General features: G+C 38.4%; 3 protein-coding genes and 3 pseudogenes across 11 annotated transcripts; 3 read left to right on the forward strand and 3 right to left on the reverse strand.

Moving 5' to 3' along the window:
- Nucleotides 1–24,295: 24,295 nt before the first annotated feature.
- On the forward strand, nucleotides 24,296–41,269 carry Dennd2d (DENN domain containing 2D). 2 transcript variants are annotated; one of them, XM_076863056.1, is made up of 12 exons: nucleotides 24,296–24,528; nucleotides 28,786–28,961; nucleotides 29,747–29,859; nucleotides 30,708–30,777; nucleotides 31,518–31,595; nucleotides 32,640–32,780; nucleotides 33,925–34,073; nucleotides 36,473–36,650; nucleotides 39,369–39,410; nucleotides 39,807–39,888; nucleotides 40,211–40,450; nucleotides 40,748–41,269. In XM_076863056.1, exons 1-12 carry the CDS (start codon nucleotides 24,471–24,473, stop codon nucleotides 40,822–40,824), a joined length of 1,404 nt encoding a protein of 467 aa, XP_076719171.1. In that variant the 5' UTR covers nucleotides 24,296–24,470; the 3' UTR covers nucleotides 40,825–41,269. The 2 variants fall into 2 exon arrangements, with proteins under 2 accessions (XP_076719171.1, XP_076719170.1); XM_076863055.1 differs by lacking the exon at nucleotides 24,296–24,528 and adding an exon at nucleotides 27,894–28,207.
- A 2,309-nt stretch (nucleotides 41,270–43,578) lies between these two features.
- Nucleotides 43,579–80,347, reverse strand: Cept1 (choline/ethanolamine phosphotransferase 1). Of its 3 annotated transcripts, none has more exons than XM_076863060.1 (9): nucleotides 80,247–80,347; nucleotides 73,115–73,525; nucleotides 67,208–67,355; nucleotides 65,205–65,346; nucleotides 52,186–52,270; nucleotides 46,136–46,267; nucleotides 45,554–45,712; nucleotides 44,936–45,061; nucleotides 43,579–44,354 (listed from the first exon to the last, which is right to left on the reverse strand). In XM_076863060.1, the coding sequence occupies exons 2-9, from the start codon at nucleotides 73,451–73,453 to the stop codon at nucleotides 44,235–44,237; spliced, it is 1,251 nt and encodes a 416-aa protein (XP_076719175.1). In that variant the 5' UTR covers nucleotides 73,454–73,525; nucleotides 80,247–80,347; the 3' UTR covers nucleotides 43,579–44,234. The 3 variants fall into 3 exon arrangements, with proteins under 3 accessions (XP_076719175.1, XP_076719176.1, XP_076719177.1); XM_076863061.1 differs by lacking the exon at nucleotides 52,186–52,270 and adding an exon at nucleotides 59,027–59,111; XM_076863062.1 differs by lacking the exon at nucleotides 45,554–45,712.
- Nucleotides 80,348–80,350: 3 nt separating this feature from the next.
- Nucleotides 80,351–103,195, forward strand: Dram2 (DNA damage regulated autophagy modulator 2). Of its 6 annotated transcripts, XM_076863064.2 has the most exons (10): nucleotides 80,351–80,488; nucleotides 80,853–80,962; nucleotides 82,504–82,574; nucleotides 87,745–87,889; nucleotides 92,555–92,622; nucleotides 93,485–93,624; nucleotides 100,251–100,412; nucleotides 100,898–101,020; nucleotides 102,255–102,347; nucleotides 102,836–103,195. In XM_076863064.2, exons 4-10 carry the CDS (start codon nucleotides 87,759–87,761, stop codon nucleotides 102,941–102,943), a joined length of 825 nt encoding a protein of 274 aa, XP_076719179.1. In that variant the 5' UTR covers nucleotides 80,351–80,488; nucleotides 80,853–80,962; nucleotides 82,504–82,574; nucleotides 87,745–87,758; the 3' UTR covers nucleotides 102,944–103,195. The 6 variants fall into 6 exon arrangements, with proteins under 6 accessions (XP_076719179.1, XP_076719178.1, XP_076719180.1 ...); XM_076863063.2 differs by lacking the exon at nucleotides 80,853–80,962; XM_076863065.2 differs by lacking the exon at nucleotides 80,853–80,962 and having other exon boundaries at nucleotides 87,748–87,889.
- Nucleotides 103,196–117,098: 13,903 nt separating this feature from the next.
- On the forward strand, nucleotides 117,099–117,367 carry LOC143404921 (barrier-to-autointegration factor pseudogene; annotated as a pseudogene).
- A 13,349-nt stretch (nucleotides 117,368–130,716) lies between these two features.
- LOC143403144 (small ribosomal subunit protein eS6 pseudogene) lies at nucleotides 130,717–131,460 on the reverse strand (annotated as a pseudogene).
- A 3,163-nt stretch (nucleotides 131,461–134,623) lies between these two features.
- LOC143404135 (lanosterol 14-alpha demethylase-like) lies at nucleotides 134,624–136,339 on the reverse strand (annotated as a pseudogene).
- Nucleotides 136,340–144,179: the final 7,840 nt, after the last annotated feature.

Here is a 144,179-nt window from a genome sequence, read left to right on the forward strand (position 1 = left end):
GTCTTAGGGAACTTCCAGATATTGAAGTCCAGACTTGAACAATGCCAGTATTCAAAACCTGCCAGAAAAGAGCTACTGTGAACGCAGACACTGAAGGGACTATTTCATCCAGTCTCACCTGGAAGGAACCTATCCTTGAGAAAGGAAGGTGATCCTTTGGCTTTGCCTCTCTGTCTCATCCTCCAGCCACCAAATGCCTTTCCCCATTATCCAAGGTTTTCTTCTTCTTTCCCTCACCTCTCTCTGTACTCAAATCAACCCTGGTCTTCTTGGGGATTTTTTGTTTGGTTGGTTTTGTTTTTTTGTTTATTTATTTTTTTGTCATTTGATTAGACAGGACTTCTATCTCAGCTGGTCCCACTCAGCAGCTATTCTTCACCTGGCACCTCCAGATGACATTTTTGTAGCCTTGACCATTTCTGCCCCAATTGGGACAAGCTGGCTCCTCGGTTCACAGCACATTCTAATTCATTACATATATTCACATGCTGTTGTCTGTTGCCCCAACTTGACTGTGCAGTTCCTAAGTACAAGAACTGCGTGAAATGAAAGAATAAAACAAAACAAAAGACGAAGAAACTCAACAATCGTTTATTGAAGATCCTCCATCAACTTGCTAGAATGGAATGGTACCTGATTGTAAGATTCAGATTCTCCAGGCTTCGAACAATTCTGGTCCCTGCCTACCTCTGCAGTCTCCCTTTGCTATGTCTTCGTTTTTCTCTTACTTTTTCTTTCTCTGTTCTCTTACATTAGTCCCAAGAGCCTTCTTTCAGACTTTGAGGCCCTGGCATGCCATTTTTCACTCTTCAGGTGGTGGCTGAAAGAAAAATAGTCTCGATCCTCTTTAAATCCCGTCCAAGGAAGGACAATGGAACCCAACAGAGAGTCTACTGTTGGGAGAAATGTACCAGGAAAGCAGGGACTGATGTGGGATAGAGTGACAAGAGGAAAATGCACCGCGGGTGATGACTTCCGGTGTGCAGGTGGGAAAGGATGATACTGAGGAACCCACCAATCTTCCCCCAGCCGGGAAAGGGCAGCTTAAAGCATCTTCTAGGCCCAGGAGCCATAGGACTCTCTTTAGACCATCCCAGTCAAGTGACTTGTGTCCTATTCCTCTCGTTACTCTTCTCTCTCCTCTTGCTTTGGCTAAAGCCAGTTCAGAAATTATAAGCAAGATGGAAATTGAGGGGTGAAAGGGTAAGGCAAGGGAAGAGAGAAGACAGGTGGCTGCCATGACAGTCCCTGCAGGCCTGGCTGGGTACGAGGGGCTGATGCAACATTCAATCAAGCTTGGAGCCTTCACATTTATTGTACATGCCAGAGTTTAATTTATAGGCAAAATGTCCAGTAGTAGAATTGATGTGCCAAAAGGTATTTGAATTCTTAAACTTTGGAAGCTACTGCAAAATTGGCTTCCAAAGAGATTGTACATTATTTGACTTTGTTATCTTTGGCCAATCTGACAGGTAAAACATGTTATCTCATTGTTTTCCTTTGGATTATGTTAAATGATTGTCTATATTTATAGGTCACTTGTAAATCTTAGAATGCTGCCTGTGTACCTCGTTTGCCAGCTTTCCTGTTGGATTTTTCTTTTGTTAATTGGAAGAACTCTGTGTAATAGAAAATTTAGCCCTGTAAATAAATCAGACCTTTGTCCAGCGTGCAATTTTCTGAACTGGTTGTTTATCTTTTATTGTTTTTTTAAATTACTTTTTCCCATATTATATAATATATATAATAATATATAATTAATATATTAATATAATATATTAATTATATTATATAATAAATAATCAGTCTTTGGAGTCTGCTAGGGACTGAACTTAGGGCCTTGTGTATGAGCAGGGATTCTACCACTGAGCTACATCTCCCAGCCCATCAGTCTTTATGACTTCTGGCTTTGTTATCTGGCTCAAGCATGTATGCAACTTCTTAGTCCAAGATCATATTATTGTTTAAGAATGTGTACACCTTCTTAATCCAAGACCATATTCTTGAAAGTCACTTGGTTTTCTTCTAATACTTTGTAATTTATTTTTTACAAAACTTTGATCTCTGAACTATCTGGAATATTTTTATAAATGGGATTTAACCTTTTTCTTCACATAGCTAATTAGGTGTTTCAATATCATTTATTACAAATTTGAAAATGCCATGTCCAAATAGCAAACTTATTTGGGGTAACTTTCTTGATTCTTTGTTCCCAGATTCTGTTCTTTGAGTATGTGTGCATTTCAGTATCGTTGCAGATTTCATATATACCTCTGTTTCTTCTTTCTATAAGGTATAACATTCGATTGTAATTTATATGTTTCCTCAGAACATTTTTTCTTTTGCATGAGACCCTAGAGGGGTCCTTCCCTAAAGAGTTAAATATTGTGTGTATCCCCAAAATAATTAAATACAATGAAGTTAAGCAGAGTTATCGTGTATGGTTAGTGAATCATAGAATATTAAAGCTAAAGAGAACCTTAGAGTTCATCATGCTGTTGCAGGTGACAAGGTACAAAAATGGCAATAGTTTTCATGCATTGGCCAACAAGCTATGTCTTGAAGTCACACTTGGATCAAGAGAGGTCAGGGTGCAGAAAGATACAACTTGAATCTTGAGAGCAGGCTGGATGGAAAGGATGGAAGAGTTCGAAAGAAGAAACTTGACTTTCCCTTTGATGTCTTCAAGGAATTCATAAAGCAGTAATTTCCTTGGGATTATTATTATTATTATTATTATTATTATTATTTTGTGACAGTGAACTACTTTTTCAGTTAGGAAGAAAACATGATAAATGTCACTTTTAAAAATGTCTGAATTTGCCCTGGAAAAAATAACACTTAAAAAAAATATCAATGTGTGAATTAGAGAGAAACTTGTGGTCAGTCATTTTTTCCCTAAATATTTATTTTTAGTTGTAGGTGGACACAATACCTTTATTTTATTTTTATGTGGTGCTGACGGTCAAATCCAGTGCCTCACGCGTGCTAGGTGAGCGCTCTACCCCTTTGAGCCACAACCCTAGTCTCATTGTGGTCAGCCATCTTTAGCAGTAAGCATGGAACTTGATTTACCAGAGTTCTTTCCTCTTGTCATGGGATGAATATTTATGTCCTCCAAAATTCATATGCTGAAACACTGAGTCCCTGGTGTGATGGTATTTGGAAAAGGGAAATATTTAGGGAAATAATGAGTTCATGAAGGTAGATACCTCATGAATGGGGTTGGTGTCCTTCTTCACCATGAGAGGGTTCAGGAAGAAGCTAGCTGTCTACAAACGAGGAAGAGAGACATCACCAGACACCTAATGTGCACGCACCTTGATCTGGAACTTCACAGCTTCCAGACTATGAGAAGTAAATGTTCATTGTTTATGTCACCCAGCAGCCAGAACTGAGACACCTGCCTAATCATTCTCAAGAGCCCAGAAGCATATAGAACCTGGGTGGGTATGAAAAGAGCTCAGCCCCTTGAGAGACTGACAGATAAACGGTGTGGAAAGCCTTAATCTTGTTCTTAATTTTCGGTAAGATAAAACAAAATGTAATATGGCTTAATACTAAGCTTGTTATGCATTCAAATGTGTATCTTCACCTTGAAAATTGACATTTAGGAAAGCACTTTTTATTTGTTCATTTAAGGCAAAGCTGCTATGGCGACTCCGAGTTTTACCTAGAAAATCGATGAGTTTGTTTTGGGGGAAAAATAGAACTTTATACTTTAGGAGTTAGAATAGATAAATGATTCTCAGACAGTGCTCATTGGACCAGTGCTGTACTAGTTGCAGTGAGTTAGGATCCCTGGGAGAAGGTAAAGTTTGAGTCTGTCCCGGGATTATCACATTTGTTTGATAGAATGTGGTAAAGCAAGGCGTTTACTACAATATTCAGAATATTTCACTAGTTTTGATAGATATCTCAAACATTTTCAGTTGATTAGATAAACTAGATTAGGTGGTGAGATTTTATTTTTTTAATACAGATGATCTCTGTACTAATCAGTTTTCTGTTACTATAACAAAATACCTGAGATAATCAATTTAAAAGAGGAAAGATTTACTCTGGGCTCATCATTTTGGAGGTTTCAGTTCATGGTTGGTTAGCCCCATTGCCTTTGAGCCTGGGGTGAGGCAGTGCATCATGATGGAGAGCACATGGTGAAACAATTGCTCACCTCACGACGGCCAAGAAACAAATAGAAATAGACTGCTGTCCTACAATCTCTTTCAAGGAATGCTCCCGATTGTGTAGAACCTCCCATCAGGTCCCATCTCTTAAAAGTTTCCACCACTTTCCAAGAGTACCATACGGAGGACCAAGATGCATAGTCCTTTGGGGGAACAGTCCATATCCAAACTATAGTAGTCTCAAACTCTGGATGGTTTGACATCATTTTTCAGCTTTACAATGGTGCAAAAGTGACTTGCATTCATAGAAAGCATACTGTGAATTTTGATCTTTTCCCAGGTTCATAATATGAAGTGCCATACTCTCTTGCAATACTAGGCAGGAAGGGCAAGCCACAGATCCCAGTCAGCCTCCTGATCAAGAGGGAAATAAACCCATATTCCATCCTTCACTGGGTTACTAAGCTATGATGTGTGGTTGGTCAGGTATATTCAATGCTTTACTTACTATATTTTGAAATCATGATGAGTTTATTGGGACACAGCCCCAACATAAGTCAAGGAGCATCAGTACTCAGGAAAAATTTTCTGTCAGAGAGCTTTTAAAGTAAGATAATTAACTGGTTGTCATCATTGGACATTGGTGCCTCCAGGATTGCCTGACTAAAGCCTACCATAGTACCAGAACTGGCAACACATTTTAGCAACTATTTTGACTAGGGGTCCTTGACAGAAATGGCAATGACTCCAGAGACTATTCTGCCCAGGAACGTTTACAATGAACTTTTAGAGTCTGGAGTTCCCTAGATCCCCAATAAGAACAGTCTTGTGGGAAGAGATGTTCCATGTCTACACCAACTTCAACCAGAGAAGTTCTGTCTTTACATTTCAAACCCATTGTGCTTCTCTAAATTTTCACTTGAAGAAAGAGTTCTGAGCCGTTAGCAACAACAAAAGTTTAGAAACCACTTATGAATTTTAATTTCCTCTCTCTCTCTCTCTCTCTCTCTCTCTCTCTCTCTCTCAATCAGGATTGAACCCAGAGGCACTTAATAACCGAGTCATGTTCACAGCCCTTTTTATTTTGTATTTTGAGACAGGGTCTTGCTGAGTTGCTTAGGGCCTTGCTAAATTGCTGAGGTTGGCTTTGAACTTGTGATCCTCCTGCCTCAATCTCTTAAACCACTGGGATTACAGGCATGCTCCACCACACCTGACAATATTCTTATTTTTGAGAGGAGAAAAATTGTGACTCAGAAACGTTTAATTATAAATGCAGGAACCCACTTCTCCATAGGATAAGAACCTAAAATTAAGTCTCAAGCCTATTGACTTCAAGTGGGATAGCAGGCATTACCCAACCCTCCAAAATGGCATTTCGCAAGTGTGCCTGTGAATTGTGCGCTTGCTCACATTTCCTCACAGATGTCTGTCTTGGTGTTATTAATCAGATGACCAGGACCACTGACAATACCTTAAGAAAGTTATCAATTACTTATCTCTTCTTTTCTGACATTGTGCCATATTATATTGGTAGAAGAAGAGATTACTTTTTCTTTCTAGTAAATGGTAAACTTTTCCCAGAATGAAAAGAGGAAACAGTCAATCAGATTTTGACTTTCTCTATCAAGGTCATGGCAATTATTCAGACTTTCTTCTTAAACAAGTTTCCTTCTTCTGCTGCTCCTTTGCCTGTTCTGACTCAAAACCAAAACTTACAGACACTTTTTACTAGACCTGTGCTTGTTCCCAGTTACTAGAGCCACTGGTATGTTCTAAACAAAAAGATCCACTGGGGCGAAGGAGAGGAACAATAGTGAAGGGTTTGGAGCCCAGGGAGGAACACAGCTTCCAATCATTCCACATTCAAATCCAACAAACACTTATCGGAAATCTGTCACGAATGAACTACTAAGGCTTACAAAAGATGATTTGATCTGCTTCCAGGAACTTACACTCTAATTCAGTGGGCAAATATGTAAATACAGTTAAATATAATGGTATCAGGAATAAAGTATACAATAAATGGAGCACCCACCTTTAAAATGTGAGAAGAAAATTCCTTTAAAATATTAATGGGGGCTGTAGCTCAGTGGTAGAGCACCTCACACAGGTGAGGCACTGGGTTTGCTCCTCAACACCACATAAAAATAAATAAAAAGATAGTATGTCCATCTACAACTAAGAAAAAATTTTAAAAAATATTAATGGAGGGCTGGAGTTGTGGCTCAGTGGTAGAGCTCTTGCCTACCATGTACGAGGCACTGGGTTCAATCCTCAGCACCACATAAGTGCAAAATAAAGATATTGTGTCCACCTAAAACTTAAGAATAAATATTAAAAAAATATTAATGGAGTGTTATGTCAGCTACTATATAAAACAGTAAGCCAAATATGACTTGATTCCAGTTTTCGAGTGATTTATATTTTCAGTGTGGGAGATGAATGCAAAAATGAAATCCTTTTTTTTTTCTCCAAACTGAAAATTTTAAAAATGTAATTGTTGCAAATATATATTACAGCAATACCCTAAAGGAGATTTAGGAATATAAAGCAGAAATTGAAAGTACTTACTAATTATTTTTTTAAATGAGGGTAGTCCTGTAAGATGCTGTTGTTTGTGATGTCGTAGCCATCTTAGTGTGTGTAAACACATGCTGGGATGTTTGTAAAAGAGTAAAATCAGCTAACAGGGATTGCATTCGACCACTGAGCCACATCCCCAGCCCTATTCTGTGTTTGCTTAGCACCTCGCTTTTGCTGAGGTTGGCTTTGAACTCATGATTCTCCTGCCTCAGCTTCCCCAGCCGCTGGGATTAACAGGCGTGCGCCACCATGCCAGGCTTCAAAAGTATTTTTGATGTCGTCCAATCTGTCCATCTTCATCTAAAGCGTCTTCCACTAGCCCGGGAAAGAGGACAGAGGTGGGAGCTACCTAAGAGGCAGGATAAAGGAGCAGAGAATTAACTTTCGGAGAAGGCAGCAGTGCAGGCAGAAGGTGGAGCAGGGCTGGGTGGGAATTCTTCCCTGCCCTTGGGGGATCCAGGCCGGCTTCCTGCAGAAAGCCAGCTTTGAGCTGCATCGCGAGTCCGGAGGATGCCAGGGAGAAGGGAGCGGCACCCTCTGCAGCCGGACCGCCGTGGAGCTGCAGGCGCGGGAGCCAGTTGCGACCGGTGAGAGTAGGGGCGTCGTGGGGACTGAAATCCACGAGCTGAGCAGGAGCATAGGATGTCTACTTCTTGACATATAAGGCCAGATTTAAAACACCAGTCCTGGGTCACCTTGATGTACAAGGGGCCTGGGAAGGCAAATTTAGCTCTGTCCCAACCTCCCGGAGGACCCAGGCGGGGAAAGCAGTTCTTCCTATCAAAGGTTAGCTCCGAACTATGGTTCAACCTGAGCAGAAAAATCGGGAACCCATTCTGTCACAGGAGGAAATAACAATGAAGGTTGGCTATTTATTAGTCACTGAGAAAAATGCGACCCTGTCTCAGGTCCAAACACAACCCTGGGTCCAGAGTAGCATGACTCCAGCGAGCGCCACCTTAGCGGGAGATATGGGGGAGTAGCGCCCCCTGGTGGTAATTGTTGGGCAGCTCAACAGCCGGTTGGCTCTGCGCTCGTGTCTTGGGAAGGTAATTTATCACTCTCTTGGCTTGGGGATGTCTCAGAATAAGTTGGGAGGATGGGTAGGGAGACAGGAATTACATCACGATCCTGCTCACTGTGGAAATAGGTTTTCACCCAAAAAGAGGAAGCAGAGGGAGAACACCAGTGAAAATCAAAGGGGGAAAATAAGTAAGAAGAAATGATCTTTTCGAAATAGGGCAAAGTGAGTTTTTCTGGTTTACCCTAAAACATTTGCATTCCTAAGGCTTGGAACCCTCCTGTCTTATATTCTGGGGACCGATCCAGGCCTCAGCTTGATATAACAGAAAGGGGATTTTGTTTGTGTGCCTATAGACTGAGGTAGAGATGGCTCTATTAGCATGTGTCGGCTTGGAGCACCGGGGATACCTGCTAAGAGTCCTTCCATCTACAAGGAAGTCCCTCTGAGTCCTTCCATCTACAAGGAAGGACACAGAGGGAGGCGTAAAGAGGCCAGGTTCCCTAGGGGTCCGGTGGGGATAGAAGAGACAGCAGCAGCTTCAGAGAGCTAGTGAGAGCTTTGGGCCTCTGAAGCACCCAGAGAGTCTAAGTAAAACTAGGTCCATTGAAGAACCAAGTGAGGCAGGGTAGTGGCGGAGGGGGGGAGACTTCAGAAGGTTCCAAACACCTCACTGGTCCTGGGACCCTTTATCAATGAGCAGTTCCTGCCAAACCTGAACTCAAACCTCTTGTACACATTCTGGACTTTGTGTGTGCATGACTCAGGTGTTTAATAATGTTGTTTAATAATGGACTTGAACCCTTCTGCCTTCCACTATGTGGAATGTGAGCTCAAGACTGTTTCCTGATCCCTGCCATAACTTCAAGACTTGTGCTTTACACAAAGTTGGATCTCAGTAAGTCACTGTTAAATGGACAAGTGCAAGAATAAGTGAGTGGACCACTATCCACAACAGTTTTGTGGTGGGTAGTCCCTTGCTGGTGAATGAATGGGTGACCTCTTGGAGGCACAAGCTGTGTGGGTGCTAAATTGGCTGCCAGTTGAAAGATGCTAGGCTTGGGTTGATCCACCTGTGGGAACTTTGCTTCGAAGCAGGATGTGGGCTGAGAGCTTCTCCTCTTCCTATTTTTGAAGGTGGGGGTTGGGTACTGAAAGTCTCTCTGATCTGTTAGTGGGGCCTCAGCAGGGGCTGCCAGATCTGCAAAATGGAGAGTTGAGGGGAGAAGGGAGAAAAAGAGGATGTAAGCATCAGCCAGTCAAGAGAGTGCAGCCGCCCACAGGGACTTGGGTTGTTCAAGTTGAGGCCAAGGACTCATCCGCCATCCACCCATGGCCCTGGCCCAGTGTTTTACAAGACAGAGACTAGAATAAAATGGGGTGCTATTAGTAGAGCTATTGGAGGGGATTAAATGTGATAACGTATGTGAAGCACTTAGTCTAATACCCGGTTCAGACTGTACACTCCATGATTGTTACTTAATATTATCTAATATTATTTCCCAGGATTTCTGGATGTTCACATTTAAGTGGAAAAAAAAGTGGAGTATTGTGAGGAGCAAAAGCCTGAGGTCTCAGGGTGACCCTCCTGTGGGGTGCTTTCCCTGGTTGCAGAGAAACTGGCCTAGACCTTAGCTGTCATAGCCCAGTGGTCATTCCCTGTGTCACAGGCTGGGTTCTCCGGAAGCAGATGTGGCGCTGAAGTGTGGGCACAAGTTGTTTATCAGGAGCTTTCACTTGTGAAAGGAAGGGAGGGAACAGGATTGGGCTGCAGGAAGAAGCTGAGTTTTTAGGCAGCTTTAACAAAGCTGTGCCCAACCTCGATAGCAAGTCCTAGAGCAAGTGACATCCATCAGCAAGTTCGCACTTCAGACCCAAATTTTCCTGAGCCTTTAGACCCCCCCCCCATCTCATTCAATCACCAAATGTGGGCTACCCTGGTAAGGTCATGACCTTGAAAAGAGAGGAGGCTTTCTGGTAACCGCAGCCCCACAGCAGGGTGACAAGTATCTAGAAGGCTGCTCAGGAAGGAGGGCATCTGTATTCAGGACCTTCAGCCTGTTGGGGCCTGACGCACAGAGACGGATGTTTATTATTCTCATTGTTCTTTGAAGAATCCCATTTCCTCCAGTGTGGCTGTTCACAGTGCGTGTCCGCAGCATGCTTGCACAGACCCGGTCACGTGTCCATGTTGGTGAGGGGCCCTCAGGCCATCTGAGGCACAGCCAAAGTGGGCAGAAAGGGGTCATCCCACTGGCTCATGGTGGAGCCAATGAGTGATCTGATACCTTTTCCATCTAGTCGGAATGGGGGTCTGGGGAGTCCTGGGGGGATCAAACACCTAGACTCTGCACCCAGTTCCAACAACAGCTTTGCCTTGGACGAATTATTTCCCCGCCCTGAGTTTCAATTCTACCACAAGCTGTGTTCTCTCACCCCGGTAACCGGCGTACAGGCTGAAACGTTTCACACACTTAGTAAGTGTGGTCGCCTCCAGTCATAACTGAGTAACCCTCACATCATAATCTAGAAAAGTGCATGACACTTTGATTCTGTGGGTAACGTGCAGTTCAGGGCTGTGGCCTTTGATAGCAGGAAAGCAAATGAGGCGAGTCTTACCACTACCCCACCTTTCTGCCTGGGGGCAAGGTCTCCACTGCAGCCCGAGGAGAAAGACCCAGGGAGAGCAAGGAAGTCCCACTGAGCTAAGGAGATAAGGGTTGAGCTTAAGGAGGCTGAAATGTGCGTAAACCCTGCCACAAAATAGAACAAGAGCTCCAGCAGCCTGCACACCGTGGAACGCTGGTTGAACTGTAAGAAGTAGGTCCATGGGGTGAAAGGTCAGGAGAATGGGCAAAGGACAATTACCAAGGAACTTAGTACCCCCAGAAAGCTCCTGATAAACAACTTGTGCCCACACTTCAGTGCCACATCTGCTTCCGGAGAACCCAGCCTGTGACACAGGGAATGACCACTGGGCTTGAACTTTATACTGGCCAGAATGGAAAGTCCTTGTCAAGCAACTAGGAAACATCATAGAGGCCTCAGAAAAATCAAACCTTAGTAAAGGACTACACGAGCCCCAGAGTAAAGATGACTCTAGACCTGACCTAACTAAGCTGAAACACAAGGTTCAGAATGCTCAAGTTGATCTGCAAATAAGTTAACTACCCGGCAACAAAATCTAAACATCTGACGACATAACATTTATTGCATTCAGTATCTAATAAAAAATTACTACGTATGCTCCATTTTGAAAACAAAAGACAAAAAACAAACAAACAAACAAAAAAACCAAGACAACTATGGAACTAACCTAGGTGCCCTGCCACAGATGAATGATGGATAAAGAAATTATTTTACACACACACACACACACACACACACACACACACACAAAATGGAATATTACACAGCCTTAAAGAAGAATGAAATGATAGCATTTTCTGGTAAATGAGTGGAGCAGGAGAATATCATGCTAAGCAAAACAAGCCAATCCCAAAGAACCAAAGGCCAAATGTTTTCTCTGATATACAGATGCTAATTCACAATACTGGCGGCGGTGGTGGTGGTGGTGGTGGGGCTAAGGAAGAATAGATGTACTTTGGATTAGACAGAGGGGAGTGAAGGGAAGGGAGGGGGTATGAGGGTAGGAAAGATAGCAGAATGAATAGGACATTATGACCCTATGTGCACATATGATAACATGACTGGTATAATTCTATGTCATGTATAACCAGAAGAATAAGAAGTTATACTCCATTTATGTATGATGTGTCAAAATGCATTCTACTGTCATGTATAACTATTTATGTTAACAGGTGTTAACAGGTGTTAACATCAAGAAAAAGCTAGAAGTAGAGTCCAGGTGTTTTGCATCCCCTAAGCTATTCTTTCCCACTCAAATCACATCATTCCCCCGCCCCTCCCAGCTTAGCTACTCTGAGCATCCCCTTCCACATCAATTGACTTCTCATTTTATGCCTTCTAATATTATGTGGGAGGCTGACTCATAACCAGGAGAAGAATGGGTCAATAAAAATAGACCTTAGAAATGACAGAAATGATCATACAAGAACTTTAAAACAGCTGTCCTAAATATGAACATAAGGAAGAGAGTAATGGAAATTATGAAAAAACAGGGAACTGAAAAAATACAACGTCTAAAATGAAAACTTCACTAGATAGACTTCATAGAGTAGGTCCTGCAGAAGATATTGGTAAGTTTGAAGACAAGGTGATAGAAACGACCTAAACCCAAACAAACAAGGAAAAAACAAAAAGCAAAAGCAAATCAGTCACATGCCCTGTAGGTCATTTTCAGGATTTTGATCTCCAATCTTAGTCATCAAAGCAGCACCATGGAGAGCTTTTAGGGGAGAGGCAATCCCATCTGACTCATGTTTTAATGGACTAATCCTAATTCTGGCTACTGTGTTGAGAATCCACGGAAAGGGAAAAGGACTTGACATTGCACAAGTTAACACTGCATAATTGTGAGTGAGAGGTGTTGGCAACTTAGACCAGGTTAATGGCAACGTGGGTGGTTAGAGGTGGTTGGAATCACAGCATGTAGTTTGATGGTAGAGGGAACAGGATTTGTTCATTCATTGGATTTGGAATCAAGAGTGATGGCTACATTTATATACTGAGCCTTTAACCATTTCTTGAGGGTAAGAACTCTGTATCAGGTGGGATGCCCTTAGGTGTATGTAATAGGAAACTCAACTAATGACATAAAGGAACTGGAGCTTCTCCATCTCATACCTGGATAGACCAAGGCTGGTCAGTTACTCAAAATTGTCAAAAGCATCCCAGGCTTTTACTATCTTTCTGCTAAACCATACCTTTTTTTTTTTAATTGATTTTATTTTTTGAAATACATGTGAGAGGAATGCATTACAATTCTTATTACACATATAAAGCACAATTTCTCATATCTTTGTATATAAAGTATGTTCATGCCAACTCATGTCTTTATACATGTACTTTTTTGGCATTACAATTCTTATTACACATATGTACCACAATTTTTCATACCTCTGTATATAAAGTAGGTTGACACCCAATTCATATCTTCATACATGTACTTTGGATAATGATGTCCATCACATTCCACCATCCTTGCTAATCCCCTGCCTCCTCCCTTTCCCTCTCTCTCCTGTCCCCATCCAGAATTCATTAATTCCTCCCATGTTCTCCCTCCCTACCCCACCATGAGTCAGCCTCCTTATATCAGAGAAAACATTTAGCATTTGTTTTTTGGGGGATTGGCCAACTTCACTTCTTCTCCAACACCATCCATTTACCTGCAAATGCCATGATTTTATTCTCTTTTATTGTTGCGTAAAATTCCATTCTGTATATATACCACAGTTTCTTTATCCATTCATCCACTGAAGGGCATCTAGGTTGGTTCCACAGTTTAGCTACTGTGAATTGTGCTGCTATAAACATTGATGTGGCTGTGTCCCTGTAGAATGCTGTTTTTAAGTCCTTTGGGTATAGACCGAGAGGGATAGCTGGGTCAAATGGTGGTTCCATTTCCAGAATTCCAAGGCATTGCCATATGGCTTTTCATTTCGGCTGCACCAATTTGCAGTCCCACCAGCAATGTATGAGTGTACCTTTGTCCCCACATCCTCACCAACACTTATTATTGTTTGTCTTCATAATAGCTGCCATTGGAGTGAGATGAAATCTTAGAGTAGTTTTGATTTGCATTTCTCTGATTGCTAGAGATGATGAGCATTTTTTCATATATCTGTTGATTGATTGTATCTCCTCTTCTGAGAAGTGTCTCTTCCGGTCTTTGGTCCATTTATTGATTGGGTTATTTGTTTTGGTTTTTTTTTTTTTTTTTTTTTTTTTTGGTGCTTAGCTTTTTGAGTTCTTTATATACCCTAGAGATTAGTGTTCTATCTGATGTGTGAGGGATAAAGATTTGCTCCCAGGATGTGGGCTCTCTGTTCACCTCACAGATTTAAAACATCCCTTAACAGGTTGTTTTTTGTTTTTTGGTTTTTTTTTTTTTTTTTGGTCTTTTTCCTTTGCCTCATAGTCCCAAGATTGCTGCTGAACTTCCAGGTGTAATGGTACTATTCCAGGAAAGAAGAAATGGCAGAAGGTCATAAGGTGCCCATCCAGCCGAGCTTGTTTCTTTTTATCCAGAAAACAAAGCTTTACTGGAAGCACATACCCATACACATGGGTCATGTGGCCATCCTTAGGAGTATGACATTTGTATGTTGTGTTGAAAACCATAGGGGGTCATTGTTTGAGGCGAATCTCCTGCAACTGGGCCCCAGTAAAACAAATTAAAAATCAAAATGGAGTCACTCGTGCTAAAAAAAAATCAAACAGACATCAAGTGTGTTATCTTACCTTCCAAGAAATCAGAAAAGAGATAACAGCCCAAATTCCCAGACCAGCTTCAGGGGGCACTATGATGAGGTTCCTTCTGCCTTAATCCTTACACACAGAGTAACCTGACGTGAACCAGCCAACTATTAGGTGTTGTGTATTGCTCTGTCTTCCTGCCCCTGCCTTACGAGAAAGTCACGTTGAAACCATCAAATCGTGTTTTCTTCTTGGTTGCTGCTTCTTTAGCCCTTTTCTGTCTATAAAATCCATCTCTTCAGCCCCAGCTCGTTAGAACTCTTAAGTTCTGTGGCTTTGATTGTCAAACCAAAAATAAGGCCAATTTGGGATCTTTAAATTGTAATCCTGCCCTTTGATGATCTGATTTAGGTAAATTACATTTCTCTCTTCCTTGAATTCAAGGGATTCTTTTGGTTCTTGCAAACAGGGCTCCTGTTAGCTGGGAAGAAGTGACATGGGACTGGCAGGAGGGATGTGGAGTAGGGAATGGGTGATTTCTACCACCGACTGCTTTTTGCTGCCCAATGGCATTGTGCTTGGGGAGGACTTCATAAATAAGCTGACTGAGAGAGAAGCACAGGAGGGGCACGGAGAAAGGCACCATTTCTGATGACAAAGCCACAGCCTGGAAAGACAGCAGCAGTGCCCTGGGGCCCCTCAGGGTCTGTGTAGAAGACGGCAATCAGCCTGGTTACCTGGAGAAACAAGGGACGTTCAGTGAGACTCTAACATGGTAAGAGGGGTGGGGGGGAAACGTGTCTATTTTAAAGCTGGGGGCAGAATTCTCCTTAGAGATCTTTTGTCTGTTTGGAAAAAAATTTAGATGATCACTTAGGTCCCAGGATCCAGTCTTCAGAGCAAAAAAAAAAAAAAAGAAAACAAAGAAAACCAAATTGCTCTGCAAAAATAAAATAAGCAGAATCTTGAGTTTTGGCTGTCAGTGCAAGAGGAGGGTTAAAGCGATCCTGGGAACTGGGAAGGAAAGGGCAAATACTTAAGCCGATGAGAGAGAAAGTGAGTTCCCCAACGTGAGGCCCTCTCCCGCTTTGTACATAGAAGAAGTCTACCAAGCCGGCCAGGATTTAAACACAGGAATTCCTGACTGAAAGCCTGGTGCTCTCTGTGCCTGCAAGCCTCCCCAAGGCCACTTGCAGCTCAGTGTTGACCCGGAAGCTTTGGCTGGAGTCTGTTGATCATTAGGAATGCCCTGCCCCCTCCGCATCTCTGGCTATGGAGAGACTGAGGTATGGGCTCCCTGTGCTGGCAGGAAGTCCCACAACCATCTCAGGGAACAGCCATTTCCGCTGGTTAGTGGTGAGGGTGAACAAGCTGATAAACAACCTTAGACCTGTCCCTCAATTGGGTGTAATGCAACCAGGCCCCTGTTGCTAGGCCAGCCGAGAACTTCAACCTGATTTCTTGGTGAAGACTGGCATCTGAGCCCCAGAGGATCTGTGCCAATTTGCATTTAGTTTCCTTTGAGCACAAAACAAAACAGCTATTATCACCGCATGGCTCACTCACCCCGGAAACTTGAGGCTCCCTGTTTCTTATATTATCTACAACTTGATTGATGCTCAGACCTCCTACCCCTCATGCGGTCTCAGAAGCTGATTACTACTATATTCTGCTTCCTCTCAGTTGCTAGGCCTCTTGTAAGCTCAGTTGAAAAAAAAAAAAAAAAATTAGTCGTAGATGGCAATAAAATTAGCTCAAATGCTCCAATAACTGAAAGCATTTTTTTCTATCTGAAGTTTTCCTTGATCTTTGCAAGAACTCTACAAATTCTGTTGGATGTGAAAACACCTTAGAGGGCTGGGATGAGAACTTTGTGGAGTTGAGGCAGGTTTGTGAGGTTCCAATTCCAGCACTCAGCAGCGTGCCTCTCAGGAAATGACGGCTGTCTGCAGACTTATTAGGGTAAGACATAAAAGTGAACAAAGAAGTGGGAAGTGACCCAGTGGGCTGGCCATTTGGGGGCTCCTAGAAAAGTCAGCTAAAAGTCAGCCTCCTTGGAGGCCGAGGCTGGCCCTTGGCCCCTAGTTGGTTTGGAATTCCGAGTGCAAGCTCCCTGAGGCCACTGAGTTAGGAAACTCCCTCTATTCACCGGAGTTCAATTTGGGGACAGGTGATAACTTGGTGCATATGCTTAAAAAAGCACAGAGGACCCGGATATGCATATGATGTGCATCCATCTCTTTAAATAAGACACGAAACTTAAGACAGAATGATGCTCTTCCGCAGCCAGGAGGGAAGGAGGAGAGTCGTTTCTAAGACCCACGTGGGCACCATGGTTGTGAGGGCGACATCAACCTTGCCTTTCCACCAACCGTCGGTCTCTCTTCCTGCCAGGCTTCTGCCCCCTTGGACCTACCGTCTTTCTTCCTGTGGTTCTTTCAAAGCCTCTAGTCATCTCCTTGGCTTCCCCTGCATGTCATGTCACCGAGCAGGCAACTGTTCTAGCAGGGTCACTTGGGCCCAGCTCCTTCCTGACTGAAGTGTGAGATGGGAGGAAGGGAATGGGGGTGGGGGGCAGGGGGCAGCGCCTTCTTGGCCTTTGTTACTCAGGGGAACTGGAGAAGGGTTGGGTGTTGTAACAAGGACTTACCGATTTCTCTGTTCCAGGCCTGTGTCAGTAGCTCTCTGTCCTCTGTTTGTCTCTGCTCCTGCAGTGAAAAGAGGGAAAACACAAGGCAGTCACCCAGCAGATCCCTCTCTTGGGCTGAAGAGATGGCTCCTGGAATCGGGCCTGGCAGCCTCTAACTGGCTGCACCGGGAGGAGGCTCATGCCCTTCAGGGAGGCCAGGGGCTGGCAGGTGCTAAGTGCTCCTGGCAGCAATTGCCCCATCGCCAAAGCTAGGCGCAGCAGAGCTCCCAGCATATGCCAGCATCAGCCTGGGGCATATGATCACCGCTGATACTGTGCCTTCTGACTTGGTATTCTGCAATTCTAGATTCTTTTTGTCAATAAATAGCCAGACTATGGTGATTCACAAGACAGATAAGGTGCAAAGGATGTGGAAACCAAGCAGGTGATAAACAGATTTCATGGCCACTTAGGGAAAGAGAAGAGAATTTCAATTTAAATTAGTCAATTAAAATTCAGGTAGCCAGGTGGTGGTACACACCTGTAATCCCAGAGACTTAGGGTTGGGGGCTGAGAGGCAGGAGGATTGCAAGTTTGAGGCCAGCCTCAGCAACTTAGTGAGGCCCTAAGCAACTTAATAAGATCTTGTCTCACAATCAAAAATTTAAAAAGAGCAGGGGATGTAGCTCAGTGGTTAAGTGTTCCTGGGTTTAATCATATAAAGTTATGTGTGTGTGTGTGTGTGTGTGTGTGTGTGTGTGTGTGTATATATATATATATATATATATATATATATATATATAGAGAGAGAGAGAGAGAGAGAGAGAGAGAGAGAGTGTGTTAAATGTATATATATAAAATTCAGGAAGAGGACACCTTGGTAAAAATGGTATAAAAGATCATTTACTGTTCAAAAAGACAATGAAAGATACATCATATTGCAAGTTAAGTTATAGAATTAGGAAATTTTATAACCAGAAGAAGGGTTCAGTTGGTTAGCTTTGGAATTGAGCCTCGTCCCCCTGATCAGAATCTCAGACCAAATCCTGACACTGGAATTTCAGTTCCTGTAGTTGTGACACTGGGTTGATGCTTAAATTTCTCTTGTCTGACTAGGAGCAAAGTGCAGTTCAGGGAAATCATAGAGATAAGCAGAGAGATGATAATAAATTGCCTTACTGAGGTCATTCTTCCTGGGGTAGGTTTTTCTAGTGTGTTCACTCAGGTAAGCAATTTTGTCTCAAAATCAAAAATTAAAAAAGAGCAGGGGAGGTAGCTGTTGACTGCGTTCTCAGGTAAGTATGGTTCAGTTGACACCACTTGCTTACATGTCCACAAAGTTTTTTTCTTGTTCAGGTTTTTAGATCTTCTCTGCCGGAAGTTTGAAATATTGAGAAAACCAGGCATTTTGCATTTTGAATTGTAGCTAGAAATATCCAAGAGTCTGATGAATTTACAAATCCCCGTGTGATCTTCTGGCCCCTTCCTTCCCCCTGTGTTGCTGAATGCTGTGCTCATTTCCCAAGCATTAAGGTAAAACTAGTCACCAGCTTTATTTCTAGGGGTCATGTGCATCTAGCTCTGACATCGTTGCGATGAACCTGTATCCCATGCAGGGAAATCAAAAACAAAACGACAAAACAAACTCCACCCTTTGGGGGAATTCCTCAGAGTAGAAAATAGAAATGAGCAAGGCATTTGGAGACGAGTGAGCAGGTGACCTGACTTTAGTCACACAGGATGTCTGTTTGATGTCATCATGGACAGCGTTCAGTACTGGACCACGTTCAGCTCCATGGAAGACTAAACAACAAATCCTGGTGGACCCATCAGAGTTTTCCAAGAACCTGAAGATAGGGTTTCCATTCGAGTTTGTTCACTTTGCCTGCTGGGTGACCTTGGGCAGGTTCCTTAACATCTCTGAACCTGTTTCTTCCTCTATAAAGCAGGAATATTAATAAATATCAATGAATTATTGATAAGGATGACTTGAAATAGTATTTGTAAAACACTTCCCATAAGGTCTATCTGTTTCTCTTACATGAACGGAGAAGGAGAACTGGGTACTCCCTAAGTGCAATCAAGATGGTGGGAATATAGTTCAGTTCAACAAATACATATTGATCACCTGCTAATATTGTACTCATAAAGCTGTGGATTCATTCACTCATCTGTTCAAGAAATATTTATTAAGTAGCTGTTTTTTGTGAAGGGATTTGGTTATTTCTACTGGCTGCTCAAAGCCCCAAATAATGCTGAAAATACATTTTGAAGTTCTTACTCTTTGTTCCTTTATTACGAATGGATTCTGCATTCACAGAAGGTTTAAAAGGGTAAGTAGAGCTGGGGATGGTAGTGAAAGCCTGTAATCCCAGTGCCTTGGGAGGCTGAGGCAGGAGGATCACATGTTCAAGGGCAGCCTCAGCAGCTTAACGAGGTCCTAAGCAACTTAGTGAGACCCTGTCTCAAAATAAAATGTGGCTCAGTTGTTAAGCACCTTTGGATTCAATCCCTAGTATCAATCAATCAACAAATAAAAAGTAAGTAGGCATTTCTAAGTGGAAGAAGCCAATCTGAAAAGGCGACATACTGCAAGATTCCAGCTATATACGACATTCTAGAAAACGCCAGCTATGAGATAGTGAAAAGCTCAGGGGTTGAGATAGTGTGGGAATGAGCGGAGGACCACAGAGGGACTTTTAGGACAGTGAAGCTGTACCATATGGTATTGTAATGGTGGATACATGATTGTCAAAACCTATAGAACGTCCAAGACAGAACGAGTACTACAGCAGCCTGTGGACCTTAATTAGTAAGAGTGAGTCAGTATTAGCTCAGCAGTTGTAACCAGTGTACCCCACTAAAGCAAGACATTAACAATAAAGGAAACTATGTGTGGGGTGAGGGTGAGGGGGGATTAGGGAACTCTGTACTTTCCCTTACATTTTCTGTAAACCTAAAACTCTAAAAATTAGTCTACTAGTTAAATAAAAAAGTAAGCAGAATTTTCACAATTTATTTTTGTCTCTCTGGGGTAGGTTTGATTCCTCAGGCTAGATGCCTGCTTCTCTTCCATGATCCAGAGTCGCTCCGTCGTTATCTTAACCCCCATACCACCACATGATATCTCTTCCACAAGAATGTTGTCTTCCTTGCTCACCTTTGTGGGATCATGTCAATCTTCTATTTAGACCTCCCAATGGCCTCCTATGCCTAATGCTTCATGTGTAGTAAGTCACTTAGTCCTATGAGGTAGGTACCAATATTACACCCATCAAATCTGAGAAAACTGAGCACAGAGAGGTAAAGAAACTTGTCTGATGTAACACCAGCAATGACCGGCAGAGCTGGGATGTCGACCCAGGAAGTTCTGCTCCAGCATTTGCAGAAAAGGTACCGGAAAACCAAAGAGTGTTTTAAATTGTGGAGTATAACACATATTTTGGGTGGTGAAATCATTTAAAAATATGTCTCAAACAGGCAGATTTTTTAAAAAATGCAATAATAGAATGGCAACTCCTATTTGCACAGGGTAGGAGTTGGAATTGCACTGTGAACTTGTTTTATTTGGGGTGTGTGTGTGTGTGTGTGTGGATGCAGCATGGAGGCTGCTGTGCTTGAGACAGATGCAGACTGCTCATCCATTCACTCTCTCATTGGGTCACTTACTCAGCAGCATTTACTGATGATCTAACGTGTGTGTGGCCCTGTGTTAGGCAACAGGGACATAGAGGGACAAAAGAGACATGGCCCATGCCTCCCGGGAAGGACTCCCAGAAAAGGAGAGAATAGTCGAACAAATAATTTCAGAAACATACATGGAACTAGATACGTTCTAATAATCATAAATGCTTTTAAGGGAACAGAGGAAAGGTGTGATTAGAGGATCTGCTTGAATGGGGCCAGAAGTCAGAAAGGGTCTCTTCAGCAAGATACAAAGAAGGAGTGGAAGGGGGCGGAGGTGAGCATCTCAAGGAAGAACATTCTGAACAGAGGTCTCGGCATGTGCAAAAAAACGTTGGAATTGAAAAGATCGGGGCACTTAAGAAGGATGGTATAAGGAGGGACAAGGTGACACGGAAGAAACCAGAGAAGAAACCAGGGACAGCTGAGTTACATCAGGGCTTCATGCAAGGAATCGATGGTCGAGCAGAGGCTTTCATCCAGGGGAGACGTGCGAGGGCATTTGTTGCAGGGCAGAGGGTCCTCCTTGTTCACCACAGTCAGATGCTCTTTCCTAGCCCTGGGTGTCATGGCTCATTCCTGGCAGGTGTGTAAGTCATTTGTCCAAGCTGTTTCTCACGGGAGATCAAAAGCCAAGACTTGAGGCAGCTTGAAGGAATCAGGGCTGAGGCTTCCTTCTGTTCCTTTCAAGAGGAAGAGCACCTTCGAGCACTGTGGATGCTGTCATCCTGGGGAAAGGAACGTGGTTTTCATTGTCGTTATTTTAGTGCTTTCGTGCCTAAGGACCAGATCGGAGCCTGTGTGTGGGACAGGGTTACCTCTGAGTGGAACAAACGCTGCCACGCTGCCACGGTCACTCATTCTGGAATAGGTGGATGCTGAGGCAGGGCTGAGCTCCAGGGCGGTTCCACGGGAGTCAGGCCAGCAACATGGGGCAAGTCTAGGGAGAGGTGGAGGTGTGAGGAGGAGAGGACCCCTGTGCAGCCCCTAGAAGTGGTATGACTTTGGCTTTAAGTTCTCCTTTCCAATGGGCTTCCTCTATCACAAAACAAAGTCTTAACAAACCCTAGGCAAGGTCCTGGCAGGCCTTATTCCTGATCTCAAGTGTCAGTGTTTGAAACTGAAGACAGGGTCAAAGTCCAAAGCAGCAGAGGAGAGAACAGGAACAGTCTGTCTTGAGACAAATGTGTGTAACTGCAGATGGAGAAAACAGCAACTGGGGTCCCCAGGGGTGGACTGTAGTGAGGAGTAACTGCCAAAACTGGTCCGTGGAGGGTGTGCTTCTTGGAGTGGCTCTGAAATGCTTAGAGACAGGAGCCTGATAAAACTGCTCTCAGCATTCAAAAGAGGCGGAGCTGAGACTCCAGCGATGTGAGGATTAAAGGGACCAGAGAAGTTTGGAGATTGTATTATGAATATTCTTTCTAATCCTCCCGACTGCCCCGAGAAGTGATTTTATCATCTCAGGAGAGTGAGCTCAGGGAAGCGCCTCACCCAAGGCTGCAGGGCAGGTCAGGGGCGGAGTGGGGCTCACCTCCAGGTGCTTCTCAGATGCCTGACCTGCTGTTGTGTCACGCTGCCTCCCTGAAGGACACGGTTGTGCGCATCCTTGCAAGACCTTCAGAAAAGAAAGGCTGGGGTCATTGTCCACCACTCCACGGCAAGACTTGGGGGAATAGCCACAGGGGCACAAAGGGAGATGGCAGCTATCAGGAAAAGAACTTTTCTCCCAGCAGAAACGGAGGCCTCTTGTGCGGCCCTCCCCACTTCCTTATCCACCCAATTATCAGTGCTGCCCTCTTTTTCATCTCTCTTTGCCCCCTCAGCTAACATTCCCTTTTCCTATTTAGGCCAAACTTCTACCTAAGCCTCTGCTGGCACATCCTTGCTCTCTGGGCAGGCCTTGTTCCGTCTGCACACTTTCTTATACTCTAAACCTCTGCCCTCGTTCCTCTCTCTCTGCCTCTAATAAGCTCTCGTCTTTACCATCTAACCCACCACTTTAAACCAAATCTCCCTCTAACTACAGACCAGTCAACAAGTGCTTCTTTGCAAAAATGTAGATGACGCTTGCTCCCTAACTCCATTTCCTCAAATCCCAATCATTCCTCATTTCATTCTTAACCAAATTCCACCTCCATTTCACTATTGTCATTCAAGTCCCCTAATGTCCTAATTAACGAGTACTTAAAAAAATTGGGGATGGAGTCTCATACACATATAGAGAAGTGCTAGAGTGTACAATGCAGAGAAAAATACTTAGTGAGTACATATATGTATATATATCTACCACCAGGTTAAAATATCTACCACTTCTATATCTACCACCAGGTTAAAAATGTACGTGACCACACTCTGGAGCCCATAGTAAACTTCAATACTTCCTTCTTCCTTCTTAAACATAACACCATCTTGACCATACACTAGTTTTGCCCGTGTTAAACTTTATAGAAATAGAACCTTACATCCTGTACTCTTTGGTGTTTGGCTTCTTTTGCTCCTTATATTTGTACAATATAGCCATGTTAGTATGCACAGTGGTGGTTTATTCATTTTAATTACTGTACAGTACTCCATCCATTGTTTGAATATACCGCAATTCATCCATTTTACTGTTGAGGGACATGTGAGGTTTTTCCAGGTTAAGGCTATTTCAAATAAGGTTTTCATGGACGTGCTTGCCTTGTGTTCTCGGTGCACTCTTGCACTTTATCTGTTTTTAAGGGAAAAAAAAAAGTAGTTTGGGAAGATTAAAGTACAATAAAGTCGACCAATGGGGCAACTTTATCATAAGCAACTCCTGCGTTGACAGAGACACCCAAGACAAAGGTCTAGCCTAGAGAATGTACTTGGGGGAAGAGTTGTGTTCTTGCGTGCAGGAACCCAGAGAATAGGGAACAGAAACGGGCTGTGTAATTAAGTGCAAAATTGCCTACGCCCAAAGTAAAGGCAACTTTTAGAGTCTCTAGGCTAAGAGTAGACAGTTTAATACTAGGGCTGGCTTCCCAACTTCTGCTCTCCCCTCATCTGTGCCTGCAGGGTCGCCTTGAAAGAGAGGAAAGGGGGATGTGGGTCTGGGCGGGGGGCCATCCCATGGATCCCAGACATACTTCTGCCAAAGTCTCTTCTTCCCTCTGAGACCCATCTGGAAGCTAAGTGGTGAACAGAGAAACTTCAGATGGGCTCTGCACTTCCCACCCCTACAGATGCGTGTCCTGGGAGGGAGTGGGAGCCAAGGCAGATCCCCCAGGAACAAGTGGAACTTATCAAGCTGTCATGGTTGGTCACTGGAATTTGAAGTCTTGGCATATTTGGAAGTCAGTAACAGTGAGAAGAGGGAGGAGAAACTGCAAGGCTGCCATGGGATTTGGGATTAGAGGAGGAGTGGGGATAGTTGCAATGGTGATGACAGTGTCCCTTAAATTCGTATCACATAACAGCTTACAAAAAGCTCTCCATTCCCTGAGTTTTACATCTTTCCGGGAGGGCAGGTAGGACCGTCATTTTGTCGATCTGGAGAGGGAGACTGGATGGAAGGCTGGGTCAGGCCCCTAAACCAACTCTCCAAGAGCCTCCAGGGTGATATGTAGAATGTGGCAAGAGAAATGGCCAGAGGCCAAAGCAGTTGCAAGGAGAGAGGTGCAGGGGTTGAAAAGGTGGGAGGGCTCTGAAAATTCCGCCCCCTTCTGGGGCTAGGTTGGTGCCACCTGGGAGCTGCACCTCCCAGCCCTCGTCCTGGAGGTGGGGGTGCCTTTAGCCCGGACCCTATGCGGTCGGGGACTGCGGGGCTCCGAAAGTCGAGCTTCCTTGCGGGGTGGAAGCGAGGTGGCACCGCCCCTCCCGGACGCGCGTCGAGCGCCCTCTGTCACCCCACACTGCCCTGCCAAGGGCCCAGAGAAGCGCGTCCCGCCCAGGTGCGCCGGGGGTTGGGCCGGAGCCCGGAAGGTGCGCCGCCCCGCCCCAGGCCGGTCCCCGCGGCCCACCCCCCGCATGAAAGTGAAAGTGTCGGGGCCCGCGGAGGTCAAGGATTGGGGGGCGGGGCCGGCGCGGACCTGGGAGCGGGCGCCCGGGCACTCGAGGGGCCATGGATGGGCTCGGCCGCCGCCTTCGAGCCAGCTTGAGACTGAAGCGCGGCCACGGGGGTTAGTGCTGGCCAGGGCGCGTCGGGGCGAGGGTGCGGGGACCGAGCGGGGGCCCGGGAACCGGTCCTAGAGGGTGGCGGGAGCTGGGGACCCGGGAAGGTCGACGCGAGGGTCGAGATCCGGGAACAGTGGGGCGGGACTCGGGAAGGCTGGGCGATGGGACGGGATTAGGGGTCATGTGAGCTGGGGACAGCGCAGGTAGCGGTGAAAAGGGTTAGGTGGGGGCGGGGTCGGAGGTCAGCGAAGCGGCCAGGTCCGCCGGGGCGAGGGGGAGGCGACCGGCCGGCGACCAGCCGAAGGAAACCGTTGTGGGGCCCCGGGGCCACGTGTCGTTTGATTCAGGAAACTTGTGGTGCAACCGCAGTGTGCCTGAAGCGCCCGGGCTGCGGTGTCCCCTCGAAGCGCCGCCTCAGTCCCACGTTGGCTAGCAGCTGCGCCCCGCCTCGCAGCCCCACGCCCGCCTGTAGCCTTTGCCCGGTTCCTGGGAGCCAGCTGCCCCTGACCCTGCCAAGGCAGCCGGCCACGAAAACCGCCCTGCCCGGTGACCACGAACCTACCCCACTCAGGGGACTAATTCCCCTCATCCAGTTGGTGGGGATTACGTTAGAAGTCAGTCAGTTTTCTTTCTTTTCTTCTCAGAAGACGGTTGGGCTTTGGAGGGAAGGTAATTAGGATATCACTAGGTTATTCATTCATTCAACAAACGTTTAATGCTGCTTGACTAGCCGGTCCTACTGCTGAGTAGCCATAACCGTTTAGATTTTTTTTTTTTTTAAACTTAAGTTTCCTCTTCTGAGGAGAAACAAACACGGGAAGGGGAGCAGGGGTCACTCCCAGACAGCCCACTCCTTCCAACATTGACAAATGGACAGCCCAGTGAGCTTCTTTCCTGCTCCCAGTCCCAGAGTTGGAGAGACCCCCCAGGATGAGGTCAAAGCCTCCTTCTCTGAATTACAGTGGCTGTGTCCTTTTCCCATCCATTCTGACACCTGGTGCTTTTCCCCAGCGTCCTTGCTGTTCTCTCCAGTATCTATTCCAGCTTGCACCCCGAGGGAGAGGTCAGAAGCTGGGCAGTGACTGGAACAGAATGCAGGGTGAGACCTTTCTTCTCTGGAGAGCACTGGGAAGTCAGCCCAATGGATGGAGTCTGCCTTTTGTAGCCCACATGAGACTTTCCTCTGGCCCCCACCCACTCACTCCAACATAGGTCTGGTGATTGTTGGGAAGAACTTCCTGGCTGTTTAGGAACCGGAAGATAATCAGTCTCTATTATCTGTCCTGAAGTTCAGCACCTGTCAGGTCAGGAGTGTGTCTTCTTTGGCTTCTACATGGGACACTCCACCTTCCTGGGGATTTTCCCTTTCCTCTTGTGTCTTTCTGGTGCCGAGGCAGTTGCATATTAGGAGGATGTGTGTGTGTGTGTGTGTGTGTGTGTGTGAATTGCCATAGTGAGGAGGAGTGTTGTTGGCGGTCCTGGGTGGAGAGCAGCTCAGTTCAAAGAGAAAAGTTCAGCTTTTCAGATTGTGGTCAGAAAATCCCCTCACCTCTATTCTAAACAGTTCTGGGACTTCAGTCCTATGGTTGTGGGAGGGGCTTCCTGGCGGAGGAACAAGTGTAACTTGTCCTGACTTCCCTAGAAAGGGTGAGTCCCTCATCAACTAAAACCCAGGATGCTAATCTCTTTCTGGGGCACTGGGGATTACATGAAATGCTTTACAGTGATGGATGCTAGTTTTCTGTCAGGCTTTTCTCTTCTTTTGATAACCCCTTTTGAAAACGGGGAGGGAGAAAGCCGTTTTTTGATGGATTTCTTGCGCCTCAGTCAAAAAGTCTAGTTATGTTTTTTTGTCAAGGATTTTTGATTTTTCGCTGTTCCTTTGGTCTCCTGATAAAGCAAAAGGAAGCAGGCTTAAAATGCTGCCCGAAGGATTTAGGAAAGGGCATGATTTCCTGAGGTTCAGGAATGATCAGCGAGAAGATTCTGGATCTCAGAGCCCTTTGTGAACCTCTATGGGTTTTTTGCTGTGTTGCTTAGTGGCAGTGGAAGGCAGGAACCCAGACCTGGAGCTTTCATAATCCCCACCTTCAGCAGATCCTGTTAATTTTAAATAGTCTCTGAATTACTTCATGCCTCAGTTTCCCCACCTCTATCAGGAAGTTGCTTGTTCCTCAAATAGGCAGTAAGGATTATTCAACAAGTCTGTGCAGGTGGTATGTAGGTAAAGGTGTGGCAAAGTCTCTGAGTTCTGGTTCATGCTTGTCGCCAATTATAACATTTGTAATATCCTTATTTACTGGGATTGGGATTTCCCCGGAATCCTGGCCTCAAAAGCCCAGCTGACAGCTCTTAGCAGCAAGGCAGCCACCTCTCCTACCCCAGAACCCCACTCTCTCCCAGAAGGCTGCTTGTTCTCTGCAGGAGTGGCTGACACTGACACCGAACCCTTCGGCCTCCAGCCTCTTTCTTCTTTGAGGCAACTTCCTGACAAAAAGTTCTTCCTTCTTATCGTGTGCATTTCCTTATTCAAGGGTGTCTGTGAGAAGCCTAGGTGGTTTACTGCCAGTTTTTCCCTCTTCCTTGTTCTTCAGATCCAGCCGTGGGCCAGCAGCTCAGCCTGTTGGCCTGATCCCACAGGGAGACAGGCTAAGCAGGAATGGGGTGGAGTGGAGATCACCCGGATGCTTTCTACTGCCACTAAGTGACCTTCAGGCTGCTGATGCAACCAGTCCCCTACTTTAGGCTGGGGACAATTTCCTGAGTCAGTGGTTCCTCTCTGGAAAGAGGGAATTTGCTGGAGCCCTGGAATAGTCCAGTGAGAGAACTCTCTGCCTTTGCACAGGACATGTTGCAGGGGGTTATTCCAGAAATAGCAAGAATTCCCAACTCATGGGTGGTCTTTGTTCTCCACTTCATCATCAGGAGAGGAGGCTGTGGTCCGTATTAGTTTCTAGGACTCCCTCTCCTGCTAGAAGAATTCATCAATAGATCATTATTAGGCCAAGTCTACCTTGATCCGGGAATGCTTGGTTCTGTGATCTCATTTGAGGTCCTGAAGTCCTTGAAGTTTGTAGCAGGTAACCTTGTAGGAGCTTTCAGCTGCCGTTGACCATGTTGAGAAGTGAAAGGTGAGCAACCAAAGCTATAGGGATGTAAGATCCCTGTCCTGAGACTGGCGAGGCTCCAGGATCCACGGTCTGATGCTATCAGGCGTTCCTCAGGGCGGTGAGGTTGTAAATAAACTCGCTGTGAAGTCTGCAGTCCCAAGTTACAAGCCCTCAGCCCAGAAGCAGCTGGTCCTTGGAGGTGTTTGCTCATGACCTTTTCTTTCACCACACCCTGGGGCTTTTGGGAGGAGCCTGGAGCTGTGTCGCAGTGCCAGGATGCTGCCTCTCTCATGCCCACGTTCAGCTGCCTCCTGGGTCCCGTGACATCTTTCTTGTTCAACCGCGGGGTGCACAGGATGGGAACTGTTCTCCCCTCTTTGGAAGCTAGCGTGTGGCTCGTCTTTAGAGAGTTGTGGCTGGAGACCAAAGCAGTGGCCTCTCTGTAGCCAGCCTGTGCTGGGGGAAAGGGGAGTCCACTCCATGTCCTGAAGGCACGGGGAGATGGAAGGACGAGCGGTCGGCCGAGCACTCAGGCGCTTCCGAAATCGACTGCCTCGACTCCGACACCGAGCAGGTCAGGACTGGCTTGTCCACTTCCTATTTTTTCAGGAGAACCCTTTTAAATGGGACTGTTCCTTTCTTGAAGTGCTCCTTCCTCTTTTTCCTTCATATGTTGACCTCCACATGTCCCCCCATGTGGCTGGGCCATGAGGTTTTCCCTGCAGCTTTGCACAGCTGATTGTGCCCTCTGTGCCGGTTGGTGTGATCACAGTCATATGCCCCTTGGGCCTGTCCTGCTAATGTAGTACAAGTTCACTCAAGGCATGCTGTTCCTGGACTCCTCCGGTAGGCAGAGACTCTGTGGTTCCCCAGGGGATAGGATCTCCATGAGCCTGTCCAGTATATTTCCTCAGCTTCTACCTCGGTGGTTTCTCTCCTTCTCTTGGCTTATCCCAGTTTTAAGCCTCCCAGGGCGTGTGTGGAAACTGCCCACTTGGCTTTGGTTTTGTTTGCTGACCGGCAGTGCTGGCCAGCCTCAGGTGTCTCAGCGTGGGCAGGGCAGCCTGGAGCCCTGCAGCTTGCCCACATTCTCACAGACTCCACAGAAGGGATCAAAGAGATCCTGAACGGACGGCACTGTCTTGGTTTCAGGATCTCCCCGGGACAATCTAGGGGAAGCTGTAAATGAACCAGAAAGGACTCAAGAGCACTCTCTGCCCAGCTTTGCTGGGGGGCAGCATTTCTTTGAATATCTTCTGGTGGTTTCTCTTAAAAAAAAGCGCTCAGGAGACGACTATGAACCCACCATCACCTACCAGTTTCCCAAGGTAAGGACTGAAGGAGGGGGTGGGGGCCGAGAATGGGGGTTCCACTCCTTCCCCCCTCCCTGGCGGGGCTGGAGCTCTGGGTGTGCTGCTCTTATTTCCTTCTTAGCCCAGCCCTAGTTTTCTGTTATCACCCAGGGAATCTAGGTCTGCTTGCTTCTCTGAGGCGAGGCTCCCTAGAAGGGAAGCTAGACTAGAGCTCATGCCCCTTTTGGGACCTCAGAGTTTGCCAGATTCCATCCTCAGTCACCTTTCTCCACAGGGAAGCTTACCTTCTGCCATGCCTTCTAGAAGGAGTCCCCTCCTGCTCTGTGGGAAGGAGAGGGCAGGGCAGCACAGAGTTAGTGGGTAGGCCGGGGACTGCACCGCAGCCCAAGCATCAGGTTCCTTCTTGTCTGATGCTGCACTTGGGCAAGAGGTGAAACAGGGCATCTTTCTGGTTAACCCCTCTCGTTAGCAGGTGCAGCGACTGAGTTGGCCGCTTCTCTTTTCTGATGTGGTATCTCTCTGACATCACCCTCCCAGGGGCTGGGTCAGCTCAGGGCCTTTCAGTATGCAGGGTGGCCCCTGGTCTGCTTCTTAACTATGTAGATCCTCAAGATACTAAAGTCCAACCCACACTCACATCAATGGGGCCCAGAAGGACCTCTCTTGCTAGACCCAGAATTCAGACAGAGGTGCCCTTTGACCCTCCCCACGTGGAAAAGCATATTCCGAGATAGCTTTAAAGCCTCAAAAGCCTGCTATCCTTCCTGCCCTCACAATCCCTTCCTTTCTTTTTCTTACAGCGGGAAAATCTGCTTCGAGGGCAGCAGGAGGAGGAGGAGCGGCTTCTCAAAGCCATCCCCTTGTTCTGCTTCCCAGATGGGAATGAGTGGGCACCACTCACCGAATATCCCAGGTAACTGCTCCACCCTGGAGTATCAGATTGGGAAAGAAGGGGCAAGTGCGGGCCACGTGTGTCTCCTGTGGTCCCCTCCCCTGGTGTGCATGCTGGATTTCCTGCCACGGGGTGGAGTTGATTCATTTATAAACATCTTGCCTGAGGGCCCTTAAGGCCAAGCATCTAGCTGTGGTTCTACCTCTGCCCAAAGATGACTGGAATTCTCAGATGTCCGAGGAGCAATAATTGTATTTGACTCTGCTACTGGTGGAAACTGGACTGAACAGGAGGCCTGTGGCCTCTATGAAGGCAACATAGCAAAGACCCTTATGACATCAGCCCTGGAAGTTGACTCCCTGGGTTTGAATTTGGCTTTACCACTTACGAGTCTGCCTTCAATACATACCTTTACAGGTGGGGTGTGGTGGTTCATGCCTGTAATCTCAGGGACCTGGGGAGGAGTCTGAGGCAGGAAGATTGCAAATTTACAGTCAGCCTCAGCAAACTAGCAAGATCCTGTCTGAAAATAAAAAAAAATAAAAAATAAAAAGAACCGGGGATGTGACTCTGTGGTAAAGTGCCCTGGGTTCACACCCCAGTACCAAAAATAAGTAAAGCAAGCAAGCAATATCCTCTCACCCTCTCAGAGCCTCAGTCCTTCATCTTTAAAGTGGAAATAATAATCAAACCTACCTCAAAAGATTTCTTTGAGGATCCGATGAGGTGATGCATTTAGGGCTTGACACCAATAAGCATTTAGTAAATTACTGGGGTTATTACTAACATGATTATTCATCAGCTCCCTTTTGACCTCCTTTTAGAATCTAGTGAGTAATGCAAACCAAGTCTTGTTTGCTCTTTTGCAGGGAGACTTTCTCCTTTGTCCTGACCAATGTGGACGGCAGCAGGAAGATTGGATACTGCAGGCGCCTCTTGGTCTGAGTCGCTCAGAACTGCCCCCTTCTATCTGCAGCCTGCTGAGCTCCACAGCTGGGCTTGCTCAAGCTTCAGTTGCAAAAGCTCAGGCTCTCTGCAGTGGTGGTTGTAGGGACTCAGCCCAGAACTTGCTATTCTGCTAATGTCCCTGCTGCAGCCCCATGAGAAGGAGGACATTGCACTCCTTCTTTCTCACCTGTGATACCTTTGCTGGCCAGGTTCTGGTTTGTGCTCTTCCTAGCTTTTAATAGCTCCGTGCGTTGTGAGAGGCTCCACTTGACTCCTCTCCCTGTCTTCTTATCCAGACCTGCTTGCCTTGGCCCCGGGAGTCCCCCAGAGCAGAGGCTGGAATTTGAACAACTAGGTCCACTTCTTGGGTCTCCACGATTCTCCACAAGCACCTTGACCGTGCTGTCCTACTTAGCCATTTCCTCATCTCTAAGACGTGCTTGCTCCCTCGCTTTGCTGATCTTCAGATTGTGTTGGCCCTGAAGGCAGCGGGGCTTGTCTATGAACCTCAGCTCCCTGAAGGCCATCTTCTTTTGACCTTGGTGACCATTCTGACCTCCCAGCTGCCTGCCCCATGAATGGAACCACTGCCTAGCCAGGCCTTTCTCCGTCCAGCCCATAAGTCCCCATTTACCCCCACCCCCAGCACTCAGCCCTGAGCTCCTCAGCCCCAGGTGGGAGAAGCCACTGGGAAGGCTGCAGCACTGAAGATGCCTCTTGTCCCTCCCCAGCCCGCCGGCCCCGGCCCTCGACTTCCCAAAGTGTACTGCATCATCAGCTGCATTGGCTGCTTCGGCTTGTTCTCCAAGGTAGGGGTGGAACAGGATTCCTCAGGGCCTGTTAGGCCTGTTCAGCTTCTGGGCTTGATCTGGCTTCTCACCCTTCCTGTGCAACTTGTGTCCTGAGTGGACCTCCTTCCCCATAGCCTGGCCTTCATCAAGGACATTTGGGGACACTGAAGCAGAGAGGGGCTTGGGCCTAACTTGATTTTAGGAAAATCTGGAGGGTTATCTCCCCTGCAGAGAGAGCACCACTGCTCCAACTCTAGTCAGAAAGCAGTTGAAGCAGGATAAAGGGAAGAGCCTCAGGAGTCTTCTGCCCTGAATTCCAGTTTCCTCCTCTGTCCAGTGGATCTAATGGTCCTTCAGCTTCCTCTCCCCTGGGCTGCGATAAGAAGTCTCTTTATGAACAACTAGGAAGGTAGTCATCATATAGTAAGGGGCCCCAAGCCTTGCTCTAACCCCTTTAAGGGTAGAACTTGAGGTGCCCAGGTCTTGTGCTGCTGGACTTATCGGAACCCCAGCACACTGAGTCAGGATCAGAGAGGAGCGTCAGAGTGGACATGTCTCAGTGGCTGTAAAGGGCTTCTTAGTGCTCTGCCCCAGCAAGACTCCTGGGGGACCAGGGCAGGACCTCCGTCAGCTTTGCTTGGGCGGAACTTTCATCTGAGCAGCGTTCTGAGGGCTGGAAGCAGTTCCTGACCCTGACTTTGGAGAGTCTCCAGTGGAACTGGAGGTCAGAGTGACACTCAAGAGGTCACTGGATCCATTCCAGACACTGCTGTCATGGATGCTGAGTACTCTGGTGTGGCTTTCTGGGGCCTGTCATTTTATATTAGTGAGGGCAGGGAGGCATATGGCTTGGTATAGAGAATGAAAAGAAGGCTAGGACATATCTGGTCTTGTTCAGAAGATAGAGAGCAGATGATTGAGCCTGAGAGCAAGGGAGGGAAAGAGCCAGTTGGTGGAGGGGCCTCGAAGGTGCATGAGACTAAGCTGAAGCAGCGTGAGTGCCTCAGGATGATCAGTGGCATCCCTCTGAGCCTTGTTTCTTGTGGCCCTTTCTTGTGGCAGATCCTGGATGAAGTGGAAAAGAGGCATCAGATCTCCATGGCTGTCATCTACCCATTCATGCAGGGCCTCCGAGAGGCAGCCTTCCCTGCACCTGGAAAAACTGTCACCCTCAAGAGCTTTATCCCTGACTCTGGCACTGAGGTGAGCTAGCACATGGGTGTAAGCCCCCTGGCTGGAGAGGGTAGGCTTCTTGGCACCTCCCACTATTGTTCTTCTACTCACCAGGTTAACGTACAGAGAAACTGAGCCAGGCAGGGACTGGAACTTGGTTAGAATTAATGGCAGAGCTGACAATCAGACTCACATTTGCTGAGCCTTCCAACCTGATACCCCAAAGCACCTAGTTATTGTTCAAGCCACTGAGATCAGTAAAACATGTAAATTGAGGGTTTTGGTGCTAGAAAGGACTTTGTCCCCAGTCCCCAAAGGGCTGCTTGCATAGAACACCTCCCTTTTATTCTGTAGCCTCCACCTGCCTATTTCTTATCGCCCATCCCCATCCCTGAGTCTGTCCCCCACCATGGTATGTGGGGATGCTGTTGTTCTAAGGCACAAAACAGACTGAGGCAGCAAGTGGGACAGAATTCTAGTCCTGACCCCTGGGATTCTAGTCCAGAGCTATAGAGGGTCTATGTGCCCCTCTGAACTCTGTCTTCTCCATGGAAGAATATGTAAGCATCTAGGATTATTCATTGACTTGAAAAATAAGTACTCAATGATTTCTGTGTGCCAATATGTACTATTTTCTGCATACCCAGTGGTGACCAAAATGAATGTGGTCCCTTACTGTGATGGAGCTAAAAGCCTGATAGGGAAGACAGACATTAAATAAGCAAACTATCAATGAATATATAATTAAAAAGTGTATCATCTCAAAGAAAGAAAACCCAGGGCGTTACATGAGAAAAAGATGATGAGGTAATAGGTGGTCAAGGTGAGCCTCTGAGGCCTGATAGAAGGTAAAAGCCATGTGGGGCAAGGGAGGACCAACCTGTGAAGGGCTTCAGGTGGGAGAGCATGGTCTGCCCCTGAGACACAGGTAGACAGGTGTGAAGTATGTTGAGAGGGGTGCATGCTCAAGGCAGGACCTCATGTGCCATGTTGAAGATTAGGTCATGCCATCCTTAGAGCAGAGCAAACCCCCCTGTGGGTTTTTTATAGGGGCAAAGAGACAGGATCAGATTTCTCCAGTGGGAAGCATGGAGTAGGGCTGGTAGCGGCCCAGCTTTCTGGGGTCTGAGGGATCTTGTAATGTAATGACTCCTCCCCTCTGGTTTTCCCACAGTACATCTCACTGACCCGGCCCCTGGACTCCCACCTCGAACACGTGGATTTTAGTTCCCTGTTGCACTGTCTTCATTTTGAACAGATTATTCAGATCTTTGCCTCTGCAGTGTTGGAGAGAAAGATCATCTTCCTGGCAGAAGGTCTCAGGTGGGCTCAGTCACTGGATGGCCTGCATTCCTCGGCCTCGGGAACAGACTAGAGGTTCTCAAAGGAAGTCAGACTGTAGGATCTGTGTGTCCACTCTCCTGATTCCTGTTCTTGAATCCTAATTTTAGATGTAGAAAAACATCTATTGCAACTCCCCTGCCCTGTCTCCAAACTCAGTTATATCCTGGGCTTGAAGAAGGTTCCTGACTTAGCTCTGAGCAGGACACTGAACTGTCCTTGTTCCTGAGACAGCCTAGGCAAGACCAGTTAGGGTGAATGCAGGCATGATTGTGCCTTTGCAAGGCTGAGTGAGGAGAAGGGGTGGCGAATAGTCCAGGAGGGCATCTGATACTATGAAGGATAAGCCTATCTACCCATTGATTCACTCATTCAACAAACGTTTATTGTGTGTCAACTGTTTGCCAGATAAAAGCATTGGGAAGATACCAACAAGACATGGTTCTTGACCTTAAGGGGTTGGAGGATTGCATAGTGGTTGAAAGCATTGGTATTGAAATCAGAAGATGAGTTTCAAATCCTGTTTTCTATCTACAGCTATGAGGGTCCCCCCAGGTCCCCATCTTAACTTCTTGAAGACATGCTTGTAGAATGGGAAATGATTGTACCTACCTACAGGGTTGTGTAAAGAATGAAAGGAAATATTCACATTATAAGCATCTAGCCCCAGGCCAGGGACATATTGATGAGGATTAGCTGCTATTAAGAAGTTCACAGTTAAGGATTTCCCTGTGTGTAGTCAAAGCAGGGCACTGACACATCTTGATTTCTACCTCCGAAAGGCTTCATGTCTAAAAAGTACATGGGAGACATGTGACAGATGGAGAAGAAAAAAAAATCATAGGAGGGTTTAACCTTCTATTTATATCTGGGCAGAGGGTGGGGGAACAGATCAATGTCACTGAGCTGACAGCCCTTGTTCTAACTTTTAGGGAAGAAGAGAAGGATGTTAGAGAAATAACAGAGGTCAGAGGTCTAGATGAATGTCATGGGTTTCAGAGGAGAGGAAGCTTGGGTAGGGGTTGGGATTTGTGTGTTGAAATTCAAAAGAAAATCAGTGACAACTGAAGAGGAACTAGTCTTAGTTTAATCCTTGTGGGAAAGACATCATGTTTGCTTTAAAAAAAGCTCTTCTAGGACTGGGGTAGTAGCTCAGTGGTAGAGTGCTTGCCTAGCATGTGTGAGGCACTGGGATTGATTCTCAGCACCACATACAAATACAGGGTCCATCAACAACTAAAAAAATATTAAACAAACAAAAAGCTCTTCCACTTCCAGGTCTGTGTGGAAAGAAGTTTCTGTGGTGGCTGGGGCTGGGGTTCTGGTCTTCCCCTCAGATCAGTGTTTGGGAAGCGAAGCGGGAAGGAGTGAACCTTCTCCAGGGAGATACCACCACTCCCCACTTCCTTCCCATATGGAGTTTTCAGGCTCCTGAGGCTCCGACTAGGAGGGGACTTCCAGTCAGCCAGAGTTGTAGCTGCACGCTCAGAGACTCAAACCTTTCTTACTCAGGAAGTGCTAGCTTGATACCAAGAATTGAAACAAGGTTTCCGCATCTGTGTTTTTATTGGCCTTGGCTTTGGGGCAATTTGGCTGGAGGAATGAAGAGCCATGGAAGCTGCTAAATAGAAGCCAGAGTGTGCATGTGTGCGTGCCTGGGGGGCGAAGAGAAGGCTGACTGTGCTTGGGCAGGAATGACATGAGGGATGCTTTCTTGCAAGCTTAGAGGAGCCACCTCTGTGGGACTTTCCATGTAGGAATTGCTGAGCCAGAGGTTCCTGGAATCTAGGAATTTCCCAAGCTAACTCGGGCACCAACCTGGTAGCTTTCAATGCCCTCAAGTGGCTGGGTGAGCCATGTGAGGTCAGGGTGGGGGATGAAGGTTTATAGACACAAGGAGAAAAGGCTTTGCTCTGCACTGAGGCCCAGGTAGACAGTTTGTCTCTTTACTCCACTATGAATTCCTTAAAAGCAGGCCCAGTGTCTTACTCTTCCTGGTATCTACATCATCCTCAGCACAGCTGTCGGCACACATTGGTGGCTCTGTCACTTCTCTGTTTGAATGAAGACATCCCTTCTTCTCTCCCCACTTCTGAGCCATTTTTATTTTGGACCAGTAATGAGATGACTAATTGGGAAATGAAAGATCAAATAGATGCCCCACCCTGGGTTAGTGAAGAGAGGGAACCTCTCCTGGTTTTTGCCCTTCTCCTGGCAACAAGTGGTGACAAGCTCTGTGATCTGCGTGGCTCCCAGACTTGCCTTTTTGCACAGTTGGAGGAAGGACTTGTAGTAGCTGCTGTGGGTACAGGGCAACGAGAGGGTGTGTAGGGCGGAGGTGCAGGGTCCTCTCTGACTCTCCTCTCTGTGCTCCATCCCAGTACCTTGTCTCAGTGCATCCATGCTGCTGCTGCGCTGCTGTACCCCTTCAGCTGGGCACACACCTACATCCCTGTTGTGCCCGAGAGCCTTCTGGCCACCGTCTGCTGCCCTACTCCCTTCATGGTTGGAGTACAAATGCGCTTTCAGCAGGAAGTTATGGACAGCCCCATGGAAGAGGTATGCTGCAGCCAGAAGAGTACGTGATTTGGAGCCAGGTAGACCTGGATTTGGATCCCGGTTCTGCTACTTACAGCTAAATGATTTGGGGCAAGTGACTTACTCTGTAAAATGGGGATAAGTGTTCAGTTCTTAGGGATTCTGGGGGAAATATCCTGTATAAACCTTCTAGTCTGTTGCCTGCCACACAGTTGATGCTCATTAAGTGTTGGCTGTCTTCTCCTGAAGGATTTCTCTTGGGTTTAAGAGGCAGCATGTAGCTTATTCAGAGGTCATGAGACTGTCTTGTACCAGCTGGCCCTAATGAGCAATCTCTGGGGTGTCCCATCTCTCAGTGGAATGGATGATCCCAGCTGGTCTATACAACACACACCCCACTGCAATTCATTCAAATTCCTTGGAAATGAGCCTTCCTGCAAACTATGTGTCTTGAGAATGCCAATTTCTACAACAAGCACCATCTTTCTGAGTGGCTCAGAGCTTAGTTGGTTTATGAGGATATGGATTCAAATCCTGTTTTATTTTTTTAGCTTCTTATTTTTTGGAAGTGCCGCTGACATGGCAGAGGGCTCAATTGTGGAAAAGGGCACTAATCACATAGATTTCTAATAGTTGGAAAATCAACTGAAAACATGTCCTGTTTTGAGTTGTCTGTTATAACTTCAAAGATGGCATGTTACTGTTATCTGAAAGCAGAAGAACTATTGGGAATGACTGTCCTGGCTGTATACAGAGAGAGGGCTACCCAGGGGAGAGGAGTCTAGAAGGAAGCTACTTGAACAGGCCCCAAACCAGCCCTAGTGGGAGGATTTCCCCCATTTTGCATAAGAGATAGCTAAGATGCACAGAACCCTGAGCTGAGGCCACACAGGCAGCAGAAGATCCCTGCACAGATAAAACCACTCTATCCATGGAAAGCATTGCTGGGAAGCTGAGAAGCAGGCTGCATTTCCCTTCTTCTCTCCCCCAGCTCTCCCACCCTCCTCAGAACTGCTGACTGAGTACACATGCCCTTTGAACCACCCTTAGCCTTGTGACTAACTGGGACAGAGTATTAGCACTGTTTGGCAATGAAACTTAAACTGTCCCAACCCTAGAAGTTATGAAACTTCCTGACTCTGCAGCTCCAGCTCCTCGGAAGCTGTAGCTCCTCTCTTCCTGACCCAGAGGGAAGATATCAGAGAGCCAATGGACTCCGCTCCTGCTAGCCAAGAGCCTTGGCTTGTTTCATTCCCCAGCATCTGCTCAGAGAAATGGGCAGAGGGTGTGGAAGGAGGAGGGCAATGTGGCCAGAGTGTGTGTGGGGATCCCCTATTTCCCCACATAGCTCTAGGGAAGGAGTTAGTCCACAGACACCAATGTGCCCAAATACTGAAAGAACTTCTAGGAGCAACTTCGAAAAAGAATTCTTCATACATACTCTTTCCCTCCAACCCCCCCAGATGAACAGCTTTTCCTGCCGAAGGCATCTTAGCCTTTGTATACAAGTGGTTTCAGGCCTGGACTAGTTCAGCTTTTCTCTCCTGATGGATAATTACAGTGCAGGCTGTTTTTTTGGTATACTTTTCAGTCCCTCTCTTATATTTGGAAGAAGGGAAGATCCTTCACCCTCCTGTTAAGACCAAGGTCAAAAACTAAAAAGAGGGGCCCAGCACAGGCCCCTAATGCCCAACACAGGATTTGGGGCTGGTATACTGGTGACTGCATATCCTGCCCAAAGAGGGCAGCTGCATGTTGCCCTTTAAAACATGGATCAGTAGTAGAGGGCCTGACATTTTAGGAAGAGCCCCAAATCCAAATTTCAAGCAAAATATCTCAATTTAAATGTCAGGAACTAATCCATTTATTTTAAAATACTCTGAATCCAACAGATCTTCTAGTTGGAATCAGGCAGCAGCATGCCGGTTTATAGTTTCTCATCTCCATTGTAGGCCCCTCAGGCTGAGATGGAGCTGGTTCTGGAACTAGGGTCCCCCATATTCCAGCCCTGTGCTTGACTTACCTGTGGTTTGTAGGCACATGGTCTCCTCATTCCTTTCCATGCTGTGTCTTTTTTTTTTTTTTTTTTTTTTTTGCTGATAGGCTCAAAGCTCCTAGATTGTTATTATTTTTAAATAGAACCTCAGGCAACTGTACATAAAGTTGCTGCAAGCATTAAAAGATGGAAGCATGTCCACTTTGGTCCTTAGGCTGACAAATGGAAGGCGAGTGTAGAGAGAGGAATGTAATCCCAAGGACAGCACAGTTTAGGCTCTGAAAGGGTCCTGCTGTTTGTCAGCAGTATGTCCTCTAGCAACTGAACTTCTTTAGATGTTTCCTTATTTGCAAATGGAAGTAGTACCTGCCTCACAAGACTGTTGCCAGGTTTAAATGGAAAATGTGCAAAGTGTTTATCATGTATGCCAGGTACTAAAGGCTCTATAATAAGAGCAATTACTATGATCAGCATTTTATTTCAGGCAGTTACTGGCTAGGATTTCCCCGTATCGTACCCGCTTCTACCTGGGCTCTTTCCCTTACCTCTTTCTACATGCTCACCCTTTCCCTAGGAAGGAAACAGAAAGTGGTAAGGAAGGAGAATGCCAGGCAGGAAATGAGATTTGGAGATGCTGACTTCATGGTCCTCTAGGCCCAAAGATCTAATAGCCAGAGTCATAAATGCAGATGGTAAGTCCTCCTATGGTTTGTGAAGGAATAAAACCATTCTGTTTCTTTCAGGTCTTGCTGGTGAATCTTTGTGAAGGAACCTTCTTATTATCGGTAAGCATCTGAGTTCTGAGTCCTTGCAGACCTACCACCAATGCAGCCTCATGGGGTTTTCCCTATTTTGATGAACATTTGAGTGAGAGAACTCCTAGTGTTAAGACCTCCTTGCTCTTGAGGAAGTCCTATAGACACTGACAACTTCATTACCAGGTGATCAATGCTCGTACCTCGAGTAATGTATATAAACCAAATACTACAGAAATGGAGGGAATCCCCTGCTAATGTTTTGAGCCAAACTGAAGATCAAGAAACAGCTCTGTTGTTTACGTGAGCGATTATTTGTGGGTGGAGCAAGGGTGTGGAATTCATGCTCCCCTCATGGTCTTCTGCTACCTCCTTCCTTCCATACCTCCTCTTTGCTGGAACTCTGAGCTGACTATCCTCTTCCAGGTTGGAGATGAAAAAGATATCCTGCCACCAAAGCTTCAAGAGGACATCTTAGTCTCTCTTGATCAGGGGATCAGTGACTTGAGTAAGTCCTCTTATTTTATGGTTGTTCAAGGAGTTTGAGGGCAATTATTCCCCTTCAGAACTAAAATATACTCATTCAGCAGCCCTGGGCCAGCCTCAGAGGCCTAGATCTTGAAGCAAGTTGGAATATGAGATTTTTCCTAAGCAATGGCAGAGAACCCACACCCGAGCTCTCGTCTCAATCCATCCATTGGTATCATGAACTCCTGTCCCCCTGCTTTCCCTAGACACTGTTGGCCTGAAATGAAAGTTGTCCTTAGAGGTGAGATGAGTAACTTTATCCTCTGCCAGCCTCTAAGATGGTCATTGTATATCTCTGACAGCTTCAGAACAAATCAACGAACATGTTTCAGGCCCTTTTGTGCAGTTCTTTGTCAAGACTGTGGGTCACTATGCTTCCTATATCAAACGGGAGGCAAATGGGCAAGGCCATTTCCAAGAACGGTCCTTCTGTAAGGCTGTGTCCTCTAAGACCAACCGCCGATTTGTGAAGAAGTTTGTGAAGACACAGCTCTTCTCCCTTTTCATCCAGGAAGCTGAGAAGAGCAAGAATCCTCCTGCAGGTACAGTGACAGCCCCCACTAGCCTTATTTCAAACAGAGGTCACCTTTAGGATACAGAGGAGGGGGGTGGAAGAATATTTCTTTCTAGAGGCCCATAGAAGAGCTGTAAAGTTTATTAGTGGGCTTGGAAGGAAGGAATCTGAAACCTAAGAAAATGCCTCATTAGCTGATATAATGTAAAAGTTGGTTTGTGGTGTATGTAGTATGGGGTGCAGAGGGTATTTCTCATTTGTACTCCTGAGTTCATCAGTCTGCCTGATCAAGTTAGATGCCTAACATCTGTATCTGAACCCACAGGCTATTTCCAACAAAAAATACTTGAATATGAAGAACAGAAGAAACAGAAGAAATCAAGGGAAAAGACTGTGAAATAAGAGCGCGGTGAACAGGAATGACTTGACTTACAAGCCAGTTCTGGACTTTGGCCCCTGCCAGAGTGGAGGGATCAGCAAAGCTCAGCTCCCAGAACCCATGGCCTTCTCTAGAGTCCTGGTGTCCAGGTCTTGCTTCATACTGGTATCTGAGTTTGGGATCACAGGTGTGAGCTTCCTTGGGACTTTTTGGGGGCTCAGACCCCAAGCTCACACAACTGGACTCAAAGCTGCCTTTTTTGCAGAGGTGACACAGAGTGGGAAACTGTAGTACACGTGTTGTAGGTGCTTGGTTACAAGTTGCTGCAACTGATGTCTCCTGGGAACCACCACTACGAATTCCTCCGCAGAGCTGAAAGAAGTTGTGGCCCAAAGGCTCAGCTCCTCCACATAAAAACAGAGGTCTATGGACACATGAGGATAATAAAGGCGAGAATCTCATTGTTTACATGTGTGTCAATGTGTAAGATAATACATGTGAGAATAAACTGGATTAGAAGAGGAGGCCTTGGTCATGGTGGGCTATGATTAGAGTCACAGAGTCACAGGGGTCAAGCAGTACTCCACTTACTAAAAGGATAAGAGATCCTGGTAAAAGCAGCAGCAGCGCCAGACACAGGGCAGGAGAGTACAGGGCAGCTTGAGTGGAGAATCTCAAGTCAACAGAAGTCACTACCTGGCTTCCATAAATACATCTGCCTGCCCATCACTCCCTGATTGGACTAGTACTTTACCTGCAGTTTTAGATATCCCACTTCCAACTGCTTGTTGTTTTGAGAAGCCCAGTTTGATTCTTTGGCCAAAGGTAGAGGGATCCCTGTATTGACATTTTTTCTTTTTGGGAAAACAGAATCATAACTGCAAGAGTCTAAGGAGTTTAGTGGTTACTTAGTCCCTCTTCCCTCTATACCTCTACTGACAGCTTCTGTTTAAACATTGCAAGAGATGGGAAACATTTTTAGAAGCATCTTGTCTTTCAAAAATTCTACCTCTTTTATTTGTTTGAGTGTGGCCCTCAGAGTCTCTGAATTTTATAAAGAATACAAATGTTTTGGAGGGTTGAAAAGGGTCAGGGGGGCTTCCAATTTGAAGTTAAAGCCAATATAAATTGATCTGGAGAACACAGAGACACTACTGCAGGTGTTCCACTGTCCACACCGTGCCAACTATGTTGCTGTTCTTCACAGCTTCTAAGAATCACAACATCTTTTTAGGCAGTTTATGGCCTCTGTTCCTAAACTTAGTTGTACCTCAAAAGGTTTCAGAACAGGGACCAGAATCCTGGGAAGCTCATGAGAATACTGATTATGGAACAAGACACAAACAAGGGTGTTACTAAAAGATGATAATTTGTTAATCATCCTAAATCTACCAAAACGTCCTTAGAGATAAGATCTGGAAATCTACATATTTTTTAAAAAGGTGCTTCAGGTGATTTTAGTACTCCACTAGATAAATCAACATAATAATCAGAACCAGTGGAACTATACAAATGTACCCTTGATGTTATGAAAATGGTATCTAGGGCTGAAGCACACACTGCATCTGAGTGCTTTTCAGATTCCCTTTATGCTGAAAAAAGACTCTAGGATATACATTTCAATTAGCCCTCAACATCTCAATTTACAGATTTAGCTCACTAAAATCCAGTGTGGTGTAGGAGAAAACACTGAATCAGTATTCAGAAGACATGGATTCTAGTCTCCATTCTAAAGGAACTCAATACTGTGTTGCCATTGGTATGGCAGTTAGGCTAGCCAGGTGATTAATGCCTGCTGTGCCTGTTGTGATAATCAACAAAGACAACAGATGCAACTGTTGAACAAGAGTTATCCTCCTTTTTCCTGCTTTGTTCTAGCTTTCAAAACTTTGCTGTGTCCCAGCATGTTCCTATATGTGTTTCTCTATCCCAGATGTTGGAGAAGTTACTAACAAAGGTAATAAAGAGATTTCATTTCCTATTACGGTTTAGGAAAGAAATTCTTTTTTTTTCCCCCATGATTCACATATCTTTTCCATCTCTCTACCATTTCTTTTTTTTTTATTATTGTTTGTTCAAAACATTATAAAGCTCTTGACATATCATATTTCATACATTAGATTCAAGTGGGTTAGGAAAGAAATTCAAGGTTTAACTCATCTTGCTAATCCAGATCTACACTGGACTGATGGACTCATGAAGAGTGCAACAAAGTGCAGTTCTGGCTGCCAGGGAAGGCAGTGCAGCTACTGCTTATTCTGGATTATGGAACAAGGTATAAATAAAAGTCAATAATAAGATAGTTTATTTTAACCCTAAAATGTTTCTGCTGTCTCTCTTTTCATTCAAGCACCTGAACATCTATACAAATGAAAATAGATCTGGTTCACAAGGACACTTAGTTCCTATTTCAAATTGTAGTATAAACACGGAAAACGAGTGTGCCAGAAAAGAAGAGTGCAAAATGACCCCTTAGAGAGACCCAGGCAATTACTGAAAATGTAGGGGAAAGGACTCAAGATTCCCAAATGTCCCATAATCACAAGGTACGGGAACAACTATAACACAACGAACTTATCAAGAGGGAAGATGAACACTGTTCATCTTTTATAAGTTAAATAGTTTCTATAAGATAGGTCGGTCACGGGACACAGTATGACAACACAGCTGACCAAATTTCCTTATTTATTAAAGAACAGGAATAAATTTTCCTTAAATTTTAAAAAATGATATTAAACTTAGTTTATCTCCCCATTGAATAAAACTTGAGAAAAAGCTGGCTTTTAGATCATTTATTTATTTAAAAAAATAAAATGGATCGACAAAGTTACCACATTATTCTGCATGCTAATAGGATTTCCCAAGCCCACAAGAGATACCATTTCTTGAGCAATAAAAAAATTACATCCTCAACAATGTGAAGATAGGAAACCTTTCAACCCAAATTCCAGGTCTTTATCACTCATTTCACCTCACAAGCTAGTGGGATGTATCTGTGTCACAAGCTGAGCTCTTTAGTAAAGAAAGCTCGAGAAGACATAAACAAGGGTGTTACTAAAAGATGATAATTTGTTAAAATTATAAAACAACCATCTTTTGGCCTGTAAATATTCTACATTAGAAATCTCCTTCACTGGGGACCTGCTCCCCATGACAATATTATTCTGAATCCAGGATAATTACAAACACATGACATTTTTTCCTGCATGCTTTCTTGGGCCAAACCCTGTATGATGACATGTACAATTTACAGGATGGGACTTGAAATTCCCATTCTCACACAGGATAGTTAGGGAGTGTTACCAGTAACAAAGAATAAAAGTTACATAACATTGATTATAAATTATATTTGTTCTTATTCACCCCCATTCTTCTTAATATGTTCAGATTCTTTCCTGCAGAAAACATGAGTTTCCTATATAACACCAACTAATTAATGATGATTAGAATGAGCTGTAGAGACCTTGATTCTGAAGACATGTATGTGCAGGTGAGATGCAATCTGATTGCAAACACTGACACAGTAGCGGATCAAATCAAAGAAAGACAAGACCTGGAAAGAAAAGGGACTGTTAGATTCTCAGCACCTGCTTAAGTAATCTCTACATTTCCCCAAAGGAAAGGAGTGGCATCTTTCTTCTCTCTTCAAATTCACCATCAATTCTACATAATTTTGTAACTCAATTTCTCCATGCTTTTTCCTTTCTACTAAAGATCAATAAACTCTTAGAGAGACAGTAAATATTTTAAATTTTGTCTTTTGTCCAAACTCTTCCACTCTGCCACTATAGCATGAAAGCAGGCACAGACAATACAGAAAGGAATGGCTGTGGCTTGGGTAAATAGGTTGAGGGCCTACAGGGTATAGTTTGAATTTCTGATTTACATAGTCAGAAATTTGGAATTTATGAGTCCTAATGTAGGAAGAACTAATAAAAATCATGCAAAACAAACAAACAAAAAACTCAAATACAAAGTCACAAGGAACTTCCACACTGCCTTATATATATGTTTTTTGGATTTCTGGCATTCTCATTCATAATTCTATGATTCTATAAATTAGGACTGGCTCATTAAAAACAAACAAACAAACAAGGAGTACCAAATCATGAAATAAGATAGCAGAATACCTACCAAGGCAATCCAAAGTACAATATACTCATCAATAAAGCTGTTAAAATACTGGTCCAGAAACAAAAGTGCTGGACCTATGAAAGCTGTATCATGCAAATGCATTTCACTTTTCGTCATGTGTGCAACCTATGAATAGAATAAAATTAATGATGTAGGCATTTTCATATTAAAGCAACTGGGAGTAACGTGGTAAATCAGTGTTGTATTCACACAGAGTTTCAAGAATTATTCAGCAATAGTTGTTGAGTTTCCAACACTAAAAACTCAATAATCTGATGTTTGAGAAGGAAAGGGACACATCATGTCAAACTAAGCTTGCAAATGCTTTCTCCAAAGAGCCTTAATTTGAGTGTCCAGATTGAAGACAATATACTACAGAGTGCAGATAAACTGAACAACCAAATTATAACAGTGCATAAAATGGTGAAAAGTTCTAGGGGTTCTAAGAACTTCTGGTAATCTCAAATTGCAGCTTTACGAAAGACTAAAAATAGCTTCCATAATGATTTCAATTGTAAACCCTAGTCTGTTTAGGAAGCTATAAAATAAAAACAAGGACCATAAAACCAACATAAGATGAAAGTTAAAAACAAAACAAGTAAGAGTTGAGGTGCTTACCACAAGCTTATTTGTGATTTTAGCTGATACAAAACCAAATGTTAGTATATAAAGACAGGGATGCTTCTCAAAAAGCTGAACTGCTGATTTCTTGTAGATCATTACAGCTAATGCAATCACTGATCCAATATGGAGAAAAGGAGAAAGGACACTTGTTCCCTGTACAGAGTGAAGAGAAGTGGTAAGGGTACTATTCAATGTTCATCAGATACCACATGGATCTATCATAAAACGGATCATCTCAAACTTTCTATAACCCCATGGTGCCTGACAGCCAACAATATCTATAAACTGAACATTGGAAGAGCTAATGAAAAGCAGCAGCAAGAATGGGTTAGGCTTATTATTTACAAAGCAGATCATACTTTCTAAAAATATGTGTGTGTTTGTGCATGCACAAGAACATGCATATAGGCATTTAAATGTATGTATGTATATATAAAACTGAGAAGTTTTGGACACTTTTCCTTAAGGCTAAGTAGAAACACTAAATTAACAAATGATTTTATATACTTCAAATGAAAAACAAATTGACCACAAAACCAAGTCCTAGTTTGGAAATCAACAGAAAGATATACTCACTGCTATTGTTGATCCATTTTTGCCAACACCACCTGTGAAGATTACACGGAAGTAATTTGTACAGGAAAATATGGTCCCTGCTACAGTACAAAGCGCAGGAAAAATTTTCATTTGAATATTCAGCACTGGAATCTTTAATAGGTAGAGAGAAAGAACAATTAAAATATATACAAACTAAAATTTAAAAAATAGTATGAATATTTGATTTATATTCCCAAATATTCTTCATTCCCTCCAGTTTAATTAATACTTAATGGAAGCTTCCTTCTCCTCTTCATCATAAGCAATATGACAAGACTCAAGAGATGAGGCTGTAAAAAATTGACTTACTTCTGACACCTTTAAAAAAAATGGATTCAATTTTATTAATCTGTGTCATAAGCTAAGTATGATTCTCCTAATGCATCCCAGAGATCTGGCAACAGTGAACTAGGCTAATGTCCCATAAAAGGGGTGTGCCTTGCCTTTTTCTTTGTGTATTTTAAAAATTCTTCCTTTAAACCTATGGTATACCTCTATTGTAGTGAGGATATATGAAGCATAAAAGGAAAGAAATATTTGCCACTAAATTAAAAATACACAAAGTAGAGAATGGAAGAGAAGGTTCTATTTGGAAGAGTTCCCAATTCTAAATTGCTAAGACACAGGCAGGTAGGAAAAACAAAACAAAACAAAACAACCAACCAAAACCCTTGTCAAGCAAATCCAAACAGTTACAGCTCTACAATCATGTATCTAAATTTCTAACATATTAGGTTTACTTTTCATAAAAAAGTAAATAACATTGCTATGGTACTATATACTGAAAATATGAATTGATTTACCTAAAGTAAGGGGGTTGGGGATTGAGTAGATCCATAACATGCATTTAATCTTCCAAGAACAATATGTATCATTTAAAATGAAAGACACTTGCACTCTAAACTTTTAAAATAATTTAAGAGTCTCTTCTTTTTTTTTTTACATTCCTCCTTTAGTTCTCATGGTTTCAAAATTTGTCCAATATTGATTGAAAAGATAAATGATAAATTTCAGTAATAGAAACAAATGATTACAGGAAAAAGATTCCAAAAGCCCACAGTGGTTTGATAGGCAATGAGTTCTTAAAATGAAAAACTTCCCTTTTTTTTTTTTTTTTTTTTTTTTTTTGCAGTACTGGGGATTTAACCCAGGTGTCCTCTACTGCTGGGCTACATTATTAACTCTTTTATTTTAAGACAGGGCCTTGTTAAATTGTTGAGGCTAGCCTCTAAACTTCAATCCTTCTGCTTCAGCCTCCCCAGTAGCTGGGATTACAGGCACCTGGCTTGCTGAAAATATTTTAATTAAGGCTATTTATATTTTCTGGGATGTCATCTGCCTACACTTTTAAACAAAATCAAAAATAGGACAATTCTTTTTCTTTTTGTGTATATAAAACCCCAGTAAAACTGACAAAAATGAACTTTAATGTTTGGATACTCTATTAAAACTCTGAAGAGTTCACTTTATTTGCACAACTCTATGACCTCTTGCAAAACTACAGCACTTAAAAAATACTGAAATCAAACATTCAAATTTCAAGTTGTACCATAGCAGTGTTTAATTTTCTAAAATGAAATAGGTCTAGCTAAAATCAAGTCCAGAACTTTAGGGTGCCTCCTAAGTGGTCTTCTTCCTTCCCTGATATCCAACCCTGACAGCTCAAATTTAAAACTTGTTTCCAATAAAGGAGAAAACCAACACCATGATTGCTTTGAACTCTAAGGGATTTTTTTTCCTGCTCTCAGAAAACTGGGGGAACATTACAATCTAAATCTGATGCACCTGGCTGGAACTCAATACTCTGGCTAGTTTTATAGTTCCCAGTCTCTTCTGCACTGCTCCCACATTTTTCCTCCCATAGAGACAAAGGATCTCTCTGGCAAATGGGGAAATACTACACTTGACCACATTCCAAAAGAAGCAGAGCATTATTTCATTACAGGAGCATCCCTGCAGTATAGCCAGAGTATCTGAGTAAGTGCCAACTGTTTATAATAGTTTCTGTATCACAATTAGACTGATAAAGCATCTTAACCACATTTATAAGTGGTGAACCTGCTTTAGGATCATGGAAATTGTTGCCCTTTGAAAGAAAAAAGAAAAATACAAACTTTAAAAAAGCCAGGCAAATTAGTACATATCTTGAATTGCAAAGTAAGCAAGTTAAGATGTAAGAGCAAAATATCATAAACATTTTTAGGGTTCTCATTTACTTCTTTTACATTTTAGTTATAAACACCAAAATATAAGCCCTTGAGTGTAGGATTTTGTTTGAATTGATTTATGTATTCTCTGTAGAGCACTGGTTATTGTAGGTGTTCAATATTTATTTGTTGAATGAAGATTAAGATCTCTTTTTCTCTTATGCATGTAGAATTCCTGTTTGGGGAGTGTATGACAAAAATCTTGCTTCCAACATTGAAAATGAAAAAGGTAGTTAGGTATATATATAAAAAAAAATAAGGCAAAGAAAAGTAAAAGCTGGAGTTGGAGGAATCCCTAGTCTTACACCAATTGAACCACTTATAAAATGCACTATATTTTCACGTTGCCATTTTCACCCATCACTCAAGATCAAGGAGGGTGGGCACATTCTATCTTTTCTCCCTGTCACAAAGGGTGGGGACATTGTCTTTCCCACTCTGTTTCTGTCATCATCTTATTGGCATTCATCAAAGGTGGCCAAGGTGGAGCTCCTCTAGAAAAAGGCAAAGAGCTGTACTGGAAACACCTTATTCTCAGTCCAGCTTGAAGTTTTGGTAATCTTCAAGACTTGGGAAGACCAAGAACTGTCTTGGGCTATAATGTCACGATAATGTCTTTTCCATAGCCAGGGGAAAATTCTCTGGACTCATGACACAAAATAATACACCCAAATAATATGAATTAAATGTAATTCATTTGGTGGGGGGTACTGGGGATTGAACTTAGGGGCACTCAACCACTGAGCCACATCCCCAGCCCTATTTTGAATTTTATTTAGAGACAGGGTCTCATTGAGTAACTTAGCGCCTTACTTTTGCTGAGACTGACTTTGAACTTTTGATCCTTCTGCCTCAGCCTCCCCAGTGGCTGGGATTAAGGGCGTTCACTTCCAAGCCCGCAGTAATTTGTTTTTAAAAAATTTAGAGATTAAAACAAAAACAAAAAAACAAAAACAACTTAAATTTTCAGCACCTTTAACAGATTACAATGGACATGGAAGTGTTTTAGTTTGACAATTTGGATTATTGCAGATTATTGTCAGTTATTAACTAATAAACTTGTTTCCTTATAATAAAATGTTCTTGTAGGTTTTGTAGATTTCAGTAAAAATAGAGAAAGCATCATTTTAAAATTAGATACTTTTTCCCAAAGAATGTGGTAATGCCTGTTTGTAAATCATTTTAATGTTAGTGAGTTTCACCAAATACAGTAAATGTTAACATAATTGTTTAAGAAAAATTACTATGTCTGAATTATTTAAGTGCAATGGTACTTTTAAAATTTTTTAGTACAAGAATGACAAACAAATAATTTATACCACATTATCAAGTCTTTGGTCCTACCAAATGATCCCGAACCTTCATTTGTAGTAGAATCCAGTTGCTTAAACTGAATTCCAAAAGGTTTACTGCATATTTAATCAACTACTACATTTAAGAGAATCAAAATCAGTGAAAGTAACCATGAGTGGATTGCATGTGGTTCTTTCCCAAAGTAAGGATTCTCTCTTTCTCTCCCTTCCTCTCTTTCTCAAAGGATGAGATGTACAAGATAGTTCTAAGACTTTCCAAAAGGAAATATTCTTTTGGGAAGTAATATACAGAATATATGATTTTTTTTTGTTTCTTGCAATGCATAAACAAAGTACTAACTTTTGTTCATGAAAACAACTTCTTTCCTTTAAAAAACAAAACCCAAACCAAACAAAAAGCAAGTAAATAGCAAATTTTAATAAAACCCCATCTTTTTGGACAAAAAAGCAGCAAGAAATAGGCAATCCAAATATAGTAGATGTAAACTGCTTACCTTCGCAAAATAGCTGATCTTCTGGAATCAACTTTATGAAGATATTTGTACTTTTTTGTTTGCTTTTACCATAAATTTGCCTTCTAAATATAAGTAAAAGCCCTTTAATTTAATGAGAATTTGGAAAGCAATTTTATTGCCTCAATCTCAAGAGATGAAAATCTCACAACTGAACCCTAAATAAATACTTTTTCTCTGTTTTGGCACGTAAAATACACTACATGTAGTAACTGTTCCTGAGCTAACATAATGCATTTCAAAAAGTATATTTACTAAAGAACTCATAAGCCAAGAAAAAGAAAAGAAAAAAGTAGTAATACAGGTTGAAAATTCTTAACCATAATATCTAAAACTTAATGCTCAAAAAGTTTTGGATTTTGAAGCAGTTGAGATTTTCTTTTTTGATTAGGGATGCTCAACTGCTTGAGTCTATGTAAATATTTGGTAAATCCGAAATAATCCAAAATCTGAAACCCTTCAGGTCCCAAGCATTTTAGATACTCAATCTGAGGAGTGGTCAGAGGTCAATTTGGAAGTCTGTGTTGAGAATTGCTCAAAGAATGCAAAACATTTCACCAACCTCAAATACCACTACAGAAGTCAGGTCCTTCCCTTTGAGTTGAATGATGCTAACAGAAGCACTAATGAAGCTAACAGAAGAGGAGCTTGGGAATCCGTTTTCCTGCTACAACTAACCTCATTAATTCTGTTTGGATTGCTTGGCCTGGGAATTCCATTTTAGTCTTAAATCTACAGAAAACTTCCAACAAAGGCATTAAACAATTTCTGGCAATTAATAATTAAGGAAATGTGTCAGTTACACTTCCTGAAGCCCCTCATTTACTTGCATAAGTGAGTTAAGTAAGGAAAAATCTTTCTCAATGTATTTTCCCTTATATTTTAAAAGTAATCTTATTTTTAAGAATTATGTTCAGGGCTGGGATTGTGGCTCAGTGGCAGAGTGCTTGCCTTGCACATGTGAGACACTGGGCTCGATCCTCAGCACCACATAAAAATAAAGGTAATGTGTCCATCTACAACTAAAAACAAATTTAAAAAAAAGAATTATGTTCATTTAGGCTTAATAAGATTTTTAGTAAGATTATAGCAAATAAATGACACTGTACTCTGAAGGGGGTAGTGGTAACCAGCAATTAACTGAGGATCAGGGAGTACAAACTACTTTGACCCAAATCCAGCAGACTATAGACTGTAGGAGCAGCATCAGCTTTCATTGAATGATTCCTATTTGATAGGCACTATTTTAAGTGTTGAACACATATTAACTCATTCAACCCACAAAATAACTTTATGAGAGGAGTACTATTATTGTCCTCATTTTGCATAGGAAGAAACTAAGCCATAGACAGTTACATAATAGATTAATTTCACACAGTAGGCAGTGGAGCCTGGATCAAATAAGGGTAGCTTGATTTCAGAGTTTGTGTCCTTTGCCCTGGTATTATATTCCCTATCTGAGGTTCATGTAAAGAATTTGTTTGTAGAGAGACTGTATTTCTGGTCAACCTGAAAATCAAGGTCATGGTTTGTTAATCCTGTATCACTAACTTCATTCAATAAGTATTTATCTTTTTTTCTGAGGCAGAGTTAATTTACATTCCTAAATTTGTAATGTGGCTTTAAGCACATGGCATGCAGAAAAACTAGTGGACTGACATAGTTCAGCCAAACAAAATGTGCAACTTAATCTTTTCACTGGTTAACCTGTTACATTACCTGGTCTTTCCTAATATGTAAAATGGGATGACAATAATAATTCAGATTCTTACAGGCCTTCAAAAATAAAACCTTGGAATACACCTAAGGTCCTATATAACTCCAAGTAGCAAAATTCATCCTGCCCTCAAGAGAAGTATGTGTCCTACTGTTTGCTGTGATTTCTCATTTTCAGAAAAAATATTTTAGACATTACCCTTTAATGAATTATCCCATATTAGAAAACACAAGCAAAGACAGCATGCATCACATGGGATATACAATGTGAACAAAGTTACCATAGATTGCCAAAAAGGTGGTCCTCCAATCACTGCCAGCAAATGCATGATTATTATGAAGATTTGCACTTCAGTCACATCAATTCTGATTAGGTACAAAAAGCCAAAAAAGCATAATTACTCAAAACAATTTCATGTTAATTACCTGCAAGCATAGCAGCATTCCTCTATCATGCACAATAGAAAAAAAAAACTCAAAATATTGAGGAAAGGTGAAAAGGAGGCATCAAAATTTGTTATGAGCAAAATCATATAAAATCCAGAGTCTTAATTTAACTTGATAAATTTCACAGAGCAATAAAAACCCCTCCTTTCCAAAGGAAATTTCTGACTCAGTAAATTACTGAAGCTGGATTTATTTAACTGTAGTTTAACCTTTCCCACCAAAAAAAAAAAAAAAAAAAAGTATACCTGTGTTAAGTTTTGAGTATCAAGCAGAGGATTACATTGCATGGGTATATGATATAAAATCTTAAGTGCTTTGTAGTATCAAATAAAAAAATGGTGAGCTTTAACTAAAGTAACAAATCACTGAGACCTTAAAAAAACATACTGTTCTTCAGATACATTCATTTAATGCTTGCCATGTTGTGAATGTAAAAAAACAAAACAAAACAAAACAAAAAACCCTTTCATTCAATTCTCAAATTCTTATTCTCACTAGGTTAACTACCTTCACATTTCTGGAAAGAAGATACTGAAAGCAGCCAAGAAGTGGCTTTAGGATTGCTGAAAATGATCTTATAGTCAAGAAGAAATAAACCTGGTGCAAAAAGAGGGCAGTAGAAATTAGAAGCCTGAAAGTCTGGGGAAAAACAAAACAAAACAAAACAGAATATGGGCAAAACAGTTGAGAAGCAAAGCATATGCTGGTGTCCTTTCCTTCGGTAGACTAGCACTGTGTATAATCTTGATATCATTCTTAGATTGCTGGATCCAAATGCTTTCTAGTGTTTAGAATTTATCCTACAGATATACTAGTTTATAACCATGGTTATTCACTACAGATTTTATAGTAGCAATTTAAAAAAAAATCAATGCGGGAGTGGTTATATAAATTATAATACTTCCATACAATGGAATATTTTGTAGCTCTTAAAAAGAATGGAGAAGAGTAGCTCCCTAAATATCCATATGGAAAAATAGCAAATATATTAAGTGAAAGAAAGTTGCAGAATGTATGAGACTACTTTTTGTGTCAAAAAGGGAGAAAATTAATATTCTTTTATTTTTACCAGTAGATGCATAAAACATTTCTGGGAGGATACATTACCTATTAGGGTGGTTACCTATTATAAGGGAGGATAGTATAGGAACTAGGCAGCTGAGAGGTAAGGATGAGAAGGATACTTTTCACTGTATACCTTTTTATAGTGTGTTTTTCAATTGAGAAAATAATTTAGTTACTAAAAATAATCAGTCTAAGAAAAGTTGGTTATCAACAACAAGGGGGTTCAGTTTCCACAGAATAGAGCCCCCACTTCTAAAATTAATACTTAAAGCAGATAACCTACAATGTGAGCTTAAGATATGTAAGCTTTAATGCCCATGAAAGATAGCTGGGTTGAAACCAGTCTCTTGAAACTAAAACAACAAGAACAACAAAGACCAAAAAAATTATCTTTATTTGATCAAAAATATTTTTAAATAGAATCTTATTCAGCTGCAAACAAATAGTGATGTAGTTATCTTGTTATACACACTTATTGAAAAAAAAAGTGGACTGAATTAGGCTAAAAAGAATCTGTAGAGCTGACCTGGTGAGTGATGTTGCCAATAAGGGAAATTACACTCAGGAGCAGACTCAGGAGACTAAGCAGGTAGGTGTCAAAGATGATCGATTCTGTCTTGGGTGGAGAAGGGCAGACATCTTAGAACATTTTTTCTGGACATATGAAGTAGCCTTTTGGAAGGGGAAGGGCCAGAAGTATAGAATTACAAAATAAAAATGGAGGGAACCTTTTGCAATTAATCTTTCTACTGTGGATGAATATAAAAGAGAAAAGATCTTCACAAAGTCTCAAATTGGGATTCTTAGGGAAAGATTTGTGGACTAGCATGTTTCAAATTTTGGGAGACAGAATTTTATAAATTATTCAGACACTGTCATTATATTTAGTTCAAAATGTTTTAATGTTAGGAAAGGGGGCCAAGGAAAGCTTACCAGTCAGTAGGTAGTTAGGAATATTTTTTCCTATTTGCTTATCTTATTGAGAGTAATCCTCTGAACTCCAGGCTGAGATCTTTGCTCTGAATAGGAGAACTGCCTATCATCACTTCTGAAGTGTACCATTAATCTTGACTAAGAATGAAAAAGAGTACAGTGCAAAGCTATCTCCAGTGATGAGGACTGAAGTTAGCTGAGACAGGTAGCAGAAATGATAAATAGAAGACCTAATGATTCTGTTTAGAAGAGAACTAGTAACATGACAGTCCCTTCTGCCATCTGTCCACTAAGAAATCTCTCAGTGTGGGCTCAGTTTACTGGATTGCTTGTTAGGAACAGGTTCATTTTAATCTTTTTGGCCATGTGGGAAAGACATGTAGAAAGACGAATATATATAGGTAGGAATTTGGAATTTCTGTATTCACTTCCTTTTATTCTTACTGTTTAAAAAATCGAGACCAGGCTGGGGTTTTGGCTCAGTGGTAGAGCGCTCGCCTGGCATGTGTGAGGCACTGGGTTCGATCCTCAGCACCACATAAAAATGAACAAATAAAATAAAGATATTGTGTCCATCTACAAGTGAAAAAACATTTTTAAAAAATGGAGAACCATGGGTGATAATATTCCCAAGTGTTGGGATATTATTGAAAATCAAAAAGAAAAAAAAAAATTAAAGAAACTGACCACCACTACAACAAAGAAAAAAAAAGCTCTTCAAAACATAAGGATTAAAAAAAAAAAAAAAAAAAAAAAAAGACATAAGGGGCATGTGCACCCCCAAACAACTGTGATTTAAAAATAAATAGGTCTCTTATTTGCAGCATTAGATTTCTACAGCATAAAATTTTGGAGGGAGAAAGCATAATTTTCTTTACCTATGTAGATGTCTGAACATCTTGACTGGTATTGCTTTAAATAATTTCCTACTTCTACTTAGTAAGCTGTAAAAGGACAAAAAGAATTCCTTCAATGGTTATGGACAACCCGTAATAAAATTTTGGTCAGAACATACTTAAATTACAACAAGCCACAAATGAACATTGTTTTGGTTCTGATGGCTATCACAAGGATAAAAAAGGTAAAAAGCAAACCAGCTGTGAGATCTGAGAGCGCTCCCATTATTTTAATGGGGAGGCTGTTAAGTATGGCAGTCCAAGGTCAAAATAACCTTGAAGATCAAACTTCTAAGATCAATCATTCCTTAAAACAACACTCTAATGATCTGCTGATTAAGATGTAGAGAGAACAAACTGTCCTTAAATGAAAGAGTAATTTCAACTTCTAAACAAGGAACACCTAATCTCTTCAGTTGAAGGGAGGATCTCAGGCGGCATTTATCACCATAGGAAGGTAGGTGGCTTAGAAATCTCACTGAAGACAGCGATCATATCAGAAGTACAAATTAGCCTTTAAAAGTGGTATTTAGGGTATAGTGTGCAACAACTACAAACTATCTACGTTAGCAAACTGAAGAAAATTTCTGTTTTTCTCAGTTCTGGGGATTGAGTAGCCAGGTGCTCTACCACTGAGCTATACAATGAGCCCCTGACTATTTTCCAAGTCTTAGTTTTCTCAGTATTTGGAGAGATAGCTAACAAATGTGCAAATGTACTTGGCTTGAATTCTAATTCACTATTTAATGAAGGATGAAGGTATTTAAATGATATTCTGTGAGAGCTGATAAGTATCTTAATCATGTTTTTGCATAATTTTTAATGTCTTCCCCCTCTAAAAATTAGAAAATAATCAATTTGTCTTCTACATGTGACACAAGCATTTTAAATATACACTTGCAGTTAATTTATACACAAAAGAATTTCTGTTAAGCTATAAATAATAAACACAACTGTGTTATAATTTAGGTTAACTATTAGTTTGGTTAACATAAAATATGTAGTAGGGATAAATTTACAATGTCAAAGAAACCCTGGTTGGTACAATTTGACTTGTGAGCTTCTGCTTAAAAACTCATTAGTTTGATGGCATCTGAAAATGAATTCAAGGTTCAGACTACTATCAACTACAGATTTGTTTATTTGTAAATGGATCTGAATTTACAGGTAATTTATGAATAAGCAGAGCATGGCATTCATAACATACTTTACTAGAAATACTATGGGTAGGGTGAAGTGTTAGTAGACTGAAAGGAAGACTACTACTGAAAGGAAGACTAGCCTAGAAATTCAATAGGGCAATATGGCCCTACAACATTTTATTTTCTATCCTTGATAAGGGACAAACTAGCAATGACAACAATCTTTGATAGGTATTAAATAACATTATCCATACAGCTGAGTGGTAACTTAGATCTTTTTAATTCAAATGTTTATAGAGAAAACAGACAAATCTAAGTGTCTGTTTTTAAAATAAGCTGAATTATTAAAAACTGTAATACCCACCACTTGAATAACTTTATGGGTCATAAGGGTTTTTTTTTTTTTGGGGGGGGGGTGCTAGGGATTGAACTCAGGAGCACTCAACCACAAAGCCACATCCCCAGCTCTATTTTGTATTTTATTTAAAAACAGGGTCGTACTGAGTTGCTTAGTGCGTGTACCACCATGTCCGGCAGATCATAAGATTTTTTGAAGACTAAAAAGCAAAAATCTGTTGAATAACTTGAGAAAATGGAGAAAAATTAGGCTAAAGCTGGAATAAGTCATTGAACAGAAGAATTAGAATGCAGATCTAAGCTAAGGGGCAGCCTATCCTCATCACTTTTGGAAACAAGAACTCAAAGTAGAGTTCACTCCATTTATTAACAACCTTGGAGTCAAGGAATCATGAATTTATTCTATCTGTATCATATTCAATTCTAGAAGAAATATGCAAGCTACTGGGAGTTACTAACATAGTCTTAGAATTAATACAATAACAACAACAACAAAAATACAATAACAACAACAACAAAGACTACATCTCAAGCACTGTAGTCACCAGCATATTTACATATTTAACACTTCTCATCTTCACAACTACCCTAGCAGGTAGGAAATACTATCGTAGTTTTATACATGAAGAAATTAAGTCAGAAAAATTAAGGTTTTTCCAATGTTACAGAGAAAATAAGAGGCAGAAACTTCAAAGATATTGGGAGTGCTGTTCTTATGCAATGTTGGAACTCCTAACTTTTAGCCTGCCTATCAACAGGGGCAATTTTTTTTTTTATTTGCTATTGCTAAGATGATGCTTTCAGGATGATGCTTCTGTATTCTAACACAATTTTACCAAAGATGTTAGAATACAACAGGAAGTAGTGAATAGAAAGTTTAAATGCTAATAAGTTAAATTAATTTAGAAAAAATTAGGGTATTTTGTTATCATAAATAGGAGAAAAATAAATAAGTCAATATTCTGACTTAATCTTATTAAGAAAACTGGTGAGCATAACAACAAAAAATAAAACATGATAAAAAATTATAAATCCAGGCAATTTTAATGAGCATAGAGCTACAAGTCTTTGGAGAAAGTACTAGAGACAGAGTAAGGGTCAAGAGAGGATAAAGACACATACTGAACTACGTCCAATTATTTTACCTATGAGTGAATCCCATAAATAAATATGTAGATACATTGTAAATTCAATTAAAAATGGTTTTGGTTTTGCTCCTAGACGTCTACAGTATTTCTCAGTATTCTTCATATACCAAGGTTATTTTGACAAAAGATGTAAAATATCCCTATTAAAGTGCTTGTAATTCTTTTTAGAGGAGCAAGGGACTTATATAGAAAATCTCATGAAGTTTTGTATTGTAGGAATGATCTGTCAAATATTCATATGGACAGTTCCTCAACATTCTCTGAAATGCAAAACAAATTGAATGTAGGCACTCTGTTTTTAGTTGTAAATAAACTTTCACACTAAAGTGCATAGGCTTCTGGATTTTTTTTACCGAGGAAATATTTCCTAACAAATGTTTTTGAACTTCTAAAAGTCTGAAGGTCAAAATTACATTTCTAATATGAAAGGAAAATGATATACTACACTTCTTTAGGGAAATATGTATTGCTAAAAGAAAAAACTGAAAGAGGAAGGTATTAAAAGGGTGACTATAGTGACATGAAGAGCTAAGGATATTTAATTTGAAAGCACAACTAAGGGAGGAAAACATTAAACAAAACAAATAGAAACGAGAATAATTTCTAGCAGAAATTTTTTATAATACCAAGATCATTGTTAATCCAAGCTGAAGAAACAGAATGCTTAAAGGATATGCTGAAGAAGTTAATAAGCAGAATCTTTCCTACATTGAGTTCTCTGAACTTACTTGTCTAAGAAAAACTCTGCTTGTTTTTCTTCTGTTTTCAAAATAGAAATTCCAAAAAAACATAAAACCCCCAAAACCCAAAATCTATCTAATGGTGGAAAGGTATTTGTTTTAAAAAATATTACATACAGTAAAAGTAATATTAGGCATAATAAATAAATGGAAAAGTGAACTGGGGTTAGCATCAAATCATCAGATATGACTTTTCAAAATCTTTGTTATATTAATAGGGTGGATTTTTATTGCCCTATTGTGTATTAAAATTATTTGATCTATAATAATCTGTTTGTAAAATATTACCAGAAAGATTTTTTAATTTTCTAATTATTCTGTGCATGACAAAGGTGCTGTCTTTATTGAGATCACACCATTGTTCATCAGACAGCATGAATATTCTAGCAGTTACCGTGAAGTTCCAGAACCAAGGCCCCAGGGTTCCTGTGAGGAGCTGGAATATTATAATTAGGATCTGGGACTCTGTAACATCAAATCTACGCATAGGAAAACAAACATTTCAAAATAGTTTATTCAGAGCTTTTGCTAAAAAGGCTTACTAAAACAGGTAACAAAATAGCATTTTCCTTATAAAGACACCTAAAGATTCAAGAATACAATTTATACTCTATTGTACCATCCTTATGCATACACAAATATTTCTTATCCAAATAAAATTAGTAGAAAAGTTTAAAAAAATTAAAACTGTTAACACACTGAAAAAAAATGACTTGTAAGTTGGCAGCTGGAAATATTGGTCCTAAAAACAGTCAACTCTGTTACCTTGGAATAGCCAATACTACTTGCCAAATAATTACACTGTGACACAGGTCCCTTCAATGTCAGAACATATCTAGACAGCCCTGTAGACAGCAGTTACATCCCAGCCTCTAGTTTCATTTTTATTCTCAGTGTTCAGAGATACCTAACATTACACAAAAGCATTTGGCTTTAGTTCTAATTCACTTTTTAATGAGGGATATGAAGTAATTTAAATGACATTCTGTGAGAACTGGTCAGTATATTAATCATCTTCCCCAAATTTCTAATGTGTCTTTCCTCTCTTAAAACAAACAAACAAACAAAACAGAAACTCCAGAGAATAATCTATTTTGCACATTTGATAAAAAAATCACTAACCTTGTACTCCTTTACTGCCCCAAACTTTATCACACTCCTAATTCTGTTATCTCAAAAAATTGGCAGATGCATGTGGAAAAAGTTGGAAAGAATTTAGTCAAGTGATTTCTTGGATGTTGATAGAGCAAAAATCAAATTGGCTATTTCCTTATCCGATTCCCTGATAATTGTTAGTAGAAAAATCTTTTCATATTTTTCTCCTTTTCTTGTGGGGATTCCACACCAGCATTATAACTCTTTATTACACTGGATTAATCTTTTTAGTGTTAAAAAACAACAACAAGAAAAACAGTTCAATCACTACCCAAGTTTTGGAACACAGGTGGTGACAGAAAAAGATTAATACAGAACAAGCTTCAAATAAAAACTACATCAATCAAAATTAAGAATGAGAAATACTAATGACATAGAAAGATGTCTCCAATTTTACCTGATGACCAGAGAGCACAAGCTGCAATCTAGGTCTTACATTAATACAAATGGCTGTTTTAGAATATTATATGTAACAATTGATAAATTAAGTAGACAGAGTAGGGGTCAAAATGAATGAGTCTTTGCAAAGGAAAAACTACATGGGAAAAGTAGAAACTAAAAGGAAGGTCTTCAGTATTTAATAATTCATGTGATGAACCTTAAACACATAAAGATATGAAGATTCCATATAGGTATTTGATAGCAAAGTTTCCTAATTCTTAAACAGAAAATAAAAACAAAACAGAAATAAAAATAAATAAAATAAAAAACAACAAGGAAGTCTTATTACAAGGAAGTCTTCAATTAATTATTCTTTAGAAATTACTTGGATAAAAAGATAAACTATATTTATCAAACTGCCAGTAGAATACACAGTTTACTAACTTTTTAAATTAACTATAGAAAAGAAAAAGTGGGATGTTATTTGCATAAATAGAAATAAATATTTGGTGGCATGGTTTTTAGCTAATACGAAATCTTAGAGGCATGAACTGAAAAATTAAATGTACTGTGAAGATTAATACTCTGTATATTGTAATTATGAGAACACTAGAAATAACATCTGTAAAATTAGTAGATTCAGACTTTATAAGAAGAAAGAAGCTTAGAGATCATCTCCTCCAAAACTCTTATTTTACAAATTAGGAAATGAGGCTTATGAAAGTTCTGAGCCTTGTTTAAGCTGACACACATACAAAATAATTTGATGATAACGTTTGAGACAAGATACACTGGACTCACTTCAATTTATTATAATTTTTTTCTCTCAAAAAGACAATTAAGAGTATTTTTCCTGAAATAATAATTTAAGCAAGAGTTCTGCTTTTACAGTATGGAAGATTTTTTAATACATATTTTATATAAGTGTAGTTTTATTAAAGGTTGCTTAGGGTTTCTAAACATGTATTTATAAAAATGATTTTATACATACAAGTTATAAATTTTAAAATATCTAGATATAGAGGGTTTAAGACTGAAGTGTGTAAATGTGAGCGCTCCCATTTCCTATAATTCATAATCATTTTTAAGAATATTTCATTAATGTTTACAAAAGATCTTCAACTCATAATGCTTGTTTTCTTCTACCAATCCCATGCTTCCATTAAGTTCTCTAACCTTACTTCCCTCTCCAATCTTTCATAACTAGGCTAAATGAGATCTAGTCAAACAGTACTCATTTCTGTCAGGGCCCTACTTGCTCAGTCCAAGAGCACCATGCAGACAGGGGTCTGCTGAGATGTGAGAGGTACTAAAATTCTATGCAGAAGACATCTTTTAGCTGTGACTAGAGCAAGTGCTACAAAATATAGCTTATAATTTCAGGGAAGATGTATTCAAAGCATATTTGCCTTCTCAATTCTAGACTTTGAATGGAAATTATTTAGCTATGGATGAATTAAAATCCTATTCAAGATACTATGACTATACTCTAGCAATTAAAACACTAACATTAAAGAGATTAAGGAGAACAAAAACTTCTTATTTGGTAAGCATTCTATTTCATAAGGTTATTAAAAGCATAATAACCAGAATCTATTGTACATAAAAAATCCTCAAGATTCTTTTCAATTGTGTATAAATATCAAATGAAAACAAATGAAACAAAAATATTCTAAAATAAGATTCCTTAATGTTTTTAAAGTAGTTTTCACTTTCCTCTAAGAAAGAGTATGAAAAAGTGATTTTTAAAAATTTCTTTACTCAAGCTACATGAGAATTGATTTTCTCTCCTTTTTAATAAGTAAAATAAAATTTTTACTTTCTCTTTCATGCATACAAACTTCAGGTGAAGTTTAAGCATAAAGATGTCTTTAGAATATATTTATGTATTCTGTAATCCTCCATTGCATTGGTATTTTTATAAATATCTCCTTAAATGTAAAGCACTCACAGCATATTTCTATGAATGCTGTAGCCTGCTTTTAATTTTAAAAAGAAATTCAGTGTTGTTTTCTATCTGCTACTCTAGAACTCATTTGGTTTTGTATCTTCAGCTATCTCACTCCATAAATAATGCTCCTTCTCTCTGTTTTCAGTATTTTCTATCTCTTTTTCTGCTCATTCAAAATTTTTTTACTGAAATTAAAAACCTTCCTTTTAGCCTATATTCTCTCCTCTAATCAACAGCTCTCTTCTTCCCATCATAGCCACACATTTCTAAATAACATTAAATGTTGTGTAATAAGTGGTACTATATTTAGTTATTCTACTCACTACAATCTGGCTTCTGCCCCACCATTATACAAAAACTACTATGGATGGCTCATGCTGCCAAATTCGTTGTGTATTTTTTTCTGTCCTCATTTTGAGTCTTGGCAGCACTTGGCATTATTCTTTGTTGAAATACATCCTTCTTCTGGCTTTTCATTCCAGCATTCCTCCTACTCTGGCTGTTCAATAATTTTCATGGGCTTTTTTCTCAGCTTCCTCTCTAAGTTTTCTGTTATTCTATTTGGATGTCTAACAATCATCACATTTCCTAAGTAGCTTTCCTTTAAATAGTTCCTTTTCCTGTAGTCCCTTACTCTACCTTCCATCCAACCACCTAAGGAGTCTTTCTAATTAATATCTGTGCTCTCATTTATTCCCTACACCCAGAGACTATGTCCTACAGTTTATACCTCTTAAGTCTTTCTCTAACCTACTTATTCCTTTCTCACCCTAAAGCACTGATGCTGTGTTAGTTCAGGCTCCATTATCCTCATATTAATTATTCTGATGTCTTCTAACCAGTCTTCTTTTTTTCTGTCACATTCTACTCTCTGCCATGTTGCCAGATTGATCTATCTAAAAGGTATTTTGTAATTTTGCACCTTTAGGCCTTGCAAAAGTTCCCTGCAGATTTGGGATAAAAGCCCACATTTCTTGGCAGAGCAGAGAAGGTCCCTGATTTTCTGGATCTTTCCAGGCTTATCTCCTGCAGGTATCTTATGATCCAACCATATGGACCTGTTTGCAATTCTCTAAATACATAATTTCACGACAGAAAACAAGAACAAGGGGAATTCTAAGACCGGAAGACAGAGAGATGTGCTATCAAATCAGTCCTACAAACCTATTTTTCTACTATTTTCATGGTTAATATTTTCTCCTTCCTTAACTTCCCACACCATTATGATTGGTGCTATATTACTTAAAAGGGAAAGAAAACACATTAGGACTGGTTGGTAAATAAGCTTTCAAAGTTAACTATGAGATTCAATTTGCAGTACCAAAAACAAAAACAAAATGGTTAACTATGAGATAATAACCAATAAAACATCAACTATGTGAAATCCAGATATAACAAATTTTGCCATTTCTGAAAACAGTAGAAAAACTACAAATTAAAACTGAATTAAGACAAAACCAAATGATCTTAGCGATCTAACATATTTAGTGGTTTATGTAATGCAGAGGAAGACTATGAAAATATTATTTAAATAAAGATTATGAAAACAATATTGAGGAAAAAACTGTAAATATTTTCAATTACTGTTTCTTTTATATAAGAACTCTCCAGTCGGGTTCAGTGGCACTGTAATCTGTAATCTCAGTGGCTTGGGAGGCTGAGGCAGGATGATCCTGAGTTCAGAGTCAGCCTCAGCAACAGTGAAATGCTAAGCAACTCAGTGAGACCCTGTCTCTAAATAAAACACAAAATAGGGCTGGAGATGTGGCTCAGTGGTGAGTATCCCTGAGTTCAATACCCAGTACCAAAAACCAAACCAAACCAAACAAACCTCTCCAATCTATTCTGAGCACTAATCATTTTATAAACTGCTGATGGATACACAGACATAGTTTTCACAACAGATACGCATGTCTGCTATCATCTCTAAAAATAAGGGTTCCATCTTAAGATAAGTCTTAAACACATTTTCTAGGCCTCTTTATTTTAAAATTATTCCAAGATATTTCTTTTAAATAGTTAACATCCAAAGAATTAGCAAGTATTCAGTTATTGTCATAAGGACAGGATAAGTTCAATAAATAAATTTAAGAAAAAAACCCATCTGAACTTGTAGTAAACAACTGAATTTCTCCATGTTGTGGCTTTTTCAAGGTCTAAAAAACTAAGTTTATTAAGGTTCTAAAATTTAAAAAAAAAGTCTATAAATGATTCATCTTTGAGACTGAGATGTTCTCTTGTTATCTGCCATCAGAGATTTATATTTTGACATTTCATTAAGTATACAATCTTTTCTCAAGGCTTTTTCTCTTTGAATCCTATGCCATGAAAAAAGAAATAACTTAAATGGTGTAAATAGGATCAGTGATATTTAAAAAACAATGGGTGAGTGCCATCATTAACCAAGTTCCAAAACTGGTTAACTCATTAATACTTATGGAAAAGTACTGATCAACAGGTAGAGACTCTTTCTTTAGGAGTTTAAAAGATGTTTATATTTAATTTTTAAATTCTCAGGTATATTTGTTGGCAATAATAAACTATATGATGTGTTCATGTCAACTATGTCAACTGAATTATTAAGAGCTTAGATTTTTAAAGATTCATAAAGAACACAAGGTAAAAAAAAACTATATAAACCCAACTAAACTATGAAATTTAGAGATGAATATTGCTCTTTGCTCTCAGAAACTATCTTATTTCCTGAAAATACATTTTTATATATCAAAATAAAACAGTGAGTAAGGTGAATAATGGTAGGGGGGAAAGTGAGTTTGTCCAGGAAGACAAATGGAAACAAGTAAAAAGGGGCTATGGTTTTTCATATTGCTTTAAAATATGCTTTTTTGAAGCATACTTTCATATTGTTTTAAAATTATAATGGGGGGGTTCTGATATTTCCTTTTTAAAAAGTAATAGGGGGACATATGATAGTCTATTAGAAAATAGCTATAATAGCTTTAAAACATTTCATTTATTAAACAAATTTAGTGATTTTATCAACTCCTGATACTCAAATACCTATCAGCAACCCACATCCTCCATATTTGAAAGTGAAAACAAAATTGTCATTAAGTGTACTTACATTCCAAATCGTAATGTCCCAGAAACATATGTTTGCCAGTGTGCACAATAGAACATGAATGTCCCAGCAAAACAACAAAAAAACATCCAATCAGGATTTGTCCCAAGTTGTACCGCAATACAAGTTCCAAGAACCACAAAAACTGCAGAAAGAAAAATCACGATGAAAATGGGACAAAATAAATAACAAACAATAATTGAGCTGGAAATAACCTTAGAAGAGACAAAATAAAGTATTGTCTACTCTCAGTAATTGATAATAACAGGAAAAGTAGAATATAATCTTTTATGCTACATTTTATCTCATAATTTCAATCTCTTTTTTCACTAAATCACTTGGTGGAACCAAAGTTCTTGAAAGCAACTAAAATACTTGGGCATTTTTTGGAATATTCTCTCCACTTACTGATACTAATGAGTAGAAAAAAGTTCAAGGCAGCCAAAAAGAAAACAAAAATGAATAAACAAACAACAACAAACCCCAAGGGACCTACTTGCTTCAGGTTGATAACTGTCTTTTCTTATTTAGTAGATATCATGGGTGACATACATAGAAAAAAATATTCCTATAAAAGTTTGGAACTTAAACTACAATGCAAAAATTGTCATTTTCAATAAAAAAAAAAAAAAAAAACAGGATAATGGTATTCTGCGGTCACGTGGTTAGCATCAAGATACTCAGCTAGCTTTTTTCCAGTGGAAGTTTTTTGAATTTTTCTTGACTTGACTCTTAGAAGTTATAAGAGCTTAGTTTCTCTTCCTTGTCTACTAAGAAAGTTGTTATCAGGATACAATGAAATAATGATTCATTCTGACATGCATCTACATCATCTACAAACCTGAATTCAGGAGATAAAGTCATCAAAGGGCTTTTTTTTTTTTCATTCTTTCTTTTTTTTGGGTGGCAGGGTACTTGACCACTGAGTCACATCCTCAGCCCTATTTTTTTAATTTAGAGACAGGGTCTCACTGAGTTGATTAGCATCTTGCTTTTGCTGAGACTGGCTTTGAACTTGTGATCCTCCTGTCTCAGCCTCCCAAGCTGCTGGGATTACAGGCATGCTGGTGCCTGTAAACATCCTGGCTGTTTCCTTTTTAATGCCATGCCAAATGATAAGAGAACTATGGAACCACATTAAAATAAGGAGAAAAAGTTCCTGTCATGAAGACTAGTTAGAAATTCATTTAGTGCAAGGGGTGTAGTTCAATGCATCAGGCCCTGGGTTTGATCCCTAGCACTGCCAAACAAACAAAACCACCCACCCAACCATTTTCCCTCTAAAATCATACTAAAATATTACTTAAAAACATTGCAACACTAAAGACATATCACCCTGTAATTCATCTATCCTAACACTTTACTGTATTTTTTCTCATCTTCTAAAAAACTGTACATATTTAAAGTACACAATATGCTGTTTTGTATGCTATGTATGAAGTGAAACGATTATTACTATTAAATTAACCTATTCATTGCCTTCCATGGTTTTCTTTTTACTTCATGTAGGAAAGCCTAAAATCTACTGTTTTAGCAAAAATTTCAATATACATTGATATTAACCATAGTCTTCATATTGCAAATTAGATCTCCAGATTCATTCAATCTACTCTTTTTATCCAAGCCCCATCACATATTTATAATCCAAGACTAAAATGTCAATTTAAGATTCATTTAAATATAAAGACCACGAATTATCAAACAAGTCTCCCAGTACTGTGCTCATCTATAATTTATGAGGTTTTCTTTAATAATGACCATTATACCTTAAACCTTCAAAAAGATGCCCCAAACCATACCTACAATGAAAGAAATGAACTTAATTTCTAAATTCCCCAATACTGCCAATAATGAACAAATATGAATCAGTTGCAGTTGTGAGAAATTCTTATTTAATTAAAAAATCATTTATTCTGATGACCAAATAAACCCTTATTTATCCTAAGGCTGTTTATCAAAATGTTTTTATCAGTTACTACCCATTAACATTAAAACAGTAACAATACCTGTTGATAATGAATCACAACCATGATCAAAAAGTTCTCCCAAAGGAGTACTACTATTGGTTCTTCTTGCCTGTTTCCCATCTATAGCGTCCAAAGACTGGTAAATGAAAAGGCCACATGCACAAGCAATATATGCCCACAGAGGTGCCTGTGAAATAAATAAGAAAAGCAAGAGTATTCCGACATATTAGTTACTGTATTTGGTTAGCATCTTTTTTATCTGCAGATATTATATCTTCACTCTTTAGAGTGAGTGTTTGAAGTTATAGAAGATAGAAGTGCTACATAATTAAGAACTTACTGAAATAATTAGGATTGTTACAATTAAATTCCCTGCTTTTAGGTGTGTTTAAACAGATGCTAGTTAACTATATGGGATCTTCCATATCCCTGGGGTTCCACATTCATGGAATCAACTGAGGCTCTATTATATTCAGTATTAAAAACTGTGTCTGCACTATGTTCAGACTTTTCATTATTCCTTAAACAATATAGTATAACAATATTTACATAAATTGGCATTGTATTAGTTATTATAAGTAATGTAGAGATGACCTAAAGCATATAGACAAATATACATAGCTTATGTGCAAACACCACACCATTTTGTATGAGGGATTTAAGTATCTGCAGATTTTGCTATCTGCAGGGAGGTCTTGGAACCAGTTTCCTGTGGATACCACGGGACAACTACTTCTCAGAAATTTTATAGAAATCTATGAGATTTCTTCCATAGAAGCCCTCCCAATATGTGGATTCTAAGATATGAAGAGCCAATTAGTGAATAATCTAGTACAGTTTTTCCCAAGTTGTACCTTTCAAGATGTTTAATGCTAACCTCATGTTTAATAGGGGGTTAAACAACATTAAACAGATTTCCTTTCTGCAGGACTTTTACCAACCCCTAATATTACTAATACATACTGTGAATACTCAAGAAGGGGAAAAAATATACTGGTATTTTCCACATTTACTTGAGCAGGTAACTTATTTTTATACACATTTCTTTAATGGTTCATGAAACAACACTAGGGAAATGATGGATCTAGTGCAGAGTGCTTAGAACATTATTTTTCAAATATTTAGAGTCACATTTTCAAGGAATAGTTTCTCTTAGACAGGAAATGAACTGCTGGTATTAAATTTAAATAGTATGTGTTTAAAAGAGGGCTTTTATTTGGATCACTGTATTTAAGAATGTGGAACAATGTTTTACAATACTTTTCACTATTTTCCCATGCGTAGGCCATGAAAAAATTTTTATAATCACAGGTATCTTCTAAGATACTGGTTACCAGTTACACTGTATTAAACACTTATAGCTGCAAATAATATTTAATATATTCTGTACTGCAAAGGGGTTTCTTTATGAAAGAGATCTGTTTAGATTATTAAAAGGTAAGACTACTAAAAGGTTCATAGAATGTACTTCCCTTAAGCTAGAGTTTCAAATCTTGGAGACAATAATTATAGTTATATAACCATACTTTACTAAAGCACTCTGAAATGGGCAATTAATCCTAGGACTAAGAACTCCCTCTTCTGGGCTTTAGGTCTACTGCTTCTTGCTGCTAAAGTAATCCTATAACTCTCTAGGGCTGTACTGTCCTACACATTAGCCATCAGTACAACTATTTTAGTTTAATTAAATGAAATTAAACATTCAGTTCTTAAGTTACACTAGACACATTTAAAGTTCTCAATTGCCACTGTAGCTATGGATACCATACGGGACCACAGAGAAACAGAACCTTCCCAACACCTCATACATTCTCTTATATGTCTCTGTTTTAAGGGACTAGAGAGCTAGGTCTAACCATAGGATTTTAATGGGACAAAAAAGGAACTGAACAGATGCTTCACAGAAGAAATAAAACCAATCAACAAATATAATGAAAATATGTCCAACATCTCTAGCAATTAGAGAAATTCAAATCAAAACTAAGATTTCATCTCACTCCTGTCATTTTGGCAATCATCAAGAACAAGGCAACAATAAATGTTGGCAAGGATGTGGTAAAAAAAGGTACATTCATACATTGCTAGTGGGACTGCAAATTTGTGCAACCATCATGGAAATTAGTATGAGATTCCTCAGAAAACTTGGAATGGAACCACCATTTGACCCAGCTATCCCACTCCTCTGTCTATATCTAAAGAACTTAAAATCAGCATACTACAGTGATGTAGCCACATCAATGTTTATAGCAGCTCAATTCACAATAGCTAAACTATGGAACCAACCTAGATACCCTTCAACAGATAAATGAATAAAGAAAATGTCATGTATATATACACAATGAAATATTTCTCATTCTTAAAGAATGAAATTATGACACTTGCAGATAAATGGATGGAGCTAGAGAATATCATGCTAAGTGAAATAAACCAATTCCAAAAAACCAAAGGCCAAATATTTTCTCTGATATGTGGATGCTAATTCACAATTGGGGGACAGATAGCTAGGGAAGAATAGAGGTACTTTGGATTAGGCAGAGGGGAGTAAAGAGAAGGGAGGGGGTAAAGGATAGGAAGAATAGTAGAATGAATTGGACATTATTACCCTATGTACACATATGATTACACGACTGGTATGATTCTATTTCATGTTCAACAAGAATAAGAAGTTATGCTCCATTTATGTAGGATGGGTCAAAATGCATTCTACTGTCATATAGCTAATTAGAATAAAAAAAATTTTAAATGTTACTATGGAACACACACACACACACACACACACACACATATCCAATCCTAGAAATTTTATATATATATATCCAATCCTAGAAAACAATAATATTTATACATATAAGAAAGAAAAACTTTCTCATCTTTGGATTTTCCTTTCTTAATTAAAAATCTATAGAACACTAAGCTAATATTTATATGCTTCATGGTCTTATATGGTCTCAGTCAAAAACCTGTGAAAGATACTGAATGAACAAAAGAACACATCTGAGCCAGGATATCATTAACCCTAATAGGAAGATATGGAATAAACCCAATTTTCAAAATCTTGCAAATTTTTATGTGATTAATGCAGATGAAAAATTAGAAACATATGGTTTTACTAAACTTTTCAAACAGTTTAAGGATTTATACAAATGCAAATATATATATATATATATGTTGGTAGGAGATTTTCATTTTTTACTAACAAATAATATCTAATAAGTTAGATATTAGAAATGGGTAAAAAACAGTACATAAATTTAAATTTTTTTTTAAATTTAAATTTTTTTGGTACTGGGGATTGAACCCAGGGGCACTCTGTCACTGAGCTATATCCCTAGTTCTTTTTCTTTTATTTTGAGATAAGGTCTCACTAAGTTGCCAAGCTAGCCTTAAACTTGCAATCCTCCTGAGTCACTGGGATTGTATGTGTACCAACATGCCTGATTTAACAAGTTAATTTTTGGTAAGTTAAATCAAAAGCATTAAACTTAGCAATATAAAAACAAAAACAAATCAGCATTTAAATAAAAAACTCTTATGAATATAGTCTAAAAATTACATTTATTTTCAACAAAACTCTTACTGAAAATGGTTTTCATGTGTGTAAAATAGACAACACTAACTTCCTTTGTCTTGTGTGGCAAGGATAACTCAAGCATATTAACATACATCAAGCTGCAAGACAAAAACTCAAATGAATTTCTGGTACTAAAACCAAAACTACTAGATGAAGTTTAATATTAGTAACAAAAAGATCAAGGAGATACTTAAAAGAGAAGTCTACATTTCTACTGCAGGAATCTGAAAATGTAGAAATTTGAAAAATGGGGACTAACTCACCTTCCTTTCTTACCTATTAGGAAGCTAAAACTATTAAAAGTGACCTTTTCTACCAAAGAAATGGGTAAAAAACAGTATATAAAAAAATATGAAGAATTGATAGTATATGTAGACATAAATCTTCTTGATCACTTACTGGTAAAAGGCCTAAAAGAATTGCAGCCATAATGAAGGTTTATAAATTTATAAAACCTTTGGCTCCAAAATGCTTATAGGCAAAAATATAAAACTCAATAATAAGGACTTGGATGAATCTATGACTTCATATGTTATATATTATTAGAAGAAATCAGAAATGGAAGGGAGATTGTGAGGAAGAATAACAGGCTATATACTTGAATTTTTTAAAAAAATTAATGAAACAATAACTATCTACCACTTATTAAGCATTATAGGCTAAGCACCCTAAATGCATGATCTTTCTTAATTCTTGTAATATTACAAAGTAAGATCTAGAAAGATTAAAGTATGATTCAGATAATTTATATACTTACTGAAGATCACAGAGATAATAAGGAACTATTACAAAGATAGGCCTGGCTTATTTTAATGTATTCTGATTTGAGCATAACAAGTATTTCTAGCATGCAGCTATAAATGCATTCAGGCATGTCTCCTGCAGGACATTACCTTCCCTTGTAGAGCACTGAACAGTACCTCAGTAATATTCCACCTTGATTCCCCACCCAGAAGTTTGCTGTTATCAGAGTATTTCCCATTCTGGAACTCTCCCCAAAGGATTAACTAATTCTAGAGTCATTCCAATAATTCCAAATCATAAACAGTGGCCAAAGAAAAGCATTATAGAACATGGAACCTGGTAGGTTCTAGGGTATTCAATAATTGATGATTATTGTCTGATCCATCTTTGATCTTCATTGTAGATCTAACTTTAGACTATTGAAGGGCTTCAGTGGAATCAACCCCATTTTCTGTTGTTCTAATAAACGGATTTGTAAAATCTGGACCAAACTTTTATAGAAGTAGCAGTGAGGGCCTCAGTAAGCTCCAGGTGAACTGCTGGAGGAAATGTGATGAAGGACCCCAGGACGGGTTTAAATGATTTTTATTAGACTTTGTATTTTAAGTGTCCTAAATGAGGTACAGCAAGATACTTAAGAAAATGAGGGAAAATCAGTCATATAATCTGTATAAACTGTATTTGAATAGTAAAAGAGGATAAAATAAACAAATATCTGGAAAACAAAAGTCACATGCTTTATGGGTAACTGTGACCTTTAATAGCCATTCACTTTAAGAGATAAAAAAACTGGATGGTAACTTTATTTGAATAATCTACTTTAAAAAAATTAACTTCAAGCCTAAATTAAGAGAAGGAATGTTGTGGCCATTATGATTTCATGTAATTTAGAGTCACTTATACATCTTTAGTTCCACAGTAACCAGACAGATTATTCTGATTAATAAAGGCAGAACAGATGTTTCTGATTCTTTTCCATCTACCTACTTTAGTTTACCTTTTGATAAGAAAATTAAAAAAAAAAATCAATATACCCATTTGGATGAAGAGTTTTAGTTTTATTTTCAAGTAATGGATAGAGAGAATAATATAAGAGCAGAAGAGAGGTGTGGATTTGAGAAGGTTTATATAGTCTTTGGAAGCAATACCACGCTTTCTTTCTTAATGGCAGCCAGAGCAGGATATGAAAAAGAGCAGGATATTGACTTGTTTTTTACATTTACTTTCCCTTTTTAGAAAAGTGATATACCTGAAGTCTATCAGCCACATATTTACAAGAAGAGAAAAGGGATATTCAACAATTCTCTCTGGAAGGGAGAGAAAAATGTTTTTGATAGTACTGGTTTATAGTTATGCCATCTCAAATACCAGCCTTTTCTCTCTGATCATTTTAAACTTTACTAAGATTTTTATTCAACCATTTGGAAAACAAAACAAAACAAAACATAAAACTCTTTTATAAGGGGATGAAATTTTACATGTAAATTCTGCTAACATTAATTAACCTACTAGTATCAAGTATACCCCTTGCTTCTGGTTTCTAATCAGCATTATTTAAAATGACCCAGAAATCCCAATTACAATATTCTGATACATAAGAAATATTATGTATTGGTAAGAAATCCTCTTACCTGCTCTGTAGCTGTAGGGCAGTAGAAGACTAATAAAATAGTTGTACAGATGTTTATTGATAGTCCAATGATGGTGATGAGATTTGGTGCAATCCAGGATGGAACTCTTCCTACTAGCCATTCCCAATATCCTTGCATTAAGGGCTCAAGCAGGGACCGTCCAGCACTTTGATATCTGTGTTCTTCTAGCCGCTTTAGTTGGTGTCTTGACAATGGTGGTGTAGGTAACTGAAACAACTTATTTAATACACACCCTGTAGTACTCATATGCCCAAAGCCCATGGGGGACTCTGGGTGAGAATCTCCACATCGTTTCCTTGTTGGCCGATGCCCACTCATGGATCTTGGTTTTCTTTTATTTGGAAATGACAATTAACCTTGTCTTGTAGTTTTTTTGTGATTCGTGTTTACCTGAAAAACAAGATATACTTGTCAGTTACTACTTACATTAGTATCAGCAAATTAAAAAAAAAAAAAAAAAATCAACCTGCTAATAGAATAATAAATATCAAAGAGAAATCAGAAAACCAGGGGCCCAATTTTTGTTCTAGTTCTTACTGAAGGTTTATAATCTCACTTTTAAGTGAAAATTATTAAGGGGCTTTAATAGTCATCGGTTTCATGTTACTTTACAGTTTGTTTGACTTTGCAGCTCACAATCTTTTTTTCTATCTCACATACATTTTTTTTCTATCTCAATACTATAACAGAACAAATGCTAGAAATAATCTAATCTCTTCATATGCATATATAGAAATTGAGACCCCCAAGGCTAGGAAAGTAGTATTAATACCAGAGGAATGATTGATTAAAATGGATCTTAAACTAGATTTTTATTTAATGATAATAGCTAACATTTAATATTGAACACTGATATTAACCTAAACCTTTATAACTTTTTTTTTTTTTTTTTTAAGTACTAGGGATTGAACTCAGGGGCACTGAATCACTGAGCCGCATCCCCAGCCCTATTTTGTATTTTATTTAGAGACAGGGTCTCACTGAGTTGCTTAGTGCCTCGATATTGCTGAGGCTGGCTTTGAACTTGCAATCCTCTTGCCTCAGCCTCCCCAGCTGCTCAGATTACAGGTGTGCGCCACTGTGCCTGGCAAGATAGGGACTATTAATCACCCTCATTTCTACAGAAAAAGAAACTAAGGTAGTGCGGTTGACTGACTTGCCCATATCACAGAGTATAAGTTCAAAAGAACACAGGGTTTCTGCTTATGCTAAATCAAAAGACAAACTTCTTATTGGTGAAAAGGGATACAGAGGATATTCTAGATGGGAATAAACAGTAAGAAAAAAATTAACTCTAAGAAGACAATACCATATATTTATCAGCAGAATGACCCTACAAAATGAGGAAGTAGTAAGAATACAGGATAAGAAGATGTGATGACTGTTGATAAAAAAAAAAACTAAGTTTAAGCCCTGAAACCTTGCTCAAGATTTTAAAAAGATTCGCAACAACATACTTATAATAAGTAATTAAACAGCATAAAAAATTATATCTTCAAGTTTAGCAATGCATAATACACACACACACACATTCATCAGAATGGAGAAGGAAATGAGAACAATTAAAGGCATAAACTACCATTCTCACAAAGCTGAGAATGGTAGTTTATGCCTGTAATCTCAGTGGCTCCAGAGGCTGAGGCTGAGGATTTCGAGTTCAAAAACAGCCTCAGCAACTTAGTGAGATCCCAACTTAAAATAAAACATAAAATGTGCTGGAGATGTGGCACAGTGGTTAAGCGACCCTGGGATCAATCCCTGATACCAAAAAATAAAAAAGAAAATTAGCAGATGACCTCAATGGTTTTAAGTGGTAATGGACTAGAGTAACAGGGTAAGAATGGAAATATGAAAAAGACAGTCAAGTTTACAGGTTTTCTATTTGGAAGGAAAAATCAGTAGAAAGTACTCATGTATGGCTATGAGAGGTGAAGCAGAAGAAAAAAGGAATCAACAGTTAGAGATTAGTGGCACTGCTTTTAAAAGAGAAAATTAGAATGAAAAACCAGTTAGTTATTCTTTGACTTTTTGGGGTGGGGGATGAGAGAAACTGAGGTGAAGTGTAAGCTATAGGACTAGAAGATATAACAGGTAACAATTATTTTTAGGAATCCCCCCTACCCATGGCTTCTCACATGCTGGGACTATAGGCATATGTCCCCACACTTGGCTGATAAATGCAACTTTTAAGTAGAGATATTTTAGACAAAATCAAGACTAGAGTTTGAGTAAAAGATGAAAATTTTGCCATTACTTAGAAGCTAAAGTCCAGTAAAGACTAGAAAGTAGAAAAGGTTTGAAGGGATTAAGTATGGAGAGAAAAGCAAAAGAATGAAGAACATTGTGGGAAATCCATAGTTAATGAGTAGGAGGAGAAACAGCAACTCTAAGAAGATTAAAAAAAAAAAAGAAATAATCTTCATAGAATTAAAAAGGGTAGTAACAGTGGACCGAGAGAGCTGTATTTTGATCTTCTCGTCAAACACTATCTAGAAAGTAGTATGTAATTCCCAGAAGTGATGCAGTATGGGAATGTAGAATGTGATAGAGAACTCAGAACCTCTCAATAGATCTGGTAATCTATTAGCAAAACATGTAGTTGATGTTTCTTCTCTCCCTCCCACCCCACCCATGACAGGATCTGGTTTATTCTGTTGTAATAGGGTGGTCTTGAATGGCAGGAGCCACCTCATACTTGATTAAGGGATGAAATGAGGGCTAATGAAGGCCAGTGGTTGGAGAAGTTTGGAGGTGATGGCAGTACAGGCCATAGGGACAACCAGACATGGCTGAGCTGGACATGTAGATACAATGTTGGTGTCACATATGAACTAGGATATTTTCCCTATATCCTCATAAATATTCAATTTCGAAATTTTTAACATCATTAATGACCTAAGGTGGCATTCAACATTTCTGCCAATCGTGTTTCTTAGCATTTGCCCAGAAAACAGTCATTGTAGTCAAGCTAACTTCCTTAAATACATTTTCAAAAATCTCAAAAAAAAAAAAATTATCAGTGCTTCAATTCAACTAAGTGAGGTATTCTGAACTAAAAATATTTAAATTCAAACCAAAATGATAAATCAAAACTAGCTTCTCACTACTTCAAAGAATTCTTCCTCGCAGATATATTACAAAGCTATTGATTAAAACTACTTTTAAGTGATGTCTGTATAATGTTAAACAAATAGTAATGGGATCACTTGAGATCTACCACCAAAACACTTAGTATTATAGTAGTCAAATTTTCTAGTCAAACTGAATGATGCATTTTCATATTTGATAAGAATAATCAGCTTTGATAGAATTTCACTTGATAGAAGAATAAAAAGTTGAGCCAACTGCATCTGAATTTTATTGTTGCAGTGTTCCATTCTTCTATTATTAAACTTCATACAGTGAGGGTGCTAGCTTGCTTTTGGCACTGAACAAATACAAGCAATTGATCCTAATGGTTTTAAATTTGAGCGTTTGGCAGGACTAGTTAACAAACTGATACTTTCCTTCTGAGTTTCCCCTTCATGACCTAGATTTCTTTTAACCCTTTACTTTTCTTTTAGAAAAATCTACATTTTGACAAACCTTTGCAGATCCAGCCATTATATAATTCATACTTGAAAAGAGACAATGAGTTTTTGAAGGGGTTCCTTGCCAACATTTCAATTTGGCAACACTGTCCTTGTGGAGTTATTAGCAACAACACTGCAAACATAAATTCAGATACATGTAGCCCTTGACATACAGATGGCCACTTTACTTTTAACACATGTAAATAGCTACAGAGGTTACTCACACTACCACAGGTCCAACTCCATTCTTTCTCTAATCATATGTGAGGCGGGGACTATAGTCATGAAAACCATCTCAGAGAAAAACGGGAGCTTCTGAATTTTAGCAAAAGGAAAAACAAGCATGTCAAGGGAGTAGATACAAAAGGAGGACAGACTGTGGAGAGAAAAGTGAAAGGATATAGGAAAGGAAATGTGTAAAGGAGGTGCAAATATAACAAAACTTATTTTAACCATGAGATTTTTTTACGGAATCAAGCCTGTGCTCAAAAGGATAAGCAGAAAATGTCCTTTCTCACCATAGGTGCAAGAAATTAAAACAATAAAAAAGTAAAAAATTAAAATTATTGCTGGCTAGCCTAGAAAAAATTACCCACCAATCAAACCAATTTTTATAAGAAAATGTATTCCAAGTTCTAAATTCATCCAGCCAATACCTAAATCTAGTGAATAATACAGATAAGGTCCCAGCTCCTGGGCACAGTGAGGAAACAACTGAAAACTTGTAAAACAAGTAATAACATTGTAAGGTGTAATGGGCTCTGTGGGAAAACAAAATGCTGAGCCAGAAAATAGTTGGGAGTACATGTTTTAAATAGGGTGACTGAAGTTTCTGAGGAAGTAACTTTTATTCCAAACCTAGAAAAAGAAGGAAGGAGACGGTTTAAGGGCAAGAAGAAGAATAGTTTTAAGAAAATGGAACAGGCCCTGAGGCAGAAGAGAGCTTATCTTTTTCAAGTACCTGAGGAATCACAATCACTAGACAAGAATAAACAAGATAGAAGTGTGGAACAAAAATGAAGATAAAAAGAGTGCAACAAAAATGAAGTTTGAAAAGTTAGACAATGCAGAAGCAAAGAGCTGAGATTTATTCTGATGTCATGGAAAACCACCAACAAATTTACAAAGAAACCTACAATTCTGGGCACAGGCTAATTGTTAACTGAGAATAGTTTTCATAAATCATAAAACTGAATATTTTAAACTGTAAAAAATTCCCACTGCCTTTAAGGCTCCAGAGTCCTGCACTCTTGGTAATACTTGATGCACTTTGAACATTTTCTGTTTATTGTGGGTCTCCCCGCCCCTTCCTCTCATCACACACACATTGCTTAGTAATTTCCATATTTGTTAATATTTTTTTCTTTCTATCTTGTACCATACCTAGCACTAAGTAATTAGTATGTACTTAACAATGAACAAATATGGACACATCTAGTATTTAATGAGCACTTAGTTGTTCTAGATATTAGGGAAATAGAAAGATTGAAATATTCCATATTCTCAAGAAGCTCAAAAGGTGGTGGTGGCGGGGGGGTTGTAGTCTTATAAATGGATAAATTATAACACAATGCCAACAAATTGTTTGGGGAGTCCAAAGGAGAAGACATATGGTCTGACAAAGCATTTTCTTTGTACATACATGAATATTTATGTGAAAGTCCAACAAAAGTACAAGATTATAATCAGAGATATTTAATGAATACACTTACTAAAATTACACACAATTGTGGGCCTTAAAAAGTCTATCATGTAAAACATTTGTGTTTATAGTGGCTGAGGATAATGACATTTGCCTACCATATTTCTGTTGTGACTTTAGCATGGGGTACATCTGACTATCACATTAAAAAAAAAGACAAAAGATAAAAACCAAAAAACTTCAACTGCTGAGCAGAGGACAAGGTAAACTTACACAATATCCAACCTGTTATGTGAAATTCCAGAATTTTCATTCCTCCCCCCACATCTAAGGGTGCCAAGTTTTGATCTGCATTGATTCAGCATTATGTTTACAATCCTTTCACAGGGAATTTGTGATATGTAACTCCTTCCCACCTTATGGTATTACCAAAGGAAAATACTAATAGCTGGCACTACCAGGAAAGGAGGCATATTACAAAGAATAAGAAAGGAGAAAGGAAGAAAGAAAAAGAAAACTAATAGGAAAAAAAGGATTAAATTCAGCATTACTTAACAAATGATGCATACAGCAAGTTTACAGAAACAAAAGCCTTTTCAGCAGACTTGGAAGCAAAAATACTACGTGTAAAACAACTTGAATCTAGTGTTTTGCTTAAGTGCAATCTTGCATTCTTTAAGAAAGGAAGTAACTTTCTGGGGGAGGGCGGGGAGCAAAAGTCTTGCATTTCATAGAATATTTTAAAAAAGAAAATATGCACCCTAGAAAAGAAATTGCTATGCAATAAAATGTAACTGTCCTAATAGGAGAGGCAGAGAAGAGTCGTAAAGACAAGTTGTACAAGAAGCTTTTAAGTACTTTTCTCAGCATAGTACAAATACGTAGCAAAATCCTTTCAGAACTTCAATCCCTGGAATTTTATGCAAAAGCCAATTGTTCTAAATTGGTAATATTATAAACACCCTCATCCCAATCTATGTTGTTTTTTGAGCCAGTCAAGTACAAAAGTATTCGAACTCATTTCTACAAGTTCGACAGCAGGAACTACGTTCAGATAAAACATTAATATTTGTTCAAAAGCATCTATACATCTGTCTACTGTAGTAGAGATTCGCTTAACTAAAAGATTTCAAGCAAAATCACACATTCAACACCAATGATGCAAAATGACACACACGCACACACACACAGACGACACAAAAATGCCAGGCACGGAATTCGAGAACACAAATAAGGATAAATGTAAAGATCTCATTCATCTCAGCATTCCTGGGAACACTGGCCAACACCAGCGATCCTTCAGTCCATTCTCCTTCCAAGAATATTGCTGAAATTAAACCCTAGCTGGCAACCTCAGAGAGCTCGTCAATACCGGTTGAAATTTCTAGAAAAGTTGCTGACCAAGAAGCGAGGCCCAGCCACGAAACACCACCACCGCATTCCAAAAGGAAGGCAAGCCCGGCGCAGGACGCCACACGGTTCGTGGACTCGGCAGCACCGGGGCAGGAGGGTGTGGACCTGACAGGCAAGGTCGGTTCCGCGCGGGCAGCGCCCCAGCCCTCGACCTGCCCAGGGCTGGCCAGGCAGGCGCTTCTCGCTCCCACAACCCTCGGCTTCCTCACAGCTCCGGGGCTTCCACCCCCGGACCCCGCCACCTCAGCCTCCAGAGTCCGCGAAGGGGCCAGGAGTCGCCCCTCGTCCTCCCCACAACCCCGCGCGCGAGGCCACCCTGTTAGAGGAAGAAGGACGGCGTCTGCCTCAGCGAGTCCATCCGCATTATACCGTAATGCCCACCCCTAAGCATCCAGTCCTCTCTTCACTCTGCCTGGGAGAAACGCCTCCCACCACGTCCTCCACTTCCCAGCCGCTTCCCCAAGACCGATCCCCGCAGTCTTACCCCGACCTCAACACGCACACCCCTAGAAATAACAACTTCGACTCCTGCCGACTGGATGAGTGATCGGCGGCAGCACTTTCACGACACTTTCGCGATTGCCGTAAAGGTAGAAAGGGTCGGGAGGAGCGGCGGCGCGCCCGGAGCTGGCCTGGCTCCTCGGGAGCGCGCCTCGGGGCCCCGCCCGGACTCGGTGTGGCTGGCAGGGTTCGGAGCCTGCGGGCGGCGCTGGCTGGGCCAGCCAGGTAAGATAGGCCGAAGGTGGGGTCGGTGGCGCAGGAGGACTGATCCAAGCGCCTCGAGTCCCGCCGCTCACTCTAGAGGGTGCGTCAGGGGGTGGGGTCGCAGTTCACCCATCACCCCCCGGTGGCAGGGTGCGCGTACCCCAGCTGGCACCCTCTCCCTCCTGGGGCTAAACTGTGCCAGGCGCCGGAGAGGGGCTGCTGGTGACGGGAGTCCTAGGCCAGCTCCGGGGGACCAGAGGGAAGCTGGCGAGTGCAAGCTGGGCGCGGGTCTCCGCACCCCACTTGCCCCCACCCCTGACTCCCTGCGTACCCCGAGTCGTGCTAAGTGCTAAGCTTTGTCTTCCGCTTCTTTCCCTGACCCCAGGCAGCGCGGAATGCTGCACTCTTGAGGAAAAAGGCAGTGGGTCCAAGTATTTTCTGCGGCTACGGATAACCTTCCCTCCAGTCCCACAAAAACTAGATTACTAGATTTGAGTAAGTGTTCCTGTGGTCACTTCTGGGCTCAGATACCTTGGTGGTGAGGGCCAGGAAGGAAGTTTGGAATTGAACTCCTTGGTGACCTTGTGTTTACGTGAAGCTCCATCTACTATTCACAATTGTATTGCAGGGAGTGGTCTCAAAACCGAAAGGAAGTTGCTTGTCCCGGGTGTCCTGGTATCACTTCTGATTTACAATAGGATGCATTTGAAAAATAAAAACCACAGCCTAAAAGAATAGTTTTTTCAGTTCTTCCATATTTTAATTTGTAAATCGGTACCCCGATGCAACTCTTTGTGTTTGAGTATCAGATTCTCATTTTTTTCCATGTAATTTATAAAGATGTCACTTAATCTGCTAGACTCTTTAGGATTTGACCATTGGAAAAATATTACATTTGTCAGGGGGACACGTTAGAGTTTAGAATAACCATTTTCTGTTATGCTTTGCTTTTGGCTTAATGGTTCTGTGTATCTCTGAAAGAAGCTCAAGATTTTCTGTCACTATTTAGATGAGACTGCATAAAATTTTCATCTTATTACCAGTGACTTAAATATTTGACAAATATTCTAACTGGAGTTCTGTTAGGTGGAGCTTCAGAGAAAGCAGATAGATGAGAGAGTCAAGAACATTCTGTTAACCACTGGCTAGGTAAAATTATTACTGCATATTTTCAAGTATTTTTTTTAAAGGTTTCTTGACTCATTAACCATTAAAATCCTAATTTTGCTTAGCTGGGAATTACTCTGTCATGCTTTCAGCTTTCCAAGGCGAAAATACGGAAACAATTAGTACACTTTCGCACCTAGTCTATGTGCTTAAAATTTTCACTTTTCATTGGCAGAGTGGTAAACCATTTCAATCTCTGCCTGTCCTCTAAATTATTAGCTTAGACCAGGAGAGCCTTCATGACCTAAGGAGGTCGGAATACAAGATGATTCATTTAATCATGTACAAGATTCTACTGAATTAACAAATGAACCCTACTATCTTATGCTTGCTCTGTTCTACTGTAAGGAATAATGCTTTGAGGGTTTGGCTGTTTTACAAATAATAATACTGTAACTCAGAAGTTAGGTAACTTGCCTGAAGTCATATTGCTGGAAAGTGGTAATGATATTATTTACACTCAGATAAATCTGATCTAACAACTGTGTTTTTTAGATTGCATTTCAGGGACTAGTTAATGTTTTATTTTGCTTAATAATAAAGTATCATTCTTCCTGAATCTTTATCTTTCTTTCTCTAGGAGGAATCCTTTATGTTTTTCTTTTATCCTTTTTGAGGCCAGAGAAAAGATGTCTGGTATAACAAGGGTTACAAAAGTTGATATCCTGGATTTAAAACATTATTTAATTTCATATATTTCACCACCATTATTTTAAAAAATTTAAGTATCAACTCTTTAAAGAAAAATGACCTATTAATATTATAGCCTAATGTTTTTCCACAAACAGTTATGGGTATGTTGGCCTAAAATTGTACTGTTTTAAATTATATAGATCAAAACAGTAATTTCATATTTTCTTTTGATATAGAATTCAGGATTTACAAAAGGTGCAAGTTTGGGCAGTTCTGAAGACTACAATTTTGTGAACTTATAAAACAGGTAATTTATCTTTCAGATCTAAAAAAGGAACAAATATTTATTGACTACTTACATATTATTTCATGTAGTTCTTGATTAAATCTCAATGAAACAACTATTTATTGAGGCTATTTAACAAATAAAACTAAAAGCTACTATTTATTTATTTATTGGCACTGGGGATTGAACCCAGGGGTACTTTACCACTGAGATACATCTCTAATCCTTTTTATTTTTTATTTTGAGACAGGGTCTTGCCAAGTTTTAGGCCGACCTTGAACTTGGGATCCTCCTATCTCAGTTTCCTGAGTCACTGGGATTATAGGCATATGCCACCATACCTAGCTAAAGATACTATTTATTGTGCATTATCAGCGTGTTAGGTTCTTTCCTTATGCTAATAAGTATCCAGCACAGCCCAGTGGGATTTTTCCATGTTAAGGAAAGGTTCAGTATTTTTGCTGTCCTGTTGGCAACCCACTACACACATTTAGCTTTGAGTATCTGAGATGTAGCTAGGGTAATAGAGGAATTGAAATTTTAATTTTAATTTACTTAATAAGTGAACTTTTAATTAGCTATAGGTACTATTGGCTACTATATGAACAGTATAGTTTGTGCTGATAATATTCCCATTTTTCAAAGGAGAAATTGATTCAGAGAAGTTGTAAAGATTGCCTAAATTCACACAATTTTGTTAAAAAAATTTTTTGAGCAGTAGAATACTTTACAATTAAAAAAAATGGCTGGGCTGGGGATATGGCTTAAATGATAACACACTCGCCTGGCATGCGCAGGGTGCTGGGTTTGATCCTCAGCACCACATAAAAATAAAATAAAGATGTTGTGTCCACCGAGAACTGAAAAATAAATATTAAAAAATTCTCTCTCTCTCTCTCTCTCTTCTCTCTCTCTCTCTTAAAAAAAAAAAAATGGCACAGGGGATTGCCACGTCCCCAGCCCTTTATTATTATTTCTTTTAAATAATTTTTTTTTTTTTGAGACAGGGTCTCCCTAAGTTGCCAAGACTAGCTTTGAACTAAAAATCCTCCTGCCTCAGCCTCCTGAGCTGCTGGGATTATAGGCATGCCACATTGCCTGGCTTTAGGAATGTAAATCTGGCAATACAAATAGAATGGATGGAAGGGAAGAAAAGTAATTAGGTCAAAAGAATTGAAAATATGAATCAAGTGGGTACAGTGTGCACAATGAAGAAGGATTTTTGTAAATGATTTATGGAGATAGAATTGCTATCACTAAAGGACAGTATATGAGGGCTTTGGAGAATGGTTACTCAGAAATCCTAAAATCTGGATAACCTGGAAAAAATGGTAATGCTGCTTACTAAAGTATAAAAACCATGAACACTTTTTAGAATTAAGATGATTTGGTTTGGGGTATTTGTTTATTCAACAAATATTCAGTGATTACTGTGGGCAAAGCCTTCTGCCATGCTTAGGTGGATAAGTAAAGTCCCACTTCAAGGATTTTATTCACTTAAGGCACCCTCCTAAAATGTTCATACTATAGAAAAAGAGTTGTAGGAGATGTGCAAATCAAGTGCTCTCAGAAGAGGGTGCTTAAGAGGGATTAGGGAAGGTTGTATGTGGAAGACAGTATTTGAGCTCTGTTTTGAAGAAAAGATGTAAACATGTAAAAACAATAAAGCATGGAGGAAGTTTTATTTCTACCAGTGTGGTAGACTAAATTTTTGGAAAATTCCTTTTACCAAAATGTCCAAGTGCTGAATAAATCACATTATCCTTAGTTGTCAAACTGAGAGCTGAAGTTGAAATGGCATACTAGCAGCGTGACTCCATTGGGTGTATTTGATAGTAGATAAAGCACAACTGGGGGCAAGTGGTAGGCTCCCTCTGCTTCCTACCAAGGTAGTTATCCCTGTGACTTCCCAAGTGCATAACTCAAGCAGGCACCATTCACATGATAGTTCCTAAATTTCTAAGGACTTTAGATGGGAATTATCAGAAACAGAAACTATTTTATTTAAATGCTATTTTAGCATTTATATAACAGATGTTAGCAGTGACTCAAATTTTGCAGAAATTGAGAATTAGTGTCCCAGAAACCTATGCTGGAGAAAGCACCTATGGGTTCTTGGCAAAGATTTGCTAAGATTAAATTGATGAAGGAAAGAAGTGATGGGATAGCTTGTCTGTCCTTTTAAGGACAGACAAGAAAAAGGAACAAAACAGAAGAGATTATGATAATTTAGGCAGCAGTTTACTCAAATCAAGCTTATAATGATGATTTTAGCCATAAAGAAACTTACTTAGCAAGTTGTAAATGTTCCTATTTGGTAGCAAGTCAGATGATCAGAGTCAATGACATGTGCAAGTCAAAATGACTGAGATTTCATTATTTGGGAAGTCAGGCTGAAATGAGGAAGCTGAGCACAGTGGAGGATTATTCAGAATCGGGTGGAAGAATATATACAAAGTTCATGGGAAATACAACAAAACTTTTTTAGGTCCTCCAGATAATTCTCACATACATAGGAGCAATTTCTTATAATTTAAAAGTATTTCTATGTATTTAAAATTTAAATAAATTAAATATATGAAGTTGTTATGTTTTCTAATTCATGTTATTAACTCATTTTTACATAACATCCTTAGTCTAGAATTTAATGGAGAGAGTGATGTGTGCCATAGATGTGTTTAGGTCCTTTTTTTCTCCTTTATGGAGAAATTGGAAATATAATGGTGAAAAAAAAAAAAAAAACAGTTTCCTGCCCTCATAGAACTTAAAGTTTAGTGAGGAAGATAAAACAAACAAGTGACTGTTAAGTGTGAAGGGTGTCCTGATTGGGGAAGGACAGGGTGCTTTTGGGAACAGCAGACACATTCAGCTGGAGCCAGAAGGATTGGGACCTGAAAAATTTGTGACATTAACTGGATAGGTAATTTGGCAGAGGCATTTACATTGTGGTTGAGTCATATACACAACAATATGCATGAAGGCCTGGAATATGCATAATGTACCTGGCATTGACACATTAGAAGATCGATAAGAAACTATGAGAGTTTGAGTCCTATCTCTTATATTCCCACCCTATAGGTTCAGGTAGTTCTCTTAACCGCTCTAATTTTATTGAGAGGATTAAATAAGATATGTATTTGAGGTGCTTAGAAACATTACTAACACATAGTAAACACTAAGACCTTCTATAGGGAATAATAAAGATGAGCCAGAAATTATGAACAAAGAGTAGCTAGAGGTGAATATAGAAAATAAATAGAGATCAGATGATACAAGGACCTTTAAGTAGAGGTCAGATGATGCAAGGACTGTGTGGACCACATTAAGAAGAAAAGATAATTTGTTAGAGCTTGGGGTAACCATTGAAGGATTCGTTGTAGGAGAGTAAGATGGTCAGATTGCTATTTTAGAATTAGGGGGATTATTCTGGTTTAAGGTGGCAGCTAGATTGATTGTGCTGAAGACAGAGGAGGATTGAGTAATGTAGAAAACACAGAATACTTTTCTGGTCACCAAGAAGTGTGAGGGAATTTCTTCCCATAACAGCCAATCAATTCTGCGAAGAAACTATCTGAATGCCCTCTGACTCAATTATTCGACAATATCCACCTGAAGATAGTATCAGGTCCTACAGGTTGAGGGCTCAGTCCTATAAGACTGCCCCTATTTCCAGTGCCAATCTTAAGACCCAAGTTGTTTTATTTGTGCTTCTCACTGACCAGCTTATAAATGGGGATTCCCAGAATCCCCTCTTTGGGTTCAAATAATTTTCTAGAGTGACTCAGTTTATGTTAAAAGATACTACAAAGGACATAGCTAAAGGTATACATATGGTAAGGCATGTGGGGAGTGCCAAGGAGCTACATGACCTCCCTGAGCTCACTACCCTCCAGGAACCTCCATCTACATGTTCATCCATCTAGAAGCTCTCCAAACCCAGTTCTTTTGTTTTTATGGAAGTTTCATTATATATGCATAATTGATTAAAATATTGGCCATTGGTTATCAGCTTAACCTTCAGCCCCTCTCTCCTTCTGGGAGGTGGGGTGGGGTGCAGCTTAAAATCCTGACTCTTTTTGGGAAGGGTGGTTACTGGGGATTTTAACCCAGGGACAATTTACCACTAAGCTATATCTCCAGCCTTTCTTTTATTCTTTCTTTCTCCCTTCTTTCCTTTCTTTTTTCTTTTCTTCCTTCTTTTCTTCCTTCTTTCCTTCCTTTTTTCTTTCTTTCTTTCTTTTCTTTCTTTCCTCAGTAAGTTACTTAAGGCCTCACTGAGTAGCTGAGGCTGGACTTGAATTTGCCATCCTCCTGTTTCAGCCTTTTGATGCAAGGACCTTATGGTCCATATTAAGAAGAAAAGATAATTTGTTAGAGCTTGGGGTCACCATTGAAGGATGGTTACCCAGGTTACCCATGTGCTTACCGCACCCAGCAAATCCCAGCACTTTAAGCACACTGTGATCTTTCCTGTGATAAGCATCCATCTTGAAGCTACCTAGAGGTGCCAACCCTAGTTATCTCATTAGTACATAAAAGATAAATTCCAAAGATTTTAAGAACGTTTTGCCAAGAAACAGATGAAGTTTGAACATCAGCAAACTTTTTTTCTTGTCATTATTCCCTAAATAATATAGTATAACAACTATTTACATAGCATTACATTGTGTTAGGTATTATAAATAATCTAGAAATTATTTAAAGTATATGGGGAATGTGCATAAGTTATATACAGATACTATGCCATTTTATATAAGGGATTTGAGCATCTGCAGATTTTTCTGAGGTGTCCTGAAACCAGTCTCCTAAAGATACAGAAGAATGACTATAGATACTTAAAAATATCATAAGAACCCTTCAGAAAGTTAATGATAATCATCTGGCTAAATATGATAATGGTTTAGGTTGAGTAATGGCTATAAAGGTGGAGAGAAGAAATTTAGGGGAATAAGCAGTACTCGGTTATATGTGGGAAAATGGGACAAAAAGTAAGTTTCTGGCAATGGCAAGTGGGTGAATCTTGGTTCCATTTACTGGAAAAGCAAAGAAGAGCAGGTGTTGGAATGGTGTGGGGGATGTTTTTGGAGGGGAACAGCTCAGGGTAATAAGTGCAAGGTGGTAGGAATAGATGGCTAAAGTAGATTGAAGGAAACTTATGACTTATCTTTTTAAATTTGTTTTTCCGCTTCAGAAGATTTGTTTGAAATGTGGTGGTTTCAGCAAGGCCTCAGTTTTCTTCCCTCAGCCCTTGTAATTTGGACGTCTGCTGCTTTCATATTTTCATACATTACTGCGGTAACACTCCACCATGTCGACCCTGCTTTGCCTTACATCAGGTCAGTCTTTTTTTTTTTTTTTTTTTGAGACAGGGTCTTCCTAGGTTGCCCAGGCTGGCCTTGAACTTGTGATCCTCTTGCTTTAGGCTCCTAAGTAGCTGGGATTATAGAGATGCACCACCATGCTAGGCCTGTATAGGAGACATATCTTTATGTCTTTTTCATATTGTACATTGACACTGACATTTTATGTCAACATTTAAAAGTTCTTATTTTTATGTATTACAACAACAAAGGAAATGTAAAATGGGACTTGTATTTGGCTTTTTCTATGTGATACAGAAATGTGGAGCAAATGGGATAAAATTCAGTTAGTAAATTGATTAATGAATCGAGCCCTTCATGCCTTATCTTACAAGTAAGCATTTGAAGTTGTCTCAGAACCTCAGTGGAGTTCTTCTCCCCTTAACATTCAAAAATAGGGCAAACAAATGATAGTAATAATAGGAAAAAGTGGTAGTGATAACAAAAATGTATTCATTTGTTTACTGTATTCAAGGTAACATTTTAAGCATTCTTCATGTCTTAGATAATTGAATCTTTACAACATGCATATGAGGTAGGTAGGAAAGGTTATCCTCATTTGAGAGAAGAAGGTATGTTAAGTCACCTTTTGTTACTGTAATAAGTACTGAGAAAATCAACTTATAAAGAGAATAGGTTTTTGCTGCATATTTTTTAGAGGTTTCAGTCCATGATCCATTGGCCCTGTTACTTTGGGCCTATGACAAGGGACCACATCATGGTGGTAGTGAGTGGGAAAGCAATACCACTCACCTCATGGCCCAGAAGTAAAAGAGAAAGGAAAGAACCAGGGTTCCTTAATTCATTTCAAGGGCATATCCCCAATAACCAGAAGACCTCCTGCTTGGCCCCACCTCTTAAGGTTCCATCACTTCTAACAGCACCTTTCTGGGTATCAAGGCTTTGACATGAACTTTGGGGAGACCTTGAAGATCTAGCTATAGCAAAAGAAAAGAGGTCCAGGAAGCTTAGGTGATTTGCTCAAGGGCACTCAATTTGGTAAGTGTTGGAATGAATACACAACCTGGGTAGTTTGACTCTGGGGGCTGTGTTATTTATTCTTTATGACATGCTTCCTAGATAATTCTGACACATTAAGTCTCAACAATTTTGGGTAATTTTTTTGAAATTTCAAAACTACAAATGATGTGAGTATTGTGGGTGTAGGTATTTAGATACATGTGCTATGTTTATAACAATTTTTTTCATTACAAAAAGAGAAGTCCCTTCTTGACTCTTCTAGTTAATTCTTGCCCCCAGGGGTGACTGAGGGTTTGATAGATTTTCTTCCTAAGTTTGATTTGTTTTGTCATCTATATTTATGCAAAACTCTTTCTCTCTTTTATTTCTTCTCACTTTTAACATATATTTTTTTGGGGGGGTCTTAGTTTTGTTTCATTTGTTAAAAGGTTAATTATATAGGTTTGCTGCAGTCTGGCTGGGCACAAAATCACGAGCCACTCAAGCAGGAACAAACTTTATTTTTGAAACTGCCGCCAATGCCCCGTATGCTCCCGGGAAGATTGCCGTCCAACACACTCGGTGTTCTCCCGGAACCCAAGAGAGAGTTCCTCCTCCGGAATTCCCTCCTACCACACTTCCCCAACCAATGGGAACTCTCCAGGAGTCCCTAGCAGGCTGAGGTGAACAGCAGGAGTCCAATATACATACGAATGCAGATCTTAACATAATCATATAATCATATCATCTCAATGGCTAGCTGGCATCACCTTTCAACCCAAAATGCCATGTATCATATTACTTGGCTGTGGCTCTTAGCATAGGTTAATGATTTTTTTGATTGTTAGAAATAACACTATAATGACAGTTATATAACATGTAACTTTATATATGTATGCTATTATTTATATTTAGGTAGATTTCTAGAAGTGGGATTGCTGATAGGTAATAGCATACCAACATTTTTAGTTTGACATGGCAAATTCCCCTATAATAGCATTTCATAAATTATGCATTCATAAAGAGGAAATGAGAGGGCTGGGGTTGTGGCTCAGTGGTAGAGTGCTTGACTAGCATGTGTGAGGCATTGGGTTCGAGTCTCAGCACCACATATAAACAAATAAATAAATAAAGGTCCATCAAGAACTAATAAGTATATTGAAAAAAAGAGGATATTAAAAAAATAATAATCTTTATGAATGGTTTCTGAGTTAGTAAGATTCAAACTTTTATGTAAAAGTTAAATATTAAATAGGGAGGGAAGATGAGGAGAACATTATTAAAATATCATTTTTAAATATGAACATCTACCAGTGTTTTAATCTAAATGATTCTACTTGGAATATAGTTAGGTCCATAACTATTCAACTTCTGTATGATGCTTTGGAAATGTCATTCTTCATAGAGATACTGAATGCATTGCTTTTGTTGTTGGAATTAAGTAGCATTTTTCACTTTGTTATAGTTATTTAATTTATTCATCTACTTATTTTCTGAAAAATAACCTTTCTAATACAGAAAAAGCAAAATTTTAAAGGCTGATAAACAGAGTATTCATTTTGACTTTTTAAAATGTCAAGGAAAGATCTGGGCATTACCATGTATGTTTGTTGTTTCTATAGTGGTGAGGTATCAAACAAATGATAAAAGCAAATTTGGTAGACAGTTGAGAATACTTACAAAACCACCACTTTTTTTTTTTTTTTTTTTTTTTTATAATTTAAGGTTCTAAATTCTAGGAATAATTTGGTTGATAACTACCACTGTGCTAGAGATATTCCCAGCCTAAGGAACTAGACCATTCTTTAGTAGTTCCTAGAGAAGGCATATATTTAAGATTCATGAGGGCCTTTTGGTATTTTTATTTTCCCTTCTGAGAACTTGTCTTCTTTCACTTTAAAGGAAGTTTAAATAATTTCGGAGGCCACTGAGTTTTTTTTTGAGAGTTTCAGTTCTCTGATGGTACTCCATGTGATCTTCTACTAGTGCCCTAGACACTTCCTTTTCTCTCCTGCTTTTAAAATTTTTCTGCTAAGGAACTTGGTGTTACTCTGGAATCTTTCTCCATCATTTTAAGGTATTTAAACTCTAGCACTGATTTTACTTCTCCTAGGCTCATTTCTTTCATTTACAAAATACTTAAGATAGATGTTCTGCAAAGTTCACTTTAGTCTGTAAGTCCTATCCAAAAGGTTTAGTTGTTACAGCCCCAAAGGACAGAACTGAATGTAAATTGCCCTTAAAGGCAAATATTGCTGCAAGTTCACTTCTCTTTTTTTTCCACTTGGTTAAAGTGATAGGTGCCCAAGATACTACAGTTAGTAAATAGTGTGTTTTCTATTTGGGTCTATATTGCACAGTACCCTGAAGGACAAGCATGTAAACAGATATGTTGCAATGTGGAATGACAAGTCATTTTGATAGAAATCTGGACAAAATGTTGTGTTACTCTTCTAGAGGAGTGAGTAGTTCAAGGCTGTAGAGAGGAGAGGCCTCAAAATTGCTCTTGAATGTTAGCTTCATAAGGACAGGGCCTTTTGTTTCACTTCCCTCCATATTCCTGTCTCAGAAGTGATGTCTGGCTAATGGTAAGTACTTGATAAAAAAAAAAAAAAATTTTTTTGGTACTCGGAATTGAACTCAGAGGTGCTCTACTACTGAGCCGTATCCTTTTATATGTTTTATTTGGAGACAGGGTCTCACTAAAGGCCTCTCTAAGTTGCTAAGGCTGGTGTTGCTGGGATTATAAGAGTGTGCCACCATGCCCAGCTTGATACTTTTTTAATTGAGCAAGTATTAATTGGATTATAGGCAAAGTCAACAACAGGTGCAAAAAGGCGAGTTGTGTAAGGGCCTATGGTATTCAGGGAGTATTCTGAATAGACAGATAGATGCATGTGCTTGGTTCATGGTAAGTCAGCAATAAAGTCTTAAAATAATAAGGGTAGCTTTTTCTTCTTTAAAAATCAATTTATATTAATTTCTATTATGTGGAAGGTAAATAATCTTAAATGTTGTTAAAATATTAAAGCAGGCAAATATTTGAAGTACAAATTATCATGTTCTCTCTGTAAAGTGATATATGTTGAGCTCATGGGTTTTTAAAAGATAAAGGGTTTGAAGTAACTCCTGTTACAACTTATTCCGTAGAAGAAATACACACATATATCCAGTGTTATGGTTTGGATCTAGAATGTCACCCAAAGTCTCATGTGTTGAAAGCTTGATCATCTATGCAGCAGTGTTCAGTGGTGGGACTTTTGGGAAGAAATTGGATCATGAGGGCTCTGACATGATCAGTGGACTAGTCCCTTGATGGACTCATGGCTGAATGGACTATTTGGAGGTGATGGAAATTGTAGGAGGTAGGGCCTGGTTGAAGGATGTAGGTCCTTCTCTGTGGGCATGCCCTTGGGGACTATATCTTGTCCCTGGCCCCTTTCTCTCCACCTGCTCCTCTTTCTGACCTCTTCAAGGTGAGCAGTTTCCTCACCATGAAGTACTGCCTCTCCACAGGCCCAGAAACAATGGAGTCAAGTAACTGGACTTTAACCTCTGAAATTGTGAGTTGAAATAAATTTTTCCTCCTTTCAGTTGTTTATCTCAGGTATTTTGTTGCAGCAATGAAAGCTGACTAAAACATGAAATGTGATAAATTCACATTTTCTTTTTTTCTTTCAGTGACACTGGTACAGTAGCTCCAGAAAAATGCTTGTTTGGGGCAATGTTAAATATTGCTGCAGTTTTATGTAAGTAATGAGAGAGCTTTTATCAATCAAAATTAATACTAATTACTATTTTCTTCTTTAAACACGATTAATAGTAATTAATACTAATTACTATTTCTTAATTATTTTATTGTTATAATTGAGGAAATGTTTTATGAACCAAAACTTTATTGATTTACTGAAATATACTTTCTTTAGCTATGATTGTTTTAAATATTTGAATTCATTTATGTGATATTTATTGTTTGCTTATGTCCAAAACAAGGAAAATTATTCAATTTATAGAAATTCATTTATAGCTGAACTCTTCAGAAGTATGTCTGTAAAAGCATATCTTTGTTATGTTTTTTGGCAATTCTTTGGCAGTGGAAAGTTTGATTTGGGCCCTTTCTTGACAAGTAAGTATGGAAAGTGGGCTTTTTTCCTATATAATCTGAATGTTATATCTGATTGAGCCAAATTGTAGTAATTTGAAATAAAATGATATGAGAATGAAGCATATAAACTTTTGGATATTTTTTCCTGTGCTTATTTCATTCTAATTCTAGAAAAAGTTACATTTGACTTTGATGCTAATCATGAAGATATTTTGTGTTTTATAGAGCTTTTAGACATCACACATCTCTTAAGTTTTATACTAAATATTTATAGACATGAGACTAATGGAAGGCAAACAACTTACTCAGACACACAGAGAAACCAGTAGTTCTATGATGTAACCTTAAAAGTTCTTAAAATCTATAGCTTTTTTTTTTCTCTCAGATTAACTTTAAAAGGAAAAATCTGTGCTTCTGAATAGCAGTGACCTTTGTGAACTCTTCATTGGCAACTTTATTCCCTGGTTATTTATTACTTTGTTGTTTTTCGGATTCTCTCTTCCCAGGCATTGCCACCATTTATGTTCGTTATAAGCAAGTTCATGCCCTGAGTCCTGAAGAGAACCTTATCATCAAATTAAACAAGGCTGGCCTTGTACTTGGAATACTGAGTTGTTTAGGACTTTCTCTTGTGGCAAATTTCCAGGTTTGTATTTTAGCCTAGCATAGGTATTTTTTTGAAGTACCTAATTATACATGTTTAAAAAGGAAGCTTGAAACATTCAGTTACATACTGTTTTTGTTTCTTTGCCTTAATAAAATGAATCTACTGCCTTATGTTGTTGACCCTGTTAGAAATAGCTACTTTCACAATAAAAAATTCAAATGCAGTAATTAAAAAAATATACTTTATTCTAACTTTTTAAAGGATCCACAGGACAGTTAATTAGCCTCTTTATTACTACTTAATTGGATATTGTTTCAAGACCAAAAAGAATTGATATAAGTGATACAATCAGAGACTTAAACACCAGTTGTTTTGTTGTTCATATGATAAGTCACAATCATTTTCCTACTTTATGTACTTGTTGGATGTTTCAGTTGGTTGCTTTCCCATTCCTAGGTGCCTAGCCCATTAGGAAGTAAGGAAGGATCTATAGCTTTTCTAGCTTTTTGGGGGGAAATTTCTAATATTACTATCATTATTAATAAATAATAGTATTAGTAATATTCGTTACTAGTATTGGTAATATTAATTCCTAATATTCCTAATATTACTATTCCTAATAGTAGCAATCAGCCTCACCAAATACACTCATTTGAAACCTGACAGTAGTGTGCTTTCTGAGAAATATACTGATAGTCAGTTTTGTTGTTGTGCAAACATCATAGATTGTACTTACACAAACTAAGATGCCAGTATGTAATCTAATCTTATAGGACAACCATATATATGTGATCCTTATTGATGGAAACATTTATGTGATGCATGACTGTATTTGTAAACTCTCCACATTCCTGTCTGTTGATGCTCTTCAGAGGAATCGATAGTAATAATGGCTCCACGCTTGGTATGTGTTAGATTTTGATTAATCTCCCTGCAGTCTTTAAAAGTTTTGGATTTTTGCAGCATTTCATGTTTCCAGTTTTTAGATTAGGGATGCTCAACATGCAGTAAGCTCTATAAGCATAGTCTATGTGGACATTAAGGTAATGCTAGCTGCTGTAACAAAGCCTGAATTTTCAGTGGCTTATCACAGTAGAGGGTAGAGGTCTTACACATGAATCCCATACAGGTTGTTTTTTTTTTTTTTTTTTTTTTTTCCTTTTTTTCCCATTGACTCGTGGCTTTTCTCCCAGAGTAATTTAAAGCCTAGCCTATGTCCATCTTTGGGCTTTGTCATGCCCTAGGGCCTCTGTTTACTGTAGCTATTTGGCTGAAACAATAAATTAGGAGATGGCAAAAGTCACACCTACTTCTTAAAAATTTTAACTTATGTTAAAAAATTTATTCATAAAACTTATTAAAAAGAATGGATAAGGCAGACTTTCTTTAGGGCCATCTTGACTAGTGAAGGGACAACTGCTGTGAGATTTTGCAGTAGCAGGAAGAAATTGGGCTCACCTCTAAATGCAAAGAAAAATGGGAATTTATAGTGAAGAAGCAGCATGGTGGTCAGTGGATGGAAAATTACTGAGAAGAAATATCAGGGATAAGGAGGTATTCTGACTAAACTCACCTAATAGGATTCTTGCTGAAAGTAGACCAGGGTGATTAGATATCACCTGGGGGATGGTGGAGTTTGAGGAACCCAATCAGGATCAGCAGATGTTTAACATGGGGGATCCTAGTTAAATTGACTTAGACAGACTCTTGCTAAAATTGGATTGCAGAGATCAACATGGAATCCCACATGTCAGGCCTAGTTAAGAAGAAAGTTCAGAGTATTGTTTGGTCAGGGCACGATTCCCTGCTACCTTGTGGTGACTCACATCATTCTACAGATTTCCATTTGCTAGAAGTGGAGGTTGGGGATCAGGGGGTAGCTAGAAAATGTAGTTTTGCTGGGCATTAATGTCCTGAACAACTCTGTACTATCTATAGAAGGGGAATAAAATTTTTGATGGAGAGCTAAATAGCTATCTATGACATAAATAGAGTCCTGCCTTTTTTCATCAGTTTTTATAGATCTGTGTTAAAAATTACTTTGGGAACTGGGCACAGTGGCACAAACCTGTAATCCCAGCAGCTTGGGAGACTGAGGTAGGAGGATGGCAAGTACGAGACCAGCTTGGTCAACTTAGTGACACTCTGTCTCAAAATAAAATTTTTAAAAGGGGCTGGGATATAGCTCAGTGGTAGAGTGCTTGCCTAGCATGAATGAAGCCCTGGGTTCATTTCTCAGTATCATACACAAATTTGGGGGGAACTTTTAGGGCATGGCTAGTGATTCATTGATGTAGTTGTCCTTTGATAATTTAGCAAGATCTCATACCACCCATAGGGTAAAAATGAATCTTAAATATTTACCCAACCCAGTAAATTCCAATAGTATTCCCTTATAGAACTCACATGAGCTGCTTTTCTACCTTGATCTCATTCACCTACTAAGACAGTTTATATGTTTGCTTTTTTGTTTTGTTTTGGATTCCTCTTGGCCTTTTAATTTTATATAAGATTACTCTTTCTCTCTTTATTGCATCTCTTCATGCAACTTTGGACCTGTTGAATGTCCTCTTCATCTTTCACTGTTGGCTTCCTTACTGGCCCGGTTCATTAGCAGACCCTGCAGCATTACCTAGATATCTAGTAGCTCACCTTCCTCTGTAATATAAACTTTTCCTACTTATGTAAAGTGGTGACTGTATTGCCTCTTCCTTCCCCTTTTCTTTTGCAGTTATAAACTCTATTTGACTTACACAGCAAAAATTATATTTGAACTTGGTCTGTATTTTCACTTGAAAGAGAATTTAACACTGTATTTATTTTAAATAGATTAAAAACCTACTGGTTTTATCTGTTAAATATTTCTTGTGCATCTATTTCTGTTTCCATCTCTGTTTCCCTCTGTTTTGGTCAGCTTTTTCATTGCTGTGACCAAAGCCCAACAAGAACAATTGTAGAGGAGGAAAAGTTTATTTGGGGGCTCACAGTTCCAGAGGTCTCAATCCATAGACAGCTGGCTCCATTCCTTGAGGTTTGTGGAGGGGCAGATATCATGGCGGAAGAGTGTGGTGGAGCGAAGCAGCTCACATGATAATCAGGAAGCAGTATATATTTTATAATATACCTCAAAAGGCACGCCACCCCCTTACCCCCACAATACCCACCTCCTCCAGTTACACCCTACCTGCCTTCAGTTTCCACTCAAGGGGATTAATTCACTGATTGGGTTAAGGCCCTTATAACCCAATCATTTCAACTGAATATTTTTACATTGAATCGCACATGAGATTTTGGGGGACACCTACTATCCAAACCATAACACTTTCCCTACCATCTCCTTTTTAATCAATTTAGATTTCATTATCTCTCATCCAAACCATTGGTTCCTCTATATTTACTCTTATGTGCCTTTAATAAGTTCTTGATATTGGAGCCAATGTGATACTTCGGAAATGTGTATCTATCTCACTCTTTTTAAAATGTGTACTCTTGCTTAAATCTTTACAGGTTCAGAAAATACATGAAAAAAGAATCAAGAGAGGAAAAATAATTTGACTAATTAATTAATTAACTCTAAAGGTCTTAATATAATCTCGGTTTTGTCAAACCATCTAGTCTCATCATTCTTGTTCTTAGTGTCTCTGGTGTGTATAATGCCAGCCTCTTTTTGATTCCTTAAATAAGACAGGTTTATTTAACTCTTTTTTCATATGCTATTAGGCCTGCCACAACCCAGAGCTTAAGAAGATTTAGGCTAAGATCTTTAGCCTAAGATCTCAGTACATACCATAATTTTCTGTCAGTTCCTGCTATAGAATATTTTGAATTTTCTTTTTTTCATGTGTATTCTCTAAGCTTCTGAAAACTGAGTCCTCATAGCTCTTATTACATTCTAATTTTATATCAGTGTTTATTTAAATTTATTACATTTTTTGATTGATAATGTTTCTTCATTAATTTTAAGTGCAGTGGTTTTGTTCACCACTGCATTTCTAGCACCTAACAGTACTTAGCACAAATACACTCTGCTTAATTATTTAGGAACTTATTGAGAGAGGCCAAAGGACTAAGCAGGTTGAAAAAAAAATGCTGTTACTACTACTATGGCTGTTTTCATTTTAAGAGATGCCTAGCTATGTGCCATGGCGCATGCCTGTAATCCCAGGGGCTCGGGAGCCTGAGACAGGAGGATCGCAAGTTCAAAGCCAGCCTCAGCAATGGCGAGGTACTAAGAAACTCAGTCTCTAAATAAATGGGGCTGGGGATGTGACTCAGTGGTCAAATACCCCTGAGTTCAATTCCTGGTACCTCTGCCCATATACCAAAAAAAAAAAAAAAAAAAAAAAAAAAAAAAGCCTAGTAACTGCTATAATAGAGTATTTGAAGAATATTTAAAGATTAAATATTTTGAAAACAAATTTGTACAAATGGTTAAGTGTCCTCAGTGCCCACAGAGGCATTTTTCCCTCTAGTAAATTTATACTCCAGAAAACTTAGAAGGGACTAATAAGCAGAAAAATATATCAGTTTCCTAGGGCTGCCATAACAAAATGCTCAAACTGGGTAGTTCAAGAGAAATTCATTTTCAAAGTTGAGGGGGCCAGAAGACTAAAACATTAAAGTGTTGGTAGGGTTGGTTCTCTCTTGGGTACTCTAGGGAACATCTTCTCCCAATTTCAGATAATTTCAGATAATTTCTGGTCTTTTTTGGTTTTTGACAGCATAACTCTAATTTATACTTGGTCAGCATGGGGCATTCTCTCTTCCCAGAGAGACTTGGGAAGGGTTAAGAATAAGTAAGTGGAAAATTAGTTTCTAAGTTTTATTAACTGTTTAACTGCTTTTAGGTAAAGATTTTAGATCACTTATAAAATATATAAGGTTTCTGTCTTAGGATTTGCATACTTATCTCTATAATTCTTGTTTGTGTTTATCTCATTAAAGGATGAATTTTTGAGTTGTTAAGGATATATTTTCAAAGGGATAAAATCATAGCTTTTGTACAGGTATCAAAGATTTTATTAAACTTATTAATTATTGAAGGAAACTATAGATATTATAAACTAGTTCAAAAGAACAGTCCAAGTAACATACATTTGTAGTTAGAGAATATGGGAATGAATTTACAAATGGATGCAAAATTAGCAAAATTGGTCATAATTCACCAGGTGGTAATCAATTGTATTCAGTAGAACATAATTTGCATTTGTATGGTTAGGGATTATTGGATTATTGTAATTTTCTCTGAGTTAATGTCTGCTCTTGTTTATCAACTTCTGTCATTACAGAAGATCTTACCTTATATTTACTTAGTCTCTAGAATGATATTATTAAGCAGAAAAATTACCATTAAAATCAGTTTTATGTACATCCATTTCAGTTTTTTAAAAAGTTAAATACTCTCCATTCTTTGCTTTTTAATTCATGGGATTTTGTTAAGGAGCTATGTTCTGATATTGATCAGGCTATAGCTATACTTTGTCAATGTGTAACACCCTAAAACATATAAAAATAGCCCCCCCTGTCTCTCAAGAGGAAGCCAATGCCCCTAGCAAATAAATTATAATCTCTTATTTCTTTATACGAGGAATCTTCTCTTACCTTCATCTAAGAAAATTGAACTCTGTGTATTAGTACAGTTGATTATAAAAGAGGAGAATCAAGCTCTAATCCCTTTTCTTTTGTTGTCTTAGTCATTACATATCTTCTGTGTCAAGTACTGAATTGGATCTTTTCAAACAAAGGAAATATAGATGACACCAGTTTAGAAAAACAGCGATTCAACTGAAAACCTTTTGATTGCAGAATTTTAGAGAGCTACTGTTGTCTTTTTAAAGCAAAGTGTACATATAATGTTAAAAAGTAAAATATAAGGGGCTGGGGCTGTACCTCAGTGGTAGAGCACTTGCCTTGCAAGTATGAGGCACTGGGTTTAATCCTTAGCCCCACATAAAAAATAAACAAATAAGGATATTGTGTCCATCTATAACTTAAAATTTTTTTAAAGTAAAATATGAGCAGATAACTATAGGAAGGAGAAAAATTATAACTTATAGTATTCCCTGGTGTATAAGGCCAAAGGAGAGTATTTTAATTTGAGCCCTTAAAATACATTTAAATTTAAGCTGAATTTAAATCAAACCACCTCATCCCCAGCATTCCCGGCCATATTAATCCTTCTTGAACTACTCTTTCTATTACCCTTATCACCATGTAACATACTGTGGAATTTCCTTATTTCTAAAATTTATTATTTATTTTTGTGTAGCCTCACTAGAATATAAACTCTGTAAGCGCTGGATTTGTGTCTGTTTTGTTCACTTATGTATCTGAGGACTTAAGTAGTACATGGCTTCTAATTAAGTACCCATATTATTAAATGTAAACATATCATTAAATGAGTAAAAGAACAAATCAGTAATTACTATCATATTTTCAGTGGTAGTGTATGAAGTAATTTGGTTTTACTATAATCTTCAGGTTCATGTTAAATATTAAAAGAAAAATGTTTTAGGAAATAATATGTTGTTGAATCTGCAGAGCTTCTCCACTCAGTGAGTGTCCTATTGAAATATCTGGCTTGTGCTTTTGAATATTGGATTGCCAATGTGTTCTGAGTTTCCCTTATTGACTTTTTTTTTTTTTTTTTTTTTAATCTACCTCAGAAAACAACACTTTTTTTTGCACATGTAAGTGGAGCTGTGCTCACCTTTGGTATGGGCTCATTATATATGTTTGTTCAGACCATCCTTTCCTACCAAATGCAGCCCAAAATTCATGGCAAACAAGTCTTCTGGATCAGACTGCTGTTGGTTATCTGGTGTGGAGTAAGTGCATTTAGCAGTATCCTTCACTGTAAAGTGTGGCTATACTTGGAAGAGGATTGAATAACAAAAATTAAGTGAACACTATTGGTGCACAATGTAAGCAACTTTTGTGTGTGTGTGTGGGAGGGAGTCTTAGGTTATTAACCCTAAACAAACTAAAGGACTGTAAATATAAAACTCAGTAACCGAGCCAAAAAATTAAGGTAATGTTTAGCCTGATCATACTCACTTTAAAGAATTGAAGGATGCCCTCCCTATGACATCTAGTAGAAGTTTATGATAGAATTATAGTTTCTGAGCAAAGAGAGAAGGGATCTACTATGAGGACTGATTTGTGGTGATCATCTGGGCACATTTTGAGTTTTACTACTGCCACGTGACATTCAATCTTTAAGAAACTTGTTTGGACTTTGGCAGCAAATGTATGAGTTATCCTATTGGACCTTCAAAGTGATTTTTGTTTTGGATCTAATTTAAAATTACAGGTCTTCTCTGAGATTCTTCCCTTGACTTATTTTTTAATAGTGCTGACTTGCTCATCAATTTTATACAGTGGGGATTTTGGCACTGATTTAGTACAGAAACTGCACTGGAATCCTGAGGACAAAGTAAGAACTTGAATCTTATAAAACTTAGTTTTATATTAAAGATGACTCTTTGGGTTGATTTTGATGTATTTTTCATTTTATCACTAACCAATGAGACTTCTTTAGTAATCAATTATGAATTGGGATTTTTCTCTAGATACGATATAGTTTGTAGATCCTTGTGATATGTGGATATTTTCAAGACATGTAGAGAATTATAATGGCAAATGTGTTTTCTCAGAAATTGCCCTAAGTGTGGATACAGTATACCCAACTGGGATTTTTCTGTTTTTAAAATACTTGTTTTCTGAACTGAAAAGTGTCTTCTCCCACATTTCATTATTTTGTTACATTTTCTGGAAATTTATTACAGACATTTGGGTTCTAATGTAGTAGATATTTATGTGGAGAAAGTATCTTTGATCCTGAGAATAAAAGAGAGGAGGAATGTTAGAGTCTGTAAACAAGTCAGGATGGCGCCTGGTAAATGTTAGAGTTTATAAACAAGTCTGGATGGCGCCTGGCAAAATGCCAGAGGGAGTGGTTTGTGAAGTAACAAAAGCAAACCATTAAGTGTGGAGATTCCTTATTGGTTGACTGCTGTATCTAGTTTATGCTAATTAAGATAAGCTGTGTGGAATGTATAAATACCGCTACTATCCTACAATAAACGGCTCCCTCTCCTGCTGTATCAATCTACACAAGTTGTTCGTAGTCACCCCTGGTTAATTTGCTGCAGCCGGACTGCGGCAGAAGGATATATAACTAAGAAATAAAAGGAGTTTATCTATTTTCACAAACTGCTGAGCAGCATTTTATTTTAATCTGTTTTATAAGTTTCAGCCCTAAATAGGGCATATTTGTGGGAATGAATGAGTCTCCTAATTGCAACCTGTATATTATTTCATACTCTAAAAATAGCCCTTACTAAGTTTATGTTGAACATTTAAAAACTTTTCTTAGTAGCATTTTATGAATCTTATGACATTGGGAAGTAGTAACTTTTTGGTTGTAGAATAGGAATTCCCCTGTTTTGTTTTACTAAGTGGAATTATATTTGTTCTAGGTGAGACTAAGATAGCTCATGTGATTTAAGAGGAATTTCTGTCATCTACTTTAATTCTTAATATTATGTTAAATAAATCAGTGTTTATTTTCAGAAGACAAACTAGTTTATAAGAATTTGTTTTGTTTTGAGAAATATTGTAGATTAAATGAAATTTCACAAAACTAAGTTTTTCTCCTGTCATTCAAGGGATATGTGCTTCATATGGTCACTACTGCAGCAGAATGGTCTATGTCATTTTCCTTCTTTGGTTTTTTTCTGACTTACATTCGTGATTTTCAGGTAAGAAAACACAGTCTTGGATTTATAGTCAAACTTCCTTCAGGCAGAGTAAGAGAACATTTCATTGGAAACTGTTCAAAATCTGGCACCATAAATAATAAACAGAAGATACCTTCCCTGGTGTAATTGTTCGAGTTTGGGGAAGTAGTATATTGCTAATGAGGTTCAGCCTCAAAACTGGAAATGAAAACATACTTGAAGACATTCTTTTGTAGAATTTTCATACACTCTATACATTACATAGACCATCCTCAACCTTTAGTTTCACTGTTCTTTGAGAAAAACAGGAAACTTTCTGATGAGAAAAGCTTTGTTTTTCTAGATCACTTGATAACTTTTTTAGGAAAATAGCACTCTCATTCTTGTTACTCATTAGATGGATTTATATCTCTAATCACAGAAATTTTATAGAACTTACTGGAGAGGAAGTTACTCTTTCTTTAAGGAGCAAACTTCTCTATATAATTTTCTTTTCTGTTCTGTTCCAGAAAATTTCTTTACGGGTGGAAACCAATTTACATGGATTAACCCTCTATGATACTGCTCCTTGCCCTGTTATTGATGAACGAACACGACTACTTTCCAGAGATTTTTAATGAAAGTATAAAATATTTCTGTACTGATTATGATTCTCAGGGATGGAGAAAAGGTTCAGAAAAGTAACTTACTACCCTCTGAAATTTTCAACCAATTAATCAAGACTGACAGTGACATTGATGAATCCTGATAATCAGGAGACATGAAATAAGCCATTTGATAAATCATTTTAAGGATATAATCAAGAGGACTATTTAAAAACATTTCTACCTATACTTTTTTATCCCAGGAAATAAAATCAAAGGACTATAGCATTGTAGTTTTTTCTACTTTATTTACGAGAAACATCCTGAAGTGCACCAGTCTGTACAACCCAGCCTTTCACATTTGTAAGTCACTATAAAAATATGTTTTGATAGCACTTTTATGAGAGACATTTTCCATGTTTCCAAAATAATAAGTATTCGTTAATAAATCATTTAGAATTGGGCTTTAAAGTTTGGAGTTTTGCCACATTAATACATTTATTATAGTGTTTAAAATGTTGAAAAAATATTTTTTTTTTGGAATCCACCTATAAATGGAAGCAGACCTGATGTTTTTTTAATGGCTTAAACTTTGCACAAGAGATTCTGTAGGAATTGATTTGATTTTGTCCACAAGGCCAGATACTATGCCAATTTATCACACATGCTTGCAATAGTTTTATGAAGCCTAGTCTCTGATATGAGATTTTTAATAACCAGTGATTGAGAGAGGTAACTAGTAAATTTACTTCTGTCATGTTTTACATAAAACAAGAGTTAGTATTTATAAACAAGGCTAGGCAGTTTGTAACAGCAGATATCATTACTATCAAACAAAAGTCACCCCAGATTATAATTACTAGTAAAAGTAGTCATGACAGGTAAATATTGAGCCTGGTTAATGGAATGTGACCATTTTAGAATTTACACTAAGAACAAACTAAGAAATCAAAAGGCAAAAACTTAGGTACAAAATAATAGTGATATGCTTCTATTAAAACAATTTTCTCTTTTGTCATGCAAGTGATTATATAGTTTCTATTTGAATTTCTTATTTGGGCAGGTAAAGAATGCTTTACAGATCCCTGGTGAGATTAAAGGGGAAAAAATGTTCTGGTGTTCCTAGTGGCAAACTGGTTTGCAAAAGAATCTTTTGAAGAAGATTAACAAGATTTATTATATTTTTAGAAGAGATGCTTCCAATGCCAGAAGAAGAAATGGTGAAATGGTTTAAAATGTTAAGAAAGAGCAGTCTAAGGGAAAGTGCTTATGTGATGGAACTAGAGACCATGATTATAAATAAGTCGCTAAAGAAATCAGTAAATAATATTTCTAAAAACATTTGTGGACTAATAATGAGGAAAATGGGAGAAAATATTATTTATTATCAAGCAATGTGAACATGGGAAGAATTTCAACAAATATTGATTAATTAAGTGTTGTCATTACTAGAAAAATTGGATACAAATCACAAAAAGGTATCATGTCTTTGAAAATCATGGTGCCACCATACCTGGGAAGTATCATCCAACCTAGATTGCTACAATTCAAGCAAACTCTTAATTCTAATTATGAAGAATCCACATTACGATGAGAAGAAATTGATGGAATCAGAGCTCACAAAACTGTAAATTATGTGTTGGAAAGGAGGCTCAGGAACTAACATGGACTTGTTTGTCCATTCTAGAATGTCAGGATTAGAGATACAAACCACACATTAACAAAATGGTTTTAAGACAAATAGTACTTGGATAGAATTTAAATTCAATTAGTTAACTTTTACCCTTAGAAATAACATGAGCTGCAAATATTAATAGATTTTAAAAAGTCAAGATATTTGAAATGTATATTCACCCCTAAGTTTAAGGCTGAAGTCAAGGAAGACAACCATGCTCTCCTTCAATTATACTTTTCCTCTACTGTCAAGTGCAATAGCTTGGAAGAACAGGTAAGACATTTCTGTTTAATTCAATCAACATTATTTTTTGTTGAATGTTTGAGCTTTCAGAGTAAGATGTTTTAAGGTAACAATTTGCAGGTACTGCAAACTAATAGTGAAAAATATATTTCCTTTTTGTCTTGGGTACACAAGAAGACACTGTTTTCTAGCATCCCTTGCAATTAATTATAGGCATGAGAGTGTATTTTAGAAAGTGGAGTGGATATGTTTACTATTTTTGTATTCAGGTTTTGAGAAACAGGAGATGTTCCCACCCAGTTTTTCTCTTTGTATGTTGAATATTGATGTCTACAAGATTGTAAGATATGGAAGAATCACAAGGTAGAAGGAGCCAAAAATAGTTCACTTTTGGTCAGATTTCAGAAAATCAACTTGATATATAATTTAGAAACTTCATTTCCATCCAAATTACTAAGATTATATTGTATATTGCTGAAATGTGTTATATTTTGTGGGTGCTATTGCTGGAATGATGTCATGTGTTGTGGGTGCTCAATAAATGTGTGAAAGAGAAAGTTGACATTTCCTATATCTTCTGCAGTGTCCAGTACAGATTCCCTGCAAACTAAAATCTCAATAAATATTGGCTTATTAGTACCCTGTAAATCTCTTTATGTACATCTTATCTGTTTTCAAACAGTCAAAGTGCTGGTTTTAGCAAAGGTATTCTCATTTATAAGGAAGGAAAAAAATACAGAATAGAGCTTAAAAAAGGAAAAATCTTTGTGAGGTGTTGTAGGTCTTAAAAGTAGGTGATATGTCTGAAAGCCAAGAACAGGAGTAGATATCAAAGAGAATATCCCGGATACCTAAAATATGCAATTGTGATATAATGTAAAGAGAAATCTATAATTTAGAACCCTGACAGTGCAGTTGAAAAGTGCAAAGACTCTACTAGAATTTCACCAGTGCTCAAATTCCAGTTCCTGCTGAGAAATCCTGTCCATTACTCAGAATATATTTGAAGGGAATGATATAGTGAATCAAACTATCACTGCAGTAAAGCCCAGCTCTTCCTCAATGGCAAATCAGATTAATTCAGCCTTCCACTCTAGGAGTCTGACTAAGGAAAGGCATAGCCTTTTCTGGAGATAACCATTATTTCTTTTCATACCTACTGTCCTTTTATAGAAAATATCCTGCGCATGGTAAGAAATTATAAGACTTGCGGAGGAGTAAAAATTTGATCCAGAAAGATAACAGTCAATACAAGCAATCTTGAAAATTACCAGGTTGTTTGAATTATCAGGGGTTGATAACAATAATAAAAGGTATGAATAATTGAGGATTGTAGCAGAGATATGGAAATAAAAAAGTAGAAGCAATGCTAGAATATGATCTATGACAACATGAATCACTAAACTTGAAGACAGGACAATTCAAAGCATACAAAGTAAAAAATCAAAAAGGAAAGGAGTGAAAATAAGAAGAATATCAGATTTGAAAGAAAAAAATCAAGTGGCCTACCACTTGGTATAAAAGAAAAGTTTGAAGACATCTTAACCAAGGACTCCTTTGAAATTGTTGGAAATTAACAGAGAAAAATCAACAAAACTGAGAATGAATTTTTGCCAGGTATGTAGTGCACACCTGCCATCCCAGCAACTTGGGAAGCTAAGATAGGATTGCAAGTTCAAGGCCAACCTCAGCAACCTAGTGAGGCCCTAAACAACTTAGTGAGACCCTGTATAAAAAAATAAAAATAAAAAGGGCTGCAGATGTGGCTGAGTAGTTATGTACCTCTAGGTTCAATCCCCAGTACCAAAAAAAAAAAAAGATAAATACCTTACAAAACTGATATACTGGCCTGAATACTATCTCTCCCCAAATCCATGTTCACCTAAAAACTTCACAGTGTGACCTTATTCAGAAATAGGGTTTTTATAGATATAAATAGTTCATATTATATAAAGCTGGACCCTAAATCCAATGATTGGGGTCTTTATAAGTCCACATGAAGACGTGAGCATAGAAGGACAGCCATGCAATAATGGAGGGAGATACTGGAGTGATGGAATTACAAGCCAGGGAATGTCACAGATTGCCTGCAACCAGACCTTTCAGAGGGGAACTTGATTTTAGATTGATGACCTCCAGAATTGTGAGAGAATACATTTCTGTTTTAAGTCACTTGGTTTATGATCATCTGTAGTGGCAGGAAACTAAGAAAAATGATCAAGTTAAAAAGAGAAAACATCAATTGCTTACATCAAGAATGAAAATGAGGACATCATTATATAGCCTGTTGATATTAAAGACAATAGAAGAGCATGTTATAAACAACTTTATGCCAATAGACTTAGTAAATTAAATTGACATTTAAATATCCTTAAAACACAACTTATCAAAAATGATGTAAGAAGAAACAGAAAGATCTAAAAATAAATATTGAATTGGGAATCCCAAACCTTGACAAAAAGAAAACTCCATGCTCTGATGACTTCAGTGGAGAAGTCTATCAAATATTTAGAAGTGTTACTAAGCTCTGCACAAACTCTTTCAAAAAGTAGAAAACAAACTTGTTTTATGAAGCCAGGATAAATCCAGTAACAAATCTTGGATAAAATATTAACAATAAAAGAAAAATCAGTATCTTTTGAGAAAATTTTGGCAAAACATTTAAAGGAAATAGATTTTAACAGTGCAATCTCTCTCTCTCTCTCTCTCTCTCTCTCTCTCTCTCTCTCTCTCTCTCTCTCTCACACACACACACACACACACACAGTCACACATTAAGACCAAGTAGAGTTTAACCTAGTAGAGACATTTGAAAAAAATCAAAGATTTTATTTGCTTAAAATCAAAGTCACTTGTAAAAATTGTTGGGGAAACAGTATATTACCATAGTATAAAAGGGTTAATGAATAGACTATTTGTGTAGTTCAGATGGAAAACATGCCTTTATATTGATTTGAGAGGACTAGTTTGCATCACATTAACCAAGTATATTGGTCCTTTTTGTTGCTTTAACAAAATACTTGAGGCTTAAGTATTTTGAAAAGAAAATAGGTCTATTTGGCTCAGTTTTGGAGACAGGAAATTCAAGATCAGGTGGCTCCATCTGTTCATTCTGTGGCAAAGTCTCCTTGACTGCCTCATAAATTGTGGAGAAACCAAAGGAACTGGCTATATTCAGAAAGGGTCAAGTGAATAGGGTGGCTTTGTTTTATAACCTTCAGGGAACTACATAAATGCCTTGCAAGGATGATGTCCACAGTGACCTAACTATCTTTTTTTTTTTTTTTTTTAAAGAGAGAGTGAGTGAGAGAGAAAGAGAGAGAGAGAATTTTTAATATTTATTTTTTAGTTATCGGCGGACACAACATCTTTGTTACCTAACTATCTTTTAAAGCTTTCAGCACCACCACACTACCAGCCTGGGGCGAAGCTGCCAGGACACGACCCTCTGGGGGACAAAATATGTCCAAATTATACCACTAAGGGATCCAGTTGAGTCTCACTAAAATTGGGATAAATGGGCAAAATAAGTGCCCTATGATGGGATGTGCTAGCATCACCTATTAGACCTTCTTATAAAAATTTATTAATCTGTGCATAATGAATTTATTGGATCAAATTTTATTTTACCAGAAATACTAAGAATAGAGAAAAAAGTTAAATGAAGTAATGATGTTAAAGACACATTCTTAATGTGGTATTTTAAACAAAGTAACTGGCATAGTATTAAAAATTGTCATATATTTACACTTCTTGGTAGAATCTCAGATCTTGGAAGGGCAATGATCCCATCTCAACAACTTTTAAAAAGGAACTTTTAAGGGGCTGGGGATATAGCTCAGTTGGTAGAGTGCTTGCCTTGCATGCACAAGGCCCTGGTTCAATCCCCAGCACCACACACACATAATAATAATAATAATAATAATAATAATAATAATAATAATAATAGAAATAATAATAAAATTTTAAAAAGACACAAAACAAAGGAAATTTTAAAAAGAATTTTTTTTTAAAGAAAAATGATGATCTGTGAAAACAGTATCAGAACAATTGAAATTGTGGAGAGGGTGATCTTGGCAATAGCCATTTTCTACTCTGTAGGTGTCTTTCACTGATTCTAATCATGGGCAGTGGGGTTTATCTCACACAAAAGGATTGCATTGTGAAATAGAACACAAGTAGGCATTTAACACTTGCCTGAACTAGAGCAACAGATTGGAAAATTGAAGTGCCTCACATAAAATTTATACCAGTTGCTGATATGCCAAACACATCAAAAGTAGTGTTTTTTGAGTATTTGGACAGCACACTCTATAAATAAAATATAATTAAGATACATAGAACTTGCATCTAACAATTTCAAAATGGACATTCATTTCATGTGCATATGGAAAATTTACCAACACAGGCAATAATGTTCAGTCAAAAAGCAAGTGTCATGATTTTTCCCTAAGAGCTTTTTAAATTGTGGACCTGAAAGTTCAGATTAGGGAGTTAAGCAGTGGGCCTGTTAAATAAAACTGGAAATACATACAATTAACTAATTATGTGTACTAAAGAGAATAATGAAGAATAAAAAGCATAAGGATAATATAAAATATGCAAAGTGAAGTACGTAGAGAAAAGAATTGGAAATAAACAGAACAATCTTAGAAACATGGACTGCAGTCACACATGTATAATTACAGTCCCAGTAAAGAGGATAGTGAAGGAAAAAGAAACAACATTTAATAAGATGAAGGTTAAATATTTTCAAATAATGGCCATATCAAATAAGATAAATTTACAAATTTTTATCTCTAAGAAAATCCACATGTATGGACAACATAGATTGCTGAAAACAGTAATGAGAAAAAAAGCAGATGGATAAAAGATACATTATAATCAAAGAGAAACAAAAAATTTCAGCTAATTTTGCAATAGAGTAAATGAAAGGAAAAGAAAATGGTGTAGGATTTTTTTTTTTTTTTTTGTAAAAAGTTTATGTTGAAATGTACAGGTCTTATATTTCCACTATTTGAAAAACATATACACTCATGAAACCCAACCCCCTAAAAAAACATTTTTTTCATTCTGGGAAGGTCCCTTTTATCCCTTCCCAGTCCCCATTCTTTCACAAAGGCAACTGACTTTTTAAAATAAGTAATAATCCTTTTTTAATATATAAAATATTAGGATACAATTTGACAATTGTCTTTTAACCACAGATTAATTTTGCTTATATTAGAGTTTCAGAGAAATGCCATCATACAATATATACTACTGTCCGTCCGTCTTTATAATCTCAGAATAATGTTTTAGATATTTATTCAAGTTGTTTCTTGTGTTGTTTCGTTTTATTGTTGCATGATTTTACATTTTGTGAATATACTGCAATTTGTTTATGGATGTTCCTTCTGGTGTAAATTTCAGTTGTTTGCAGTTTGAGCTGTATGAACAAAGATGCTACAGACATTTTCATACTGTTCTTTTTGTGTTAAAGTGTTGTCAGTTATCTTGGGAAAATATCTTTTTTTAATATTTATTTTTTAGGTGTAGATGGACACAACACAATGCCTTTATTTTTATGTGGTGCTGAGGATCTAACCTGGGTCCCGCCTGAGCTGGGCGAGCGCTCTACCGCTGAGCCACAATCCCAGCCCCGAGAAAATATCTTAAACAATTGCTGGATTATAAGGTTGATATATGTGTGAATTTATGGTAAACTGTGACACCAATTTCCAAAGTGATTGTACCATTTTATCCTTTCACCACCAATGTATGAATGCTTCAGTTACTTAATACTTTTGCTAACATTATTTTTTGTCTACAGATCAGTTTTGTGATATTAAAAACCCTACAACTAATATTTTCTGTAAGGAAAGTGGTCAAATTTAAGAAATTAAACTTGATACAATAGTTCTTAACTACAAAATGCATTCAGATTTCACTGTTTTTTTTCACTAATGCCCTTGTCTATTCCAGATCCAATCTAAGATTCCAAGTTACATTATTTATTTCCTTAGAGGTAGGGTGAGGATAAAAGTGAAATTAAATAAACACTGTAAAATGAACACAATAGACACCCTTTTCCCATATCTGCCATTTTGCTTTCAATGGTTTAAGTCACCCATGGTTGACTCTTGTTTGAAAATAATAAATGGAAAATTCCAGGTATAATTGATAGGTTTTATAATTGAGTAGTATATCATTTCACCAGGTTTGAAAATCATTCCTTTGCCAATGTACCCATGTGGTCTATGCTGCCTGTCCATTAGTCACTCAGTAACTATCTCAGTTATCACATCAGCTGTTGCAGCTTCATATTGCTTATGTTCATGTAGTTCTCATGTAGCTTGATAAAGGTTCCATAGCATATTAACAGAGATTCTGGCCCAAAGAAAGGCAGTAAAGTGGTTCATTTAAGTGAAAAGGTGAAAGCTCTCTAACTTAGGAAAGAGAAAAATCATATGCTGAGTTTGTTAAGATCCATGTTAAGAACAAATCTTGGGGCTGGTGTTGTGGCTCAGTGATAGAGTGCTCGCCTAGCATGCATGAGGAACTGGGTTCGATCCTCAGCACCACATAAATGTAAAATGAAGATATTGTGTTTACCTAAAACTTAAGAATAAATATTTTTTTAAAAAAGAACAAATCTATCTGTGAAATTGTAAAGATGGAAGAAAATACTCTAGTTATGTTATTGCACCTCCGTCTGTAAAAGTTATAGCCATGGTGTGTGATAAGTGTTTAGTTAAGGTAGAAAAAGCTTTCAATTAGTGTATGTAATTGAATAGTATACTATTGTACCAAATTAACCTTGGTACAATAGTATGTAACTACAAAATGCATTCAGATTGTACTATTTTTTTTCACTAATGTCCTTGTATACATATTATACACAAGGCTCAATACTATCTGTTTTCAAGCATCCACTGGGGTTCATGGAACGTATTTCCTGAGGATTAGGGGAGACAATTAAAATTAAAAGGTAATGATGGTCTTTATTTGTTCTTGATTCTTATTTTATTCACACTTTAACTTTTTATATTCAAATAATTATATACTACAGATATTGCCAGAATAGTATAGAATCCCAATGACCTTTACCCCGTTTTCTCCCAGTGAAACTATCTTTTATAAATGTAGTAAGATATTGGAATTAGGAAATTGCCAGTGGTTCACTGTTACCTAGGCTACACATTTCTACTTTTACATATTTTACATGTATTGATTTGTGTATATGTGTGTGTATGTAATTCTTGTCATTTTAGACAAAGTTGACAATTGTAAAGCCACCAGAATTAAGATACAGAACTATCACATAATCACAAAGGAAATGCCTCATGCTAATCCTTTATAATCAATCATACCTCATCTTTGTCCTCCTGAAACCACTAATCTTTTTTCTATCTCCATAAATTTGTCATTTGAGGAATGTAATATAAATAGAATTATACAGTATATAGTCTTGTGAGTGACCATTTTCCTACTACCCAGAGTGCATTTTGATCTAGCCACATTGTTCATGCATCACTAGTTATTCTCCTTGTTAATGAAGGACATTCCATTGTGTAGATGTGCCAGAGTTTGTTTAGCCAATCATCTAGAAAAACTAGGGATAACAGGAACTTACCTCAACATTGTAAAAGCTATCTATGCTAAGCCTCAGGCTAGCATCATTCTAAATGGAGAAAAACTGAAGGCATTCCCTCTAAAATCTGGAACAAGACAGGGTTGCCCTCTCTCACCACTTCTGTTCAATATAGTTCTCAAAATACTGGCCAGAGCAATTAGACAAAAGAAATTAAAGGCATTAAAATAGGAAAAGAAGAACTTAAATTATCACTATTTGAGGATGACATGATTCTATACCTAGCAGACCCAAAAGGGTCTACAAAGAAACTACTAGAGCTAATAAATGAATTCAGCAAAGTGGCAGGATTTAAAATCAACATGCATAAATCAAAGGCATTCCTGTATATCAGTGACAAATCTTCTGAAATGGAAATGAGAACAACCACCCCATTCACAATATCCTCAATAAAAATAAAGTACTTGGGAATCAACCTAACAAAAGAGGTGAAAGATTTATACAATGAAAACTACAGAACCCTAAAGAGAGAAATAGAAGAAGATCTTAGAAGATGGAAAAATATACCCTGTTCATTTCATGGATAGGCAGAACTAACATCATCAAAATGGCGATTCTACCAAAAGTTCTCTATAGGTTTAATGCAATGCCAATCAAAATCTCAACAGCATTTCTTGTAGAAGTAGAAAAAGCAATCATGAAATTCATATGGAAAAATAAAAGACCCAGAATAGCAAAAGCAATTCTAAGCAGGAAGAGTGAATCAGGCGGTATAGCGATACCAGACTTAAAACTATACTACAGAGCAATAGTAACAAAAACAGCATGGAACTGGTACCAAAACAGGCGGGTGGACCAATGGTACAGAATAGAGGACACAGAGACTAATCCACAAAATTACAACTATCTTATATTTGACAAAGGTGCTAAAAAGCATGCAATGGAGAAAAGATAGCATCTTCAACAAATGGTGCTGGGAAAACTGGAAATCCATATGCAACAAAATGAATCTGAATCCCATTCTCTCGCCATGCACAAAAGTTAACTCAAAATGGATCAAGGAGCTTGATATCAAAACAGAGACTCTGCGTCTGATAAAAGAAAAAGTTGGCTCTGATCTACATACTGTGGGGTCGGGCTCCAAATTCCTTAATAGGACACCTATAGCACAAGAGTTAAAAACAAGAATCAACAAATGGGACTCACTCAAACTAAAAAGTTTTTTCTCAGCAAGAGAAACAATAAGAGAGGTAAATAGGGAGCCTACATCCTGGGAACAAATTTTTACTCCTCACACTTCAGATAGAGCCCTAATATCCAGAGTATACAAAGAACTCAAAAAATTATGTGTGTTTTTGCTGTTCTTTGAGAATTTTTTAAGATTTATTTTTCAGTTTTCAGTGAACACAACATCTTTGTTTGTATGTGGTGCTGAACCCGGGCCGCAGGCATGCCAGGCGAGCACGCTACCGCTTGAGTCACATCCCCCGCCCTTTTGCTATTCTTTGATAATAGCCATTCTAATAGGGGTGGGGTGATATTTCATTGTAATATCAATTTGCATTTCCCTAATGGCAAATGTTATTGAGTATTTTCCCATATAGTTTTTGGTCATTGTATTTCTTGAGAGAAGTGTTTGTTCAGATCATTTAGATTATTTGTCCTTTTAAAAATTTGATTATTTCTGTTTTTTAGAGATTTATAATTATTCATAATAGTTGGGTTCATCCTGACAAACTTGTACATGCATGGAAATAAAATTCAGTTCATGATCTCTCCCCATTTCTTCTCATCTTCCTTCCTCTTTCCCATTTCCTTCCTCTACCCGACTTCGTTTCACTCCTCTATTATTATATTTGATTGGTTCTTTATATTATCCTATCCTCTCCTTCCCCTTTCCTTTATTTTTCTATAGCTTTTGCATATGAGAGAAAACATTCTCTTTTTTTCCTATTGTTTTTTGAATTCTTTATACTGCATATTAATCCTCTGCAGATGAATAGCTAGCAGACATTTTCTCCCATTTTGTGGATTTTTCTCCTAACTCTATTGTTTGTTTCCTTTGCTCTGAAGAAGCTTTTTGATTTGATATAACCCCATTTGTCAATTCTTGCTTTTGTTTCTTGTGCTTTTGGAATCCTATCCAGAAACTCATTATTTGTACTAATGTCTCAAAGTGTTTCCCCAGTGTTTTCCTAGTGTTTTCAGAGGTTCAGATCTTTAGTTTATGTCTTTCATACACTTTGAGTTTTTTTTTTTTTAACAGAGTGAGAGAGAGGAGTCAAGCTTCAATTTTCTGCATGTGGATATCTAATTTTCCCAGAACCATTTGTTAAGAGGTTGTCCTTTCTCCACTGTATGGTTTTGGCACCTTTATTGAAAATCAGTTATCTAAAAATGTGTGGATGTATTTCTGGATTTTCTGTTCTCTTCTATTGGTCCACATGTCTGTCTTAATGCCAATACCATGCTGTTTTTGTTACTGTGGTTTTATGGTATGTCTGAAATCAGTTACTGTGACGCCTCTAGCTTGGCTCTTTTTGCTCAAGATTCCGTTTGTTATGTAGGGTCTCTCAGACTTCATATGGATTTTAGAGTCGTTTTTTCTAGTTTTGTAAAGAATATCATTGGTAATTGAAGAAGAATTTCATTAAATCTGCAAATTGCTTTGGGTAGTATAACTATTTTAACAGTACTTATATTTCCAATCTATGAACATAGAAGATCTTTCCAATGTGTGTGTGTATTTCCATTTTTTAAATTATATTTTGATGATTTTCATTGTAGAGTTTTTTCCTTTTTGTTAAGTTTATTCTTGGGTATAGTTTTTTATTTATTTATTTATTTGTAGCTATTGTGAGTAGGATTGCTTTCATGATTTCTTTCTCAGGGAATTGGTTATTAGCATATGAAAACAGATACTGATTTTTGTATGTTGATTGTGTTTCCTGCAGCTTTACTGAATTAATAGTCTTCATGGAGTCTTTCTGATTTTTCTTTGTATAGACTCATATCATCTGCAAACAGGGATGATTTGACTTCTTCCTTTCCTATTTTTATGCCTTTTAATTTCTTTCTCTTACTTTATGCTCTGGCTAAGTATTAATTTAACTCTAATACTAGATTGCTGAGAATGGACACCCTTGTTTTGTCCTGATCTTAGAGGAAATGCCTTCAGTCTTTCTCCCTTCAATAGGATGCTATGTGTTTGTCATATACAGCCTTTATTATGTTAAGGCCTGATTGTTCTATATATAATTTCTATTCAGGGTTTTATCATGAAGAGATGTTGAATTTAATCAAATATTTTTCTATAACTGTTGAGATAATCACTTGACTTTTATTCTTTATTTTGTGTGTGTTGAATCAACCTTGCATCTGTGAAGTGAAACCATGTGATCATCATGTCTGATTTTTGAAATATGTGATTGGATTTTATTTTCAAGAGCTTTGTTTAGTATTTTTGCATCTGTGTTCATCAGAGATATTGGACTGTGTTTGTTTTTGCTGATGTTATATACTCATTAGAAGAGGTGTCAAGGTAATGCTGTCCACATAAAATGAGTTAGAAAGGGTTCCCTCTCTTTTAATCTATGGTATATTTTGAGGAGCATTGTTGTTCTTTAAATGTTTCATTAAATTCAGCAGTGAAGCCATCTAATTTTGGCTCATTGTTAGAAAACTTTCAAAAATTGCTGGTTTAATATCATTACTTGTTTTCACTTTATTCAGATTTTTATATGATTGGTTTAATTTTGATAGGTTATGTTTCCATATATTTGTTCATTTCTTCTAGATTTTTCCAATATGTTAACTTATAATATTTTATAAACCTAATGATCCTTTTAATTTCTGTAGTATCAGTTGTAATGTCTCCTTCTTCACCTCTAATTTTATTTATTTGGCATGTGCTGTCTTTTGACTTGTCTAGATAATTTTTTATAATTTTGTTTAACCCTTCAATGAACCAACTCTTTGTTTCATTGATCCTTTTATTGTTCTTTTAGGACTCTATTTCATTTATTTCTGCTCTCATCTTTATAATTTTTCCTTCTATTAATTTTGAGTATTTTTTCTTTTATAAAATCTTGAGATGCATCATCAAGTTGTTTATTTGAAATCTATTTTTTTAAATGTAGCATTTATTGCTATAAACTTCCCTCTTTGTACTGCTATTGTTGTATCCCACAGGTTTGGGTATATTGTATTTTCATTTTAATTTGTTTCAAGGATTTTTTTTAACTTTCCTCTGACCTCCTCAGTGACCCACTGCTAATTTATAAGTGTCTTCAGTCTCCATGTTTTTGTGTAATTTCTCAAGTTTTTCTTGCTATTGATTTGTAGTTTCTTCCTATTATGATAAAAAGATAACATAATATGATTTCAATTTTTTAAAATTTTCTAAGACTTGTTTTGTGACCTAATATGTGGTCTGTTCTAGAGAAAGTTCTACATGATGATGAAAAGATTGTGTGTTCTTTAGCTATTGGAGAGAACGTTCTGTAAGTATCCGTCAAGCCCATTTGATCTAAGGTGTAGTTTAACTCTGATGTTTCTTTTCTAAATTTTTATCTGGATAATCTACCCATTCATGACAGTGAGGTATTGTTGTATTAAAGGCCCCAACTGAGGTGTGGCCAGGAATGGTGGAGTGGGGAGAGCAGCCCTTACAGAGCTGCCTATTAAGCTCCATCAAGATGACAGCCTCCCCAAAGCATGGAGGTTTCATGGCAGAACCTCTGGAGGAAAGCCAGAGGGGAGCCTGGCTGGGTTTGGTGAAGTCCTGGGCAAGAAGCTGGAAGAAAGGGGCTTCGACAAGGCCTATGTCATCCTTGGTCAGTTTCTGGTGCTAAAGAAAGATGAAGACCTCTTATGGGAATGGCTGAACGACACTTGTGGCGCATTGCCAAGCAGTCTCCGGACGGCTTTGGGAATGCTTCAAGAATGGTGTGACTCCTTCTTGTGATGTTCTATGGCAGCCATCAATCCCAGCCCCATTATCAAGTCTCCAGAGTTTGCAGCTGAGTAGGGGCTCCTTGTGTTCTACAAAGGAAAAGATTGCTGTTGACATTCTCCAGGGTCTTTAGGAGTTCTCTCCCTTTACCGTTTCAATCTTTTTGGAATTTTTGCTCTTGCATGCAGCTGCCTTCCTCTTTCTTCCCTCAGTTACATGGAAACCATTAACTACCTTTTCTGATTGGATTCTGGGCCCCTTCCCTCACCCCACCTTCACCTCTGGTCTGTTTGATACCATGTGGCACCTTTTTTTTTTTTTTTTTTTTTTTTGGCATAACAGTCACTGTCCTTGGAAAGTTTTTTTAGATCAAAAAAGTCAGTGGCCTCAAAAATAAATAAATAATAAATAGATAGATAAATAGATAGATAAAATAGCCCTATAAATAAATTAATAAAGGCCCCAACTATTAGTAAAGCCTGTCTCTCCTTTCAAGTCTAATAGTGTTTTATTTTGTTTTTAATAAAACTGAGTGCTCTATAATCCCAGCAGCTCAGGAAGCTAAGGCACAGGATCGCTAAGCAACTCAGTGAGATCCTGTCTAAATAAAAAATACAAAATAGGGCTGGGGATGTGGCTCAGTGTTTGAGTGTCCCTGAGTTAAATCCCTGCTAACCACCCTCCCACTTCAGAAAAAAACAACAACCAAAAAGCTGCTCCATTATTTGGTTAATATAGATTTTTTTATAATCATTACATCTTCTTGATGAATTGATTCCTTGATCATTCTATAGTGACCTTCTTTGTCTCTTCTGTTTTTCTTTTAATGCCTGTTTGTCAGGTATAATTGTAGCTATTCCTTGCTTTTGGATCCATTTGCTTGGAATATCATTTTCTGTCCTTCCTCTTGTTCACTCTGTATGTGTCCTTACAGGTGAGGTGAGATTATTGTAGGCAACATATTGTTGGGTCTTAATTTTTTTTATATTCATTAAGCCACTCTGTGTTTTTTTAACTGGCAAATTAAGACCATTTATATTCAGAATTATTAACAAAAGGTATGGACTTGCATCTGTCATTTGGTTGATTTTTTTCTAGTTGATTTGAATACTCTTTGATTCTTCCTCTCTTATTTATATTTATGGTTTGGTGGTTTAGTATATTGATAATGTTTTATTATTTTTTATTCATCTTTCATGTAACTGTTCTTCTCATGGGATTTATACTTCCATGTGCTTTCTTTGTGGCAGTTATCTTTCTTCCACTTCTGGGTGTAAGGTTCCTTTAAGTATCTTTTTTTTTTATAGAAACAATTTATTTTTTAATATTCTCTCACAAAGATGTAAAAACATAAAATATCAATTTTATTTTAAAGCATAAAATTCTGATATAAATTCCAACTCAAACATAACAGTACTTTTTAATAATTAGATTAAGTCTATTTTTTGAGAATGAGAATGAGAAATAGAATATTATTAAGTTGATGCTTTATTTATGTATTGTTTGTATTTGTTCTTTTTAGTTATAAGTGACAATAGAGTCTATAGGCATACTTATAGAAACATGGAGTATATCTTATCCTCATTAGGATTCCAGTCTTACGGATGTACATGATGTTGAGATTCATTGTGGTGTGTTTATATATGAACATAAGAAAGTTATATCAGATTTATTCTATTTTCCTTTTCATATCCCCTTTCCATTCTTTTCATTCTTCTTTGTCTAATCCATTGAACTTCTATCCCCCCCCCCCCCCGCCTTCTGTGTGAGTATCTGCATAAGGGAGATCATTTGACCTTTGGTTCTGGGGGATCAGCTTATTTCACTTAGCAGGAGAGTCTTCAGATCCTTCCATTTACTGGCAAATATCATGAAGCCATTCTTCTTTATAGCTAAGTAATATTCCATTATGTGTATGTACTACATTTTCTTTATTCATTCATCTGTTGAAGTGCATTTAGGTTGGTTCTATAGCTTAGCTATTGTGAATTAAGCTGCTATAAACATTGAGGTGGCTACACCATTGTAGTATGCTGATTCTAGATCCTTTGGATTATATATGGATGAGTGATATAACTGGATCAAAGGGTGGATCCATTCCTAGTTGTTTTTTGAGGAATCTCCATACTGCTTTCCAGAATGGTTGTACCAATTTGCATTCTTACTGGCAACTGACTAGTGTACCCTCTTCCCCACATCCTTGCCAACATTTATTGTTACTTCTTTTTTTTAAAAAAAAATCTAATAAATAAATAAATAAATGACAGCAGAATGTATTATAATTCTTATTACACATATATACCACAATTTTTCATATATCTGTTTGTATATAAAGTATTTTGACACCCAATTCATGTCTTCATACATGTACTTTGGATAATGATGTTTATCACATTCTGCCATCCTTGCACATCCCCTGCTTGCTCCATTTCCCTCCCACCCCTCTTCCCTATCTAGAATTCATCTATTCCTCCCATGGTCCCCATCCCTACTCCACTATGAGTCAGCCTCCTTATTGTTACTTCTATTCTTGATTATTGCCATTCTAACTGGAGTGAGGGGAAATCTCAGTGTAGTTTTAATTTGCATTTCTGTAATTGCTAGAGATGTTGAGCACTGGAAGATGGAAAGTTCTCCCATGTTCTTGGATAGGCAGAATTAATATCATCAAAATGGCCATACTACCAAAAACACTGTACATATTTAATACAATTCCTATTAAAATTCCAATGGCATTGTTCATAGAAATAAGAAAAGCAGTCAGGAAATTCATCTGGAAAAAGAAAAGGCCCAGAATAACCAAAGCAATGCTTAGTGGAAAAGTGAAGCAGGAGGCATCACAATACCAGACCTCAAATTATGCCACAGAGCTATAGTAACAAAAACTGCATGGTATTGACACCAACAGACATGAAGACCAAGGAACAGGAGTAGAAGACAAAGAGACAAACCCACATGGAATACAGTTTTCTCATATTAGATAAAGATGCTAAAAACATACATTGGAGAAAAGATAGCCTCTTCAACAAATGGTGCTGGGAAAACTGTAAATTCATATGTAGAATGAAATTGAACCCCTATCTCTCATCCTGCACAAAACTCAAAGTGGATCAAAGACCTAGGTATTATACCAGAAGCAGTGCACCTACTAGAAGAAAATGCAGACCTAATACTCCAACATGTCGGCATAGAACCAACTTTTCTTCAAGAATCGTAAAGCACAAGAAGTAAAGCCAAGCAATAAATGAGATGAGTTTCTTCATACCAAAGTAAAAAAAGATCATGAAGAGAGAGCATACAGAATGAGAGAAAATCTTTGCCACCTGCACCTCAGATAAGACATTAAGTTCCAGCATTACAAAGAACTCAAAAATCTTAATCTCAAAAAACAAGTACCCAATCAACAAATGGGTGAACAAACTAAGTAGACATTAAGTATCTTTTTTAAAGGCTGATCTGGTGGTCATGAATTCCCCTAGTTTTTTCTTACCTTGGAAGGTTTTTATTCTTCAATTTTTAAGAATAACCTTGCTGTGTATATTCATCTTGGTGGACAGTTGTTTTCTTTCAGGACTTGAAATACATAATTTCATGGCCTCCTTGCCTGTAGGAAATATGACACGGCATTTTTTTATTTTGCGATGTTCAAACTCTTTTCTTTGCCTTGTGTTTTTTTAAAAGAGAGAGGGGGGGGGGAGAGAGAGAGAGAGAGAGAGAGAGAGAGAGAGAGAGAGAGAGAGAGAGAGAGAGAGAGAATTTTTTAATATTTATTTTTTAGTTTTCGGTGGACACAACATATTTGTATGTAGTGCTGAGGATCGAACCCAGCGCCACACGCATGCCAGGCAAGCATACTACCACTTGAGCCACATTCCCAGCCCTGCCTTGTGTTTTTGATAGTTTGATTATATGATGTCCTGATGAGGATATTTTCATGTCATGTGTATTTGAGGTTCTATAGGCCTCTTGTACTTAGATGTCCATGTCTTTCCCAGGATTAATAGTTTTTTGCTATTAACTCATCAAATATGTGTTCTTAGACTTTATTTCTTCTCTTGGGTGTGCCAGTGTGGTGGACATTTAATTTTTTAATGGTGTCTCAAAGATCTTTATCTTTTTTCCTCCTTTAATTCTGTATGAATGTGATATTTCAAAATACTTGGCTTCACAGATATTCTTTCTTCCATTTGATCTATTGTGTTTTTAAGGCTTTCAACTGAGTTTTTTTTTTTAACCTGACTTCTAAAAAGAACAAATAAGAAAAAGAAGCTAATAAAAAACTGACATATAATTCTTCATTTTCAAGAGTTCTGATTCTTTTGCAAAATCTCTTTCCTGAATTTCTCATTCATATCTTGTATTTTCTTCCTAATTTTAATTGACCATTTATCTATATTCTATTGGATATTATTGTTTTTTTTTTTTAAATCATTCTTTTGAATTCTTTACCAGGCATTTCATCCACCTCCGTACCTTTGGAATTTGTTCTTGGAGATTTATGAACTTCAGAGTTTCCATTACCTTGTGTTTTCATATTTCCTGTGTTCCTATGTTATGATTTGCACTTCTGGCGAAATGGATATGTCTACCATTTTTATGGGATGGTCTTAATTGTAAGCAGCTTTCTCCTAAAGATCTGTCTTGTAGTATCAGGTTTGTTTTGCAAAGTTGAATTGAGTTCCATCTGACAACTAAGGTGCAATCTGCATATAGCTTCTTTGTGATTCATTTGGGTGCCATGCATTCCATGTCAGAGTGGGAGAGACCCACGATTTCTGTGGGCCAAACAAGAGTGGGAATGCTTAAGCAATTCAGGAAAGTGTGTTACAGATAGTAGAGGGGATATACTGTGATTATTCCTAGAATGGAAGTGGTGGCTCCTATCAGGTGGTAGGGATTTTCTCTGGCACTATTGGTATTAACTCTGTTACTTGAATGGGTTTCTAGTATTGGCTGCTTCCAAAGTGATGAGGGTCCTGAAGCACTTGGTCTCTGATTTGACACTAGTGAAGATTCAAGTGTTTCATGAGGAGAAGAAGGGGCAGGAATTATAGCTTCTTTTTCTCTGGCACTTAGCAGGGCATGATCAGACAAGGTACAGAGGTGACTTGTGCAGGGAATCTGTGTAAGGTGGAGTCAGGAAAAGTGGTATTCTCTATTGCTACTGTGGGCTACTGCTGAAGTCCCAAAACTTAGACCTCAGAACCCCTCTTAAGTATGTACTCCTGGGCTGGTGTGATGGCCAGGGGCTTTTCTCCCCCAATTCTTCTAGATGTGCCAAAGATTGAGCAGGGTGTTTTGCTATTGGAACCTGGCAAAATTCCTCTCAGCTGACCTGCTCCAAGTAGAGTGGGAGTGAAATATAGCTGGCTGTTTTGGGCAACATTTCTTTCTGGACCTTCTTAAACTATGCACCCAGAAGGTGGAGTGATGGCCAAGGGCTTTTCTCTCCTTTTTCTTTCATTTGTAGTAGTAGCAATAGTAGGTTATGGCAGGAGCTAGCTAAAATTCCCCTTAGTTTAAATTCTCATAGGAGGGAAGGGAGTGGTACATGACTGGCACTGCTGGGCAGATGTTTTCTCTGGACCTTCTTAGGCTGTGCACCTTGAGGGAGGCACTCCAGCTGGTACAGCAGCAGTATTGCTTAACGCTTCCCCAACATTCATCTGTAAGGTGAGGAGGGAGCAGAGGGAACTCAGAGTTCTTTTATTGCCAGCTAGTGATGGGTGCCTGTGTGCTGTGCTGGGACAAGGGTGGTAGGAACCATGCAGGCTACAGCCCTGTATCTTGTCCAAAGTTAACCATGTGTAACTAGCCATGTCCCCAGTCTCAGAGGGTAGGCCCCCTCCCCAACCCCTGGTTATTGTAGATGGTACCCTCTAACCCATCTACTTCACAATACCCATTCTCCAAGTATACCACTATCTCCGCTAAGGCATATGTGGCTTATGGGGCAGCCATCCACTGAACCAGAGCAGTGGAATGTCTGTGGGGTACCAGAGATGGAAATACTAGAATTTTCTGGCTCCGAAAGCATGCGGATGTCCACTTGTTTCAGCAGCATTTGAAAAGACAATGTTTTCCTCATTATTTTATCTTTCATTATTTGTCAAAAATTAATTGATAGTATCTATGTGATTTTTTTCTGTATTCTGTCATTGATCTGTGTGTATTCTTTCACCAATACCACACAGTCTTGAATATTTTAGCTTCATGATAAATCTTGAAGTTGAATAGTATCAGCCTGATAGCTTTATTATCCTTCAATATTATTATATTGGCTGTACTTGGTCTTTTAAATCTCTGTATAAACTCTAGAATTAGGTACTTTTTAAACTAAAAAAATGCCACATTAGAAGCATTCAGAATGTCAACAAACAGTTGTATATTTTTGGCAATTAGAGTTCTAGTTAGGTAACAAGGCAATGATTATTTCATATAAGGTATATTTGAGACAAGTAAGATGAAAAATCTACTGTTCTCATATATAACAATTTGTGCTGTGCACAAACAAGAACCTGCTTTAAATTCCCATGCCAGTTTACAACCCCTATGCTGTACCAGACAAGGTTAGTGGCTATTGAAAACAAGGGCTATCTAAAGACACACCCAGTCTTGTGTTAACTATACAAAACAAAAAAGTTGTTATACAGTTTGAAAACAAATCACAACCTTACGTTGTAATTTTTCTTCAAAAGGGGTGAGTTGTATATGGATGTGTGCAGGGAGTGCTTTGTAGACATATGCACAACAAACTGTGTTCAAACCAAATAGTTTATCCTCTTTATCTTCCTCTTCTCTCTCTTCCTTCTTTTTCTTGCTTCTTTTTTTCAGTCTTGACGACTCCAGTTTTTTGTTTATTGATTTTTTTACTGCATTAGGTTTTCCCTTTACTCATTAGGCAGCAATCTTTTCCCTATATTTCCTTAAACTTAGCAGCCTCTTCATAAGTTTTGTTTTTTTGGTCATCTCCTACAGTGCTGCTCCACATCTCTTCCAGTTTCTTTGCAACATCACTAATGGATACGCTGGGATGCATTCCTTTGATTTTTGTGGTGATACTCAGAACAAGTAAAAGACTGAAGGAGGACCCTTGGTACATTAGGATCCTTTTTTGTTTCCCTGCTAAGAAGTGTATGGGTTTTTATTTCTCTTTCATAGCATGCCTTGTCCACCTTTGCTGTGTCTTCAAATTTTTCTTTCTTTTTAGCATAAGCCATCTTCTACCTCTCTGTGTATTTCTTAGAAAACTCTGAGAAGTTGACTAAAGCATCTGGATACTTCTTGAACTTTCTAAGGTCTTCTTCAATTAATTTCTTCAATGTTCTATAGTTTTCATTTTAGAAGTCCTTTACCACCTTCATTAGATTAACTCCCAGGGTGGGTTTTTGTTTGTTTTGAAGTTATTGTGTATGGAATAGTTTTCCTAATTTCTTTTTCACCAGATTAATTATTGGAGTATAGGAAAATTATTGATTAATATATGTTGATGTTGTACGCTGATACTTTGCTAAATGTGTTCATCAGCTCTAGACTTCTTCTGGTAGAGTTTTTTTGGGTCTTCTAAATGTAGGATCATGCCATTGACAAGTAGATAATTTGACTTCTTTTCCTGTTTGAATGCCTCTAATAGCCTTCTCTTGCCTGATTGCTCTGGCTAGAATTTCAAGAACTTTTGTATGCAGTTTGCCATTATTTTAAGAATTTTTGCATATATGTTCATCAAAGATATTAGCGTAAAGCTTTTTCCTTGATGCATTTTTGTCTGGTTTTGGTATCAGGATGATAATGAATTTAGCAGTGTTCCTACCTTTTCTATTTCATTGAATAATTTGACCAATGAAAATTTCATTGATAGATTTTAAAGGTTCAGTAGAACTTGTCTGAGAATGCATTCAGTCCTGGACTTTTCTTTGTTGGAAGGCTTTTGATAGCTGCTTCAGTTTTACTACTTGATATTGATCTATTTAAATTTTCTATATCTTCATTGTTTAATTTGGGTAGGTGATATGTCTCTAGGAATTTGTCAAAATCTTCAAGATTTTCTAGCTTATTAGATATTTTCAAAATAGTTTATAATGAGTCTGTGGATTTCTGTAGTATCTCTGATGATATTTCCTTTTTTAGCTCTAATTTTATTAATTTGTGACTTCTTTTTCTTTATTTTGGTTAGTCTGGCTAAGGGTTTATCAGTCTTGTTCATTTTTTTATACTGGGAATTTAACCAATGGGCACTTTACCACTGAGCTACATCCCTAGCTCTTTTGTTTGTTTTAATTTCTTATTTTGAGATAGGGTCTCAGTAAGTTGCTTAGGGTCTTGCTAAGTTGCTGAGGCTGGCCTTCAGTTTTCGATCCCCCTGCCTCAGCCTCCTGAGCCACTGGGATTACAGGTGTATACTACCATGCCCAGCTCAATCTTTATTCTTAAAAAAAAAACTCTTTGATTCATTGATTCTTTGTATTGTTTTTATTCTCAATTTCATTGACTTCAGCTCTGATTTTAATAATTTCCTGTCCTCTGCTGATTTTGGTGTCAGTTTATCTTTTTCTAGGGCCTTGAGGTATAATGGTAGATTATTTATTTAGAATAATATATTATTTATCTAGAATATTAATGTGTGAAATCAGTGCTATAAACTTTGTTATTAGAACAGCTTCATATTGTCACAGAAATTTTGATGTGTTGTATCATTTGTTCTTGTTTCTAAGAATTTTTTAATTTATACCCTGATTTCTTCTGCTGTTCATTTATCATTTGAAAGAGCATTATTTAATCTCCAGATGTTAGAGTGATTTCTGTTTTTTATCTTATTGTTGATTTCTAATTTAATTTCAATATAATAGGATGCAACAGTTCTCTTTTTCTTTTTCTTTTTCTTTTTTTTGTATTTGCTAAGGTTTGCTTTGTGATTTTAAATTGATCTATTTTAGAAAATGCTCCAGGTGTTGCTGAGAATAAAATGAATTCATTGATTGATGGATGAAATAGTCAATAGATATCAGTTAGGTCCACTTAATGAATAGTATTTTTTTAGTAAGGAAGAATCTTTGCTTAGTTTATGTCTGGACGGTCCATCTATTGGTGAGTGAGGTGTGTTGGAAATCACCCAGTATTATTGTATTGTGGTCTCTTTGATTCTTTATATTGAGAAGGGTTTGTTTTATGTATGTAAATGCATCATGGTTGGGGCCTAAATATTTACAATCATTTATTGTTGTTGGATGATGCCCTAAGGCAGTATGAAGTGAACTTCTTTTTCTCTACTGATTTATTTTGCCTCAAAATCCACTTTGATATGAGAATAGCTAACCCTGATTGCTTTGAGCTACCATTTGAATGGTATATAATTTCCCATTCTTTCACCTTTAGACTGTGAATATCTTTGTTTGTAAGATGAGTCTTTTGTAAATATCATATTGTTGGGTTCTATTTTTTTATCCAATCAGACAATCTCATTTTTTGATTGAATAGTTTAGACCATTTATATTAGTATTATTATGCAGAGGTGACTTTTATTTTCTGCCATTTTGATTCATTTCTAATGTTTAATTCAGACTTGATTCTCCTTGAATAGACTATTCTTCTAGTGCAATTTATCCCTATGTTGATATTCATTTTTTTTGTTCTTCATTTCTTCTTTGCAAAATATTTTGTTAAGTATGTTTTGTAGTGCACGTTCTGTGGTTATAAATTTTTCAGTTTCTGTTTATCATGGAAGGTTTTTGTTTTATCTTTAGTTCTGAAGGATAGTTTTGTTGGGCATAGTAATCTTGGTTGGCATCCATTTTTTTTTCAGAGTTTGGTATGTATTATTCCAAGTCCTCCTGGCTTTTTTAGGGTCTGGATCGAGAAATCAGTTGAAATCTGAATTGGTTTATCTCTAAATGTGACTTGCCATTTTTCTCTTGCAGCTTTTATAATTTTATATTTAGGCATTTTCATTATTATGTGTCTTTTAGAAGATCTATTCTAATTCTGTTTATTTGGAGTCCTGTATGCTTCTTGTATTTGAATTTCCATCTCATTCCTAAGATTTGGAAACTTTTCTAATACTATTTCATTGAAAAGATTATATATCACTTTAGTTTGTATTTTGAAATCTTCATCTACCCCAATGATTCTTAAATTTGATCTCTTGATGTTATCCCAGATTTCTTGAATATTCTGGTAATGGTTTCTTAACATCTTTTCAACTTTATTTTTAAGATTATATACTTTGTCTTCAAGGCGTGAAAATCTATCTTCAAAATGTTCTAATCCATTGGTGATTTTTCCCATTGAATTTTTAATTTGGCTTATTGAGTTTTTCATTTCCAGGATTTATGTTTTGTTCTTTTCCAGGATATCTATCTCTTTATTGAAGTGATCTTTCACTTCCTATATTTTCTAATTTCACTCCTCATATTGTCTTTTAGCTCATTGAACATTTTAACTACGAACCTTCTAAATTCTTTCTTTCACATTTCCTTCTCTGTGTTGTCAATGGAGTTAGTTGTTAAAGTATTATAGGATGTTTTGGGTGGTTTGTTCACTGTTTTTTCATATTGCTTGTCTGTCTTCCCATCTATTGGAATGCTTATTGGTTATTTTAAGCAAGGGACTCTTTTATGAGCTTCTTTCTCTTAGGAGTCCTGGGTTGGGCAAATATGCAAATATTAATACTTTAACTCAGTGTTTAGCCTTTGCTGGTTCTAGTATCGGCACCACTTTGAAGAAGCCTCTGAACCCTACTTACTATGATCATTCACAACCAAGCCATGTGCTTACTCAGTCTTGTGAAAATCAAAAAACATGTTATTGTTCTTAACAGTTCTTCTAATCCATATGTAAACTTGTAGTGAAGTTCTGGAATAGGTAAAACATTAATTATATATAGTAAAATTGCTATAACATTTCATGGGGATTGAGAAGGCAAAGAGAGAAAGATTAAGCAAAAAGAAGAGAAAAAAGAAGAAAAGGTAGAAATGAATAGTGCATACCAAGGTAAGGAGAGAAAAATGGATGGGGTGGGGAAAATTGAGACTGCAGCAGACAGTGTAAGAGGAAGAATAGTGAGAAGGAGGAGAAAGTATAAATCAGAGCTAGGAAAAATAAAAAAGAGTGATTTCAATTAATACTTTAAACCATTAGAAGAAATATATTCAAATGGGTTGAAGGTCCAGTGTTGATTTTTAGGGTAACCACTATTAATCAATATAAAGAGTGATATATATGAACAAAGTTGATTTTACAGTTATGCTAGGTGAAGAAAGTTCTTGTTAAATTTTTGTTTGGATTTAATGAGGATTTGGGATATTTAGAAGATACCCATTAGTCTTGGCTTTGGATCCCTCCAGACATGCTGGAGTGCAGGAGTCACTCCTCTAGTTGCTGTGGACCTTCCCTTTGGATGGTTCTGGTTTGTCAGCTCAGGGGCCTGTGGTTGACTACTCACAGGGTGCAGGGTGTCTCTGTTGGTTGTTTTTATTGTGTGCCTGAGATTGAGATCAGAACTCTGGGTTATTGTTATAAATGCTGCAAGTGACCATGTATCTGCTCCCCTCTACAGCATCCTTTTCAAAGTGATGTAGAGCCTGGTAGCTGCTATAAGCACAGAGCCTGTGGTTGTGGGTTCTCCGTGGTTGATCTGTGGTGCAGAAAAATTCCTCCTGGTTGACATAGCTCATTGGGTACTATCTTTACTACTGAGTAAGGTGACTCAGCTGGCTTTCTTGGGTGTTCTATCTTTCGCTATCCCAGATGGTGATTGGTGGGCACTGTTTCACTCTGCTGACTGTGACTGATGCAAATGTCCAGCCAGTGTCCAAACACTGATCGTGGGCCAGGCTGGGTGCCATTACCATCTCCTGCCTTGGGTCCAGGCAGCTTTATACCTTAATCGACTTCCCACTGGTTATTATTGCAATTCAGATACCTTCTTTTTAAGCATCATGGTCTCAGGCAGTTTCTAATTCTGGCCTTCCACTAGCCTCTGCCTCAACCTGTGGACTGTCCCACTATGCCATTTGTTATCCAGGCATCTTCCCTCTAGAATGGGCCCCATGCTATCTGTGGCTGCAATCAGTGAGATATCCCCTCTAGGCTTCATAGGACTCAGGCAATTCCCCATTGTGACAACCCAGTGTCAGTGATCATTGGGAGCAACAGTCCTGCTGGATTCCCTCTCCTCTGCTTGGGGACAAACTGCTTTCTCACTTGGATTTGAGGTCTTGATTCTTATCTCCATGACTTGCAGGAGACTGCTTCATCTATACTAGGGTTCTTGTAAATGCTGCATGGAATTCGTGAAGGGCTCCTTTTCTGCCTGGGGTCCCACATGAGCTGTATGGAGCACTTCTTCTCTGGGGTCCTAAGGATGCTTCATGGAGTGCACCCTCTCCTTCTGGGTTCTCATGGAGGCTTTGCAGAGCATTTCCTCTCTGCCTGATTTCCTAGGGATGCTTTGTGGAACAATCCTCTGCCAGGGCCTTCAGGTTATGCAGAGCTCTGCTCCGGTTGTTTTTGGAGATGAGGAGGGGGTTATAATGACTTTCCTAGTGGTAATCCCTCTGTAAGTTCTTTTTAGACAGATTCTTAAGAGGTTCCACCAAGGGGTGTTCCCTGTATTTCAATTTGTGGATATCTGGAAATGGGAATGATTTAATTGTGTGCTCATCTGTGTGCTCCTTGAAATGGCTGCAGAGCCCAGCATGGGCTTTCTGTTTCTGTTTTGGTTTTAAACTGCTTGATATGGCTTAAGAACAACTCATTGCTCCTATTATGTTTTAATATGGTCTTTTTTCCTTCTCAATTGTTGTAAAACAGGTGATTTTAGGTGCTTTTCCATTCCCTCTCGTTGCCTCTCCTCTTTCCCCCCACCCTGGGGTTGGAGAAATCTGAGTTTCTTCTTCTACTCTAGTAATTGATCTTCTAATCTCTCCGTGTTTAGATTTTATAACACTGGATCTTAGAGATTTTATTTTGTCTTCCACCTTTTAGAGCTGTCATTTTTTTCAGTCTTATTTCTGTCTTATGGGGAGGTGAGGAATTGCTGAATAGTTCTGCTCCACCATCTTAACCTCCTTCAATTAATTCTTTTTTAATGTTTGGAAAAATTCACCAGAGAATTCAACTTGATCTTGAACTTTGTTTTCAATGGTTTTTAATTTTTGATTCAATTTTTTACTAGACATAGGTTTATTAATATTTTTATCTTTTTCTGGCATGCATTGTCATAGATGGTATCATTCAAGGAAGTTGTCTATCTTATCCAGATTATAAAATGTATGAACATGTATTCCTTTCTTATCCTTCTAATGTCATTTGAATCTGTAGTGATGTCTCCTCTGATCTTATTTACTTGTTACTCTTAGAAATTTTTATTTTTGATTGGACTCAGAAGTAGAAGCTCTCAGAGAGGACAGGCTGTTTCTCTTGGCAATCTGTTCTTGGCTTGGCAGTCTGTTCTTGGCAATCTGTTTATTTGGCTTCTTTCATTCTCTTAGCCAAAAACTTGGCATGTTCCGCAGCCTCTTCCTTATTCCTTTTAGTATCTATCTCTTGAGAGCAATAGGCCTGTGCTTGTATTGCAGGACACATGGAGTAATAAGACTCTGAATCTTCCATGCTTTGGTTCTGCATTTTTTACCTTCCTTAAGAGTTTTCTGACAACATATTGGCAGACATCATTTTCCTTAGAGAGATTGTAAAGTTTGCAGATTCTGCTAGCTCTTTTGGGTCCCAGTCTGTGGGGTACAATAGTATCTGTAAGTCCAGGAATATCCTTCTCTCCTTTTTTCACAATAACCAAGTTGAGAATGCTCAGATTGGCATCCACAATGCAACTTTGAACAGATTTGCACTTTCTCTCTCCAGTTCACCTTGGTCTATAACAGGCATGCCCCTTACGTAGTAGTAGGTGAACATGGCCATGGGTCAAGACACCCTGCTTCATGGGGAAACATTGTTTGTTATTCTGCCATTGATTCGGACTGCATAACCTTTCCATTCTTCACCCAGAGCATCAGCGGCAACTTCTCATAAAACGTACCAAGTTTGTGTTCATCATCCACTCCAACGAGTTTCTGGCAGCCAGTAGCAGGGAAGGAGAAATTCAGCTTCATCTTGGAGCAGCTGATTGCCTTCAGGGCACCGGGAAAAAGAGCTTATCTCTGATATAATTTATGTCTTCTTTCTCATTTTTCTTAGTGTATCTAAGTTTTTCAAGCTTATGAATACTTTCAAAGAACCAGCTTTTAGTTTATTGATTTTCATTTTTATTCAAAATAGTTTTAAATTTCTCTTGAAAATACTCATTTCACCCATATGTTTATTTAGAAAATTATCATTTAATCTCCACATATTTGGGAATTTTTAGCTACTTTTCAATTGTTGATTTTTAATTTAACTTAATCATAGTCCATGCATATATTGTGTGCAGAATTTGCTCCCTTGTTTTGTTCTTGCTCTTTTTTTTATAGAGAGGGAGAGAGAGAGAGAGAATTTTAATATTTATTTTTTAGTATTTGGTGGACACAACATCTTTGTTGGTATGTGGTGCTGAGGATCGAACCCGGGCCGCACGCATGCCAGGCGAGCGCGCTACCACTAGAGCCACATCCCCAGCCCTTGTTCTTGCTCTTAGAGAAAAACTTTCAGTCTTTCACCATTGGGAAAGACATTAACTATGTGTTTTTTCCCCTATGGGTTTATTATGCTGAAATAATTTCTTTCTGTATTAGGGTTTTCCAGAGATGCAGAACCCAAAAGGTTTGTGTGTGGTTGTGCAGGAGGACAATGTATATGAGAAAGTTAAATGTAGGGATTGGGCCTTATGATTATGGAAAGTGAGATGTCCCAGGAGACTGAGATGTGCCATAGTATGCTGTGTGCAAGCTGAAGAACTCTGAATGCCATTTTGTAATTTAGTCCATTTCCAAAGGCTCAGGAACTGATAAATATCAATCTGAATCCAAAAGCTCAAGAATGGTCGGGGAAGTGAGGAAATGATGGTGTAAGTTCTGATCCAGTTTGAAAGGTCTGAGTATCAAGAGTGCTGATATTCCAGGGCAGGAGAAGATTAATGTTCTATCTCATATAAAAAGACAAAATTTACCATTCTTCTTTTATTTTGTTTAAGCTCTCCATCAATAAAATGATGGCACATACATTGGTAAAGGCAATCTTCTACTTAATCTACCATTTCAAATACTAATAACATCTGGAAACATTCTCACAAACACACCTAGAAATAATTGTTTTACCATCTATTTTGGAATCTTTTAGCCTAGTCAAGTTGATACCAAAAAATTAACCATTATACCTAAGTGTCTATTCCTGTGTTGGTCAGCTCGAGTCCCTTAGTCCCATGAGTCCTTTAGTCTCTGTTCACTTCTATTTATTTTTTCCTTCTGTTCCTTAATTTCCATTGTTCTATTTCAAGTTTGCTGATTTGTTCTTTCACCTGCTTAAATCTGCCTTTTAATCCCGCTAGTGGATTTTCTTTCAGTTGCTGTTCTTTAGAGTGCCAAAATTTCTTTTGGTTTCTACTTAGATTTTCTTTCTCTTTATTGATGTTTCCATTTTGTTGAAAAATCTTTTTTTTTTCTTTTTTTACTTTTCCCACCTCATCTGTCAGTTTGGAAAACATCTTAAAGATGGTTTCTTTAAAGTCTTTAACTAGTAGATCTACCATCAGGATCTTTTTCAAGATGGTTTCAGTTGGCTGATTTTTTTCCCCTTTGAATTAGATCTACTTTCCCATTTCTTTGTGTTCCGTGTGTGTGTGTGTGTGTGTGTGTGTGTGTGTGTGTGTGTGAAATGACCATTTCAATCTAGTATGATGGTAACTCAGGGATTCTCCCTCCTTCCTTTAGGTTTGCCATTTAAAAAGAATTTTTTAAATTGTTGTAGGTCATCTACCATTCTAAGATCACCTTGAGATATAAACTTACAGTCTTCTCAGATCTTTTCTAAACTTGTGCCTTCCACTGGACATGTGTGGTGACTTACTAATTTACTCATATATGTTGTTTTGAAACTGAATGTCAGTTCTTGCTCTCAAAGGAGGCAAAGTGGGAAATTACGAAAACATTTTTTTTTTCTCAAAGAGAACTTTAATGTGGAAAAATGTGTAACAACAGAGATTTAATCTTCACAGAATTTAACACAAGTCTTCCAGCCTCTTAAACAGAACTATAATATACATAAAGGACAATATTTTGGCTTCATCTAGTAAAAGCAGATCAAATTACAGTTATCTCATAAAATTGGTCCCTAGTTATAATTTGAGTTAGGTTGATTCCTGAACATAGGCTTCACGGAATATGACCAGTGATATTATTTATCAAGTATCCTGCTTCATATTACCTATGTTAAAGCAAGATACCCTGGTCTCAAATCCTATACTTTAATAAAGTTTAACTACTTGAATTAACAGAACTAATAATAGAAACATCCCTAGTTGTATTTTGGAGAGAAGGTAGGGAAAAACCTTAAGCCAAAGTAGAAAACAAAAATATTCTCCTAAGGGCTTGATTTTGGACTTGCACATAGATGTGACCTTGTGGAACAAGACTGATATTTAACATATGGAGAAGCATGTAATACTTAGTAATTATATCAAGACACATGGGCAGTCTTTTATGTATTTATTAATTTTAGGAAATATGACTATCAAGGTATGGTTCCAGATCTCTCTCAACTTCTGATGGTAGTGCTTCCAGTTAAAGGATATATTTTTCAAAGGATATGTTTTTCTGCAACATAATTCAATCACTGCTGAATATCATCATACCAAAACAAATAATAGTACTCTTTTTTATCTAAGGCATTGACTATGAGATTATTCCCTGCCTTTCCATCCTTACACACAAAAATTGACCAGATAAATGAATAACTTATGGTCTTCCAAAGGTAGAACTAGTCCCAGATTTGAAATTCCTGAGCTTATTTGCCAAGAGCTATGGAGCTTTTAAAATTAAAACCCAGAAGTTGTACATTTAGAATCTGCTAATTATCCAGATCCCCTAAACAAAATACATGTAGGAAGTGTCAAAACTATTATAAAAAATTTCAAATGTCATTAAATTTGATAGAATCATTCAGTTAATAAAATATTAAATTAATAAACTGGCTTGGACCAGGGATATAGCTCAGTATAGTGCACAAGGCCCTGGGCTCAATCTTTAGCACCACCCAAAACAACCCCAAACAAAACAAAAACAAAAAAAACCTCCACATTAAAATAATAAACTGGTTTTTAGAATTACACACTCAAAGAGTATACTATGAGAGCTGTTTCATAAACTTCATTCTGAAATGTTTTTGCAGCCTGTAGACTTTTTCATTTTTATCTTTGTAGTGAATAATCGGATTTTCAGTAGTCTTAATCATAGTTCTATAATTCACAATGAGAAAAAATATCCATCAATGAGATCAAAATCTTGTAAATGAAGCATAGTGGACCCAATTGTCTTAATTTGAGCACAGGTAAAATTTTCCCCAGTACGACTTCAAATAGCACACAGGTATACTTCTCTTCTGATGCTGGGTTATCCTGTAGGTAGAAATCAGGATGGAAGTCCAGACTTCTACCCATGAGTCTTTAATTGACATTGGGAGAAATAAAAAACTGGAGGATGGTACACCCTGCCACAGTCTGAGGAGTTTTGGATCCTCATCAAGGTCATTATAGGAGGGCTGTCTTAATGTTTCATATATACATATTTTTTGATCAAATAAATTTAAATTCTTGAGCTGGTCATGAGTTAAAGGAGGGAGGTCCTCCCTGCAGCCTTCTACATTGTTCTAAATTACATTTTTCTTGAAGGGTTTTGTCTCTGGCCAAAAAGAAGCCCTTGCAGACACTAATAGTTGAGGATATATGCTGCCCTGCCAAGAGGAGTCCAATCAGCATCCCTGCTATTTCATCATCTGTGGAAGGACACCAATCCTTATATGTAGAATCGAATGGAGTTTGGAGAATGTCATCAATTTTTCTCTTCCGATTCTCTGCATTTCTGGATTGCCTCCCAGAACATATTCTTGATCTTGATGAGCTCTGTTTCTCATCTGAAACGAGGCAGGGGCAGCTAATTGGCAAGTCAGGCTGTATGACTTAAACCTCCATCCAAATCTGCATATAGTTGTGCCACCTTCTCACTGAGTTGACGACTGATTTCTTTTCCATGTAGACAATGGCTAGCTCTTAAAATTATGAGCTCAGAAATAGCTTTAAACAAAATTTTTTTCCTTCAGTTTCTCTCCAACTTTGGAAGAATTCCTTTTTTTTTTTTTTTTCATTTATAAAAAGACACTGGTTAAAGTTAGGTCACTCTTTAACGTTACCTTTTGCTCTAAGAAAATTGAATTTGGCACATCATAAACAACTCCATTCCCAAACAGGCGTTTTAAGATGACTGTAGACATCTTCAGCACTCGGGTTTTCATTTTTACTATTAAAAATCAGCGAGCAATATCGTTCCCTAGGAGATAAGTAAGTTTTGCCCACGTGGTAAAACTAAACACAGGTGCATATTTCGCCTATACATTTTCTGGGAATTCAGTTGGACGTATACCAAATGCTATGGCATATCCAAGGAATGGAACTGGAGGGAAAATATATGGCGAACTTTTGCTTGTTTACGTGCCCGTGTGCGTCACAAACTGGAGCGCGGTCTACGTGGTCATGTCCTCAGTAGAGCTCCATGACGCTGAAGTGCCCTTGCACCACAGAGAGAACTTGAGGAAGCGGTCTGGGCCTTTGGTGTATGCCATACAGGAATGAAAGAGAAGTGGACTTGAGAGGCAGTCGATCAAAGGGATCAGGAATACTCCAACTTCACATACCGTGGAAGCCACTTCAGCCTGTGTGGGGTCAGGGCTTAAACCACGAGAGTGCTACAGCAACCTCCGTCTCTTCTTGGTACGCAGTGATGGGGCACAGGAGTCCTGATACTTGGAAGACGGGGTCCTTCTTTGCACACCCTGCGCTGTGTACATGGCGCTTTAGGAACTCAGGCACACCTAAACGTCTCAGGTTTGAGGGGTAGAAGATATGTAGCTATTACCTTGTGAGGGACTGAAATTTACTTATATTAACCACAATTTACCATCCAAACCTTCCTTTGGGAGTTGCAAGCCTCCAGTAGGTTTGAAAATTCTAAAATAGTTAAATGGAATCTGCCAGTACAGTTATTGTCTAGATGGAGGGATATATTTCTAGTGTTTCCTATTTTATCTTCCTAGTATTCTCCCTATCACCTTCACTTTTATTTGTGTGAGTGTGTGTGTGTGTGTGTGTGTGTGTGTGTAGGGGGGAGATGGGAGACTGAATTCAGGGCCTCCTCAAATGTGCTAAACATATGCTGTACCCATGAGCTACAGCCCTCTCTCTTCTTCATTTTTGAAGGCTGATCTCCCAGGATTCCAATTTATAGGTCCCCCCACCCCTGTCTATTTTTCTTGCTTTTTTCTATGTCCCAAATAGAAGATAACACTTAAAATTATCACTCCACTTTCCTTTCTTGCATAATTTTGGAAGAGAAGTAAGATTGATTCAGATCATTCCTCTTTTGTGGGAAAGCTGTTTTATTCCTTTTTTTTAAATCTTGGAGCTGTTTAATGAGAATTTCTTTTTTCTTTTTTCTTTTTTCTTTTTTTGAATCAAATGGGCTATAATTTCTCATTTTTCCAAGTGTACAGGTTGCAGAATCACATTGGTTATGTGGCCACGTATATACATACAGCAATACTAGTGTCTATTTTATTCTGCTGCCCTTCCTATCCCCCCATTCCCCACCCCTCCCCTCCCATCACCTCTCTCTACCCCATCTAATGTGACACATTTCTTTTTTTTTCCCCCTCACATCATCATAAATGTATTTTGTATAACGATGAGGGTCTCCTTCCATCTTCCGTGCAATTCCCCTTCTTCCTCCCATTCCCTCCCACCTCTCTTCCCTATTTAGTGGTAGTCTTCTTCTCATGCTCTTCCTCCCTACCCCATTTAGAGTCAACCCCCCCTTATATCAGAGAAGACATTTGGCATTTTTTTAGGGATTGGCTAACTTCACTTAGCATAATCTGCTCTAGTGCTATCCATTCCCCTGCAAATGCCATGATCTTGTTATTTTTTAGTGCTGAGTAATATTCCATTGTGTATAAATGCCACATTTTAAAAAATCTATTCATCTATTGAAGGGCATCTAGGTTGGTACCACCGTCTAGCTATTGTGAATTGTGCTGCTATAAACATTGATGTGGCTATGTCCCTGTAGTATGCTGTGTCCCTGTAGTTTTTTGGGGTATAGTCAGAGAAGGGGAATAGCTGGGTCAAATGGCGGTTCCATTCCCAGCTTTCCAAGGAATCTTTATATTGCTTTCCCAACTGGCTGCACTAATTTGCAGTCCCACCAGCAATGTATGAGTGTACCTTTTTCCCTACATCCTCGCCAGCACTTGTTGTTGTTCCTGTATATCAGTGACAAATCCTCTGAAATGGAAATGAGGACAACCACCCCATTCACAATATCCTAATAAAATAAAATACTTGGGAATCAACCTAACAAAAGAGGTGAAAAATCTACAAAGAAAACTACAGAACTCTAAAGAGAGAAATAGAAGAAGACCTTAGAAGATGGAAAGATATACCTTGCTCATGGATAGGCAGAATTAATATTATTAAAATAGCCATATTACTAAAAGCACTTTACAGGTTCAATGTAATTCCGATCAAAATCCCAACGGCATTCCTTGCAGAAATAGAAAAAGCAATCATGAAATTCATCTGGAAAAATAAGAGACCCAGAATACTAAAGCAATTCTAAGCAGGAAGAGTGAAACAGGCGGTATAGCGATACCAGATTTTAAACTATACTACAGAGCAATAAGTAACAAAAACAGCATGGTACTGGTACCAAAACAGGTTGGTAGACCAATGATACAGAATAGAGGACACAGAGACCAATCCACAAAATTACAACTACCTTATATTAGACAAAGGTGCTAAAAGCATGCACTGGAGAAAAGATAGCATCTTCAACAAATGTTGCTGGGAGAACTGGAAATCCATATGCAACAAAATGAAATTGAATCACTTTCTCTCACCATGCACAAAAGTCAACTTAAAATGGATCAAGGAGCTAGGAATCAAACCAGAGACTCTGCATCTAATAGAAGATAAAGTTGGCCCCAATCTCCATCTCGTGGGGTCGGGCTCCAAATTCCTTAATAGGACACCTATAGCACAAGAGTTAAAATCAAGAATCAACAAATGGGACAAATTCAAACTAAAAAGTTTTTTCTCAGCAAGAGAAATAATTCGTGAGGTAAATAGGGAGCCTACATCCTGGGAACAAATTTTTACCCCTCACACTTCAGATAGAGCTCTAATCTCTAGAGTATACAAAGAACTCAAAAAGTTAAACAATAAAAAAATAAATAACCCAATCAACAAATGGGCCAAGGACCTGAACAGACACTTCTCAGAGGAAGACATACAATCAATCAACAAATACACGAAAAAATGCTCACCATCTCTAGCAATCAGAGAAATGCAAATCAAAACTACTCTAAGATACCATCTCACTCCAGTAAGAATGGCAGCCATTATTCCTATTTTTTGAATTGTTTTTCTTTGACTTCCTGCTGTTTGAATAGGGTATTCATATATTTAATTTATTTTTATCCTGGTTCATGTTTTCAGAGCTTCTTTTTATAAAAACTTTTTTGAGAGGAAAAAAAGAGGGAGAATCTTTTTTGTAGATGGACACAACACAATGCCTTTATGTTTTTATATGGTGCTGAGAATCGAACCCAGGTCCCACCCATGCTAGGCGAACGCTCAACCGCTGAGCTCAACCTTCAGAGCTTCTTGAACCTGTGGTTGAAATAGAAGGAATTTTCAGTCATTTTTACAAATATTTGCTTGGTTGTTTGCTTTGCCTTTCCTTCTCCTTTTGGCATTCCCATTATTCATGTTATACTTTTTGTAGTTGTCCCAAGTTCTTGGACTTCCTGTTCTTTTTTCCATCTTATATCACTTTACTTTTAAGTTTTGGAAGTTTCTGTGAACATAGCCTAAAGCACAGAGATGCTTTCTTTGACCTTGTCCTCTCTACCAGAAGTCTGTCATCTCTGTTAACAATATTGTTCTATCTCTAGCATTTCATTTTATTTCTTAAAATTTTTATCTCTTATATTTCCCATTTGTTTTTGACAGTTATCTACTCTTTCAATTAGATCAATTAGGATATTAATCATAGTTGTTTAAATTATAGATTAGATAATTTAACATCTCTACCAAAGGAGGAATGTTTGCACTGTCCCTTAAAATTCTGTTTTTTAAACTCTCGTGTGTCTTGTAATTTTTTGTTGAAAAACAGGCCTTTAGTAACCTGGTGGTAGGGTTTGGACCAGGAGTAATGTTCAGTATTCCTGGAATTAGTTCTCAGTCATTTAGGGAGTCTGTGCCCCTGAGCTCTTAAGTTTACAAGTGCTCCCGAATTTCTCCCCCATTTAGGTAGGACAGGATGGCTAGAGCTTGATAGGCCAGAGTTTGGTATTTCCTTTCCCCCAGATTGATTAGGCTCTGATACAACCCCAATAGAGTAGACTCTGATTAGATAACTTCTCTTGAGGGCAGGCATTGTTAAGAATAACAGAATACTTTTATCATATTTCAAAATGGTTACTTTCCCCCTTCTACTGTAAGTACGAGTGTTCTTTGATATTTACTGTAAAAACCTGGTAGAGCTCCTGGAGGTAAAACTTCAAAAGTTTTGGAGGTATTCCTAAGATAGACTGGAGTTTTAAACTCAGACTTTTTCACATGTGCTTCCAGTAATTAATAAATTACACTTAGGTTTTCTGACTCTGGTAGTGATTCCCACCGAGATTTCTGCTTACAGGTTTCTGCTTCAGTTAGTTGTGATTTCTCTGTAACTCCTGTCTGTCTCTCCAGTTTTGTGGGCAGCAGTTTGCCCTGTGACCTCACTTCTCTGATAGACCTAAGAAGAGTTGTTTTTTTAGTTTGTTCAGTTTTTTTTTAATTTTTAGGATTGTTAAATAATTTCAGCAGCCTTACATTCTACCGTATTAGGATACCATAGATTGGAAAATTATAAAGAAAAGAAATTTATTACAATTCTGGAATCTGGAAAGTCCAAGATCAAAGAGCTACATCAGATCGAGGGCCTTTTTGCTGCATCCAAACATCGCAGGACACAACACATGGTGAGTGAGCACAGGGTAGAGAAAGAGGATGGGGCGGGCAAGATTATAACAAAAGCATTATTGCAGTAACTGTCCCACTTCTGTAGAAGTCTGTTCAGCCTAGCCAGTTTTTACTGTTGTTCACATTTATTATTTTTTTGTTTATTTTTCCCCTTTCTTTCAGATTTCTTAATCTTTCTTTTTATTCTTGCTTCAGGTTTGCTTTTCTTCCAATTCAAAACTGATCTTGAGTTGTCCAGTAATTTTTTATTTCAGTTTTTGTAAATTTTAGCTCCAGAATTTCCATTTAGTTCTTTTCAAAATTTTCTAACTCTATTGATATTCTCTATAATGGCTACTTTGAAATCTTTCCCATTTGAATATAGCATCTGATCACTCTTGAAAGCACTGTCTGTTGTTTGGTTTTATCCCCATTGTATGGTTTATCACCATCTTTTTCTTTGCATGCCTGTTTTTTTCTTTTTGTTGTTGTTGTTGTTGTTATTGTTGGGGACTGGGCATTTGAGGGAATATATTATTATTATTTTACCCCTTTCCTCCTTATCTCCCACCTTTGTATCATTTCTTTACTGATCTCCCTTTGATTTTTAGGAGATACACCTTTTTTTCTCTCCTTTTCCTCTCTAGCTTCCTAATGTGAGAGAATATATGATTCTTGACCACCGACTTGTTTCACTTAACATGATGATCTTTAATTCTATTCATTTTCCTGCAAATGCCATAATTTACTTTCATCATTTCTTCTTCTTATGCACTTCAAAAATTATTAACTTATTCCCCAGTAGATTAAAATTTTATAACAAAATTTAACCTAAAAACCATAACTACCCCTACTATTTTATTTATTTTTAGAATAATACTTACATACTACTCTGTCTACCCTGCAATCAGATCTGGCCTCACTATCCTCTGGACTCTAAATGGCTGCTTAACAGCACTCTAGATCCCAGTATTATCTGGGATTTTTTCAACTATTGTGAGCATTCAGGAAAATACATTCAAGCTTTCTTCTCTGTATGTTCTACACCCTCTCTCTGCAACTCTTGCTCTCCCACACAAATCCTCCGCTATGCCTACTTCCAAAGGAACAGAAAATCCTACCAAGACTCCTCCTCCTTTGACCCAGAGGATGATCCCCTGCCATACTACAATTCTCTTTCTGATGAAGCTACTGCAGCAATTATCCCCTCAGCCCCTCCACCCTTCTCTCCTTCTGCTACACACTTACGGGCTGCCACTGCCAAACATGATCTCTGTGTTCTCTGCGCAAGGTGGCTGGGGTAGATGGTGTAATCCAGGTTCATGTGCTTTTCCTCTGTCAGATAGAGAAAAGCAGAGAAATAGAAATGTGGCTTGGGTCCTATACTTCAAGTCCCACCACATATATCAGAGTTTCAGTATCTGACCCAATCATATGATTTGACCTTCCATAATGTCCAGGATCTTGTCTAAAACCCCCCTACTTGAGGAGTGCAAGCGAGTTTGGGAGCAAGCTAGAAATTAGGCTGATGAGGTACATCAGACCTCCCCTGCCCATCCGATTGGCACTGAAGCAGTCCCTGATCAGAACCCCAGTTGGGATTATAATTCACCTGGAGGAGTAACTAGTAGAAACCAATTCATTGCTTGCCTCATGGCAGGCCTTAGAAAGGCAGCCCATGGACTATTGATTATGAAAAGCTCCAGGAAGTCATCCAAGATAAAAATGAACATGCTCAGCATTTTTAGATCACTTGGCCAAGGCTTTATTACAATATATGAATCTGGACCCTGAGACTCCAGATGGGAGACAACTACTAGTGACCTACTTTTCCTCCCAGAGTTTCCCTGATATTAAGGCCAAACTAGAGGGGGTCCCTAACTCCCCAAGCTGAGGTTCTGGGAGTGGTTTTTAAGGTGTATAATGAGAGAGACCAGAAGGCTGGAAGCAGAAATATCAGATGCTTCCTAAAGCCATCTGTCCGGCCTCAGCATTGTCTCTGATTCCACTGGCCTGTGGAAGGGTCCCTCAGGACTGCCTGGACCCTGTATTAAATGTGATCAGATGGATCATTGATCTTATACATATACCAAGCCTCACAAGCCTCCAGGCCTTTGTTCTAAATGCCATCAGGAGGGATACTGGGCCACTGTGGCTAGGGATATAACCAGGGCCTCTGTTTTTAGATTGGGTGGTACTTATATCCCCATTTCCTACTAAGATTTTCTTTTTTGTGTGTGTGTGTGTTAGATATATAACCCAGGGCCTCATGCATGCTACCATTGAGCTCATGCTCTACCATTGAGTTACATGTGCTGACATTGACTGTCCCAGAGCTGATAGCAGCCCCAGCCATCCAGCCCTTCTGGTTCCCCTTTTCAACTCTTAGGACTGGCTGCAGAGGACTGACAAGGCCCAGGTTCCCATCACCTGGCCACTACCATCACTCCACAGAAACCCCGGGGAACTCTATTTCAGGTAGGCCTATCTCATTCCTCCTAGACACCGGTGCTACATATTCAGTCCTCAAGGAGTTCTGGGGGCCTACTACCAATCCTTACAGACAGCTATCCTTGTTTGTTCTTTTGGCTCTCTAATTTTGAACCACGCCCTTTTGGTCATTCCACAGTGCCCTGTTCCTCTTATGGGAAGGGACATCCTCACAAAGTTGGAGGATACTCTTTCCTTCTCCCCTCATATGCTTCCATCCAGACTCACTGCTGCTCCCCTGATCCTCACCCTTACCTTAGGACCATCCCCTATTCCGTCTACCAGTGCCTTCCCATTACCCTCTTCCAAGGTTGACCCTACCCACACCATGAGCCCATTCACATCCATCTCAGAAACCCCCTCCATTTTCTGCCCAGTCACAATACCTGCTCTCTCTCCTTGCTCCTGCTGTCACTCTCTTTTTTGCAGAGCAGCCTTGTCAGCCTCCTGACAATAAACCTGCCTCTTATCCCAGGTGGTGTGTGATTAGTCCTGCACCACTTTTCTTTCACTGATGCCAGTGATTCCATCACGTTCTCCCATCAGCTTTGCTCTCCCCTCCAGGGATTTGAGCTGCTTTGGGATCCTGGCCTGAGGGCCCAGGACAACGACCACACACCTTTGTTGTTCATTCACCTAGTGCTCCTCTTCTTTACCCACGTTCTGGCCTCATTTGGGTAAGTGACTTCACCCTTCCCCTTCCCTCCTCCTCACAAGTCTATTGGAGTTGGCAGTGACAAGTGTCCTCTTAGAACTTAGATCTTGACCCAGCACCAAGATCCTCACTCATTCCTTTCCCTTGGCGAATTCACGCCAACTTACCATGAGGAACTCCCAATCCCTTCCCCTTGGCAAGTTCACTCTGGGATCTTGGTCCTCAGCTCCTCAGCAGAGCTCATGGAAGCCCTGGCCAGACAACCAAGACTCTCTACGCCCAAGGGACTAGGGAAGTAGCAGGTGACTCCAACTCACCATGGGGAACTCCCATATCCCATCTGACTCACTTCTCAGCTGCATCCTCACCCACTTTCCCCCATTCTGTTTGGCTCCTGATCTAAAGACCCATTGACCAATTCAGCCTTCCAATTTTCATAACTTCTGTGAGTGTTCAGGAAAAGGAAGAAAATCCCTTATGTA

Source organism: Callospermophilus lateralis, chromosome 7 (genome assembly GCF_048772815.1).
Source record: "Callospermophilus lateralis isolate mCalLat2 chromosome 7, mCalLat2.hap1, whole genome shotgun sequence".
Taxonomy (NCBI): Eukaryota; Metazoa; Chordata; class Mammalia; order Rodentia; family Sciuridae; genus Callospermophilus; species Callospermophilus lateralis.

Bases quoted from the DNA above. Each gene is read 5' to 3' on its own strand.
- Cept1 (XM_076863060.1), bottom strand. From the start codon at position 73,453: ATGAGTGGGCATCGGCCAACAAGGAAACGATGTGGAGATTCTCACCCA. The intron at 67,356-73,114 runs GTAAGAGGATTT...TTTATTTCACAG, and splicing joins GCCCTACAGCTACAGAGCAG to GCACCTCTGTGGGCATATAT. The intron at 44,355-44,935 runs GTAGGTATTCTG...TTTTCTTTCCAG, and splicing joins TTGTACTTTGGATTGCCTTG to GTCTTGTCTTTCTTTGATTT.
- Dennd2d (XM_076863055.1), top strand. From the start codon at position 28,135: ATGGAAGGACGAGCGGTCGGCCGAGCACTCAGGCGCTTCCGAAATCGA. The intron at 32,781-33,924 runs GTGAGCTAGCAC...GTTTTCCCACAG, and splicing joins TCCCTGACTCTGGCACTGAG to TACATCTCACTGACCCGGCC. The intron at 40,451-40,747 runs GTACAGTGACAG...CTGAACCCACAG, and splicing joins GAGCAAGAATCCTCCTGCAG to GCTATTTCCAACAAAAAATA.
- Dram2 (XM_076863064.2), top strand. From the start codon at position 87,759: ATGTGGTGGTTTCAGCAAGGCCTCAGTTTTCTTCCCTCAGCCCTTGTA. The intron at 93,625-100,250 runs GTTTGTATTTTA...AATCTACCTCAG, and splicing joins CTCTTGTGGCAAATTTCCAG to AAAACAACACTTTTTTTTGC. The intron at 100,413-100,897 runs GTAAGTGCATTT...TTAAAATTACAG, and splicing joins TGTTGGTTATCTGGTGTGGA to GTCTTCTCTGAGATTCTTCC.